Consider the following 140,008-nt stretch of genomic DNA (forward strand, 5'->3'; position numbering starts at 1 on the left):
AACCGAACAGTGCCTGATTCATCCTAATATCCTACAGACACAGTAAATAGTGCTCCCTGCAAAACCTGTAAGTATCCCCAAATGAAAACCAACAGGTATTAGGAGAGGGGTGGGTGGGGGCAGCTAGAAAACGAGCTGCCCCATAGAAGGAAGTGCCAGCAGCTTCAACAGGGACATCCAGGGGAGCCCGGCACTGCGTCAGCTCCAGTCTGGATGTGCGGTGCAGGGCACTTCCAAGACCCAGGCAGAGGCAAGGCATCTAGAGGGACCGAGCTGATCTGGTGTTTTCAGGGTTGTCCAAATAAACATGGATTAAGAACCTTTGTGGGCCGGGCACGGTGGCTCAAGCCTGTAATCCCAGCACTTTGGGAGGCCGAGGCAGGTGGGTTACGAGGTCAGGAGATGGAGACCATCGTGGCAAAGACGGTGAAACCCTGTCTCTACTAAAAAAATACAAAAAATTAGCCGGGCGTGGTGGCGGGCGCCCGTAGTCCCAGCTACTCAGGAGGCTGAGGCAGGAGAATGGCGTGAACCCGGGAGGCGGAGCTTGCAGTGAGCCGAGATCGCGCCACTGCACTCCAGCCTGGGGGACAGAGCGAGACTCCGTCTCAAAAAAAAAAAAAAGAACCTTTGTGTGGGCCCCCATGCTGGGTTGTTGGAGAGGGGTGGGAGGCAAGAGAACGACGTGAGGTAGGGGGTCAGTTTGCAACAGTTTGCCGACGTTCGAGACAGAAGCGTAAAGGGGATGGGACTGGGATTACCTGCAGATGGGGCTCCCAGGAGGAGCAGAGACTCTGGTTGGCATTGGAAACAAGGGACACAGCTGAGAGAGGACCAAGTGGATTGTGGGGTCCTGAGCAAGTGCACTTAGGAAGTTTGTGGTAGGGCTAGCAAGCGATAGATGTGCCCCCAAATGCAAAGCTGGGACAGAGGAGTTGGTACAACATTTCTACTGCTCATTTACTTGACAGATACTCAGCACCTACCAGGGCCAAGTACTGCTGTGGAAGCTACAGTGGGCTATTTTATTCTTTCAGGATGGGGATGCTCTTATTTCAAGAGGCACACAAAAGCATTGCTTTCCAAAGGTGGGCAGGTAGGTGTATTAACTTATCAAGAATAACCAGGCCAGAAATTGATGCCTAACATTGCCAGGACTCCCCTGTAAAACCACATGCCTTGGGGGAAACATTGAGTGCTACCTTTCTCTGAGGCTTGGGTAAGTCCTGCAGATGATCCAACCTGGCTTTGGTAGTTTTCAGGACAACTGCTGTTAACTATAAGCCGAACTGTAAGTCCAGTATATGAACATTTATAAAAGATGAGGAGTGACTGTTCACTTTACTAAGGATTCAACCAGTAACCAAACATCTCAATATGTCTCAACTTCACACACACAAAACCCAATTTTCAGATGATGGCAGAGTACACTTCATCTCTCTGTGAATGTGAAAGGACGGAGATCCCCAGCAAGGGGCGAGCGCACTGCTTGGCTGGTATCTGGAACAGAATGAAGACCCCTGCAGCCAATGACGGAAAAGATCAGAAATGACATTCTTCACCCTGTCTGGTATGATGTAAAAGGAACAGAACTTGGCTGGGCGTGGTGGCTCACGCCTGTAATCCCAGCACTTTCGGAGGCCAAGGCGGCTGGCATCACGAGGTCAAGAGATCGAGACCATCCTGGCTAACGTGGCGAAACCCCGTCTCTACAAAAAATACAGAAATTAGCTGGGTGTGGTGGCTCGTTCCTGTAGTCCCAGCTACTCGGGAGGCTGGGGCAGGAGACTCGCTTGAACCAGGGAGGTGGAGGTTGCAGTGAGCTGAGATCGCGTCACTGTGCTCCAGGCTGGCAACAGAGCGAGACTCCATCTCAAAAAAAAAAAAAAAGGAACAGAACTTGGTGCTGTTGTGTTCAGAATCCTGTCTTCCCTCAAACCCACCAACCATGCTGTTCTGTAATAGATTGGTCCCACCGGAAAAACAACTGGTTGGGGTTGGCCCTGGGAACCTGAGCCTTAGAATTGGTCTCCGCGGTTAGAGGCCAGCACTCATCCCTCGTGTGGCTCACAGGGAGGCCGATGGAGAGACCAGCCTGCTTCCTCGTGGCCTTTCCTTAATTCCTCACCTAGCCCGACTTTGTCCTCCTCCTCCTCTGATTTCCTGGCATCCATTGTTATGCATCTGCCAGCAAAACCCCAACCCCACCCAGTCTGACTTCCCTGTTCCTCCCTGGGCAGCCCAGTGCTGCCACAGAGGCTGAGGGCGCCCTGGCAGGTGCATGGCCTCCACCCCCTCCCTTCCCCCATGAGGGCCATTAAACCTCCCGTGAGGCTTACTCTTGAGGCCACTAGACAACTTTCCTGTCGCCCCGTCTTCCCTCCCCTAGAAAATCTTGCCTATGACTTCAAGAAAATGGAGTGATCTCTTAACTCAGTCCCATTGTTAAATCATTCTTCATTCATACTCATCCTGACTGCCTTTGCTACAGTCTTGGGGACAGTGTGTTCCTGTTCAAAGCCAACCGCCCACCCCATACTGCATGGTATTTCCATCATTTCTCCAACCCCCAATACTGCCTGGGACCTCCAATTCTCCAATACCCCCTGCCCAATACTGCCTGGGACCTCCATCATTTCTCCAACCTTACCCTATTTGTGGCCCTTCTCCTCAGCCTGGTAACTTGCTCAAGTCTTTGTCCTAAGAAACTTCCAGGGGCTCCAGGTCCACCCCTGGCTACAGTGGAGTCTCCTCCCTGTCTCTGTGCACTCGGTCATTCACCCCCTGCCCCTGCCAGCCTTGCCCTCCACGCTCCTCTGAAACTGTGCTCAGCAAGGTCACAGCTGGCTCTGGGAGCGCCAGGCCCAGAGGGTGTCTTTGGTTCTTGTCGTTCTGGCCCTCTCTGCTATATTTGGTGGTGTTGATCCTCCCTCCGTAACACTCTTCACTTGGCTTCTGGGACCTGACCTCTTGGGCCTTTCTGACTGTCCCTTCCTGTCCCCATGAATGTTGGTTTCCCAGGCTTCCATGCTCAGCCTACTTGGCTCAATCTAAAATTTAATTTCTAAGTACTCTCTTTGGAAGTTTATTCTGTTTTGCAGTTTCATGGTGTTTATTCATCTCTATCTCTAGCCCGGCCCTAACCAGCCCCCGAACTGCACGGTAGGACTGTGCCCCTGAGCACCCCAAGGCCAAGATTAAACTCATCTTTGTCCTGAAATTGGCTTATTTTATATATAATATATATTTATATATTATATTTCTATGTAATATATATTTATATATTATATTTCTATGTAATATATATTTATATAAATATATTTACATATTATATTTATATAATATATAAATTATAATTTTATTATATTAGTATATATGTTTAATATATGTTTAATATTTAAAATTATATGTAATTATATGTAAATATGTATACATAATATATAATACATTTATATATAATATATAATATAAAATAATATATATTATATATATATATTTTTTGAGACGGAGTCTTGCTCTGTTGCCCAAGCTGGAGTGCAATGACATGATCTTGGTTCACTGCAACCTCCACCTCCCAGGTTCAAGTGATTCTCCTGCCTCAGCCTCCCAACTGGGACTACAGGCACGTGCCACCACACCTGGCTCATTTTTGTATTTTTAGTAGAGACGGGGTCTCACCATGTTGGCCAGGCTGGTCTTGAACTCCTGATCTCAAGTGATCCGCCTGCCTCAGCCTCCCAAAGTGCCAGGATTACAGCTGTGAGCCACCATGCCTGGCAGCTTCTTTTATATTCTTAACTGGTGGTACCACCACCCACCAAGTTGTTCAGACCAGAAACCTGAAGGTCATCAATTCTTGATCCTTCTCTTGTACAGTCACTCACAACGTCCCACCAACTTTACCTCCAAATAGTCCTCAAATCTGTCCCCTCCCCTCAGCCCCTGTTACCATTGTCCCAGTCCATGCATCCCTATTTCTCACCAGATACTGCGGTTCTTGTCAGGAGTGCCAGAGAGTATGCTTTTAATCAGACCAGGTCACTTCCCTCCTTCAGAGCCATCAGGGGCTCCCCATTTCCTAAGGCATGAGTTCTTTATTGAGACCTGTAGGGCCTCAAGGCCATGTCTGCTCCTCTGGCCTTTAGCCTCAGAACCAACTGGCAGGAGTCTTGGAAGTGAGGGAGTTGGAAAGACCCTCCAGATGTGTGCTCACCTAGGTGGGTGCCGAGTCTTGAGTACCAGGCAGGCAGCGAATCCCAGGCTGCCCCATGAGGCTCTGTGTCCTTGGTAGGAGCTGCCTCATCTCCCCACCAGCTCCCACAGCCCAGGCCCTGCCCTAGGGGATGAGGTGGGAGCTGAGCTTGAAGAAGTGATGGAAGGGGTAGAGGGGGGAAGCCCCAAGCCTGTATTTACTGTCTAACACTGGAGCATGTGTTTCCCACTGCACAGGCAGTGCCTGCGTGGCTGCAGGGAGTCAGTAGGTGCCGTGGACACAGAGTGTGGTCTGAAAGCCGGAAGCCACCTGGGTTCTCAACCCAGCTCTGCCCCTTGGCAATGCCTGAGCCCCTTTGAGCCGGTTCCCTCATCTTTAATAATACCAGGCCTCAGGGCCTAGCCTGTAGTAAATCCTCAACAAATGAGGTGCTGGGGCCTAAAGCTCCCTAATCGACCAATCTTCTACCTAGTAAAGTAAGTGGCATGGCTAAGAGCATGAACACTGAACCCGGTACCCTGGGCATAAATCCTAACTGCCACTTACTAGCTAGGCAGCTAAGATTAAATATTCAAACTCTATATGCCTCTGTTTCCTCACTGCAAAATGAGGTTACAACTACTGGCTGTGTTGGGTTGTTGGAGGGAGTGCATTGTGAATGTGTATAAAGCACTTAGAACAGTTCAGCAGTGTAAGTGCTAGCGAGTGTCGGCTGTTCTTGGTCACGTCACTGTTATTACTATCACCACATAACCTCCAGCCATCAAGTGAAGGTTCTGCAGATTCAACAGGGACTTCCTACTCAGTGTTACCAGGGGGCCCTTTAGGCTCCAGAAAACCCTGACCCCTCAGCTAGATCCCACCCTTGTTGAGGTTCAACTCCACACTTCCAGGTGGGGCGACTTCTCCTCCAGCTCCCGTCACCCCCAGGCGTGGAACTGTGCACGGAGCCAAGGCTGCAGGCAGTGCTGGCTCTGAGGGCACCCGAGCTCTTGAAGATTTGGGGGCTCCTCTGATTCCTGCCTCCAGGTGGACACGGAGGCCAAGGCTCCAAGCTGGGAGTCAGGAACCCTGATGCTGGCTCTGCTGTTATTCGCTGTGTGACCTTGGGCAGGGCAGGCCTCCTCTCTGAGCCTCAGCCTCTCCAGATATCCTCTCCAGATAGAGCACATTAAAGTAGCCCGTGGTCTTGCAAAGCATGGTGTACACACACGAGGCGATTTTAGGTGGTACCCAGGCAATTTTAGGTGGTATGCCCTACACTTTTTACTGTAGTAGTTATGTAATTACGTTAATGTGTATTAGAAAAAAAATAATTGGCACATACACCTCACAATTTTGTGGATACTAATGCTAAGGACAAGTAAAAAGGGGCCGGGGAGTGAGCATATATAAAGAAAATCATTAGGAAAACAGCGAGTACAAATGATGCTATAAATGGCAGAAACCATGGAAGCAGCTGCGTGCTGATGATGCCAGTTTGGGTGCCCTGAACCAATCGCTCTCTAAGGGACCTTCAGATCCTGCATCTATACACTACAGAATCTCTAGATGTCACTCTGCCTATTGACCGACTGGGGCTGAAAAGCGTGAAGAGAGGGTTTGCCCAAGGCTCTGCTGCTGCAGTGCTGAGAGCACAGCTCAGACCAGGTCCTGAATGGATCCACACCGGGAAAGACACTGTGGTGCGGTGGCTGGGAGTGTCGAACCCGGAGCCAGACCACAAGGGTTCATTCCTGGCACTGACTTTTCCTAGCTGTGTGACCTTGGGCAAATCAGTCTGTCTCCATTTCCCCAACTAAAACATGGGAATAGTAACTTCTCTCATGGGGTGTGGCGAGAGATAAGTGTGTGTGTGAGTGTGTGGGGAGCAGGGCCTGGCATGTCGTGAGTGCTGAGTGGCTGTGGTTGTCTGTCATTCCCAATACGTGTCTGTGTGGCGGAAAGGAGGGCCTCCCCACTGCTACCAAGAGAGGTCCCTGTTGGCACCTCAGCCCAGTCCCTAGGCTTTTTCTGTCTGCAGAGAAACAATGTAGAGTTCGATGTAGAGCGAGGGTGGGAGGGTGGGGAAGCAGAAGCTAGAACGCAGGTCTCCCAGCTCCCAGCACAGGCCTCCTCCCTAGAGCCGCAGGCCTCACCACACAGAGCTGGGCCTTCGCCTTGCCAGAGGCTCATCTAGTGGGCCGCGTATCCCTGGGCACACCTCTTTCCTCTCTGGGTGCCACTTTCCTCAGCTGGCCACTGGGGAGGATGGCCTTGGTGACCTCCACGGGCCCCTCCAGCTCTGGCTTCAGGCAGCTTTGTGCATGTGCGCTGCAGCTCCCCTGCAGTCCCTGGTGGAGGCTGGCTGTGCGAGTGCCCCCCAGCCCTGCACTGTGTCCCTGGAGAGCCACTGCAACCCTCCTAGTCCCCGGTTCGACCCCTGGAGTGCCCAGTGATCACCTGACAGTCCCCACCCCCAAACTGGTATCATGGAAGCCACTCCAGAGAGAGTGTTATCTTCTCCTGATCATAAGGACTTCCCCATAAAAAGAGACTCCCTGCGTGTTCCTGGTCTCTCGCCCTTCACGCTCACGACGCATTTCCTACACGCTAATTCAAGTCCCTCCTGCTGCAAAGACTTCCATCCAGAGGCTATCTGAGGCTCCCTATCAGCTGGGCCAGATGTGTCCCCCTCCCTTGGCTCTCAGCAGGGCAGCGCCCTGGAGGACATCATCCCCACTCCTCCTAGGCTCCAGCCCAGAGCTGCATGTCGCTTGCCCAGACTCAGGGCAGCCAATCACAGGAGGCCAGGAGTGGCCCTCTCTCCTCCTTGGGAGCCGATCCCAGATCAGAGGAGCCCCCACCCCCTGCCGCCCCTCCTCCCTCCCCTTCTGGGTGTGTTGCCGTTTGAAGCTGAATCAGGTAAAGTGTACCTGGCTCCCGGTGCTGTGGCAGGAAAGCCCGGCCAGAGGCTGCCGAAGGTGCTGCTGGGCAGGCGGACAGCCCCGGAGATTCTGCAGTCCCCCCAGGAGGTTCAAGAGCCACTGATCAGGATCAGCGCTGCCGGAGGAACAAACCCAGAGAGGTAACCATGCGAAGGTGGTGGCTGAGGGATGTGCCCGAGTTTGATCCTGAAATAGTGATGGCCCCACCTGGCCTGGAGGAGGGAAGCCAGGAACACTGTTTACTCAGGGCTTAGTCACCCCTGATGGCTTTCCTACCCAAAGGAAAGGAAAACAGAGCCAAGCCACCTGCTGGCTGGGGTTACGGCACCCACCAGTGCTGGGTGAAGGGGAGATCAGCTGTGCTGCCAAGGACATTGCCACTGAGCAGGCATTTTCCCATGGACTTGCTCGACATGATGGGTCTAGGCGGGAGGAGAGCTGGGCCTGGGTCTCAACTTGGGAGTAGGCTCAGGAGGTGCAGAGCAGTGGTGAGGGGCCTGACCACGGGAGAGATGGCCCGGGCTCACACCCTAGCTCCATTACTTAATTGTTGTGGGACCACAGGCCATTTGCATATCTAGGTCTCTGTCCCTTCACTTGTTAAGTGGGTTAATAATAGTATATGGCTCACAGCACTGTGTGAGAATCAAATGGGTAAAGTGCTTAGACTAGTACTTGGCACAGAATAAATGTTATATAAATATTTTTGTTGTTTTTAATCCTGCTATTTACTAAAAATATAATCCCCCTTAAACTCACTTAAGCTTGCTGAGCCTCAGTTTCCCCATCTGTAAAATGGGAATAGAAAGTGATTTAAGGGAGGGCGGGGCACAGTGGCTCATGCCTGTAATCTCAGCCACTCAGGAGGCTGAGGCGGGAGGATCACTTGAAGCCAGAAGTTGGAGATTCTGTCTCTACGAAAAAATTTTTAACAACCCAGCATGGTGGTGTGTAGCTATAATCAGGAGGCTGAGGCAGGAGGATTTCTTGAACCCAGGAGTTCAAGTTTACAGTGAGCTATGTAAACTTGAACTGCACTCCAGCCCACGTGACAAGGTGAGATCCTGTTACTTAAAAAAAAAAAAAAAAAAAAATTTAAAAGAGCTAAGAGATCTTGAAGAGATTAAATAAATAAATTGCTAGCACATGGTAAGGTGCCTAGTAAATAACAGTCTCCTTCCCTGCGGTGTGAGCCAAGATTCTGTCCCCATTAGAACACAGCCTTTCCTCCCACTAAGTGCCTGTGCTTTTTATCCTGCTCCCAGACGAGGCAGTTTGGATGGATGAGTTTTGTATTTTCAGGCTCAGACCTCTGCATCACTGCCCTACCACAGACATTAAACGAAGGTGACACGGCTCGTGAGACCACCTGCTTTGCTATAACAGTCATGGACTGGTGACACTCTCCTGTGCCCATTCAATTGCCATTCATCCAGCAGCAATTCAATTACCCCTCCACATCAGGCTACTTCTTGGACACCTCCTATGTGTCGGGGCAGGGCTGGGCCCACAGGATACAGAGGGAGCATGAGGTTCCTGCCCTTCAAGGAACTCCTGCTCCTTGAAAGAGCAAGACACAAATGCACAGCAAGGTGAACAGCAAGGTGAGAGCACGCCAACCAACTATGACCACTGAGAGCAACACACCAAGGCTTTAGGATTCAGGGAGAAGGAGAAAGAGCAGAAACAGGAGAGGGTAGCAAAGCTCTGTGGACAAAGAAAGACCCAAACAGCTTCCAGAAGTAGGAGTTGGATGAGTGGAAAGGCAAGGGGCTGATTCTCCCAGAAAGGAGCAACTCTGTGAACATGGGCTAGAGGGGAGAAAGCAGAGGCTGCTTGAGAGAAGAGAGTCATGTTCACACTGAAGCTGAGGGCTGATTTGGGGATATGGGGGAAAAGAAGGATGGAGAGAAGGATGGCAGACTGCTGGGAACCTAGATGCCAGGCCTGGGAGTGTGAGCAGCTGTTGATTACTGAGCACTTCCCAGCCACGAAGCATGCCAAGGTGTTTTCATGCACAATCTCCTTGAACTTCACAGTAACCTTAGGAAGTGAGTGCTGTTGCTCTCCCCAGCCTACAGAAGAGAAAATGGAATAGGCCTGCTCAAAGTCATATAGCTGGGAAGTGGCAAAGCCAGGATTCTTAGACACATCTGGCTGGCTCCAGAGTCCCTGGTCATAAGCCAAGGTATGACAAGTTCAGAGAGCCCCGGTTCCCTCTAAAATACAGGTAACCGCATGCATGAGACAGGTTGGAGAATCCCAGTGACAGCCTGCACGCAGAGGGAGCTGCGAGGGCCTCAGCCACCAGGAGGGAAACCTGGGGTGGGGGCAGTGGAGAACCAGGGCCATGGTCTACCCTGGCCACAGGGCCAGGCTCTCCTGGCCTTGCTCCCTCCTGTGGAGTGTGGGCTGCAGACACCCACTTCACAAGGACAGCCTGAGGCTGGAATGAGATCCAGAGTGTGAAGCATCACGAGTGCTGAACAATGTTGGTTCATGAATCTCCTTCCCTCATTATGGGCACCATCTTCCCTCCAGCCCTGCAGCTGCAGTCACTTCCCACCTACAAATTCTCTGGATCTATTAATATGATCTGGAGAGGCCACCAGACCCATCTTCCTTGCGAACCCTCAAACTTTTGTTCTGTGGCCCCTAAGGGGTTTCTTCCCCCATGAAATACCCGTCACCTACAAGGGATACTCCTTTTTGTAGAGAAGGGAGTGAGAATCCTTTTTCCTCTGTTCCCCTGAGTTGGCAATAATATGGGCCCCAGGGCATGACTCTGCTGGAGGTTGGCACTGGAGCCTAGGGCAGGAAGGCCAGGGAGGAGACAGCGGTGATGATGGGTGGGCGGCTCAGAGGGCAGAGGCTGGCAGGCAGCACCCTTGGGAGCAGCTTCCGTGGTACCCACCCCTCAACCCCAGCCTCTCTGGCTTCCTAGCCTGTGGACCCAGCTCTGAGGCTGACCGTTCCTCATCAAGGGAGGCTCAGGCACAGCTTGAGTTTCCGGGGTTCAAACTGATTTCATCTGCAGAACCGCCTGGTTCATTCCGACCATGACTTCAGTGTGTCTGTAGGATGACTTTCCTTCCTCTTTGTCTTCTTCGAAATTAACATTGATTAATCATAAGCATTCAGGAACACCTTGAGCACCTATGTGTGCAACCAATGATGAGAACAGGAATTGTAGTAACTTGCATTTGCACATTGTGAGTCACTTCAGCCAGAGAGAGCAAGTTAAATACTGGGTTCCCAGTCACAATTTTGGCCAGGGTCTCACCTTTCCCTTCTGCAACCCCAAAACCCACCCCCAGTGAGGTTGTTGGACCCCCCGGAAGGTATTTCTACTCCCCGAAAGGCAAAGTACAGAGCAGTTTTATCTGATGGTAAGATTTGTGAAGAGTCTCATTAGCACTTATTGGTGGCTTTGGGACAAGGGTCCAGGTGTCGGGCTCCTGAGCCATAGACTCTTCCTCCTCCCCTTGGGTGGGGTGGGTAGTAGGAGTAATGAAGGGAATGGACTGTCTTCTGAATCTGAGTCTTATTCTTCTGGGCTAAGAAAGATTCATTCCTGGACAGGATGACGATGCCCCAGTCCCAGAGTGTAGAAAGGATCCCTTGAATCCCAGGTCAACATTTATCAGCTGTGTGACTTGCAGCAATTTGCTTAACCACTCTGTGCCTTGTTCTTCTCATCTGTAAGTTGGGGATACCATCAGTCCTGACATCATAAGGTTGTAATGAGAGTTTTGTAGCACGCTTAGAACAGCATCTGGCATATAGGTAAGTGCCAGATGTGTATGGGCACTAAGATGCAGTCATTTTCTCTTCTACTAAACTGAGGGCAGTTTAGTAGAAGTTGTCCTCTGCTGGGTCCCCAGCCCACAGAAGGATTCCTTGAAGGAGCTCAGGAGATGTTATTTGGTAGGTGGATTGACAGGCAATAGAACACATGGTTGAATAAATTCAATTTATTAGAATTATTTGAATTCAGTTACCCTTTTCATTCAAAGATTTGAGGGAAAAAATCAGACATTTAATGCATAGAATTTTTCTTTTAGACTCTGTCAGGACAGATGTGACTATAGGAAGCTACTGGGTGTAAGCATTGGTGGAACAATGTTGGTGGGGCACCTGCCGTCCTGGGCTTCTCTTAGCCACATCCAAGGGTCCTAGAGCTTCTGGGAGCTTTTCTGAAGGTCACCCATCCCTTACCGGCAATAAGAGCTACCATTAATTCAATTGCTTTTAGGTGCCACGTGGCTCACATACATTACCTTTATCTTTAGGGTAACCTCTAAGGTAGGTATTATTACCTTCACTTTTCAGATGAGGAAACAGGCTTATAGAAAGAAGTCAGTAACTGGCCTAAAGCTACTTAGCCAGTAAGAGCAGCGCCAGGATTCATCCCGGCCAGTTTAATCTAAAGCCCGTGATCAGGGTTTAGGAGTGGGGTGGTTGCCTCTGGGAACATCTTCCCATGACTCCACAGCATTGCAAATGCCTGGTTATAGTCAGGGAACTGGGAAGGACTAAGTTCCTCACCCAGCTCCACCCCCAGGAGATCCTGTAACAATCATTACTCATAAAAAAGGTGGGGACCCCTGCCCGGCCAAGAAAGTCCTCATATCAACCCAATGAGACCCTGATAAATTCAATCAGCTGTGTGACCCTGAGCAGCTCTCTTAGCCTCTCTGAGCCTGTTTCCTCTTTTGTAAACAGGAATAGTAATACCTTCTCTCAGGTGTGAGGATGGCATGGGATAAGGAAAGCAGAGCACGCCACAAAGCACCAGGCATCAGAGGGCACCTAATCCACGCAAGCCCTTCCTTCTCCACCCTGTTTATCTTCTTTAAGACTCTGGGGAAAGTGATGCCATGTTGAGGACTTGGCTTGGTCAGCCCATGTCAAAGCTCTGTGAGCTTTTCTCTTGGTGAAACTAGATGCAGCCGGGTTGCTGGGGAGCAACGGAGGTTTCCAAACCTGAGGCAGGGAGGATGGTGTGAGGGCAGTGTGAAGGGCTAAGCAGGCTCTGGGGCCCATGGATAGTACTCCCTCATTCAGTGCAGGCTAAGGAGGCAAGTGGGGCTGGAATCCCGCCTACACAACACCCACCCAGAGCGTGAAGCATCGTTTTCTAACCCAGCAAGGTGCCATGTGGGCTCATGGTCACAGAGCCTGGCTGCCCCTTCTCCCATCAACGTTGAAACTATACCCGTCAAGATTCTGAAAGGATTGTTTATGGTGAATATGTGGTCTGGAGTGTTCACTATGTATACGGTGGGGGTGGTAATGTTATCCTTCTAGAAATATTTACAGGTTATGTGACAGACCCCTCAAGGGAGATTGTAAAATTTCCTATTTGGTTTTTTGTTGTTGTTTTGGGGGGATTTTTTGAGACAGGGTCTGGGTCTGTCACCCAGCCAGGTGCAGTGCCGCAATCACAGCTCACTGCAGCCTCCACCTCCTGAGCTCAACTGATCCTCCCACCTCAGCCTCCTGAGTAGCCGGGACTACAGGCATGCATCACCACATCCAGTTAATTGTTTTTGTTTTTAGTAGAGATGGGGTCTCTACTAAAGTATGCAGAACCTAATGAAAGATGAATATGATATTTAATGAGAGATTTTTTTCAAGTTAGTGATAAAAAGATGGCCTGCTTAATGAATGCTAAATAAATTGACATACACAAAACTGAATTCCTAAAGGAAACTGTAGCGGTGAGTAAGACTTAAACAAGACTAGAAAGAAGTACAAGGTTCCCAAGCTGGTCACAAATTCCTGGGCTCAAGCGATCCTCCCACCTTGGCCTCCGAAAGTGCTGGGATTACAGGTGTGAGCTACACACCCGGCCCCTATTTGTTTCTTTAAAAATATATATTTATCCTGGAGATTTAAAGGCAGAATTTCCTGAAGTGTGTTCTATTTGATGTTAGTGGGCTTAAGACCATTTTTTTTAAGTGTTCTGTGGTTCCATTGGGAATTTGGGGGTTAAATACAAACACGTTAGCATCAGAGGCAGGGCTTCCCAGGGCCTCGGATGCTAACCTGCCCTCCTAGGGCTGATGCTAACGTGGGTATGCAAGGAGGGAAATGCGGGGAGCTGCATTTCTCAAATTATGGAGCCCTTAGGGGAAAGGTTTTAGCAACCACCTTGCCTGGAGGCAGGGGGGATGAGTGAGGACTCCAGAAAGCTAATGAGTTCTGTCATTCTGAGTCCTTGGGGCTTCCTTACAAATGTTCCCAGTTTTTGGCTGCAGTGGGTAGAGGGGAGGCTATGGAAGCAGTCTCCCTGTTGCTGCCCAAAAGCAGCATTATGGACTGGTCAACTCTCAGAAATCTCTCAGAGTGGTAGGAGAAGAAGAAGACTATGGAATCACTTTCCCCAATACTTCCTTCAGAGCCAACAGGGTTCCCTGTTGAAAGAGATGCGTTCAGCCAATTCCTGACCTCAGACCCCCAACTCTGGTTCCAGTCCCGCTAAAGACAATGAGGAAAGCTTGAAAGGTAGGATTATGTTGTCTGCTTCTTCAAAGTTCGCATCTGCCTTTGCCTCCCCAGGGCTTCCCACCAGTGTCAATCAACAAACACTTAACTGAGCTTGTACTGTGTGTCTCAAAGAAGGATAAGACCAGAGTTCTTAGGCTCACAGTTTACAGCCTGGGTTGGGGGCAGTGATAGGAAGAGCCCTGGGGAGAGGGCCCTCAGGTTGCCTGTTGCCCATGCAGAGTATAAGGCTGAGGAGGGTGGGGAGACAGGGCCCTGGTGAACGTTGGGCACCAAGGAGAGGCCTGGGAGAGACGGGCAGGGGATGAGTATGAAACCATTAACAGCAAGTTATGATAATGTGCCATCCCCAGGGGTGTAGACGGTGAGATCCTCTGGCAATAGGGACAACAAGGGGCTAATATGGGTGGGGCAAACACTAATGCTACACAATTAGAATCGGCAAGGCATTGCAAAGGAGGCCTGGGAGACCCCCGCTGGCAATGCACCCTCTCTGGTGCAAGTCAGATTTGAGGATTAGAAAGTTCTTTGCACAATAATTGATGATAGCTGGCCCTAAACAAACTAACTGTACATGGTACAACTGAGCGCAGACTGCAGGCATAACAGCTCAGTGTAGCTTGCACCACGAAGAAAGCTCTGGGGAGGAACAGCAGTTACTTCCTGCCAAGCACATCTGCTCGGCTGCTTCCCAGGGCAAAGTAAACTAGAGTACAGCTGGTAATGAAAGGGGTTGCTGAGGGCAAGGAGTGGCTCCGGTCCCAGAGAGGAACCAGGGCCCCTTAAAAAGATGGACAGCATTGCCTGCAACTAATAGTCTGTGCCTACTCGATGCAATCAATGGGTTCATTCAACTAGCTCTTTCAGCAGTCACCATGGGGGCTAAGAGTAGAGGGAAAGCTCTTCCACTGTTTCAGAGCCACATTTTTATCTAGTAAGTTGCCTAATGCTGATGCAACTGCTGTTTTTAATTCAAAACAACAAAATACATCTAATTGTATTAACACATATTTTATGTATGTGTACATAGTGAAAGTTTAAGTGATATGAATTGCTTCACAAACACAGGGAGAAAATTAGTAGATGTTGACAGAAAACTCAGTAGCTTTTCCCAAGGGGTCTTCTCTTACCCTGAATTTTCCAGGAGACCTAGGGACCCACAGTCCCCAAAGAGAGCTGTCACAGGAAGTGATGACTTCAGCACCCGTGGGGTCGGGGTGCGAATTTCATCAATCTGTTGCCGCCATTGCATCTCACCACCACACTGTGGCGCTATTGATAGTTGGTTCTGCCCAGTCCCATGAACTTTGCCGATGAGTAGGTTCCCTGCTACTGATAGATCCTCCTGGGGCCTTCGCTCGGGTTTTCTAAGCTCAGGCAAGGGGGCTCCTGCTGCTTGACTCAGTCTGATGACACTCCAGTCTGCATCTTCCCAGCAGCAGAACTCCATGGGCCACCCTCCAAACACATCTTCAAGGGGGTGCTACCCTCCCAAAAGATGACAAGGGTGACCTTTAGTTCTTCTCTTAGCAGAAGCTAAATAACAGCATTATAATTTGAATCTTCGGCGGGACATCCCCTCCAGGAATTATAATTATAATTGTAATTCCTCTCCAACAGGAATAATTTACTAAGCTCCTTTTGTTAGGTCAGTGTAAACCGCTCCGTTCCTTTGATCAGATGAGAAGCCACTAGTAGAAATACTGAAGGAAGAGGTGGGAAACTGAGGTGGTGGATTAACCTTTATTAGTTCATGAATTCCTAACAGTGGGCCTTTAAAAAGTGACTTACCCTTCATGTGCCTCAAGTTTCTCACCCGTAAAACCAGACAATTATTAGTACCTACCTCTCAAGGATGGCGTGAGAATTAAATGAGATGATTCACGTCAGGCTCTTAGCACAGTGTGTTGTACATCATGAATAATAAGTGTAGCTATGATTATCATTATTATTATTATTTCACTACAATGTTTGTTTGTTGTTCTATCCTACTACCTAGAGCAGTCCCAGGATATCCAGGACCCTCTGTACATATTTACTGAATGAAAATCATGCTGCTTAATGGTAATATGCCACACAGTGTTCCTCAGCTTCTGGTATTCAGTGATAGATGCAGAACACAATTCCCTTGCAGGTGTGTACCCCCCTATGCTACCTTGCAGATAGCAGACAGTTTATGAGTTCTTTTTTTGGGGGGACAAGGTCTTGCTCTGTTGCCCAGGCTGGAGTGCAGTGGTGCAGCCTCAGCTCACTGCAACATCCTCCCCCCTCAGCCTCTCCCTGAGTAGCTGAGACCACAGGCACATGCCACCAAACCCCGCTAATTTTTTAAATTTTTTGTAGAGACAGGGTTTTGCCATGTTGCTCAGGCTGGTCTCAAACTCTTGGGCTCAAGTGATCCTCCCTCCTTGGCCTCACAAAGTGCCAGGATTACAGGCATGAGCCACCTCGCCTGGCCTATCAGTTCTTTTCTAACAGTAAAGACAGAATTGGCTCAAGAAATACATAGTCCAGCTGTGAAGTTTCTTGTTTGAATCACCTTTCTGAATTGTTGTATGAAAAAATGTAAATAGTATATAAGGAAAATAAATAAGTTATGAATATTAAATCAACATGAACACATAGTAAGTTGTACTTGTTAAAATTGTCATAAACTTCTGACCCCTATCAAATTAAATTTAAAGAATTAAGTCAAATATGAATAGACAGGGATCATAAGGGAGAGTGCAGTCTGGATCCCAAATTTGTACAATAAGAGAGAACTGCTAGAAAATCATTTTGAGCAAGGGACTGATAGGCATTACCTGAGAAATAAAAGCCCTAGCCCCTGCCTTCCGGCTGCTTACATTCTGGTTGAAGACAGAATGCACAACCTTAAAAAGAATGTGCCACCTTAGAATGCACAACCCATGTTGGAAGCCGAAGAGCTCCGGCAGTCAGGATGGGCGGGAGCTGGAATCAAGGATGGCAGGACTCTGGGTAAAGCAGAGAGATGTAGAGAGGGCCCCCAGGACCAGAGCCAGCACAAGCCAAGTGTAAGATCCGGAGAGCAAAGAGATCCGGAGAGCAAAGAGTTCCAGAGACATTTGGTTTCACTCTTTTTTTTTTTTTAAATGGAGTCTTGCTCTGTCATCCAGGCTGGAATGCAGTGGCATGATCTTGGCTCACTGCAACCTCCACCTCCCAGGTTCAGGCGATTCTTCTGTCTCAGCCTCCCAATTAGCTGGGATTACAGGCGCCCACCATCCCACCCGACTAGTTTTTGTATTTTTAGTAGAGACAGGGTTTCATCATGTTGGCCAGGCTGGTCTCGAACTCCTGTCCTCAAGTGATCCGCCCACTTCAGCCTCCCAAAGTGCTGGGATTACAGGCGTGAGCCACCATGCCTGGCCTGGTTTCACTTTTGAGAGCACATCTAAGTCTCCATGATGCTTAGAATCATTGTTGATTTTTCTTGGTCCTCATTTAGTGTGGAGGACAAAGCTAGCTGGAAACAGACTCAGGGCCTGCAAAAAGAACAGAGGTGAGAGGGTGCAGAAGGAGACATTCTCAGGAATCTGAGTTTGCCACGACCTCCTCCTGTCAGAGAGAGACCTAGCCCCTTTCTGTCTCTTGGAGAGGCCGTGCCCAGTGGCCAAGGTGTCAGGGTGCCCATCACTCACTCGCTCGCTAAGTCCTGAGCATCTTTTATGAAGAGGGAAAAAATAATAGAGTAGTGTGATAAGTGCTAAAATGGCACTTATGGGACACTGTAGACACACACAGGAGTGGGGAGTGCAATCAGAGAGGTTTCCTAGACAAAATGGCACCTAACTTGGATCTGATAACCACATGCAAGGAAGCTTGGTGGCACCTAAACTCAGCACACACCAATTATTTCTGAAATAACAGCTTTCTAAAGCCTGTGAAAGGCTACGTGTAATCAGTCCCACCCTGACAAACCCAGCTTTCTGCCTAATCCTCTATCTGTTATTCCACATGTATTTGTGGAGCATCTAATACTCAACAGGGGCTGGGCTAGGCTCAGGGCATACAGGTGAAAGAATAGATGCCTCCATTAGGTGCCGTGGAGAAACCCAGGGTGGGGTGAGAGGGTGTATCCCAGACCATAAGGACTGGGGCAGGGAAGGCTTTGATGACTGCCTCTGCCAGACAGAGGACTTTGAATGGACCAGCAACACCTACCTTGTTATCAAAGAGGCATTCCTTTCCATAAAGAGTTGGCTTCCCGGCCGGGCGCGGTGGCTCACGCTTGTAATCCCAGCACTTTGGGAGGCCGAGGCGGGCGGATCACGAGGTCAGGAGATCGAGACCACGGTGAAACCCCGTCTCTACCAAAAATACAAAAAATTAGCCGGGCGTGGTGGCGGGCGCCTGTAGTCCCAGCTACTCGGAGAGGCTGAGGCAGGAGAATGGCGTGAACCCGGGAGGCGGAGCTTGCAGTGAGCCGAGATCGCGCCACTGCACTCCAGCCTGGGCGACAGAGCAAGACTCCGTCTCAAAAAAAAAGGCATCTCTTCTGGGCTGAGTTGGCTTCCCTCGTTGGCTGATGGTTGCTGCTGCTAATTCAATAAGCAGTCTCAGACCCTCTTCTAAATGTAAGACTCTGGAAGGGATCAGTGATGAGACTTAATCCCCCACTCTCAAGGGACATGACAAAATTGGGCATTTTTATAAGCTATGCCCTTTAGGAGGTGTTTTTTATATATATTTTTTCACAGCTGATTCTCATATCTTATTAATTTCCTGTCAAGGATGTTTCCCTTGCCCTTCCGTTATGGAAACCACGACTCAAAGCGGTCACCCAACTATTAAGGGGTGGGCACAAGATTTTAACTCAGATCTGTGCCCCTTCAGTAGCCAACCGCCTCTCCTCATGAGGCTTACAATCCCGTTTGCGGGTGGGGATGATACAAAGAAGCCCATAATACAGGCCTTTCCTAACTGATATGTTCACTCTGCTCTCCTCTTCTTTAGAAATGTTCCCCGGGACTCCCTCCACTGAGCTGGCGCACTCCTAACAGCAGCCATCAGTTTGGGGACCCCGGACAGCCCGGGGATCCCGAAGGCCGTGAGGACCAAGGACCAGGCCCTAGGGTGGGGGTGGAGGACATGGAGCCTGTGGTTTTGGCCTGAGGTGCCCATGTTGGGCGGCAGGAAGAGGCAGGGCGCGCGGGTCTGTGGCCTTGCCCATGGGTGCTGCGGAACCGGGTGTGGGCCCTCAGAGTTCCGCGGCGCCATGGGCTGGCTCTGAGAAGGCGTGCACCGACCCCCTGAGAGGGGCAACACTTGTCTAGGGCGATGGCTCTTGTTAGGGAGTCATTGGAAGCCACCCTAAAGGGCGAAAAGAGGCCCTAGCAAGTCCTGGTACCCAGGAGCTGCTGCTAGCGATGTGACTTGCCCCAGTGGTGGAGACCGTGCAGACCCCAAGCAGGGGCCATTCGGTGGGGGCCTCGCTCTGGGTGCAGTTCCACGCGGCACCATGAACAATAACTTCTGCCGGGCTCTGGTGGACCGGAGGCCTCTGGGGCCCCCCAGCTGCATGCAGCTGGGCGTCGTGCCCCCTCCCCGGCAGGCGCCCCTGCCCCCCGCCGAGTCCCTGGGCAACGTGCCCTTCCTGCTGTACCCGGGCCCAGCAGAGCCGCCCTACTACGACGCCTATGCGGGGGTGTTTCCCTACGTGCCCTTCCCCGGCGCCTTCGGGGTCTACGAATACCCCTTCGAGCCAGCCTTCATCCAGAAGCGCAACGAGCGCGAGAGGCAGCGCGTCAAGTGCGTCAACGAGGGCTACGCGCGCCTCCGCGGCCACCTCCCCGGCGCCCTGGCTGAGAAGCGACTCAGCAAGGTGGAGACGCTGCGCGCCGCCATCCGCTACATAAAGTACCTGCAGGAGCTGCTGAGCTCGGCCCCCGACGGCGCGACGTCCCCCGCTGCCCGCGGCCTCCCGAGCACCGGGCCCTGCCCCGCGCCGCCTGCCGCCCCCCAGCCCGACCGCCCTGGCGACGGCGAGGGCCGGGCGCCCTCCTCCCTGGTGCGGGAGTCATCTGAGTCCTCCTGCTTCTCCCCCTCGCCTTTCTTGGAGTCGGAGGAATCCTGCCATTGATCGGGCTTGTGGCCGCCCCTGGCTTGGGGGATGATCCGCCGGCCCCGTCCCACTTTTGGGAGCAGCAGGAGGCTATTGGATCACCAGCGATGCGCCGCAGGCCGGTGACTGTAGGAGGTCGGCGGCGCTCCCGTGTCTGCGACACCCTCCCTCCTCCACCAGCTTGGGGCGGAAGTGCAGGGCAGCGGGTGCGATGGGCACGATAGAGACCTAGGAGCTCCGTGAGTACAGCGAGGGGCAGGGCCTGGGACTGCTCCGGGCGTCCTGCGTCGCCTCCGGGGTGCAGAGGGGCACTCCAGGACGGTCATCCCTGGGTCTGGCTCCCGCTCGGCCTCAGGTGCCTCTGCTCCGTCGGTCCTTGCCTCAGGCGCAGCCCAGTCTCTGCGAGTCCCCGGGAGGCGAGCCCAGCTTTGATCCCTCGGTTACCATGCCACTGCTCTCCACCAGATGGCCTTAAATACTAGCGACTTCTTTGGGAGCACGCTTACTCCTCGAGAAAGGAACCCAGAGGAAGGGATGGGAGGCCAGACTGCTGCCGGCGCTCAGCCCAGACCGAACCTACAGACTCAGCAGAGGCGACCTGTGTGCCCTGGTGGCGTTCTCTGGCTTCCTTGGTGGCGGGGGGTGGGGTTACTCCCTCCCCGCCCCCCTCCCATGAGGTCGTCTAGTTTTGTCCCAAGTTGGGTGGGGACTGTGGTTTTTTTCCCTCAGACTGTAAGCTTTGGGGGAGGGGGGTGTGGGTATAGGTACATAGGCACTGTGTTGGCACCAAAGAGCTAAATAAAAGGATTGTTGAATTTTCTCATTCCTAGATCATTGTCTACCCTCACCCTTCCTGGTGCCCCTTTCTCATTTCCACTCCCAGCCCAGAGTACTTGCTGGGAGGGTATGTGGGGTTCACTGTTAGCTCAGCACATTTAAGATTCAGTGTTGTTAGCTCATGCATTCAATGAATTTTTTTTTTTTTTTTTTTTTGAGACAGGCTTTGCTCTGTTGCCCAGGCTGGAGTGCAGTGATTCGATCCCTGCTCTCTGCAACCTCTGCCTCCTGGGTTAGAGCAATTCTCCTGCTTCAGCCTCCAGAGTAGCTGGGATTATAGGTGCACACAACCATGCCCACTAATTTTTGGTATTTTTAGTAGAGTCCAGGTTTCACCACATTGGTCATGCTGGTCTCGAATTCCTCACCTCAAGTTATCTGCCTACCTTGGCTTCCCAAAGTGCTGGAACTACCGTGGCTGTCCTCAATGAACTTTTCTTTTTGAGACAAGGTCTCACTCTGTCTCACTCTGTCATCCAGGCTGGAGTGCAGTGGCCGGATCTTGGCTCATTGCAGCCTCAACCTCCCAGGCTCAACTGATCCTCCTACCTTGGCCTCCCTAGTAGGTGGGACTACAAACACACACCACCATACTCTGCTAATTTTTGTATTTTTTGTAGAGACAGAGTTTCACCACGTTGCCCCGGCTGGTCTTGAAGTCCTGAGCTCAAGCCATTCTCCCACCTCAGCCTCCCAAAGTGTTGGGATTACAGGCATGAGCCACCATGCCTGGCCTCATTGAACATTTACAGGGAGCGTAGTACATGTGGGGACTGTGCAGAGAAGGGGCCAGAGTCCCAGAGATAAAGCACACAAGCTTTACACCTGTAGGGGTGGGAGGAGGTGGGGAAGAAAGATACACAGTAGATGCTCCACAGTGAGACAGGTGCTATGCCACAGGTGTGCATACTCAGGGTCGTTCTGGAAGCCTTCCAGCCCACTGGAGAGGGGTTTACTGTTTCTCTGACATGGGATTGCTTTGGGGGTGGGTTGAGGGTATGCTTGGGGAGTTTTGGCTGATGGTGCAGATACTGAGATGGGTAGGGGGTGCTGTGGAACTGTCCTGACTTAGGCTGCCCAGTGCCTTCTCCAGACAATGTCATGGGGCTGAGGAGGGGGAAACCTAATTTTGGCATGAGGGGGCCACTCTGCAGTTTGAGGTTCCATATCCAAGGTTACCCCTTCCTGACCTCTGTTGCCCCAGGCTTGAAAACTTCCATCCTGTCTCCCTCTCCCACTGCCCCTGCCCCATCCCAAGCCTGTGTGTAAGTTCTTCCCCCCACCCCCCACCCTCCTCAGGGAACAGACTGGGAAGTCACTGGCTGGGCTGGATGGAATGACAGCTGCCTGGCCTCAGGAGCTCAGGCCCGGCAGCAGGGAGCCGAGTGGAGGCTAATTTTACTTGCTGGGAGCAGGGAGAGTAATCCTCCTGCCCCCACTCCTGCCCCCGCCCCCCGGCTGGCTCAGCAGGGCAGGCTCAGCCAGCCCAGTCCCCAAGGCAGGGGCATTGGGGACGCAGGGAAGAGAGGGCACTGGGGTGGGGGAGCAGGAGAAAGCCAGATTCCCAGGGAAGCCATGGAGCCGTCCTCACCCCAGGATGAAGGCCTGAGGAAGAAACAGCCCAAGAAGCCGGTTCCTGAGATTCTGCCAAGGCCACCCAGGGCCTTGTTCTGCCTGACCCTGGAGAATCCCCTGAGGAAGGCCTGCATCAGCATCGTAGAATGGAAGTATCCTTCAGGGCCCGGGCCGTGGGGGGAGTGTGCGTCATGGGGGAGGGATTCGGGGTGATCACAGAGCACAAACTTCCTACAGGAGGGCCAGGGAGGCCTGGCACTTAGACATGGGGTGAACTCACAGAATTGAGTGAGGAGCTGGGGGAAGGAGCCCTCCGCTAAGCAGGAGAGGAGGAGGAGGAAGAGGAGGAGGAGGAGAAAGAGGAAGAGGAGGAGGACTTGGTGGGGCTTCCTGGGCCTGAGTGGGCCACGCAAGTCCTACATGACAACCAGAGACACCTACTGACCACCTATGGGTGGGGCCTGTTTGTAGGGACTGTTCCCAGGTGTGCCCAAATCCACATTGTCATGGGGTGCCACTAGGTTTTCGAAGCACCAGCCTCACTTTAGAATAGGATAGGGACCAAAAAAAGATGTGATGGCCTCTTTGAGAAAACTCTCCCTTGTTTGGGTTGGGTGGGGGGTGACAGCGGACAGAGGTGAGTAGAGGGAAGGCTTCCTCTGGGGGCAGGTCCCAGCTGAGGACAGAGCCAAGGGGAGAAATGGGTCTGAAAGACGCCTGGTCTGAGTGGCTCCAAGACACAGGCCAAGCAAGCCTGGTTGTTCTAGCTCAGACGTGCCACCCCAGGGACAGGGACTTTGAAACTCATGCTATGTTTGCATTTGCTCTGGGGGGCAGAATGATGAAAATATCTGGGTTATTTGGGGAAGGGAGGAAGGAGTGACAGAGGGAAGGGGAGGGCTGTGTCAAGTGGGTTCTGAGCGCCAGGGTCGGGCATATTTGAAATATTTCTGAAGAGTTCTGGAAGGCTGGGCTCCCACCAGCTGTTCCCTGGAAGGAAAGAGAATGAGGGGTAACTGGAAGGACAAGACAAACGTGGGGCAAGTAGAGACAGTTTGGGGTCAGGGTCAGCCCTGTTCCCCTCACCCGCTCTCGGCCAGGCGGTGGATCGCCCACATCAAACCCTCCTAGGCGCCCCCTCCTTGCCTGTCTTCTGCAATCAGGTTTACTCTGTGGGTTCTCCCTCTCCTCCATCCTCTGCTCCTCTGCGCCTTCCCCTCTCGTAGCCCCCTGCCCCTGTGGCCCTCCTCTTTTCTCAAACACTGGAGGTTACTGGGAAGAGAATGGGATTTTTCTGTCAAGCCCATCTACATAATATGCCTCCCCATCCGCCCCCAAACAACTCCCTCGCTTCCTCCCTTGCTTTCTCTAGCTCTTTCCACACTTGCTGCCTAATGGGTCAGAAAGTCGAGAAAGCCATGGGCCTGGGCTACCCTCTGGAAATGGCTGTGGTGGGGTGGGTGTGTCTGGGAGGGGTGAGGTGTGACAGGTGTGAGCACGTGCACACCGGCATGCGCACATGGCTCTGGAAATTCAGCGTTCATCTCCATCCCCCGTTCCCAGTCCTACTCAGTGAGTTCCCAACCTTACCCTGCATCAACCCTTACCCTCCCATGCCATTTTTCTGGGTGAGCCTCTGCGGATTGGTCAGAATCTGCGAAAGTCATGGCTCCTTGGGAGCAGGCAAGGGCATGGACAGGCACTGAGAGTGGAGCGGTGTGAAGATCCCCTAGGCCTTAAAGCTGAGGAGCCCTCAGCCAGGGACCAGACCTTTGCCATTCCAAGGAGTCTACATGAAAGTGACTTGTTCCTGAGGAGAGGAAGCCAGATGTCAAGGCAGGAACCTGGTCCTCATTGTACTCTGCAGGGGCTCAGGGAAGGAGCAGCGTGGGCGAGTGTCCATGAGCCTGTCCACCAGCCTGGCATCAGAGTCACAGTCTAGACTGACCCTCAGCGCCCTCTTCCCCTTAACCCTGTAAGGCCTTTGCCTCACTCGAGGGCTCTCCTTAACCCTGGCTCCAGGCCCTTCGAGACGATCATCTTGCTCACCATCTTTGCCAACTGTGTGGCCCTGGCCGTGTACCTGCCCATGCCGGAAGATGACAACAACTCTCTGAACCTCGGCCTGGTAAGATTGGCCTTTCCATCCGCCTTCCTGCGGGCCTGCAGCCCCAGGCTTGGGGAGGCCCCCTTGGTGGACTCTGCTCTGGGGGATGGTGCTCATTTAATCCTCACAACCAACTCATAAAGTGGTTCCATTTGACAGATGTGGAAACTGAGGCTTAGTAAGGTCAGCTAGTGAGCCACAGAGGTTGAATGCTAATTTCCCTTCCCCAGATGTAATTCATAAGAAACTTGTGTTCACTAAGTTTGCCTTCATGGGAGAGTTTTATCCAGGAATCTGAAGCAAGGACATGTTTTAGAGTTTTATAATACCACCATCTCTTCACCCCTCCATCAGTAACACATACCTGGAACCATAAAATGCCAGGGCTGGAAGGGATATTCAAAAATTAGGCTGTCCTACCTCCTCCCCACCTCATTCTGTTTTATGGATGAGAAAACTGAGGCCTAGAGAGGTTCAGGGACTTACTTACTCAATAGATAATTAATAATAAAAACAGCATTTAGTAAGTGCTTATTAAATGCCAGGATTTGTGCTAAATATTTTACATTATTGTATTATTTAATCCCTATAACTACTCCTGTGGGGTAAGTAACATTATTAGACCCATTTAAAAGACAAAGGAGACTGATATTCAGAGAGTTTAGGTACATTACCCATTTGCATTTGCTCTGGGGGGCAGAATGATGAAAATATCTGGGTTATTTGGGGAAGGGAGGAAGGAGTGACAGAGAGAAGGGGAGGGCTGTGTCAAGTGGGTTCTGAGCACCAGGGTTGGGCATATTTGAAATATTTCAAATATTTCAAATAGACACAGTTCCCATCTTCACAGAGCTTCATTACACTGGATTAAACAAGTAAATATAATAAAACCAATTAAACAAGTAGTTAAAATGAAATGGGAAAGGTTCAAGGTTCAAGTCTTGTGGTAGGGCCTCCAGCTTGGTCTCTCTGACTTTAGAACCTCTCTATTATTATTATTATTTTTTGTGAGACAGAGTCTCACTCTGTTGCCCAGGCTGTGTGATCTCGGCTCACTGCAACCTCAGCCTCTTGGGTTCAAGTGATTCTCCCGCCTCAGCCTCCCAAGTAGCTGGGATTACAGGCACCCGCCACCATGCCCAGATAATTTTCGTATTTTTAGTTGAGATGGGGTTTCGCCATGTTGCCCAGGCTGGCCTCAAACTCCTGACCTCAGGTGATCCACCCGTCTTGGCCTCCCAAAGTGCTGCGATTACAGGTGTGAGCCACCACGCCGAGCCAGAACCTGCTCTTGTACAGGCTGTGTTGCCAAGGTGGTGGGTGACGGCAGAAAGACTTCTAGGGGAAGCCCTCTTAGAAACAGTGGCCTCAGGCTCCCTAGGGGACAGGACAATGGAACCACCTTTTCAACAGGGCTTTTTTCCTGCACTGAAACTGCAGGGCCCGGGAGAGAGGAGGCATATTTGCATGTGTCCAGGGCCTGACACATCTCTGCCTTTCCTTTATGCTGGTTTCCATGGGAATCTATCTTGAGCTGATGGGAAGCTGGGATTCTAAATGTGTGCTTGCTATGAGGGGAAAACACTCTGAGCTCCCAAGTGTGGAAGGAGAGTAGGATTAAATGTTGGCAGGGCCAATGCCACCTTTGCTGGCAAGGAAGGCATTTCTTAAAGTCTGGGCATTCTACATCATAGAGTTAGTCTCCATGTCCCTGAATGCAGAGAGAGCTCTGGGTCTGCCCCACCCTTCAGGATTTCATATTTTTGGGCCTCAGTTCCTTGCGACATTGACTACTTTTGCAAAAAAAAACTCTGCCCCACCTTGGAGGATATTAAATTACATCTTTGCTGGATGCAGTGACTCACGCCTGTAATCCCAGCACTTTGAGAGGCTGAGATGTGAAGATCGCTTACATCCAGGAGTTCGAGACCAGCCTGGGCAACATAGAGAGACTCCCGTCTCTACAAAAGTTAAATTAGCCAGGTCTGGTGGTGCATACCTCTAGTTCCATCTACTTGGGAGGCTGAAGTGGGAGGATTCCTTGAGCCCAGGAGGTCGAGGCTGCAGTGAGCCAAGATCATGCCACTGCACTCCAGCCCGAGTGACACAGTGAGACCCTGTCTCAAAAAAAAAATAAATAAATAAATAAAATTACATCTTAGTGGCTATGTCATCTGCCATCTTGAAACAAAATTGGCTCCCTTAACTGTTTCACGTGGTCCTGTGTGTGTTTTTCTTTAGTTTGTGGGCTGGAGTTGCAAGACCTTGGGTTAGGCCTAGAGTTCATAGAGACAGTATCATGAGTTCCCTGGAAGTTGGAAACCTAATCGGAAATGTTTCCAAAGCAGCAAATGCCACCTGGCATGTCAGAGCTCTATGGGAAATGAATGTTCAGTGAGGACTCCTAATCTGACCCCTTAACTGTGAAGCCCAGAGAAAGTCAGTGATACCCAAGGTCGCTGAGCCAGCTTCGAGCTCAGGGTTCCTCACTGTTCGTGTCCACAAAACCCAGCAAGAGGGAGATGGGAGGAGTCAGAGTAGAAAGGGGCAGTAGGCACTCACCCTATTGGCTGCTTTGTAGGTATCAGAGAAGGGTTGGCGTCTTTCCAGTCATCCAGAATAATCCGTAGCTTTCAAGAAAGGAGGCCTAAGGATTAATTATTCATGAACTTTCTCATTCATTTAACGAATGTATCTTTAGTGTCTATCACATCCCTGGCACATACTGGGGATATCACTATGAACCAAATAGACACAGTTCCCATCTTCACAGAGCTTCATTACACTGGATTAAACAAGTAAATATAATAAAACCAATTAAACAAGTAGTTAAAATGAAATGGGAAAGGTTCAAGGTCTGGAGACATTATGGTAGCATATTGACAGAGAACCTAAGCTAGTCTTGAGATAAGGAAGGCTTCCCCAAGGGTGGGATGTTTAACATGAGACCTAAAGGTTGAGGACAGGGACAGCTCACACAAGTGCCACCTATGCAGTCCCAGAGGACCCCCACTGAGAAGGGCCCCACATTTGGGGTTGAATGCTCTGTGGTCAAAGTATTGAAATTTTAATTAATTTTATCTTTGAATTTATGATTCGTAAGTGAAGTGCATTGGGACAATGGCACATGCACCTTAAGCTTGGAACCTTGGCTTACACAAGATCCTGACTTCTGCCATCTCCCTGCCTCTAAGGAGGGGCTCTCAGCTTGATGTTTTGCCCTCTGGGGTCCTGGGCCACTTGGCAGAGCCCTGAGTGGGAGAATGGGAAGGGCCGTGTCTCAGGAAGGACATGGCTCTGGTTGTCTCCACCCCGGGCTGACAGTGCTGCAGTCCATTCAGTAAATGACCTATGAGGTTGAGCCTCCAAGGCCCTCCCCGATTCTGGGTACTTATTGTCTCCCAGGAAGCAGAGATTGCAACATCCCTGGGTGCCAGATGTCCGCTATGGGTTGAGGTGGTGGGTCTGAGTGAAGGGGAGATGCCTGGCTCCACACCTCCACCTCTGGCCAGGGCACAGGATGTTGGGCTGTGGGATGCTGAGGGTGGAGGGGGAAGATTAGGAGGAGGTGCTTGTGACAGTCTGCACTTGCCCTGCACAACACCAAATAGCAATGAAAAACACCACGGTAGGTTGAGAAAGGGGCTGAAAGAAAGGGAAAAGCTTTATATTTAGTACCTTCATCAGCACTTATTTCCTACTGTTTGAACATGGGGGCCCACATTTTCACTTGTACTGGGCCCCTCATTATGTAGCCTGGCTGTGAAGGAGCACATTGTAGAAGGCCAAGCGGGAGAGGGGACTCTGGGCAGAGGAAGCCACATGGGCAAAGGGCTGGAGGCAAGAGACAGAGAGGTCAGGTGGGGATTTAGAAAAATCTCTCAGGCCCCATGTGGAGCATGGATTGGGGTGACGTGGGGTGGGATGGGAAGCAGGGAAGGGGGCAGGGAGCCCAGGGAAGTCATCCAGGCAGGAAACAGGGGAGGCTGGGCCAAGGCACTGGCGATGGTAAAGATGGCTGTGAGGTGGCCTTAAGAAAGACCTGCCAGGTGGAATCCATGGTGAGGATTGCAGGTGGGGATGGAGGTGTGGGGGAGGGGGAGGATGACACTTGGGTGTCAGAAGGGGACAGAGCAGATGGCAGTATCACTTACCAAGACTGCAGGTGGGGGTGGGGAGGAGGAAGGTGGTGAGTTCGACTTCAGATGTGTGGAGATACAGGTGCCTGTGTCCACTGACGGGCAATTGGATTTGTAGGTCCAAGCATTTTATGACAGAAGTTTCCTCACTTTGGCACATGCCAAACTGGCTGGGTGGGGCAGGGGCGGGGATGGTTGTGGGCAAGAAGGGCTTCCCTCGGTTGCCGTGTGTGTGAGCAGGGTCGGGGGTGTGACTGCTGTCTGTGGGAACAGGCTCCTTTGGCAGTGTCCCTCCGTATCCCTTCTGCCAGCGTTAGCTGAGGGTGATAGACTTGGGGCCCCGGTTTCCTGGGGCTAGAGGTACCCCTCTGACTCTGCCTGCTCTGTGTCAGTGGGAAAGCCCAGGATCCTCCCTGAACAGAAGAGGAAACTGAGGCCCAGAGAGAGCAAGGGGTCCTGGGAATGAATATGCAGCGGGTCAGAGGGTGGCAAGAGGAGGATCCAGGATGCTGATGTCCTGGCCAACCGTGGGATGTCACAGTGGCACGGGGCTCTGAAATCAGCCCATTATGGCATGGTGGTTATAAAAGTGGGTTCTGGAGCTAGAAACTGCTTTCGAGCCCAGGCCCACTCACATACTAGCTGTGTGATTTTAGACAAGTTATGTAACCTTTCTGTTCCCTCAGTTTCTTCCTTTATAAAATGGGGATGATATTGTATACTTGAGAGAAGTAGCTGGATAAGTGAAGACCTTCTAAGTTGTAGTGCTTTATCTATCAACAGAAGGAACTTTGATCATGCAGGCCCCACAGAGTCACAGAGCAGGCTCACCAGCCAAAATGCCTATAGTCACAGAGACCCCCAGGTTTTCTAGATTCAAAGGGTCTAACCCCCAACAGTTACGCCAAAGGATTATTTCAGGTAAAGAATTCCTCTTCACCCTGCCCATCATCTGTCCCTGATTTCTCTTTAACTCTGTGTCTTCTCTCCTTGAAACCTCTAACTTTTCTTAGTGGCTTTCCTGGTCACCCCTCCCCAGTCCTCCAGCAAATCAGCAGCAGCAGCAGCAACAATGACATTCAATATTTGTCGATTGCTTGCATATCGTCAGTCACTGTTCTAATGCCTTATATGTGTCATCACACTGAATGCCCATGAGGCAGGTACTTTTATTTTTCTCATTTGTACAGAGGAGTAAACTGCAGCACAGAGAGGTTAGATCACTGCACATGCCCAGGTGGCTCTGTGGGCAGGCCTACATCCTTTATTGGGCAGGGTTACCATTCCAGCCTAGGCCAGGCTGAGGGCACCAATGTGGAAAAGCAAAAACAATCATCAGACTTACTAATTGTTGGGCAGACATGATAAAACTGATTGCTTTTGCTACATTATCTCATTTCGCCCTCAAAGCAATCCTATGTCAAAGTATGATGTTCAAAAAGTGAAAACACAACTGTGAGTAAAATATCGAAGGAACACATATCAAAGATTAGTTCAACTCAAAAGAGAACAAGCAGACGTGTGAAGCTGGGTTAAAGGGAATTGGAGGAGCAGAAGTTATGATACCGGAGAAAGAATGATGGAATAGGATTGCTAGGTTAGATACCACGCTGGTTAATGTCCTACAGGGCAATAAAGCTCTAACCATTGGGGTTATCTTCCTATCAGGCAGAATTCATTTGCATCTCTAGAGGACAGAATAGCGAGAACTAAACAAAGTTACATTCCCTCCTAGGTCAGTGGTTTTCAAGGGATTGGGGAGGGGAAGTAGTTCTGCCCCAGAGGACATTTGGCAACAACTGGAATTGTGAGGGGAAGGGGCAGGGGCGGAGATGTATCCTGCTAGCATCTAGTGGGGTAGAGGCAGGGGCCCTGAAATGCACAGGACAGGCTCCCTCCCACCAACAAATAAGTATCCAGACCAAAATATCATTAGGGCTGAGGTTGAGAAACCCTGACCTGGATAATTAGATAATCCTTGATCAGGCCTGTTATAAAATGCTCCAACATGATATTACAAAGATATGGCATCCTTTCTTTGCTTTATTTCCAAGTTCTGGATAATTTAGATTTTTCTTAAGTAGATGGTGCCTGCTCTCCTCGAGGGCAGGGCAGGGCAGGGCAGGGCCCGACGAGCTCTGCAAGATGGCTGCCCATTTGGCCCCTCCTGGGCTGCAGGGCGGCTGCCTACCCCTCAGGCATCAGCCGGCTCCACCAGGCCCCTGTCGCATTCCTGGGGTTCAAGTTGCTGCAGTGTCCTCCACGAGGCTGGAGCCTAAGCCTCTGGCAGCCTGGGCGTTTGTCTTTTTATAGGGTCTGGAATGCGCTCGCCAACTCTTGTGGCCAGCAGCCCATTCCCCTGGCCATCTGGAGAGGCTGGGGCCTCAGAAGGACCACAGCTCTGGCCTCACCCCTTAGAGATCCAGGACCTGCAGAGCACAGGGTGGTTTGAGCCTGGGCCACTGTACAGAGAAGTGACGGTGCTCCAAAAGGGTCTGTGCAAATGAATGAAAGCCTGGATTTTAGACCCACCTGGGAGCCTGTCCTCCCACTGCTGCAAGAACTCAGGTCCCCTTTCAGGGCACTTAGCTTCTCCCCTTGCCCATCCCAATCCATGCCCCTTCACACCAGGCACAGGGGCTGCAGACACTGTAATAGCTGAACAACAGAAGCCTTGGAGGAAAGCTTTTGCCCAAGCTGTGCTAGCTCCCTGGGGAGTCGCAGGAAGGGACGGGCTCTCAAGTCAAACCAACCTGCCTCCAATCTGGACTTTGGTTTGCAGCTTCCTAAACTCTCTGAACCTCCATTACCTCATCTGTGAACAGCAGACCACAATATCTTTCTTTCTTTCTTTTTTTTTTTTTTTTTTGAGACCAAGTCTCACTTTGTCACCCAGGCTGGAGTGCAGTGGCATGACCTCAGCTCACTGCAACCTCCACTTCCCAGGTTCAAGCAATTCTCCTGTCTCAGCCTCCCGAGTAGCTGGGACTACAGGCACACGCCACCACACCCGGCTAATTTTTTTTTTGTTTTTAGTAGAGATGGGTTTCACCATGTTGGTCAGGCTGGTCCACAGTATCTTTCTTTTCAGGACTGTTACATCCATGAGTGCAACAACCTCGTTTTTAGTAGAGACTGGTTTCACCATGTTGGTCAGGCTGGTCCACAATATCTTTCTTTTCAGGACTGTTACCTCCATGAGTGCAACAACCTCGTGTCTGACCTGGCACACAGGAGTTGCTCAATAAATGTTCATTCCCTTCCTTCTCTGACCTCCCAGCACTAACAGCCCACAGCTGAAGTCACACTGAACCCAAGCCTCGGGGGGCAAAGACAGACCTGGAGTGGATTGAGGGCGGGATCTGACAAATGTACCCAGGTGTTCCGGGCATGCTGTTTCTCTCTCTCCCCTCTGCCTGGCATGGTGGTTGAGACCATGGAGTCTGGAGTCAAACTGTCTATACATATCATGGCTCTGCCTCTTGGTAGCTATGTGATCCTGGAGAAATTAATCCCTCTGTGCTTTGGCTTCCTCATCTGTAAAATGGGATAAGAGTACTTACCTCAGTCGGCTGTCGTCAGAAGCTAGGGAGGATGATGAAGGACTGCCCCGCACAGACCAGGATGCGTGTTGGGTATGGGTATGACTGCATGTCCCCTCTCAGCGGGAGCTGGGCAACACGGAAGAGTTTGTGGTCCTGTTGCTTGCTGATGGAAATGTGTTGGGCCCTCCTTTTCAACTGGATCCTCTGTTGGGCCCAAGGGTTGGGAGTAGGAGACAGTATCCCAGGCTGACGAGAGCCTGCCCCTTACCTTGGGCACCTCATTGTTTTTGGCCTGTACCCTTCCCTGCCTTTGCCCTCCCAGTGGTTGTATGTGGGAAGCCTATCTCAGTTCCTGTGACCTATTCGCCTTGAACCAAGGAAGAGCGTCTGGCGTCTGCTGAGACACTGGGATCCGAGGCCTTTCCCTGCCCAGTCTGGAGCCTGCCCCACACTGCACCAGGCACTGGACTCCAGGACCCCCTCCTCCCCCTTTCTTGGCTTCAGGTCACACCACACTGTGCTGTATCCAGCACCACAGAAACCTCAGTGTTTGTCCTCTGCTGGGCTCGGAGGCACGAGGAAGCCTTGGGGTGTGGTGAAAGACTGTTCTTATCTAGAGTTTACTCCCAGGCCAGGGGGCTACCGTCTTCTTCACTCACATCCTTGAAAGAGGAAGCCCCTTTGGGGCAGAGATGTGAGGGCTTCATCTCAATATAGGCTGGTGGAGGAGGGGGGATGCTTTTTCTTTTCTTCTTGTTCTTTTCTTTTCTTTTCTTTTTTGGACGTGTCAGCAGCTAATGTTGCAAAGGGTAGTTTACATCTTCACTTTCTGAAGACACTTGAATTGAGGACCAATGTCGCTGTCATGGCAGGGGCCATTGGGGCTGGCCACCTCACACCCACCATCCTCCCATGGGGCTCCAAGTCCTGAGACACAAAGCAGCAGCTTGCCCAGATCCCCCTGTTCATCCTGCATGCTCCCAAGGTTGGTCCATGCCAGCACAAACTTTGGACATCAGACATCAGAAGGTCTGTGTGCCTCAGCCCTGAAAGGTGCGGGTCTCTCTCACCCTCTCCTGCACCTGGGAGCAGACGCATTACCAGTAGAGGAGGGCAACCCGGCCCTGCCCCAGCTGGGACCCCAGCAGCTCAGGTGGAGGTGCTGAGCCTCTGTGTCAAAGTTGCTAAACGTTTTACTTTTGTTCCATCCTAGCTTTTTTTTTCCTCTTCCCTGGTTATTGATTTTACAAAAGATAGAGCTCAGAAGGCCCTGGAAGTGAGGAGGAGGGGCAAGGAAGATGACTAGTTATGGAGGGTGAGGGTTGTTTTTTGTCAAAAGCCTGAGTAGAGTGATCCAGGTTATGTGACACCCTCCGGGATGGAACCCCAGAGAACCTCCTGTGTGGAAAGGTCCTTGGATTTTCCCCAGCCCCCAGCCTGTCCACCTTCAGCCATGTTCATGGCAGAGAAGATAAGAATTTTTAAGACCTTATTATAGCCCATTTCTCACTAGAGAGGAAAACTTATCTGGCTTTGTGGAGAAATTTCCATCTTACACCCATAGTACATGATCTTTACTATATGCTAGGACATCACATGTAAAAGGACATTAAAAAAGGAAATGTAAAACGCTTGGATGAGCTTGTATTATGACATTAATACTATTGAGAGTATCCGCTTTCTAGCCTAAAGAGATTCATTCATTCTTCTATTCCTGCGTTAGCCCTTTGTAATCTGTGATGATTATTTTTCTTTTTAATACAAAAATGTATACAAATAAAAACTTGAAAAGGCAAAAAAAAAAAAAAAGTACTTACCTTATAAGGTTTCAGTGAGGATTAAATGTATGCATGTGGCCAGAAAAGGGCCCGGTGCATAAGCGGGTGCTTACTAAAGCTTAGCTATTATTATCCTCATTACCCAAGACAGCACTGGTCTCCCTTTCTCTCCCAGCCCCCTTCACCCTGAGCATACAGAGCCCTACTGGGACCCTCAGCCCCATTGTCCCTCTGTCTAGTCAGCCCTGGTGTGTCTGGCCCGCCCAGACCTGAGGGAGCTTGGTTCCCTGGTGAGGGAAGTGCTATACGGGGAAGGGAAGAGGGAAATGACACCCCTGAGACAGAGGTAGGATGGCAAGGGATACCCGTTCCAGTTACGTCTATCTGGATGAGCGTTTGTTGGGCTAAACATAGCCACTTCCCTCACTCCTCAGCAGGTCATCTTCCAAACCTGGAGGCTGAGGTGGTTGTGGAGACGCCAGGGCCCTGGACACCCAGTGTGCGGCGCGGCCATACAGGCCAGCACATCAGGCTGGCCTACCAGAAACGCTGTTGCTTCAGTCACGGCAGGCAGGGCCTCCTTGCCTTTAGCAGACACCTCATTCCCCTCTAAGTCTCACTTCCCTCCTCTGCAAAACAGGAAAAACAGCACAGCCGGAGCAAACCTCCGTCCACAACTGAGATGTGCAAGAAATGACTTATTTTTTCCTGTGAACCAACTTTCCATGGATCCTGAGCGCATATCCCTCTGGGATGGAGAGGGATCACTGCAGCTATTCTGGTGCTTTCAGTTATCCTGCCTGCCTGGGGAATGTGCCCAGGCCCTGGGTCTCAGGCAGTGCTCAGGTGACAGGGTCATAGGTCCTCTGCACCCTTCTTAAGTCAGGAATCGAGGTTGGGTCCTGCTTTCTTGGGGGCCCCGGGACCTCCTCCCAGATCCTGCCACACCTTCAAACTGTGAGCTCTACCCCTGAGACCTCCCAATGTTGTAGTGATTCTCAGGCTTTGGAAAACAAAAGTCTGGGGACCTGCCACAAACCAGTCCTGAGGCAAGGGGGCCCAGCCTAGCTGTCAGCTTAAGGGAACAAGAAAGTGAGGGAATCCGGGAGGAAAGCAATCATGAATATTGTAAAACTGTCTTCTGATACTAGCACCTGCCAAGCCTGTGTGGAGAGCTTCCCGTAAGGTTCCTAAGAAGGAGGGGACATTTGAGGATGTCTGCCTGAGCTCCCTGCAAGCACCCCGGGCTCCCTCCTCCTCAGCCAAATCCACCTAGCCTCGTTGTAGCACACGTGCCTTAAAGAGTCCAATGCCTCCCTGTCCCAGTGAGATTTGTGCCTGAGCAGGTCACCATGCCTTGATCCTAAGGAAGGAGACTTTCAGGCCCAGGCGACAGGCAGTCATGTAGTGGCAGTGCACCTTCCCAAGGAGCCCTTCAACTGCAGCCACTTTCCTGCCTCTGCCAGCCCCTTCCCAGGCCAGCCCAGTAAAGTCCTTTCAGTGAGCTCTGTAGATCCCAGAACCCTCCAGCGGGGCACATGGGGAGCCCGGGAGCCTGCAGTCCTGACCAGGCCACTGTGTTAGGGGTAGGATTGCAGGGGAAGAAGGTGTGGTAGCTGCTGCCTCTGTGGTCCCAGATAGGGAGACTAGCGCTGGGCAGATCCGTTTGGAGGAAAGCCCAACCAATTCTCATCATCTTCTCACAAAGCCCCATGCGAGCCAGGGGAGGAGAAGCATTCAGGACTGGCTGACCCTTGGAGATAGCAGACTCAGCCTGAAAATAGAGGCAGTGGGAGGGTAAGGGGATGTGCAGTCCCAGCCCTGCTTTTTTCAGCCCAAGACTCTGGGAGTGCCTGGCTCCAATGCCCCTGGGAGCAGGTGCAAGGCCTGTGCATCACAGGTCACACACCAGGCCAACCACCAGCTAAGTGTGGCCCCAGGGAGCACCAGTTAGAGGTTTGTCTATGGAAGGACGAGAATTCCCTTGAAGGGGACATTTAGTAATAAAGGCCCTTGTTGGGGGCTGAGGTAAGGGAGCTCTCACCTCACAAAGTCGGACGAGCTCACTGTCCTCCCCTGAGCTCAGAGATCAGGGGGTCAGGGACAGTCACTGCCCTCCTGTTCTGGGGTCAGGGCCTGAGGTCCAGTGTCTCTTCTTAAGAATGCAGATCCCAAGGCTGCACCTGGTTTGAAGGTGAGCAGAAACTGTGACTTTCCATTGTTCATTTATTCAACAAACATAGCTTGGGAGCCTCCTGTGTGCAGGGCAGGATGATGCATTCTGTGGCACAGCTTCTCAGATGATTTATAGGGAAAGACCACAGTTTGTCATTTTTAATTTCTACTCCATCATGGCCTGATACAGGGTCCTACTGCGTGGGACCCCTTCAAGTGTGTGTGCCAGCTGGGATTCACCATGTGACTTTGACAAACCCAGAATGGTCTATAGTCCACCCACATGCATGGAAGTGGCTGCAGATTGCCATAGAATTTTCCAAATGCTTATTCAATGCCTACACTGACCTCGTCTCAGAGTGATAGCGATGGTGTGCAGCCGCACCTGCCCACAGCCTGCACCTCTAGCAGCAGTGCCCCAGGACACTGGTTCTTTCATTCCATCACAGCACTTTCAGGCACTGTTCTAGTTGCAGTTGACACAGCAGTGAACAGAGCTAAGTCCCTGCTCTCAATGATGTTATATTCAGGTCAGGAAAGATGGGTCAAATAAATTAACAAATACATAGCGAGTCAAGTTTTGACAACAGCTAAAAAGAAAAACAAATCAGGCTAAGAAGATAGACAGTCAGGGGGTGAGAGCCAGGAAGGTCTCAGTGATAAACTGACCTTCAAGTTGGGCCCTGAAAGAAAGAAGAAAGTGAGTCATGAGGATATCTGGGGAAGAACATTCCAGGCAGAGAGAACAGCAAGGGCAGAAGCCCTGAGCCCAAAATATTTTCATCTGTGTCAGGGGACCATACACCGCTGGGGGAAGGGCAACAGAATCACCAGTTGGTGGGGCTTTCTCAAGCCATAAAACCTCCCCTCACCTACCACCAGCAGCAACTCCGAGAGGCCTTCTTTGGAGAGTGACCCTGGCCCCCAAGCCCAAATGCTATTACTGATGGGGGAATGTCACCTCTCTCCTATTCTTGCGGCAGAGAAGCCATGGAGAATCCCCACGGTTAGGAACACATGTGAGGATGACATGGCCTCAAGGAAGCTGTGGTCTGTCAGAAGGCAGCAAAGAGCAGCACAGGGTTATAGGGGACAGTGAGGACCCAGAGCTGGTGCTCCCTATGGGGGGTCAGAAGGTTGTAAGAGGCAAGAGGTCTACTTGGGCAGTGGGCCTCAGGGACACTCTAGGCAGAGGGGCCGGGATGAGCAAAGGTGGAGGCTGGGGCAACTAGAGAGCTAGGGGACCTGATAGTCATTCCATGTGATTGACGGGGTGGCCAGCAGGCTGGTGGCGAGGCCAGAGGGATCAGCAGGGGTCATTTATGGAGGATCTTGCATGCCACGGAAATGCATTTGGATTTTTCTGGTAAGTGTTGTGGAGCCATTGTCAACTTGCAAGCAAGGCAGTAGCCAGGTCTGTATAGAGAAGGGCCCAGGGGAGGAGATGTGGGTGGCGGTGGACCACTGCAGGCAGGGGAGGGCACGCAAGGGCAGGGGCAGTCAAAGAGGAGGAGCTGGATGCGGGAGATGGTAGGGCTGGAATGGCCTGGACCTGCAGGACGCTGGGACCTGGAGAGAGTAAGAGGGAGGAGGAGTCCAGAAAGACCCTGGAGGTTTCTGGCTTGGGCCACTGAGTGTCTTTGGCTGAGACAGGGACACATGAGAAAGAGCAGGTTTATCAGGAGGAGTTTCGTTTCAAACATATTGAGTGTGAGGTGGGTCAGAGCCAAGCCCTGGTGACCACCCACAGACACGACATCAAACAACAGCTCTGTGAAAACCAATAGAACATAATGGAAGCCAGTAGAACACAGTGTAGGCAGAAAACAGACCTTCACCAAGGGCCCAGGTGTCTCATAAGAATAGCTGTGATGTATTCAGCATTTGGTGCATGCCAGGCAGGGGTAGACACTTACTCACAAGGTGCCATTTAATCCTCACCATGACCCTTCAAGGTAGCTCTCCTTATCTCAGTTTTACGAATGAGGAAACTGAGGTTCACAGAAGCTTAGGAACTTGCCCAAAGCAGCAGAGCTGGTGAGAACCATCACATCATACATCTCCTGCCTCCCAGCTGCCCACGGTGGACGCTGGGGGGTGTCACAGGAAATCAGGATGTTTTAGGAAGGTTGATGACTTTGATCTTGGGGAGACAGCCAGGTCTTACCCAGGGCATCCAGTCCAGAGCTTAATAAATATCTGTGGAATAACTGTCCCTCATTTTTCCATGGAAGACTGAGCCCAGGCTGCAGAGGCTGTCAGCCAACCCAGTGTGACAATGATGACACTGTTTCTATGATGCAAGAGTGGACACATCCCTTTTCCCTCTCCTCCGGAACGAGGGCTCACACTGTGTGCACACACAGGGATTGTATGGTACTGAGTTTTAATTCCAGCCACTCCAGGGTTGGGCTGGAGGGAGTATGGTGGAAAGAGGCGGGCCTTGGAGCTAACAGGCTGAGGAAACTGAGTGACCTCATCTGAAGCCCACAGCCCCCGACAAGCTCTCTCTGAGCCAGGCTGCAGCCGGACAGGCAGTGGCAGGTGCAGGCAGTTCTCCGGTGTTCATGGCTGGCCGCCCAGCCTGTGAGCACTGCAACTATTTCAGGTCCTGTTTTTCCTTGCCTCAACCCCACTTCTGTCTATCCCCCTGGGGTTGCAGCAACCTGAAATTGTAAATGCTGGCTTGACTTCACTCTCCTCCCTTACACTTTTTCCTTAATGGTGTGCCTGACTCCCAGGAAACCTGTCCTACAGAGGAGGACAGACACCCACCCAATTCCAGGGAGATCCCTCCATAGTTGCCCCAGCCCACTCCTCTTGCCAAGGAGGGTGCCCAGACTTCCCTTTGCAGCTCCCCTCCATGGAGCGGCTGCCCCACGATTCCCCACGAGTGCCAAGCAGAGTCTCCATCAACAGGCCCTTTCACAGAATGGCATGGCTTTGCATTTTAATCATCATATTACCATTTTCTGGAAGAAAGGAAAAGCTTTGGGATCACAAGTTCATAGAAGGAACAAAGGGCAAAATTAAGAAAAGCAAGTCTAGTCCTTGTATGTTGCAGTTTTCCCTTCTGTCTGGAAGGGGAAAATCATGCTTTCAGGAAAATTCTCTGAATGACAAGTTTGGGGGTTTCTGGAGCCATATCCACAATAATGAGCCATTTGGGGATCTCTTCCCTTGCCTCCCACACCTACTCACTTGGAAGTAAAAATAAATTATCTTCCATATCGTTAATGGAGTGCCCAGTTCCCCAGTCTGGCTCCGCAGTAAAGGAACTGTGAATATGAGTGATGCCTCCACAGTGTGCTGATGAGGAGGGCCCCTGGTCCCAGGAGATGCTTCCACGGGTGTGAGCGTTGCCGACTAATGGTGATGGGGCCTGGGTTGTGCGGGTACAGACCCCCTTGTTGTGCAACTCCAGGGAGCAGCAATCAGGATAGATCTGTATATATATATATATATATATATATTCACACACACCTCCTGGAGCTGTGCTGTGCTGCAGCCTGGCCTAGGCTGCAGGCTGGGTCAGCACCCCCTCTGGAGGCTGTGCTTATCTGGGGAGGCTTGGAGGCCAGAGCTCTTAGAAGCTGCCAAGCCAGGGTTCAGATGGCTGCAAGGAGAGCAGTTTCAGCCTGGAGTCCTGACAAAAGAGACCTGCTTCCTCAGTTAGAAATAGCTCTCGCCTGGGCCCAGAAGAGGGGGAAGGGTGAAGAGGCCAAGGATAGGGTAACCCAGAGGATCAGGCTACGGGGACAGGGCCTGGAGTGTCGGCAGGGCCTTCTGCAGGGTGGGGTGAGCGGAAACCTCAGCCTCTTACCTGTGCTCCCCACACACAGTGTACCCCACACTCCACTCACCCTGTGTAATAGTGTCACTCCCTTTAAGGGGCTGCCTAAAGGAAGCCAAAGTGAGGGCAGGTAGGACGGGCAGGGGACCTTAAAGGAAAATGAATTAAAGAGCAACACTGCCCAGCAAGGGAAGGCATCTGGAGTTCTGAGTAATCCACCCCCGTCTCCTACCATCCATCCCCTGCATGGTGAGAGAATAAAGGTGCCAAAACCAGAAACCACCTAGGGACTTTAATTTTGGGTACCTCAGATCCTTCATTTATTCAACCTATTCTAATATCTGGAAGTTGAGTAATGAAAAAAAAGGACAAAAATACCCATGCTTCATGGAGTTTATATTCTAGTGGAGAAGATAGATAATGAACAAGATTTTATATGTATAATATATATATATGTATAGATATGGTATTTAAGCTAAGGGAAAGTGCTAAGAAGACCAAATTAAGCAGAAGAGAGGAACATGAAATGCTGGAGATGGCTCGCATTACACTTGGTGGCCAGAAAAGGCCTCAGTGAAGGAATTTGGAGTAAAGACCTGTGGAAAGTGAGGGAGTGGCAGTGTGGGGGCGTGTAGGTGTGGAGTGGGGGGGGTGGGCATTCCATCAGCAAGTGCAAACGTCCTGAGGTGGGCGTGCCTGAGCAACAGCAGGGAACCCAGCACGGCTGCAGGGAAGAGAGCAAGGGTGCACTCGGAGAGCACAGAGGCATGCTGTGACCATGTTTGCTCCCACAGGAGAAGCTGGAGTATTTCTTCCTCATCGTCTTCTCAATTGAAGCCGCCATGAAGATCATTGCCTATGGCTTCTTATTCCACCAGGACGCTTACCTGCGCAGTGGCTGGAATGTGCTGGACTTCACCATTGTCTTCCTGGGGTGAGAGCTGGGTGTGGGGAGACTGGAGGTCAGACCCTCGCTGAGGACTCTGTGCCCACTGCCACCACCAGCATCTTAGAGGTGGGGTGGGACTCCAGCTTTGTGCTAACCACTGCATGGAGCAGCCTCTGTTAGAGGCCAGCCTGGCAAGGGAGCTTCCATGTTGGTGGAGAGTGGATCATTGCCCCTGGCCCTGCCCGCAGGTCAAAATCTCCTTACCCGGCTAGATGCTATAAATTCTATTATCCTCCTCACATCACACAAATTTGGAAATGATATGGGTGGTTCCACTGGTCAGCAGTTTCTGGATGTTCATAAGTTTCTCAGCCTCTGTCATTTATTAGTTTATTCCACAGGCCTGTACTGAGTACCTGTTATTTGGGTTCACAAAAGCGGACATTTATTAACCTGTATCAGTTTGCTAGGGCTGCCATAATAACATTCCACAGATTGGGAAGCTGAAACAACAGGAATCTATTTCTCACAGTTCTGGAGCCTGGAAATTCAAGGTTAAGATGCTGGCAGGTTTGGGTTCACACGGTCTCTCCTCTGTGCGTGTGCATCCTTGGTGTCTCTTTGTGTGTCCAGAGTTCCTCTTCTTATAAGGACACCAGTCAAATTGGATGAGGGCCCACCCTAACAGCCTCGTTTCATCTTAACCACCTCTTTAAAGACCTCCAAATACAACCACATTCTGAGGTGCTAGGGGTTAGGGCTTCAGCATATGAATTTAGAGGGAACATACCATACCCATAGCATTACCATGAGTAACTACCACGTAATGATAACAATAGCATTTATCAAGCACTTAATATGTGCTTACATGTACCATCTCATTTAATTCTCACCACAATCCTGTTTTCCTTCATTTTATGAATAGGGAAGCTAAAGAACGGAAAAGTCAAGCAACTTGCCCAAGGTCATACAGTTAGCTGGTGGCAGTGCCGGGATTCAAGCCAAAGCAGTCTCGGCTCCAGAGGCTGCATGCTTAACCAGTAGGCTATCCTTCAGTTCCGTAAGGATGGTATTGGTTACCTGCTAACCATCCAGTGCTACTTTTGGCTCAGTGGGGAAAACAGAAGAATTCTGAAGAATTCTGTGAATCAGCCTCTGCCTTTTACAAACTGCCCTGGTTGGAAGCCAAGACAAATGCGTACAGAATAATAGAGTGCAGAAAGCAGTACCTCACAGTGCATTATTGTTTCTTACGCAATGTGTCCCAGCGAGTTCTGCTGTTAGAAGGATTCGGAGGCGAAGGAATTTGAGGTAGACTTCAAAGGATAATGGAAATTTGAGTAAATTAAGAGAGGAAGAGGAGGCTAGTAGGAAAGAAAATAAAGGGCATTATCAAAAAGTGCAGCCAGGAGGAAAAGCACGGAGGGAGAACTTGCTGTGGAGTTTCTTCTCTGGGTGGTCACTGAGTACGGTACAGGTGACCTCCAGCCCGTGTTGGGGGTGCTCAGCCCCAGGGCCAGGGACTGCACCTGTGGCACACATACCTCAACCCCGTTCAGCACCCAAAGTAGACCTCACAAGTGGAGCACCGTGCTCTTTTCACTGAGTATGAACTTGATGTCAGAATCCTTTTAAGTGAAATTCCCCAGATAAGCATGATCAGATCATTTGTTAGTTGATGAACCGTATTTGCCGTCTCTCCCCTAGGCCTTTCCACAGGTGCTCAAGCATGGACAGGACACAGCGCCCCATACCACTGGGGCAGTGGCTTTTCCAACCCCTGGACACCCTCTCTCCCTCTTCTCCATTCTAGGGTCTTCACCGTGATTCTGGAACAGGTTAACGTCATCCAAAGCCACACAGCCCCAATGAGCAGCAAAGGAGCCGGCTTGGATGTCAAGGCCCTCAGAGCCTTCCGAGTGCTCAGACCCCTCCGGCTGGTGTCGGGGGTGCCTAGTGGGTGGCAGTGTGCCTGCAGACCCCTTTCTCCTCTCCCTTCCTGTTCCCTTGTCCCCCAGTTCTGGGTACCCTTCCTACCTTGACATCTCAGGGGCTTCCCAGGATTTACAGGGAGGGAGGGCCATGAGACCAAGCAGAGGTGACTCCTCTTTTTCCCTCCCTGCCTGCCTGTGCAGGCCTGCAGGTGGTCCTGAACTCCATCTTCAAGGCCATGCTCCCCCTCTTCCACATTGCCCTGCTGGTCCTCTTTATGGTCATCATCTATGCCATCATCGGGCTGGAGCTCTTCAAGGGCAAGATGCACAAGACCTGCTACTTCACTGGCACAGGTGAGCTCCCAGGGAAAGTGGGGCTGTGGGGCAGGGCCTAGGACGGCTCAGAAGGGGGAGCCACCCTACCTGGTGAAGGAGCCCGGGGCTCGGCCATTGCTGCCCACATCTGTTGACCTTGAGAATGGGTTTCTTCTGGATAAGGGGGACTTGGAGGAAGGACAGCTCTACTGGGGTCAGTGAGCCAAGAAAGTGAGCAGGGGCCTGGGCCGTGGCTTGTTCTGAAACACCCTCACCCCCTACCCCACATACAATGTGGTATCTTCCAGGCTCTCTGGACCTGTGGTAGATGGAGACATAGGCATGGGATAAGCCTGAATTTCTATGTGTACTTTTCCTGTCGCATAGTTTTAACTTTAGTCTGAGCTGACCCTCAGAGCAGGCACCAAGAATAGGGTCTGAATGGGACCTCAGAAAAAACACCCAAGAGCCAAATGGAGACATTTGTTGAGTTTCCAGAAATAACCTACATTGAAGCCCAGATATATTTGAGCTGAAGCAGCAGTTCTCAAACTTTTTGGCCTCAGGACCCCTTTGTCTCTCTTAGGACCTCAGAGAGCTGCTGTTTATATAGGTTTTGATCTGTTGATATTCATGGTATGATAAATGAAAACCGAGGAACATGTCACAATATTAATTTATTAATTCACTTTTAAAGTACAGTAAGAAACCCATGACATGAGAACATAAGTAGTATATTTCTAATAAAAAATAACTAGATTTTTCCAAAACCAGTAATATTTGGTGAGAAGAGTGGTGACACTATTTTACACTTTTTGTAAATCTCGTCAATGCCTGGCTTGTTAGAGGCTGCTGGACTCTCACATCAACTTCTGTGTGTGTGTGCTACCACATCACACCTCATGTAGCCTCTGGAAAATTCCAGTCTACATTGTTGGGAAAATGAGAGACAGATGGGCAACTAATGTCTTAGCAGTATTGTGAAAATCGTTTTGGTCAGGCTGACACCCTGAAAGAATCTCGGGTCCCACTCTGAGACTGGCTGCTCTACCCTGCCAGCAGCTCCCTGGGACTTAGCCTCCTCCATAAGCCTGGCATTGAACTCACCAGAATAAGTGTTCTAGCCTTCAGTGTCTCAGAAGACTCTACTCACTTCCTCATGACCATTGACAACAGAGGGACAGTCAACACCAGTCCCAAACCCAACTCACAAGAGTAAACTCTGGTCCAGCTTTCAGGGATTATATTCCTAGACCCCTCCCATTTCAGCCTCTTCCCATCACCACCACAATCTACATCCTATAATAAGCATTATCAGGATGGATAGGAGGGGACCTTTGATCAAACCTTCAACCCAAATTTGGAGGTCTCACTGGTGTTCTCATGAGATCTTGAGGAATGCTGAGCAGCAGTGCTCGAAAGTCCCTCTCGGATCCGGGCTTCTGACTTCATGGGGTCAGGACCCCCACAGACCCATCAATGTCCTCTCCTTTCCATCTTCAGCGCATTGAGCCTACACGGTAAATAGATAAACATGGGTAAGGCAGGGTGTTTCAGTTCTGATGAACCAATCTAATCTCTGAACACAAAAGGAGACTGTAAAACATCCTAAGATAAAAGGAGATGCAGGATGTCATCAGAAGTACAGGATTTTAGAGACAAGAAAGCATCATCCAGGGGAACAAAGGAGAGTGCAGGCTCGGGCCTGGCGGGAACTTCCCCTGAGTGCAGACCCCTGCCCCGTCAGCTGGGTATCTTGTAAAGCTCAGCCCAGTGCTTTTGGAGCTTCTCCAATTTCACCTCCCAGACAGAATTCTCAAGTCAGAACATGCAAGCCCTCCACCTCCAGCCCCACTCCAGCCAGGCAGCTGCCTTCTTTTTTAAAGTTCTGTGGGGACAAATGACACTCAGATTACTCCTCTTTCATGGGTTGCACTGCATAGGACAATTAATCCTAGAAGCTGACCCTGCCATGAGGCCCGGGGGCCCAAAACTAATTCCCGCTGCCTGTAGCCATCCTCAGCCCCAGGCATTCGTCTTCACTGTCACCGTCTGCTCCATGTGAAGCTGTCTTTTGCGTTATCAGCAGAGTGTCTTTAGACTTACTGCTCAATTATCTTAAACTGCTCTTATACACCTTTCCTCCTGTCATTGTCCACCTGCTACTGTTGTCTGATGCTCCGTCTGCCTTCTGCCTCCAGATATCGTGGCCACGGTGGAGAATGAGGAGCCATCACCCTGCGCCAGGACGGGCTCAGGGCGCCGGTGCACCATCAATGGCAGTGAGTGCCGGGGCGGCTGGCCAGGGCCCAACCATGGCATCACCCACTTCGACAACTTCGGCTTCTCCATGCTCACCGTGTACCAGTGCATCACCATGGAGGGATGGACTGACGTCCTTTACTGGGTGGGTCTGGGCCCACACCTGCAGAACCATCTCCCTTCATCCACAGGCTTGCAAAGGAGCGGGGAGGGAGGGCTTGCCAATCCACACAGGAGGCCAGTCTCTGACTTGAGTGACCACAGCTCCCTCTTGCTCCTCCCTGGGGAATCTATACAGGATGTGTGTCCCCTTCTGGTTCCCAGGTATGTGCCCCAGCATCTTATGGGGAAATCCCCATGATAAAATATGTCTGTGCAGGATCCAAGGGGTGGGTGAAGAATGGAAACCAGGAAAAATCCTGGCTGTGAGTGACTCAATTCTGATAGCTTAGAATTTCAGACTTTTTGAGGAATGAAGGGCCCTTTGAGTCTTTTTCCTTGCCTCTGCAAGACTTCTTTCCCATATAACTATTATTAGATATTAGTTTCCTCACCTATAAAATAAGGATAATAATGCTGTCTATATCAGAGTTAGTGGGAGAATTAGAACAGTGCCCGGCACACAGTAAACACTCCATAAGAGTTTCTTTGTTGGAGTATATTATTTATTTGGTGTTTGTTAAGAGCTAGTTAGATTTCTTATTTCTTTTTTTTTTTTGAGACAGAGGCTCGCTCTGTTGCCCAGGCTGGAGTGCAGTGGCGCAATCTCGGCTCACTGCAAGCTCCGCCTCCTGGGTTCACGCCATTCTCCTGCCTCAGCCTCTCCGAGTAGCTGGGACTACAGGCGCCCACCACCATGCCCGGCTGATTTTTTTGTATTTTTAGTAGAGACGGGGTTTCACCGTGGTCTCTATCTCCTGACCTCGTGATCCGCCCGCCTCGGCCTCCCAAAGTGCTGGGATTACAAGCGTGAGCCACCGCGCCCGGCTAGATTTCTTATTTCATCCTTCAATGATGGCAGGCATTGCTCCCATTTTACAGATAAGGAAACTGAGGCTCAGAGAGATTAAAGTAATTGCCCACAGTTAAGAACTTAATGAGCAACAGAGCCAAGAATCGAACTCTGATCCCCCTGGCTCCAATCCGGAATTAACCACAATATGATGCTGCCTATTGTAGGGGTGGGGGGATTGTAAAACTATCAGACGCTTTGCAAATGTAAAGGATTAGTATAAATAGTTATTGTAAGTGTGTATTAGGAGAGCAAATTTTTTAAAATGTCAAAGGACTGTCACATGTATGATTTCACCTCTGTTTCAAGCCTGTGAGGAGAGACAGCCCATGTCGTGATCACCATTAGATGGATGGGAATAATGCTCAGAGATGTGAAGTGACTTGTCCAGGGTCACAGAGGTTGTTCATTTGAAAAATCTTGGCTTTAAATAAATCAACTGGAGATAGAGTCTACGAGGGAGGTCAAGTGAAGGAGGCAGATAGGAGACACTCTTGGTTGGAGGGAAATTAGGTCAGTCTTGCCCGGGCCAAGTAAGCAGTCAGCAAGGTCTACTTAGGGAGATCCTTCCAGACCAGATCCTAGTCCTCAGGCTGGAAAAGTCCTTCCAGACTAGTCCTCAGGTTAGGAAAAATGTCCCCTCACTGTCCCAGGGTGGCTTCTGTCCTTGTCCCCCAGGGTTGGGTGGAGTCTTAATGAGCAGACTTGGGGAAGGAGAGCCAAGCCCTCAACTCAGAGGATCACACCTCTGTCCTGACCAGGTCAATGATGCCATCGGGAATGAGTGGCCCTGGATCTATTTTGTCACCCTCATTCTGCTGGGATCCTTCTTCATCCTCAACCTGGTGCTGGGTGTCCTGAGCGGGTAAGAAAGTTCGAAGGTAGCCAAGGGAGAAAAGAGAAAGAGGAGGGGAGAAGGAGGAGGAAGGAAAAGGAACCGATGGAAAAGAAACAGGAGGGGTGGGGGGGGGTGGTGGAGAGGAGGAGGAGAGAAAGGAGGAGGAGGAAGGAGTGGAGCAGGGCAGGGGGCTGTGGGTCAGGCCCTCGGCTCATCCCTGGGTTCCCTGTCAACCTCAGTTGGGCCAAGAGGGCTTCCTTCCTGGTGAGCAGGAAGAGAGGAGATGCACGCAGGAGCCCTTCAAGTTTTAATTGGCCTTTCACCTCCTCCTCAACTCTTTCCCCATTCTCGCCCCTCCTGTCCCTCTGTTTTGACACTCCTCAGTGAAGCCCCTGAGGCTCCAGCCACCTGGCCCCGGGGGTGCCTAAGTGGAGCCTCAGGACTAAGAGGCAGTGGGGCTTTCGGTTAAGCACACAGACTGGAGCTAGAATGCCCACATTTAAATCCCTGCACTACTGCTTGATGGCTGGGTGACCTTTACCTAATTACCTAACTTCTCTGTGCCTTAATTTCCACATCTGCCACCTAAGAATTATTTCGATATCTATCTCATAGGGTTGTTGTCAGGATTAAGTAAGTTAATACACATAAAGTACTTAGAACAGAGTCCAGCACAAAATAAGCACTAAATACTAATGGTCATTATTAATGAGAGCTGTTCTCTTTGAGACAGTCCTGCTGTCATCCTTCCACCCACCCCAGCACAGCAGAAAGGCTAGAAGTCACCATCAGCCTTCTTCCCCATTGGTATCATCCCATTCTAGAAGCTTCCCTCCAGGCAGTCTGTAGATAGAATTCTGGGAGTCTGTAAACTTGCCTAGGAAACATTTATCTTTATTTTTCACAACTGTAACTGAAATTTAGTGTTTCCTTTAGTAATGAACATAGGCAACAAACCACAGTGCTATTAGCAGGGCCTATGACTTGTCCTAAGAGAAATCATGTCACATTACAGTTGTCACGAATAGTATTTACACTAATTACTCCATACTTTGAAATTATGATAGATATCAAACCTGCAGCTAGATCTTGCTAATGAGTTAATGAAAAAGCAAATGTATTACTTGATCACAGTATTTTTGCATTTTAATAACTATATTTTAACATACAGTCATGTGCTGCATGATGACATTTCAGTCAATGACGGGCTGCATCCACAACAGTGGTGCGCTAAGATTGTACTGTATTTTTACTGTACCTTTTCTATGTTTAGCTATGTTTAGATCCACAGATACAATTGCCTATGGTATGCAGTATAGCAACACGCTGTCCAGGTTTGTAGGCTAGGAGCAATAGGCTATGCCATGTAGCCTAGATGTGCAGTCGGCTCTCCCATCTAGGTTTGCGCAAGTACGCTCTTGATGTCTGCACAGAGATGAAGTCATCTAACAGTGCCTTTCTCAGAACGCATCCCAGTCATTAAGTGAAGACTGACTGTAACTGGCTTCTTTGTCATGCTATGGTTTTGTTTTGTGCATTTCACATTATTCTGAAGAGAGATCCATAGGCTTCACTGGACTTTCAAAGGGTCCATGGCACAAACTGGTCAAGAGCCCCTCCCTGGACCCCGCCTGACCAGGGCAACTCGACCTGCCCTGTGGGCCAACCCCTCCTGGCTGCCAGGCACAGCTCCTCAGAGCCCACGCCTGTGCTGTCGTCTTCCCCCTGCCCCGCGGGGCAGGTGGCCATAGCCCAGGGCTGCCCTCTGCTGGCCTGAAGATCCCTCACGGAGCCTTGGGTCCTTTTCTTCCAGCCATGCCAACTGGTTCCTTGGAGTCCAAGGAGAATTTTCCCCAGGACTTTGATCTGTACAAAACTAAATTTCTAAGGTAGTTTCAAGGGTTGGGGCAGTATGGCCAACTTGAGACTCCGTGGCTGATTCAGTTAGGCAATGGACTGCCTTGTCATTAACCCCTAATGTGCAAGGGGAACCCCAAAATGAGGCAGGAGACAATGAGATGGATGAGAAGAAAGAAATGAGGAAGGGGCAAGGAGTGCTCCAAGATGTTCCTGGAGGGTGGGGACGGGTGAGCGGTAAGTGAGAGGGGCTGTCTCTCAGCCACCTTGAGGGGCACCTGGACCCCAGGCAACACCCCGGGGCCAGAAAAAGGAGCGCTCCAGCCACAGAATGGGCTTGTCTGTCCTCAGGAAGCTCAGTCTTTCCCTGACCCTGTTCCCTCTTCTCCTCCTCTCCTGGCTCCCCCATCTCATTTCAGGGAATTCACCAAGGAGCGGGAGAAGGCCAAGTCCAGGGGAACCTTCCAGAAGCTCCGGGAGAAGCAGCAGCTAGATGAGGACCTTCGGGGCTACATGAGCTGGATCACGCAGGGCGAGGTCATGGACGTTGAGGACTTCAGAGAAGGTTTGGGCCCAAAGGCTGTGGTCAGCACTCACCCCACTCACTCCCACCTCTGAGTCACACCTTGCAATCAGGCCCACTGAGCAAGTCCAACATTAGTCCTTTGAGGGTGAGTGACTCGCCTAAAGCAAAATGGCTCAAAATGGTAGGATCCAGGTGTGACCAGAGCTCTTCCCAAAGGTACATGCTGCCCATCCTCATAGCCCCTCCCCTGCAGATGAAGCAGGCTCTTTAGCTCTTGGAACTCTCAGTCTCAGGAAAGCATGAAGAAATCCAGGCCTACCTAGGACCCACTGTCGCAGATGTCTTTGGTCAATGGGCCCTTGTTTTGGGTGCCCAGCCCAGGTGTGTCCAGCCCAGAGGGGCCCTGAAGTCTGGCTGACTCTTTTTCTCCTGTCTCCAGGAAAACTGTCTTTGGATGAAGGTGGCTCTGACACAGAGAGCCTGTATGAAATTGCAGGCTTGAACAAAATCATCCAGTTCATGTGAGTATCTGCCCACCGCCCCAGGAACCCCCAACCCCCAGCTCCCTGAGACATGAGGGTAGAGTCCAGTTACTTCCCCTCAGTGGTTTCAGAGTCACTTGTCTAATCCTTTAGAAAGGCAGCCTTTTTAAGAAAATGGGGCCAGTTCCTGCTCTGAGGGACTCCGCAGGGACCAGACCCTCGGGGAATGTGCGATCAGAGGGGTCCTGAGCAGATGACCTATTTATATAGCACATAAGAAGGACACTGGGAGCCTCCGGGAGCAGTGAGCATGCTTGCTGCTGCTTCACCCTGATCAGGGCAGAGCTGGGTGAGGTCATTCGTGTTGGAAAGCTCTACGAGGGAAGAGGGAAAGCGTACACAGCAGAGGCTGCACAAACCGGGAGCCCCTCAGGAAGGAGGCTGGAGGCAAGAGCACACTCCATGCTCTCTCGCCTTTGTCTTAAGAGGAGGGTTTGTTTATTTGGTTGGCTGTTTCCTTTTACAAATTCATACTTAATTATGATTTTGAAAGATCAAACAATAGAGCTATACATCAAAGAAAAGATGAAGGTCCCCAGTGCCCTTCAAAGAGGTAACCATGGTAACAGATGTGCAGCCTCTAAGATCTTTTCTGTGCTTTCATCCGTCTTGCACACACACATACACGTGCCAGGATTTTTTTGTTTTTGTTTTGATTTTTTACATAATGGGGTTGTTTGTGTTAACTACTGTCACCACAGGGACTAGAAGAGTGCCTAGCATATATGAGGTGTTGCCAAATATTTGTCAAATAAATCAATATAATACACACTAAAGGATAATCCAATAAAGGATTATCTAGTGACTTATATTTTTTTACTTAAAATTATCTATTAAGAGCAATTTTCAGAGCAGATTCACTTTCTTTTTTGTATCTTTGGATGTAAAATATTCCACAGGATGAATATACCATAATGTAGTTAATTTTTCCCCTCTTTGGCGATACAAACAGTGCTGCAGGGAACAGTTGTGGATGAGTGTGACCATTTCTGCCAAAGGAACTCTAGAAATAGGCTTGCTGGGTCAAAGGGTGTAGCTACTCCCAGCTCCTCGGAAGTCTGAGGTGGGAGGATCACTTGAGCACAAGAATTCAAGTCCAGTCTGGGCAACCTAGCAAGACCTGTCTAAATAAATAAATAATAAAACATTAATAAACAGAGCATATAGACTTTAAATTTTGGTAAGTGCTACCAATTCATCCCAAAAAGATTGTACTGTCAAAGCTCATTTCCCCTCACCCTCCCCAGGTATTATTAATTTGTTGAAGAGTGGCCTTTGATAATGGGCAAAACGTGGCATCTCAGAGTTGCTTTAATTAAAATTAAACCACACGGAGCGTCTGCTCCTTGCCAGGCACTTGTGCTAAGCATTTTGCGTGCATCCTCTCATTCCATTGCCTCGGAGATTTGCGTCATTATTGCTCTTCTGTGAAAGATGGAGGGTTTTACTCAGTCTGGCTCCCCAGCTCATGCCCTGAGCTTCTCTCATGTGGCTGGAGGAAGAGGGGTGGTCAGGCGACACATGGCTGGAGTTTGTCTGAAGGTAGCTTGGACAGGTGGGGCGTAGAACAGCACAGCACTGTACGCCATCCTCTGTCCCCTCCCTCAGCCGGCATTGGAGGCAGTGGAACCGCATCTTTCGCTGGAAGTGCCATGACATCGTGAAGTCCAAGGTCTTCTATTGGCTGGTGATTCTCATCGTTGCCCTCAACACCCTGTCTATCGCCTCAGAGCACCACAACCAGCCTCTCTGGCTGACCCGTTTGCAAGGTGAGGCGGAACGGAGTGAAGCCGGGAGGAGGGCACATGTGGCTGTGGCTTGATGTCAAAATCAGCCAATGTCACCACAGGTTTTGCAGAAGAGGTCAGTTAGATATTGACATCATTTTCTAAAAATTATGGACCATGAGTGCTGGATTATATGACCAAATCCGCTCCTTTCACGGGGGTAAAACGGAGACCTCAAGTGGCAAAGCAACATACCCAATTTTCCTCTTCATGGCATTGTTACTTACCAAGGGCAGTAAAAGCAATAGGCTGGGACAGGTGCTTGCCCAGGTGTCCGGGCAGATTATTCCAATCACAGATCACTGGACATAAAATTGCTAGTAATTTAGAGCTCTAAGCACCCAAGTTCAAATTCTACAAAAACAGCAATCTTTCACCAACTATTTATTGAGTGCATCCTACATGTAAGGCACAGGAAAAGAACTCAGGATACAGAGAACACTAATACACCACTCTTGGCTTCAAGGAGCTTACTTAGCCAGAGGGGAAGACTGATGTTAATAAATAATTCCAAGTCAATACAAGGAGGGCAATGATAGAGGTAAATACAAGGTAGCAGCAAGAGGAGAATCCCAGAAGAGATGTTGGAACTCTGTGGATCTTAAAGGATAGGTAAACAAGCCCCAGGCAGTCAAAGGGAGGAGAGGATCCTGCAGAAGGAACAGTAAAGATGTGAAGATTTAAAACAGTTTAGTGAATTCCGGAAGCCGTAAGAACTTTGCATGTGACTAAGAGAGTGGCAACACTTACGTTTGCTCATGGAGGCCTTGTGTTAGGCCATTCTTGTGTTGCTATAAAAAAATACCTGAGGCCGGGCGCGGTGGCTCACGCCTGTAATCCCAGCACTTTGGGAGGCTGAGGTGGGTGGATCACGAGGTCAAGAGATCGAGACCATCCTGGCCAACATGGTGAAACCCCATCTCTACTAAAAATACAAAAATTAGCTGGGCGTGGTGGCGTGCACCCGTAGTCCCAGCTACTCAGGAGGCTGAGACAAGAGAATCACTTGAACCCAGAAGGTGGAGGTTGCAGTGAGCCGAGATTGCACCACTGCACTCCAGCCTGGTGACAGAGCGAGACTCCGTCTCAAAAAAAAAAAAAAAAAAAATGCACCTTAGACTGGGTAATTTATAAAGAAAAGAGATTTGGTTGGCTCACAGTTCTGCAGGCTTTACAGAAAACATGGGCTGGCATCTGCTCAGGTTCTGAGGAGGGCTTGGGAAGCCTACAATCATGATGGAAGGCAAAGGGAGGGCAGGCATGTCACATGGCGAAAGCAGGAGCAAGAGAGAGAAAGAGTAGGAGGGGAGGTGCCACACACTTTTAAATGACAGGTTTTGTGGTGAACTCAGAGTGAGCTCACTTAACACCAAAGAAATGGCCCAAGCCATTCACAAGGAATCTGTCCCCACAATCCAAACACCCCCCACCAGGCCCCAGCTCCAGCATAGGGAATTACATTTCCACATGAGATTTGGGCAGGGCTATCTATCCAAACGATATCAGGCCTTATGTGTGAATAAAGTGTTGGACTTTACACTTTAGGCAATGGAAAGCCAGTGAGAAGTTAAAAGCAGGAATATAATGTGATCAGACTTGAGTCTTGGAAAGATCAGTCTTGGTGGAAGGTCAATGAGTCGGCCTCGTCCACGTGGTAGATGTTCCCCTGGGTGTGAAGCTCTGGACCATGAGACTAGTAGGATACGAGAAAAGACTGACCAGTTCCACCAACACGGTGGACAAACTCAGTGCCCTCCCCACTACAAACAAGTAACACTGCTGCGTAAGGCATAAGAACGATGTTTCCTGGAATGAAAAGGAAGTCTTTGAGTGGCAGAAACAAAGAAGTGACCCAAAGCCAGAGCAGCGAGCTTGTGAGCTGACTTCCAAGGACATTTTAGACCTAGGCCTAAACCCTAATGGGTAGCAGCTGGGTTCCTAAGGCGTGTGCAGGGCTGGAGACAGGGCCCCGGGCCTGCATGAGGTGGGAACTGGCACTGTCATACCTACATAGAGCCAGGGCCCTGGAAAGGCTGCCCCCATGGAAGGGAAGCCAAAATCTCACTGGGCCAGGAAACGAGCTTGGAAGTTTATTCCTGCTAGAGGCCCTGGGAGAAAGGAAAAATGTCTCAAGTGAAAAATCAAAATCCTATCAGTGCCTTATATAGGTATGGGGTCCAAGATACACTACCTCTCATGGTCCAAGGATTCTAAGCTAAGATAGTAACATAAAAATCAAGTTGCAAACAAGTAAAATCCCTAGGGTACCCAACAGAAGGAAACATAAACCATTCTTTAAGGATGCTTCTTAATCTAAGGCATATAGAATTTCTGAAGGGAAACATGTTTCCTGAAGATTAGATCACAATTAAAAAACAAACAAACAAACAAAAAAAACTGCAAGCCAAATAAGGAACAGAGCCACCCTGAGAAAGAGTCAATAGGTACAATCAATGGAAGCTGGCAGCCCCAAAAACCTGAGATGATAGAACAGTACAAAGGAGACTGTTTAAAATGATGAAAGAGGTAAAAGAAGGAAAATAAATAGAAAACAAGATTATCTTTTTCTATGGGAATGAAATAGGAAACAAAGTTAGTTCTAAATTACTAGCTACAGGTCAGATGAATTCATTCATTCATTCATCTCAACCAATCTTCTCGAGAGCATCTTGAATGTGCCAATCGTTGTCAAAACACTGTCAGTGACCAAATGTGGAGGTGATGTGAACAGTGCCCACCAAGAGGAGTCAGGGGTGATTTTGAGGTTTGTGGCCTATGCAGATAAATGGATAGTAGTGCCACCTGCTGAGAAAATGGTTAATGACCAAGTATTTGGGGTAGTGGGGGAGGATGGGCAGTATCCATGAGCTTCATCTTGGGCATGGTGAGTTTGATGTGCCATTGAGACATCCCAATGGATATGTCAAGGAAGCAGATGGAAAAATAGGTCTGGAACTCAGCAGAGCAGTCTCAGCTGAAGAACTAAATCTGGGAGGCATTAGTGGGGATGGTCTGAAGCTGTGGTCTTAGATAACACCAGATCCCCAGGGGAGAGTGTATACTCAAGGGTATCACTCAAATCAAGCATTCAATGACTCGCTGTTTCATCCTGCTGAACCCTCAGCTGGAATTGCCCCAAAAGCTGTGGTAGGGGAATTCTCACAAAGGACTACCCCAAACAGTCTTGAGATAGGGTCGGTTGGGATTCCAAAGAAAGAAGCACTAAACGCCAGGGTGATCAGTCCAAAGCTTTTGTTGGGGAAACTTGCTACACAGAATGTTGCAGCAATCCTCATGATGGACAGACAGCAAGAGAAAAGGGGTGTTCTACCCAGACTTATCCACAGCAATGGCGTCAGGGCATGGACTTAATATAACAGTTTGAGGAATCTGGCTCAGGGCTGTGGCCAGTTCCTTTCAATGTTTGGGGCAACACCTATTACCTTTATTAGTGCCTAGGAATGTTCAAGGCCCCAGCATGAGGTCAAGCCTGCTGAGAAAAACCTGTAGCTGTGGGTCACGGAGTGGTCAAAGCGCTCTGTGATTTTCAGTTAGGACACAGAAAGAAAGTGGCGGGGTGGGGGTGAGGAGAACTGGAAGACCCTATACTTGCTGATGTAAAGAATGTATCTGCAGAGGAGGCTTAGGAAAATACAGAGAAGTAGAGGAAACCCGGAAGGATGTGGCACCACAGAAACCAAGGACAGAATGCTTGAAAAAGCAAGAGGATGGTCGACAGTGCCCAGTGCTGATGGGAGGTCAGGAGCAGGAGGGTTAGATTAGCATTGGATGTGGCAGATGGATGCCCCTGGAGAGAGTTGTGTTGGTGAAGCAGTAAGGGCGCATCCAGGTAGGGATGAGGTGAAGAGCAAATGTGGCAGGGCAAGGGGTGAAGAAGTGAAGAGAGCAATATAGACAACTTTCGGGAGTTTGATGGTGACAGGGAGGAGAGAGCTAGGACAGGAGACAGAGAGAAAAGGGGAGAGTCTTGGGCTTTTTTTTTTTTGAGATGGAGTCTCACTCTGTCACCAGGCCGGAGTGCAGTGGCTCGATCTCGGCTCACTGCAACCTCCGCTTCCCAGGTTCAAGCGATTCTCTTGCCTCAGCCTCTCGAGTAGCTGGGACTACAGGTGCGTGCCACCACACCCAGCTACTTTTTGTATTTTTAGTAGAGACGGGGTTTTACCATGTTGGTCAGGCTGGTCTCAATCTCTTGACCTCATGATCTGCCTGCCTCGACCTCCCAAAGTGCTGGGATTACAGGTGTGAGCCACCGCGCTCAGCCTAGATTTGGGCTTTAAGAATGGCAAAGGGAGGGCCCATTTGAAAGAAAGCAGTTAAACATATAGGAAAGAGAAAGAATCATGGATGGACAGGGAGATTCCCAAAAAGGGGGAGGGGGCAAAGCATGGGAGGATGGATTGGCTTCAGGTAGGTGGCAGGACCCTTCTCTACCGGGAAGGAGGTGTATAGGAGTGAGAGAGTAGCAGACTTAATGAACTTCGGTAGAATTAAGAGTAATAAAATCCTCTTCCTGTTAAATATGATCTGAGTTAGCTTGCAAGAAATCAATGGGCAAAATTTACCAGGTGTTTTTTTTTTTTTAAGTTAATTTAAAAATTCGCTGGGCATAGTGGCTCACACCTGTAATCCCAGCATTTGGGATTCCGAGGCTGAGGCCAGCGGATTGCTTGAGCCCAGGAGTTCAAGAGCAGCCTGGGCAACATGACGAAACCCTGTCTCTATTAAAAATACAAAAAACTAGCTGGATGTGGTGGTGCATGCCGGTAGTGGGGAGGATCACTTGATTCTGGGAAGTCGAGGCTGCAGTGTGCCATGATTGTGCCACTTCACTCCAGTCTGGGCAGAATGAGGCCCTGCCCCCTGCACCCCCAAAAAACATCCATGGTGCCTTGGAAACAAGGGAAGGGGCGTCCTGGGTTAAGGCCCAGCCACGGCCAAGGCTGGGAGTCAGGAGAAGGGAAGGAGAGTGATGCCGGGCCTGTGCCGCCAACCCTGCAGACATTGCCAACCGGGTGCTGCTGTCCCTCTTCACCGTTGAGATGCTGATGAAGATGTACGGGCTGGGCCTGCGCCAGTACTTCATGTCCATCTTCAACCGCTTCGACTGCTTCGTGGTGTGCGGCGGCATCCTGGAGGTCCTGCTGGTGGAGTCGGGCGCCATGACGCCCCTGGGCATCTCCGTGCTTCGCTGCATCCGCCTGCTGAGGATCTTCAAGATCACCAAGTGAGTGCCGGGGGCGGCTGGCACTCCCGGGTCCCCGGCAGGCACCACGGGCTGGTCTGGTCTACACCCGTCTCATTTCCTGGGGTCTGGGATCTGTGCAGGTTCACCAGTGGCCCCTTGCCCAGACTTCCCTCCCTCCTTGAAATAACCTCCTTCTGTGAAAAATGAATCACTTCCCCACTTTGAATTCATTTCTCTGTTTTTTTCTTACCATAGTCTATGGCAGGGCAGGGAGAGGGGGTGGTGGAAAAGAGAAAGGAAGAAAAGAAAAGGGAAGATGGGAAGAGGGAAGGAGGACAGGAAGAGCTGTAGGGAAAGGGGTGGAAATAAGAAAGAAGGAGGAACACAGACAGTCAGGGCCTTTGTGAGGTGGTGAGGGAAGAGGAGAGGGGTTCATCTGCTTGCACTATTTATCCATCACTTGCATGAGCTGGGTACTGTGCTAAGCACAGTGCATCAAGGGTGCGCATGAGAAAAGCCATCCTTATTCTCACAGGGTTTCTTGTCCAATGATGGGACCTAAAGTTAATCAATAGTCGTATTAACCAGTGTGAAATTACAAACAGACAAGTGCTCTCTAGGAAGGAGAGAGTGGGCATGCAGCCATGAATCCAGGGCCTTCCAGCTCCGAGGCAGCCCCCTCCCTCTGTGTCACATCAGTCCTGAGTCTTTCTCCCAAGCCTGTCCACACCTTGTGGGCCCCAGTGAGAGGGTCTGTTTCCTTCCGCCTTGCGCCTCCTCCTCCTTCAGATATTGGACATCGCTGAGCAACCTGGTGGCATCCCTGCTCAATTCCATCCGCTCCATCGCCTCCCTGCTGCTGCTGCTCTTCCTCTTCATCGTCATCTTCGCCCTCCTGGGCATGCAGCTCTTTGGGGGAAGGTATGACTTTGAGGACACAGAAGTACGGCGCAGCAACTTCGACAACTTTCCCCAAGCCCTCATCAGCGTCTTCCAGGTAGGCTCTCTCTCTGCATGTCCCTCCTTCTGCACAGTTGCTGAATCCTGCTTCTTGTCCTTCAAGATCAAGGTGGGCCTCACCTTCTCCAGGAAGCCTTCTCTAATCTGCTGGTTGAGTGCAATGTCCTTCTCTGGGCTTGCCTATCACCTGTGCTTCTCTCCATTGTAACACTTGCTTATTTGTCTCCTTCACTGCAGCTGCACCCACTTTGTCTGATTAGTCTTTGTTTCTGGTTCCTAGCACAGTGCTGGCCTACTGCAGGATAATATGACTGGGTTAGGGATGGCCTGGGAGTCCGGATGCATGCCTTCATGTGCTACTCAGATCTCAGGGCAAAGTCAGATAAGGGGAGTTTTCCTCCCCAAGGCTGAGAAAGCCCCAAAGAAACGCAAACCATTTCTCACTCTGCAGGCACGACACAGCCGGTTCACTATCAGCCACCCAAGGGAGCATGGCTGTGGCCCAGTGAGAAGCTTTCAGGGCCCCTGGCCTCCTGGAGGAGTTTTCTTAGTGTAGACATGGAAACATTCCTCTCTGGAGTGGCCCATATTTCATGAGTGACACCTCCCTTTTGTAACAGTGAGAGAGGCAGTGTGTGATCGTCCGTCGATCCTCTCTTTCTTCCATTAGCCCCACTGGCTGGTCAGGCCTCGGGTCTTTCAAGAGACTTGACTTTTCACATGACTTCTAAGGCCAGAATAACAGGAGGCCTGGGTGGGTGCAGCACAGTGAAGCCCAGGGATTAGGAACAGAACAGGGAAGTGGCGAGCCCACAGTCCAATTTCTTGTCCATAGAGAGCAGCGATAAGCTTCTAGATCATTGGAATAGGGGTTTTGTTTTGTTTTTTGAGATGGAGTCTCGCTCTGTCACCCAGACTGGAGTGCAGTGGCACAATCTCAGTTCACTGCAACCTCCATCTCCTGGGTTCAAGCGATTCTCCTGCCTCAGCCTCCCAAGTAGCTGGGATTACAGGTGCCCACCACAATGCCTGGCTAATTTTGCATTTTTAGTAGTGATGGGGTCTCACCATGTTGGCCAAGCTGGTCTCGAACTCCTGACCTCAAATGATCCACCCATCTCGGCCTCCCAAAGTGATAAGTAATAGGCGTGAGCCACTATTCCCCAGCTGGAATAGGGGTTTTGGAGAGAGCAGGGGCTGGCCACCCGGACTGTGGAATGAAAAGAGGGAAGGTCTGAGAGAACCACAGAGTTGAAGGAGACCTTCAGTCAATGCGGTTCCAACAGAAGACTCTCAGGCCCCTCTGTGTTCCCGAGCCCTCGTTCCTCTCTCCACACAGGTCCTGACAGGTGAAGACTGGACCTCGATGATGTACAATGGGATCATGGCCTATGGCGGGCCGTCCTACCCTGGCATGCTCGTGTGCATTTATTTCATCATCCTTTTCGTCTGTGGCAACTGTATCCCCTCGGGAGCAGGGTGCAGAAAATAGCTTAGGGAGGGGGTGGGGGAAAGGGCTTAAAATGGGGGTCAAGGATGTCCAGTTTCTAAGTAGCCAGGCCCTCTGGCTGGAGGGGAGCTCCCAGGCCCATGGGGTAGCGGGTAGGACATAGCAAATGCAGGTATAGCTGTAGGAGAATTCTTCCTGCCAAAAAGATTAGAGACTCACAGGGATGTTTGGCTACAGCTGGGAGGAATTAAAAGCCCAGTAAGGTCAGTGAGCCTAGAGCAGTGGGAAGGAAGGACAGAGTTTGCTGAAGAGCATGAAGATGGTGGGACAGCCTGCTCCAAAGGTTCGGAGGCAGGCAGGAAGCCACCAGGACCCTGTGGCCGGGATGATCAGTCTGAGTGCTAGGACCAGAAGGATGGAGCCAGAACAGGCTGAGAGTTGAGAGGAGCAGATATGAGGGTAAGGTGGATGGGGCTGGAGAGATACTGGCAGTGCCTGAGGCGTCCTGGTGCCTGCACCGTGGAATGCGATACTGTGGGGAGTGGGGAGGAAGGGCACCATTGTTCCCTGACTCATGCGTGCCTCGCATGGGTCTCACTTGTTTTGCCTCACTGGCTCTCCATGCAGCTCAGTGTGGGAGCTGGGACCAGTCTGGACAGGAAACGGATGGGATTCAAGGCCACAGGATTCAGCCTCCTTCCTGGGTACTCTCAGCAGGCAGGCTTCCCTGAGGGCCTTCCACTATGTCCCTGGATCCACACCTTCCCATGGGTAGCTCTGGGAGTGGAGTTAGGTCGTGCCATATGCAGGCAGACAGAACTCCTGTCCCGCAGGCTCCCTTCCACCTACAACCAAAGGCTCCTTAGCTAAACCCGCTCAGACATCCTGCTCAATGTCTTCCTGGCCATTGCCGTGGACAACCTGGCCGAGGCAGAGAGCCTGACTTCTGCTCAGAAGGCCAAGGCTGAGGAGAGAAAACGCAGGAAGATGTCCAAGTGAGTGCTTCCTTAGCAGGAGGGGACCTGGAGTGCTCAGTCGTGGCCATGGCCTTCCAGCCCCGGACAGGGCCTCCCTGTAACCCAATGATCGGGGCCCTGACATGGTGACACCCACCTCAGTGGGCAAACTTCTGCAACCTGCACGTGGGGATGGCTGAGGTCGTTCCCTGCAGGCAGGAACAGAGACAAGTTGGCCTTCTGGACAGACAGGCCTCAGGATGCAGAATGCCAGAGCCTCGGAGCCCGGCCAGTTGGGCAGGGTTCCCCTGGGGAGGGATCCTGGGAATTCCCCTCCCAACCCTGTCACTGAGTTGCTATGCTTCTGGGAGAGAGTTGTTGCCCTTTGCTGAGCCTCAGGCATCCTCTCTTCTGTGAAGTTGCCATTGGCTTCTCAGGTTCTTCACAATTCTCTCCATCTGTGACTTTGTCAGTGAATTCTTTGTAGCCTAGGACCCTCCTCCGGGAGTGGAAGCAGACTGGTGTTCTAGACAGTGTTTCTCAAACTCTAACTGCAAACAGATCACCTAGGGATCTTGTTGAAATGCTGGTTCTGTTTCAGCTGGTCCAAATAGGATGGGGTGGGGTTGGAGTTCTACATCGAACAGGCTCCCAGGTGGTGCCCATGCTGCTGGCTGGAGGATTATGCTTCAAGTACCTAGGTGCTAGACAGAGTCCTGCTTCTTCCAATGCCCATGCCTACAGGAATGGGACACCCATTACTGTGGAGGCAAGATGGAAAAAGAGGGATCAGCAATGGAGTTCAGACATTTCTAAAGAGTTGGAGCCATCTTGGGCAAACCATGCTTCCACTCTGTGAATCTTGTATAAACCCAGTACAAAGCCACACTCCACCCATTCACTATCAACCAACATTAAACGTGGCTGACCAGTGAGACACTGGTAGCCATGGGCCTATGCTGTGTGTCGGGCCCTCTCACCACAGCGAAGGGACTTGCCTGAGCCCACTGCCCTTCCCATTTGGGGGCTGATGCCACTCCTCCTACAGATCCCCTGGAGCCCTTGGTGTGGGATCCTCCTGAAGGTGTTGTCAGGCTCAGCAGATCCCTGAGAACTTTCTGGTTTGGCTTCCACTTTGTGTTTTCTAACTCAGGGGTCTCCCAGAAAAGTCAGAGGAGGAGAAGTCCACGATGGCCAAGAAGCTGGAGCAGAAACCCAAGGGTGAGGGCATCCCCACCACTGCCAAGGTGAGCACCTCAGGTGGGGATGTTAGAGGCAGGCTGGGGGCTCTTCCAATCCGTGGTTCCCTTCGTACCACAGGATACAGGTGGGGTAGGGTGGGGAGGTGGGAGAGTTATCAGCCAGGTGAGGGCATCTCCCTGGGTACGACTGGAGGGAGAGCCAACGAATCCATCTCCAGGGACTCCTGCACTGAGAGGCACAGACCTCCCAATCTGGGAACCAGACTTCCCCAGCGTAGCAGCTTCCCACTCCAGACCAAGGAGGTATTTCCTCTCCCTGACACCCGCTGTTCCACTGAGAGGCCCAGATCAGCTTCCACCGTTGCTAGCCCTGCCCTGCTCGTTCCCGTCTGGCTGTGCTCACCATTCCTGAAAACTGAGGAAGTGGAGATCAAAAAGTCAGGGAACCGGGCCCAGAGGGGCTGGAGGTCCTGGCCTGGGAAGCTCAACTCTCTTCTGGAGAACCAAGCAGTGGGTGCGTGAAGATAGAATCAGACAGGCCAGGGCAGGCTCAGGCCTTGCCCCGTGGGAGCTTGTGCAAGTTGTCTGGCCTTGCTGGGCCTGGCCTCTCATTTGTAAAATGGGGATGATCATAATATTCCTTGTCGCTTAGGCTGTAGGGATGATTAAGTGAGCTGAATGCTAACAGGCTCTCCAGTATATGCTCATTGAGGGGAAACCGCAACTTCCTTTTCATTGTTATAGTCATTGTGTTCCTTTCTACAGCTGAAAATCGATGAGTTTGAATCTAATGTCAATGAGGTGAAGGATCCCTACCCCTCAGCCGACTTCCCAGGTGAGGATGCTGGAGACCGGACTGGAGCAGGGTGCTGGGGTGAAGTAGGGGTGTGCCGGTCCTGAATTCTCCCCCTGGGCAGTCTCTTGTGTGTCCCTACCCGGACCCCTCCATGTGGAGATCAGAACACCGGAGACATCCCTTCTGTGCCAATAAGCCATCTGCCAGCTTGTCTCTCTCAACAATGCACACAACAGAAAAACCCATACATTTTATTTTCACGTAACTCAGCAAGTATTTATTGAGTGCCAGCTATGTGCCTCAGTGCCGAGGACTCAGTTTTCAAGAAGCACAGGGACACATGGGTATACAAGTCTTCTCTGCCAGTCATGCAGAATGGATCATAAATGAGGACACGCCCATCTATGTCGTGATGAGGCAGATTACTCACTATCCAGTGTCCAGTAGGGCTGGGGGCCGGAAGGATACAGGGATGAATAGAACCATGACAGGCAATGTGGGAAAGTCCAAGAGGAGGAAACAATGGTGGGGTAGGGGGAGCATGGATAAGAAACAACCGTGGATAAACCACAAACATCTCATAAATGCAAATAACCAGTGACTGCTGCAGAAATCCCATTTATCTGGACCAAGAAGAGGACAAGCAGAACCAGGCTGAATTAATCTTACCAGGCCACCTGGCAGAGCCCTGGGGCCCAAGAACTCTCTGAGTCCTGGGTCCTTCAGAGCACCGGGTCAGTGGGGCAGTTTTAGGTCTACTTGTCCCATCAGCTGATCAGCTACTTGTATGTCTACTTATGGAATCAGCTGATTAGCATCTGTTTGCCCCAGTGACTCTAAGCTCCAGGGGGACTTTTGTGTTCCACACAGCACAGTGTTTGGCTCAGAAGAGGCGCTCAATAAATTGATTGAATGAATGCATGAAAGAATTTTGCAAAGTGAAGTATGGGTAGCATGGAGCTGGTATAAGTAAGAATAATGTAATTTCTTCAAATATCTACCAGCAATGAATATTGGTGTTTTAGAATAACTCATTTTAAGTTGTTTCATCTAACAGTTATCTCCTATTAGGTGGCAGTGACCTGTGTGCAGGTGAGATGGTGGCTGACAGGAAATCTGAGGTCGGGGACAAGGAAGGGGCTGGAAAGAAGTGAGGAGAGGAGGGGTAGATGGGGTGTGCGCTGGACAGCAGAAAGAGAGTCTTACCAAGGGGACTGAATGTGTTTATATCCTGCTTCTTTCTAAAACTAGTTTGAAATGGCTTACAGGAAAAGATATGTGCAATGAAATTAACAAACTGGGCATAGGCGGAGGAAGTAAGAAGGCAGGGGAAGGATGCAAATACACTAACTCAAAGAATTAACGGTCTCTGCGATTAAGCGTGCAATGTGTCTCTGGGGTCTGTGGCAGGCTGGGTAAGACAGGAAGTGTCACATTAGGACACTCATTCCGAGGAATAAGAGTTTTAGCTTCTCGGGGGGACAGAAAAATTGGAATGTGACTTGGTGGATTTGAGAACCCCTACATGTGGCCATGATGGAGACAGTAGAACCCAGTAGCTCTTGGCTTCCCTCAAGGCCTCTGCCAGCGGCCAGGAGGGTTAGGAAGGAGGTAGCTGTCAGGGGAGGGAACCAAGAGAAACCCCCGCTTTGAATAGTGCCCCCACCATCTGATCACGGGATTCTCCCACCCTGGGAGCTGAGGATTTCGGGTACTCAGCTTCCTCGTGAAGTCATGAGACCCAGTGAATGTGCTTGGAATGTCTGTCTCTTCATCCCCTATCCCCTGCCCGCATCCTGGGGACTGGGTGAAGCTCAAGAAATTCTGATTGCTTTTTTCCATGCTGGAAGTTTCTCTGTGAAGTTACTAGTTTTAAAATCCTAGCCCAGGAGAGGATCACAGAGTCCTTTTATTTCAACAACCCTCCTGCCCGTTGTCGGTTTCACAAATTGGAAAGCTGACGCTGAGGAAGGGCACTGACCTCTCCAGCACTGCACAGCAAGTTAGACGCAGACCTGGGACTAGGACCCAGGTCTCCTCTTCTGAAGCAGGGTTTCCCACTCCATCCCCCAGCCTATGGATATTTGAGGCTGTGTGGATCGAGCCTTGAGACACAACATGCAGCCACAAAGTTACTTGGGCTTGCTCCTAGTCCCACTTCTGGAAGGTTGTGGGCTTCCCTTACCTACCCTTGACAGCTCAAATCTGCTCACTGTGAAGTAAAGGAGATGCCCGGGCTGGACTCTGCCAAAGCCCTAGGGTCCCAAGTCAGCCTGGTACCACCTTGCTTACTGGCTGCAGGGGCTCCTAGGAGGGCTCTGAGCACAGAAGCCACGGGCATAGCAAAGCATGGGAAGACACCCCTAATTCCTCCCTCTCTCCTGACAGGGGACGATGAGGAAGATGAGCCCGAGATCCCGCTGAGCCCCCGGCCACGTCCCCTGGCTGAGCTGCAGCTGAAAGAGAAGGCCGTGCCCATTCCAGAAGCCAGCTCCTTCTTCATCTTCAGCCCCACCAATAAGTGGGTGCCCCTTGGCTGCTGTGGGGGTGACTGATGCGGCTCTCATCTGCTTCCCTGCCCTAGAAAAACCCCTGTCTGACTCTCCATGCCTACAGTTATACTATGAGAAACTCAGTGTTTTAGCTTAAGAGCTTGTGCCCTGTTTAAAATGCTAGTATATCTGGGAAAAGTAATACTGTAAACCTTATGAGTTATTTACACCTAAGAGGGACCTGTTTATTGATTCCTTTCTGAGAGAAGAGCTTTAGATAGGTCAAGGGGGAGAGAGCAAGGGAAGCTACAGTTTTTATCGGTTTCATAATTTTACACCTTTAAACTACACACAGGCCATAGTCTCTGTGGAGTTTCATCTGTCTGCCTCATGGATAGAGACCAGCCTGTCCCATTTTCATTTGATGGGAAACCTCAGGGTGGTGCCGTAATTGCAGGAAGGGGCAGGTGATGGGAGGGGCTTGGCTGGGAGGAGGAACTAAGGCTTTAGAAACAGAGTGAGGGGTCAGGGCCCCCTGTGTGTCCAGCCGGAGGACCCTGAAGGTGCAGGGCTGCACTTCTCCACCGGCCAGGGAGGAGCAGGGGGTATATCCTGTGTTCCTCCACAGGATGGAGGCTGATGAGGCCAGAGCCTTTAGCAGCTCACAGCTCCCCTGCCCCCCCTACCTCACCCCACCAGGATCCGTGTCCTGTGTCACCGCATCGTCAATGCCACCTGGTTCACCAACTTCATCCTGCTCTTCATCTTGCTCAGCAGTGCTGCACTGGCTGCGGAAGACCCCATCCGGGCTGATTCCATGAGGAATCAGGTGACGGGCCTCACCCTCTCTGCCACTCAGCACCCCCCTGCCCCCTCCAGCCTCAGTCTGGTGCCCAGCGTTCAGCTATATCCTCTACGTGGTTACAGGCATCAGAGTTTCTCAGAGTTCAATTCCTCAGGGATAGGACTGCCCACTCCACCCCTTATGAGCGGCACAGGCTGGGGCACAGACTGGCTCTGACTGCCTGCTTTGATGCTGCTGCTGCTGCTGCTGATATTGTTGCCTCCTCCTCTCACTGGCTGCTTCCTCCCCTGCCCTGTCCCCAGATCCTTAAACACTTTGACATCGGGTTCACCTCTGTCTTCACTGTGGAGATTGTCCTCAAGGTGAGTGAGGGCTGTGGGGCAGCCCTGGGGAGGGAGTTTCCCTGACGTGGCTCCAGCTTACACACAGTGAACTCAGGGGCTGGAGAGAAGCGGAAAAGAGGTGGGGAGTGGCAGGAAAGACTCATGGGACCCAGCACACCGGGCAGGCCCACGGGTGTCTGGGTGGTGGGCTGGAAAGTGAGGGTCAGCCAGCCTGTGGCTCCCTCATCCGCAGAGTACAGCCCATGTCTTGAAGCCTCAGGCATTTTTCTATTTTTTCTTTTTAGACGTCGTCTCACTCTGTTGCCAGGCTGGAGTGCAGTGGCGCTATCTCAGCTCACTGCAACCTCCGCCTCCCAGGTTCAAGCAATTCTCCTGCCTCAGCCTCTCAAGCAGCTGGGACTACAGGTGCCTGCAACCATGCCCAGCTAATTTTTTGTATTTTTAGCAGAGACGGGGTTTCACCATGTTGGCCGGGATGGTCTTGATATCCTGACCTTGTGATCCGTCCTCCTCAGCCTCCCAAAGTGCTGGGATTACAGGCATGAGCCACCTCGCCCAGCCAAACTCCGGCATCTTTCTTCCATACAATTAGCTTAAGAGCAGACCTGGTGGCCGGGCACGGTGGCTCATGCCTGTAATCCCAGCACTTTGGGAGGCTGAGGCGGGCAGATCACCTGAGGTCAAGAGTTTGAGACCAGCCTGGCCAACATGGCAAAACCCCATCTCTACTAAAAGTACAAAAATTAGCCAGGCATGGTGGCGGGCACCTGTTCCCAACTACTCAGGAGGCTGAGGCAGGAGAATTGCTTGAACCCGGGAGGCAGAGGTTGCAGTGAGCTGAGACCCCGCAACTGCACTCCAGCCTGGGTGACAAGAGAGAGACTCCATCTCAAAAAGAAAAAAAAAAAAAAAAAAAAGAGCAGAGCTGGGGGAGCTGTGTGATTTGTTGTCCCTAGACCTCTGTTAACAGCAACTGGAAAGGCCGTTTCCTCTAAGAGTCCCCAGAGAAGTGACCGCTGCCCTGAGCTGGGTTCCTGGCAGCTCTGCCCTATCACGCCTTTTCCACACCTTATCCACAGCACGTCACTGCTCACCCATTCCCAACACAGATGCACGGGGTTCCAGCCATCCTGGGGGTGGTGGGCTCTGGGGGCAGAGGGAGGACCCTTCTGTAACTGAAACCCAGTAGCCCCAGCTTGCACATTCACGAACTAAGAGAGGAGAGGCTAGCCGAACCCCAGGAACAGACTCAGAGCAGGCTGTGGTGTGAAATCAGGACAGTACCTTATTTCGGGGCCTCAACTATCGAAGGAATTGAGTAGAGGGAGATGGTGGCTTCCTCGAGGTCAAGAAGTTTGTGGAGTTCGGGGCATGAGAGCCAGAACTTGAAGTTGGACAGGCCTTCACTGGGTAGAGATAGCTAGGGCGGCCTAGGACAGACAGTAGCAAGTGCATTATAAGGAGATCTGGGGACATTGCCAGAGAGGATAAAGTGGCCCCTTTGGGCTGGGATATATTGCACATACAGGGAGGCCTGGGTGCCGAGTCTGGGAAGGCAAATTAAGACAAAATCATATAGGTCCCTGAATGCTGGGAAAGGTTTCAACCCTATTCGATTTTAAGGGCAAAATGCATTTGTGCAAAGGCATGGGAGATTATTAGAGAATATATCAAAGAAGCTGAGAGGGGAGCAAGAAGGCAGGTGATGGGAAGGAGGTGGAGAGGGAGGAGAGAGGGCCCAGGACCCCTAGAGTCCTGGAGGGCTTTTTCAGCCTGACCTAGCAAGCCACAAGGCAGAGGGGATTGTCCAAGAAGCTTTCCAGGAAGGAGGAGAAATTTTATGTCCCACAGGAGACAGTGGGGCCAGGGCTCCCCCACTCTGTGGATCCATGGGAAAGGAGACCCAGGGTTCCCTATGGTATGTAAAGAAAGAGACTTCTGGCCCAGCTGCCCATGAGAAGTCCCCACGCTTCAACAACTGTGAGCAGACATAGGAAATGCATTTAGGCCACTGCAAGGAGTTGAGTGAAATATAGAGATTTCTGGAAGGCTATTGCCTCAGTAAGTGCTCTCCTGAGCAGAGGCGAGAAGCCCTTGTCTGTGGGAGACAGGCCTGTTCTCCAAGCTCCTCCATCCAGGCTGCTGCCTTTTTCTCCCCAGATGACGACCTACGGAGCCTTCCTGCACAAGGGTTCCTTCTGCCGCAATTACTTCAACATGCTGGACCTGCTGGTGGTGGCCGTGTCCCTCATCTCCATGGGACTTGAGTGAGCAGCGGCAAGGGCCAGCCCTGGGCACAGACCACCCTCTGCTCTGTGCCAGGGCTTTGTAGTGGGAGTCCCACCCATGTTGGTGGGCCCCTGCCACAAGAGGAGGGTCTCTCAGGGCCTCTGATGGGGGCAGGGGGTCCTGTGGGTTGTCACCAGCTGGAATGTGGGTTGCCACCGGCGAAGTGGGTAGCGCTCTGTTCTGGAGACTAGCAGGGGATGCAGAGAGGAGGAAATGGTCCCTCCCTCCCCAACCCTGTAGGGAGCACAGCCCCTGCCTTTGGGGCACTCACCGTCCGATGGGAGGGACGGAGCCTCTAGCCACCCACAGGGGAAGGCTGTCTTCTGTTTCATGACACACCCATGAGAGCACGGTCCAGATAGCAGGGGTGGCTCTGCCCTGCAGTAGGACACATTCTCACAGCTGGAGGAAAGGGAAGGGGAAGGTGGGAGTGTTTTCAGGCAGAAAGGCAGCTGGTGTGGAGGGCAGGATATGGCTGGAGGCTCCGCCGCAGACTGGGCTGGCTGGAGCAGGCTGCCCTCAGCCCCCTCACCACTGCCGCCCCCCCAGGTCCAGCGCCATCTCCGTGGTGAAGATCCTGAGGGTGCTGAGGGTGCTCCGACCACTCAGAGCCATCAACAGAGCCAAGGGGTTGAAGGTGAGAGAGGGCCTGGGCAGGAGCCCCAGAGAGGGATGGGAGGGGTTACAGGGGCCTTCTCACTCCAGAAACCTCAGCCCAGCCATGGCTGGGACCCCTGTCCCGTCTCCCTGGCCAGATAGGGGTGAGGATGAGGCTGGGGTAGCTGTGCTTCCCCACCAGCCTCTCCCCACCTCCAACTCATCAGGAGGCAGCAAGTCTTGCACTCCTGGGGTTTCCTCAGCTGGGCTAGCAGAGTTACCATGGGTGCACCCCCAGCCCCCATTGGCCCCTCTCTCCCCAGCACGTGGTGCAGTGCATGTTCGTGGCCATCAGCACCATCGGGAACATCGTGCTGGTCACTACCCTCCTACAGTTCATGTTTGCCTGCATCGGCGTCCAGCTCTTCAAGGTGAGCCCCTGCCTGCACGAGCAGCTGCCCCTCCCACTCCCAGCCCTGGTGCCCACTCTCAAGCACAAGGAGCCCCACATTGTGAAAACAGATGACTTTGAATGCACAGTTTTTCATATGAGAATATCTTATTTTGAAAAATAGGTCTTCACCACACCAAACACGTAAGTTTGCAGAAAGCCAGTAAGACATTATTACATTTAAATAGCACCTCGAGTTCCACAAAAGCAGCCCAATGATAATCTCAGAAACAGTCAATGGGCTTCTAACACTACTGAAATGGTAGCAGAGGGTCATGTGTCTATTGAGTTGAAATTAAAAGACAATTCAAGCCCTATCTCTTAAAGCTATTGTCATGCACTTAGAATTCTATCAAACAAAACAAGAAAACGGTTAGTTCGATGTCCATCTTTTAAATATGACTATGAAACTTCAGTCTATAAATACAACTCTCCTAAATCAAACTTTTAAGAGGCAGCCATCTTTCAATGATGGTTAATAGCTTTAAGAGATCTAATAAGCTAAAATGAAAACCTGACAGCAACTATCTTAAGCTCTTTTAAAAATTAAATACACAAGCAACACAACACGTTGTTGAGACTCAAAGTGAATTTGCTTCAACGGAATGCACGGAGTTTTAAGGCTAATATATGGCAAGTCCAGATCCAGTTTCCTCAGTGACGTCCATCCCTGGCCTCTTGGTTGACTGCTGACCACCGTTGCCATTGTATCTGCTCTCTCCCTATCCCACATGGCTTTTCCTTGGGGAGGGAGGCCCCTCCTCCCAGGGCCCTGCAGCCATTCCTCTCCCTTCCCACCCTTGCCCGCTTCCTCCCATCCTGCCAGGCCTGTGCCAAGCATACGCCCTATCCCAGCCCCACACTCCGCCTCCGTCAGTGCAGCTGGGCTGCGGCAGCCCATCTTGCTGGCTGGCATGTCTGCCATCATCCACATCTACCAGGAGCCTCTAAGGCTGGGAGTTCATCATCTCACATCCGGAGCCGACCTTATACTTTTCTCGCTTTCCTAGGAGAACACAGCTATTCAGTTCCTCTCTAGGAATTAGCCCTACAAAGATGTCCCTCCCACAGAACCCTGATTTCCAGATGTCTCTGGCTCTCAGATCATTTGCAGGACAGAGAAATTGATTCCTGAGTATACACCAACACCCTTGATACTTCCTGCATGACCCAGCTGCTCCTCCTATCACCAAAGCACGATCTTTCAAAGTCATAATTACATAACCTCAGTCAGTCTTAGACATGCAATGGCATCATCTTACAATCATTCATTCATTCAACAAACATGTATGGAGCATGTTTTCCATACTTGAGCCAGGGCCTCTGCTAGAGCTGAGGGCCTTACAAGCCAAATCCTCCCTGAGGGCAGGGAACAGGCTCTGAGAGAAGCAGCAGCGTGGAGCCCCCAGAGGACCTTCGGGGGGAATAGGTCTTGTTGGTCCCTGTCCTGGAGGGATGGGAGGGATGAGAGTGTTTATCGTGTCTGGCCACTCTGCCAGCTACATGCAGCCTTATTCCCCTGGCCCAGCTAAGGGCTGTCCACCTCCTGCCCCCCAGCCCCGTCCTCTGCCAGGCTTGGGTCCCCAGAATCCCCTGGGGGCAGAGTCTGTGTCTGCCTCATCCCTTTGCCTGGCCCCCTGCCCAGGGCTTGGTGTAGAGGAGGCCCACCAGACATGCTACCTGAAGGAATGAATGAGCCGCTGCCCTCCCTTTGGCTTCCACGTCCCTTCCAGACAAGCAAGAGCAATTGCCTGTCAACACCCAACTCTCGCCATGCTTTAGTCTCTCATTAAAAGACCCCCAGCTCCTGCCTTCCAGGAGGTCCTAGAAGCATAACAGTTCCAGTTGGCATTTGATGTCGCATTTGACTCTGTGGAAACACCACGTGCATTCCACGTCATAGCAGAGTCGAGCTTTGCTTTCCATAGTAAATTGGGCATTTGGTGTTAAGTGCCCAGACCCTGCCCAGTGGCAGCTCTATCCACTCTCTGCTTACCCCGAGTACCACCCGCCTCACCTTCACCTTCTGCTCCAGCAACCATAAAAAGGGCATGTGATAGGAACAGCATAGACCTGTGTGGCAGGGGCAGTGGGGGGGCAAGGGCCAGCTGTGTCTTCAACTAGTGCTGTGTCCCTGGCTGAGGCAGTTTCTCTATCTGGGTCTTTGAAGGAACTGCACCAGAATCCATGGATCTCAAGCCTGATTTAGCCTCCTTAAGACCTAGCCATCCTGCTGGGCACGGTGGCTCACACCTGTAATCCCAGCAATTTGGGAAGCCGAGGCAGGCGGATCACTTAAGGTTGACAGTTCAAAACCAGCCTGGCCAACATGGTGAAACCCCTTCTCACTAAAAATACAAAAATTAGCTGGGCATGATGGCACATATCTGTAATCCTAGGTACTCAGGAGGCTGAAGCAGGAGAATTGCTTGAACCGGGGAGGCAGAGATTGCAGTGAGCCGAAATCACACCACTGCACTCTTGCCTAAGCGACAGAGCGAGCAAAAAAAAAAAAAAAAAGACCTAGCCATCCACTGCTTTCCTTCAAACATGTTGTTCAGGGGCCCAGTCTGTGACATACATAAAAGGAGCAACTGCTCTGGCCAAAGTCAGTGCAGAGGATTACAGAGCCCCCCTACCTGGGCCTTGGGCTGGGACATGGGACCCCACTTGACTCTGAGACAAGTTGAGTCATCAGAGCCCAGCTGGGCTCCAACTCTGCAGCTCCCGCCCCACTGGCAGGAGGATGGAGGTGGGAGGTGGGCAGCCCCTCCTCCTTGTTCCATATGGGAGACTGCAGAAGGCCTCCTGCAGCAGTGGGGGAGGTGAGGGGCTCAGAGGCTCAGCTCCCCGAGGGAGGGGCAGGGGCTGAGGTGCACTCATGTCCATCCCCTCAGCCCATCGGGGGCACTCAGTAAATGCCTCTCTGAGGCACTGCCTTCTCGGTCTTGGCAGCATCTAGGCTGGGTGGGGAAGCCCTGGGGGAGCTGTGGGAATGAACGATGATGAAGAAAGGAGGCTGCTCTGGGGCCCTGCCCTAAGGGCGAGTTCATGCCTCTGAGAGGAAGAGACGAGCTCCTTTTTCCAGATGCCTGCCTTCCCTCCCCCCTTCCACTGTTCACTCCCAGAGCCCACTTTTCTATCCTGTTTCCATGACAACATGCCTCCCTCCCTCCCTCCCTCCCTCCCTCCTCCTGGCCGCAGGGGAAGTTCTTCAGGTGCACCGACTTGTCCAAGATGACAGAGGAGGAGTGCAGGTACACGGGGCAGGGAGCACGGCAGGAGGGTCACGGGGCAGGGAGCACAGCCGGACGGTCACAGGGCAGGCAGCACGGCAGGACGGTCACGGGGCAGACAGCACGGCAGGACGGTCACAGGGCAGGGGACTGTGTGTTGGTGAATGATGGCCCTTCAAGCTGGAAACTGGGGAAGCTCAGCCTTTAAGCCTAGGAGGGATACTCACAGAGACCCCTTTCCTCGGGCTCGCCCAGCAGTGTCCCCTTGGGTCCCAGATCCGGAACTTCATTTCTCCTGCACACTCCCCACCCAGGGCCCAGAGGATGTGGGTGGGGCAAGGCAGCCCAGCCGTGCCCTGTGGAGTGACTGGGCCTCTCTGCCACAGGGGCTACTACTACGTGTACAAGGACGGGGACCCCACACAGATAGAGCTGCATCACCGCGAGTGGGTACACAGCGACTTCCACTTCGACAATGTGCTCTCAGCCATGATGTCCCTCTTCACGGTCTCCACCTTCGAGGGATGGCCTCAGTGAGTGAGGGCTGGGGCCTAGGTCCCTCATGGGCATGGTCAGGTAGGACCAGGCAGCCAGCCTGCCCTTCTGCAGCCCCCATGGTGCCACTGCTACCTCTGGCAGGTGCCCAACAAACCCACCAACTCTCTGATGGTTTGATGGTATGTTGACTGGTCACTCCAAAGTAGGCCTGACCAGGGGGCTCTGACAAAATGCACGCAGTCCCCCATAGGTGTATGCCTCTCTGCCCACAGGGCAGATTGTTAATATTGATTGATTAGGGATAGATGGGGCAACCTCTGGAAAGGCAGGGCCATTCCAGGATTGGGTCTGGTCTTTCCTGGCCCCGTCCTAACTCCAGTCCCATAACTTGACTGTTGAGAAGGCTCTCTTGGCTCTCCACAGCCAGTGGGATAAAGCCCATCCTTCTCGGCCTGACTCTCTGCCTTGTTACCCCGCCCAGCCTGTCCCCTCTTCTCTGCCCACACCCAGGCTGCTGTACAAGGCCATAGACTCCACTGAGGAGGACGTGGGTCCCATCTACAACAACCGTGTGGAGATGGCCATCTTCTTCATCATCTACATCATCCTCATTGCCTTCTTCATGATGAACATCTTCGTGGGCTTTGTCATCGTCACCTTCCAGGAGCAGGGAGAGACTGAGTACAAGAACTGTGAGCTGAACAAGAACCAGGTGCCTGGGCTGCCTGCCAGAGGTGGAGGGCAGAGCTCCAGCAGGCCTCCTGCTGGCCCGAGCCCTAGGTTCAGCCAAGGAAGAGAGGCCTGAGGGTGACCCTAGAACCTGCATTTGATGCCAAGCCCTAGCCTCCATGCACCCTACCCTATCTCCAACCTGAAGCAATACAAGTTGGTAGAGTGGGTCTTCTCGTGGAACCTCATGATGCCCAGAGAAAGGAAGCCCTTCAGACCCCCAGGCTAGTCTACAGCACCCATGGGAATGGGCTGTGATAACTCAAGGGGAACCCAAGAGCCCAACGGGATTCTTCCCCTAAACGGTTCAGAGTCCTCAGCCACAGCCCCTGGCCACAGCTGCTCCTGACTTGCCCGTCAATCCCGTGGATGTGGGTGTGGAGAGGGAGGGAGGGGCCTCTTGGTGCTGACCTGTCCTGTTGTATGTGTCGCAGCGCCAATGTGTACAGTATGCCCTGAAGGCCCGCCCACTGAGGTGCTACATTCCCAAAAACCCATACCAGTACCAGGTGTGGTACATTGTCACCTCCTCCTACTTTGAATACCTGATGTTTGCCCTCATCATGCTCAACACCATCTGCCTCGGCATGCAGGTAAGGGCTCCCCAGGAGACAAATGTCTGATCAGACTGGGACCTGGGCCTTGGGTAGGGCAGGGTGAATAGGGCAGGATAGCCAGGATTTCCCCCAGTAGACATTTCCTGTGCACTGTGTGCTGAGGTGCTACGTGGAATACAGAAGTGAACTGCGCACAGGCCTTGTCACCAGGCACTTATGGTTTATTAAGGAGGTAATTCAAGCATAAAAATAGTATGGTAATTCTGCAAACAGGAGATAGCTACCACAGAAGGAGGAGAAAGTATGGGAAGTAGAAAGTGCTTTCTCTGTTTTTCTTCTGCTGTTGCAAATCTGGATGGTTGAGTTGGCTGGAATCTTGGCTCTGGTCCCAAGAAAAATGGGTTTAGTATTTGCAAAGCAGATGTCTCTCTTGGGAGTTGAGCACCCTTTATAGACAATATCGTAATTAGCAGGATCATTATCAAGCCTTGATTCAGCATCTGATTCCTTAAGCCCTGTATAAATAGGATGGTGCAACTAGGCTCCCTGCTCCTAGAAGCCCAAGACACACCCAGTGATAAGAACACTCACTGCTGGGTCACGGTGATATGGAAAGACAATCACTGAGCCAAGAGGCCCAGCTCGCAGAGGATCATCAGCACTGGCTTGTGTTTGGGGCTGAGTCAGGCAGTAGAATTGGGCAGTCCTGCCAAGGCAGGGCAGGGTGGAGGCAGCCATTGGATCCTCCCAAACTACCTGGAAGGTTTTGTGGAAGAGGTAGAATTTCATCCACTTTCTAATAAAAGGGTAAGAGAACCCTGGGAAAACTTACAAGGAAGTAGATTTAAGGAGGGTCATAGTGGTAGGTGACAGGGGCCTCACCATCATGCCTCATCGTCACTGGGGGCGGTGTGCAGACACAGTAAGCTTGGTGAGCTCTCAGCTTCCCACTAGTAGCCAGTGATAACACGGACTATGGAATCCAGGGGTCTTCCTTCCCAGTCCTGTACCCAAATGACTAAACAGAACCTGTCACAGCGCCCTGCCTGGATGACCTGCCACCCTGGTCCTCCCAGAGCAGATATGTAAATGAGCTCTGGCCTTGCAGCCCTGCATGTAAATGAACGCACTCTGCAGGACGTGGAATTGGAGCCCCTCCCCTCCTGTGTTACCTCTTTTGTGGTGGTGGGGTAGGGGGAGGGTGTTCATAAAATTTGGCAGAACTCAGGGGATTGCTAAAGCAGCTTCTAGTTTTCTGGGCTAAAACAAAGTGAGCAGGGGGCCCAAGAAAGGGTTGGGGGCTGCCCAGGAAGAGGCAGGGGCTCTGGGAATGCAATCTACGGGGTGGGCAAACCCAGCCCCCCAACCCACTGCTCCTGTGTCGCCTCCACAGCACTACAACCAGTCAGAGCAGATGAACCACATCTCAGACATCCTCAATGTGGCCTTCACTATCATCTTCACCCTGGAGATGATCCTCAAGCTCATGGCCTTCAAGGCCAGGGTGAGTGTGGGGGCTGCAGGGCCAGATGAGAGGCTGGGGCTGGGGGGTGGGACCTTCCAGTGGAACATCCACCCCCATCCCTCATCCTATCAGGGCTCCTTTGACCAGCACTTCTGCTCCCAACTTGCTCACCCCTTTGCCCACTTCCACCTTCGGACACAGGGCAGGCAAATCTTCATGCGGCCAGAATTGACCAATGACAGAAAGACTCTGGGAGCCTCTTCCTTTGAGCCTCTCTTACATTCTCACCTGCCCTGAAGTTTCTGAAGAACAGGCCCAGGGCTGGGGGAAAATCTTGCCTTGTCTCTTTGGTTCTCAAGTCCATTCCCATGGTTCCCAGCACAGCCCTGTCAGTTCTGCACTGTCAAGCCCCAGATAGGATGTTCAGTGGGGTTCAGGGGATGAAAGAGATCTCTATCTGGACCAGGACCCCAAATCCTGAGTTCCCAACAATTCTCCCCTCCCCCCAACCACTCTACTTTTTGCTCTGGAGAAAGAGAACTAAAGAGCAAAGGGGAGAGGAGTGTTGGAGTGGGGGAGCCCACTGGAGCACCAGTGGGAGGTGGAGTCATGGGCACCCCACCTTGGCCCAACCCGCAGCTCTGCATTAGCTCGGGTGGGACACTGTCCTCTGCTAGCAGCCAGAGCTCCTTCCTCCCAAAGCTCACCACCTCCCTTTCCCATCCTTTTCCTTCCCAGGGCTACTTTGGAGACCCCTGGAATGTGTTTGACTTCCTGATTGTCATTGGCAGCATCATTGATGTCATCCTCAGCGAGATCGACGTGAGTATCAGGCAGGCAGAGCCATCACTAGGATTGGGTCCAAGAGCATGTGTTCGGTCCACAGATATTTGTGGGGTGCCCACTGTGTGCGCAACATGGAACCCCAGGCGTTAAAAAGATGGAATGACAAGTCGTGGCTTCTGCCCTCAAGGGACTATCATCCTGCTGGGCAAAGAGATAACTCAGATACCAGGGGACACAATGGGTGTACCTACTACACTATCAAAGGCAAGAGCTGTAATGGAAAGGAAAGCCGTCTCTGGGTGGGGTGGTCAGAGAAGGCTTCATGGAGGTGGTGCCATCTGACTGAAGGAAAGGGAGGTGGTGACTGGAGTTGGAGAGGAGAGCAGGCAGCTCAGGCAGGGCTACTGTAGGAGAGGCACAGAGCAGGAAATGCAAAGAAGGTTCAGGGCATGCTGAGTGGTCCAGTTTATCGGAAGCATAAGAACATGCAGAGAAGAGAACAGAGAGGGCAAGGCTGGAGAGCTAAACAGTGAGAGTGGGCTTCAGCTTTATGGAGCAGGCAGTGGGAAGTCACTAAAGGTTTTTAAACAGGGCAGTGGGAGGATTAGAGTCCTTCTTCTTTTTTTAAAAATATGTTTTTGGAATATAGAGATGGGGTCTCCCCGTGTTGCCCAGGCTGGTCTCCAAGTCCTGGGCTCAAGTGATTCACCTGCCTCAGCCTCCCAAAGTGCTGAGATTACAGGTGTGAGCCACCGCGCTGAGCCCTTAGAGCCCTGCTTCTAAAAAGCTGACCTGGAGATGAGCAACAGGAAGTGAGAATGACTAAAATTAAGAGACCCAGTTAGAAGACTCACTCATTTATTTCTCAAATATGTGCTGAGTACCTCTCATGTGCCAGGCATGGTTCTTGCTGCCTGAGATACAGCAGTGAACAAAATTGTGGAACAAACTGGCAATAAATAAATCAATCTCTACTATGACAGGTATGACAAGTACATAGTATTATACAGATACATAAAGGGAGTTAGAGGCTTAGAGTGGAAGAGAATGGGAGGATGGTGTCCATATGACACTGGAGCAGAGGCCTGAAGAAAGCAAGGGCATGAGCCATGCCAGAACGGGGACCAGAATGTTGGCAGAACAGGACAGCAGTGCAAAGGCCCTGCAGCAGGATGGTGCTTGCTGAGTTTGAGGAAGAGCAGGAGGCCCTTGTAGCTGGAGGAGAGAGTGGTGGAGATGACGTAAGAGAGAGAAGGCAGGGGCCAGATCATCTAGGCCCTTGAACGCCACGGTTATCATCTTGGATTTTATTCTGAGGGAGACGAGAGCCCTTTGGAGGGTTTAAGTGTGAACAGACTTTAGATCTAAAACAATCACTGTGGCTGCTGTGTTACAAACAAACTAAACTGTAGGGGACACAAGGGCTGACCCAGAGAGAGCAGTCAGGGGGTTCCCACAGTGATCCAGGTGAGAGGCGATGGGGGCCGGGGCTGGCTGTGGAGGCTGTGAGAAGGGGTCAGTGTCTGGATCTATTTTGAAGGTTGAGCTGACAGGAAGGCTCCCAGGATCTGGACCAAGGGGATGAGACCTTGGAGGTGGAATGAGAAACAGCAGCAGGACATGCCTTATGAGGGGGATGAAAGGAGCAGGGAGGCAGTTTCAGCCAGAGAGGTCCACATTCAAGACCTTAGAAGCCGAGCCCTCCAGAGGCTGCCTTGCCGAGGGTCTGCAGCTGAAGGTTGCTGCAACGAAGGAGGGTGGAGAAGATCCGAGAGTTGGAGGCCAAAATCAAAAAATAGTTGCCCAAGTGGCATCCTGGGAGGGACACAGTGGAAGAGAGAGAAGGACGAGCATTCTTCTTTCTGAGCCATGGTGGGATGTCACCCAAGGGCTGGCTGATCTGGCCATGAGGGATCCCAGCAGGGAACTGGCCCTAAAGCTAGGGGCTCACCCATGCATAGGGCTTTCTTCTGAACTGCCCCCTGCTCAACAGAAAGCCCTTAGGCTGTGCTGGCCTGTGGGGTGAACCTTAGGGTGAGTTGGGGATGGGGGTGGAAGGATCAGCACTGGAGATGCCTGAGGTGGGGTGTGGGTGAAAGGAATGGCTGAGGAAAAGTCTGGAGTCTCTGAGGAAGGAGCCCTCAGCTGAGGCTGAGCTCTGGCAGGGAGTGGGGACTTGGCTGTCACACTGGCTGTCTGATGTGCTAGGGGAGGGCCAGGGTGGGAACCATGTTCACCCTCCATGCACAGAACAGACGGTGACAGACAACCCCATCTGCTCAGATCCCCTGGGGGCGCTGAGCTAGCAAGGGGCAGGGTGGGCTCTGAGCAAAACCAGTGTGTGTGTGTGTGTGTGTGTGTGTGTGTGTGTCTGTCTGTCTGTCTGTGTGTGTTGTGTATTTCCATCCACACTCAGTTTTTGCTGGGAAATAGTATCCCAAAAGCCTCCATGGTTTGACAGCAGCACTTCTCACCAGCACAGCCAGAACAGAGAAATCTAAACAGCCAAAATAAACAGCCCAAACTAAAAATAGTTACTTCTTAAAATTTGAGGTCTGTGTAGCGGAAGCCTGGATATATCAAAACAATGTCTTTGGTGGTGGAAGCCAGGAGTGTGTCACTGGTTTTCATTTGATTTTTAGCAGATGTCCCTTACCAGTAGTGTTTGCTTAAAGTCACGTGAAGATTGATTTACATACCTGATGTACAAACCAGGGAAAGGGCTAGGGGAGCACATTGGTTAGAAATTTCTGCAAGGACAGAAATGGTCTGCCCTGTCCAATAGAGTAGCCACTAGCCACACATGTCTACTTGTCACTGGAAAGGTGGCTAGAGGAACTGAGGAACCGAATTTCTGGTTTTATTCAATTTTCACTGTAATTCAAATAGTCACATGTGGCTAATGGCTACCGTATTGGATAGCACAGGTATAGAACACTGGTCATCATCTTTGCTTGCATATGAGAATCACCTGGGGTGCATTTAAACTTCTGAAGCCAGGCCCCATCCCCTAGACCTAAGTGGAGACCCAGCAAAGGTATATGTGTTTTTCGAGTTCTTCAGGTGATTCTGACATGCATCCAGGGTGGAGAACCAGTGGTTCAGGGAAAATCTGCCCCAGGAAAAATCTGTTGTTTAATGGGAATACCAGTATGCCAGGGATCAGTCTACCTGTGGATAATTGGAAGATAAAACAATGACTTCTTTTGACCCAGGGCTGCAGAACAAGGGCTTCTCATGAAATGTGGCCCAAGGGACTAACAGGAAGAAATTGCTCCCACACACCTACCCACCTGCTCTTTAAAAGCCTGAATACTGAGATAGAAGCCTTGGTCCCAGGTCCAGTCCTGGGCAGAGAGACATCTGCTGTGGGGATCTCAGACTCCCCCAGAAGAGCTGTGCCCCTGGGAGATGGGACTTCCACAGGGGCCCGGACCCTGGCCTCAGGGCACTACGGATGTGAATCCATTTACAATGAGCAGGCATTTTCCAATGCGCCCTCATTAGGGACGTCCCCATCATCACATAACCCTAACACATAAGAAAAACCCAAACCCTTGCCACTGGTAGCTGCATCTCCAAAATGAGAAGGGACCTGTCTGTGTCCAGCCTTCCCTCCCCTTCTTATTTCCTTGTCCCCCGCCTCTTGCCTCACAGTTCCCACAGAGCTTCAGTCCTCACTCCCACCCACCCCGCCCCTGATTGACAGCCATGTGGGGCCTTTAGCCCCTGCCTCTTTTTCTCTTTAACTCTTCTGTGTGTCTGTCCTTTCTGACACATCTCTTCACCTCCCTCCCACGTGTCCCTCCTCCTCTCTCTCCTCTCCTTCCCCTCCCTTCGTCTCTTTTCTCCACAGACTTTCCTGGCCTCCAGCGGGGGACTGTATTGCCTGGGTGGAGGCTGCGGGAACATTGTAATTTCAGGCTGCACGAGCCTGCCTGGCACGCTCACCAGCTCCTGCCCTGCCACTTGCATGCATGGGCCTGGCTGCGTGGATTGCATGGGGTGGATCAGCACTCAGGGCTCCCTCCCCAGGGCAGGCCCCGCCGAGGACCCAGGCTAGGCTCGGGTGGGGGCAGAGGCTCTGCAGTCAAGTGTGCATGGATACAGCGGCTTCCTCAGAGCCCTGGGAGATGGAGTGCGGGTTCTCTCTGGCACCCTCTGTGCAGATGGAAATACAGTCCAGAGAGAACTGTGATCGCTGGCAAAGGACCTTAGTGACAGTTCATTGAGCACAAGGCCTTTGAGGACACAGGAAGCAGGGCAGGGACAGCTCTCCCCTTCCAGAGTATTTTGTGTGTCTAAGGCTGGCACAAGATTAGAGGCTTGCCTGGCTTAGAACAGCGGCGTGCGGGATGGGAGTGATGGGGAGTAGCCACATTGAGTTTGTGGCAATAGAGCAGCCAAGCTTTGGGAAATCTTTGCACTGGGAGGATGCCAGGGGAGGGGCCCTAGGAGGGCCACCAGGGTCCTCGACTCAGTGGCAGCTTGAGGAGATTGTGAGATGTGCAGCAGGTCCCAGTGGGCAGGCAGTGGGCCTGGGTGCAGCCACACCCCGGGGCAAATCCCCGCCACTGCTCCCGAGCGTGGGCTTCACCATGCTGCCTGGTGCCCCACGTCCTCTTCCCTGCCTCCCAGCTGAACAGCCCCAGAACCCTGCGCCCAAAGATGGTCCCAAACTAGTGGACGGCAGGGGCCAGAGGTGGGGCTGGAGCTCCTCCCTGCCACAAACATCTCCCCAACACACACAGTGCACCTCCCTCCCTGCCCTGCCCCTTACCCCTCTGAGGTGCTGCCCCCAGACTGACCTCTGGGGCTGCTGCCCCGCAGGACCCAGATGAGAGTGCCCGCATCTCCAGCGCCTTCTTCCGCCTGTTCCGTGTCATGAGGCTGATCAAGCTGCTGAGCCGGGCAGAGGGAGTGCGCACCCTCCTGTGGACGTTCATCAAGTCCTTCCAGGTGCAACAGGGACCCTGGAAACTGCACGTACCTGGGGAGGCCACTAGGGACATCTGCCTCAGCCCAGGGTGGGCCCCAGGGGAGCCCAGGGCAAGGCAGAGCCCTGGGGAGCTAACGGAGGGCAGGGCTGCAGACACACAGTGGAGCCCTAAGACACTGACTGGCGCTCCCGCTCGCCCTGCAGGCCCTACCCTACGTGGCTCTGCTCATCGTCATGCTCTTCTTCATCTACGCTGTCATCGGCATGCAGGTGAGAGGCAGGCGGGCCCAGGCCAAAGCATGGATCTTGGCCAAGTTAGAGGGGGCATCAGTGGACCCTGAGGAGCCTGAGCAGAACGCAGGCTGGACCCTCTGCCCTCCCTGCCTTGCTCGTGAGAAAGAAGGAGGGGCAACCTCCCTGATCGTGGATGGCTGGAGTGTCAGATGCTTGGATGCCAGCCAGGGGAAACCTGGGCATGTGGGTGGACAGCAGGGACCAGACTGTGTCTCTAAGACCCGACTGGAGGCCTGGGTGGCCTCTGTCTACCCTCCCCTGAGAGCCCTTCCCCCACACATTGACTCACGGGGTCTGCTTGCTGCTGGGAAAACGGGTCTACCCTCCTATTTTTCTTTGGCTTGCTGGGAAGAACTTTACCTGACCTAGAAAATAATCCCATTTTTTTTGGCTTCAGGTCTGATGTGGCCTGTAATGAAAGGAATTTTGGGGATGTAGGGGCGAAGGTAGGGGTCAGGCAGGAGAAGGCAGTGGGGGATAAGCTGAGGGGACACTTTAATCTAGGTTCCACAGTCAGGGCCCTTTGTGACTTGCAGATGTTTGGGAAGATCGCCTTGGTGGATGGGACCCAAATAAACCGGAACAACAACTTCCAGACCTTCCCACAAGCTGTGCTACTGCTCTTCAGGCACGAGTCTCCTGCCACCCCCACCCCCGCCCCACTGACCAGTCCAGCCTTTGCTCTGTTCTAATGTGCACTGGAGCCAGGGCTGGCTTCATGGGTGTGTGACCTGTGCAGCCACACGGGGTCCTACACTCAGAAGGGTCCCCTGCTTGGTTGCATGCTCTGCTGTCACTGCCTTGAAGATATTCATCGTTTTGGAAAAAGTGGCCCCACAGCTTTATTTTGCACTGGGCTCCTCCACTGAGTGAAGTGCTGCGTTTTCCTCCCATCTCATCCCCATGAAGCAAGAGACAGAGGTCAAATATCTTCTCCCGGACATTTGCCCTCGTCGCTCCAGGAGCATGAGCAGGAATGCAGGGAAAGGCAGAGCAAAGCGCCAGATGGGGTGGGGGGCGCTGCCACAGGTAGGGCGCAGGGGCCTATGCTTGGCCAAGGCACAGGAGCTAGAGCTTGGATTGCATCCGAGGATCCTAGGCTGCAGGCCTGCTGGGTGTGCAGGAGCCAGGTGGGAGAGGTGAGCTTCCTGGCCCACAGTGGAATGCTCTACTGAGACCAGACAAGGCCTAGGGACACCCACACCCAGGGCCCCTTCTTGGCACAGCCTGTCGAAGGCTCCGTGAGGTCACAGCAGCCTGGAGCCCTTATGGCCCGTGAAAAGGAGACCGCCACCTCACCATGTGCAGGCGGAGATTCCCACCTCACCCCTGGCTCTGCACCTCAACTCCAAACCTGAGGCCACCCTGCACTGCCTGCTCTAGGAAGGAAGGGAGCTAGCTGAAATGAGACAGTTATTAGACACAAAGGCGTGGGAAGTTATGCAGTCTGGCTGAATGTGACTAGGGGAGACACTTCTTCCCAGCTGGAGAGGTGGAGGGAGGTTTTCTACAGAGTAGGCGGTAGCAGTTACTGGAAAAATGCAAACATGTCATGCATATGCACCTCGGATGCATTGAGATTCTTCACTCGACAGTGACACATCCACAAGATGTGAAATCTAAAGGCTGCTTTTGTGACTCAGCCAGAGTGGGTGGCAGTTGAATTCAGCCAATTGGGTGCAACTATGGGGTTACCTCAGAGAGTGGAATCAGTTAACCTCTTTGAGGCCTCTGTGACATCTGACCCTGCCTTGCTTTAGTCAGAACTGTGCGTCCCTCTAGTAACTTGAATCATAGATTGATTTTGCCCTCTTCTCTAAAGTTTAGCTCCTGCTTGTAACACCCCATGAGGGCTGCAGCACAGAGGGGAAACTGAGGCCCAGCTCACACTGAGCTACATGGTGAACATGAAGATCTGACCTCCTTACCTCTGGACAGCAGCCCTAGTTTGCTCATCTGCCCACATTCTGCTCCCACCTTGCTGCCAGCCTTCTGAGGGGCCCGGCAGGAGCAGATAGGTGACGGGAGCCTCTCCTGTCCTCTAGGTGTGCAACAGGTGAGGCCTGGCAGGAGATCCTACTGGCCTGCAGCTATGGGAAGCTGTGTGACCCAGAGTCGGACTATGCCCCAGGGGAGGAGTACACATGTGGCACCAACTTTGCATACTACTACTTCATCAGCTTCTACATGCTCTGTGCCTTCCTGGTGAGACGCTGAGGGCCTGCAAGGCAGGGAGAGGGCTTTGATAAGCTGAGGCATGGGAGAGCCTGCCTGTCCCTTCCTGGCCAGCTTCCACCTCTCCTGGGATTCATCTCGGGGACACAGGAGGCTCTAGTTAGGTTGTCCCCCGTTCTGGTCATCCTGAGTGTGGCTTTGTTTCCTGGGTGCTTTTTCATACTCCAGAATGGTTGCCAAAAGTTCTTACTTTTTTTGTTGTTTTGGTTAGCACTCATCAAAAGGAATTAAGCAAGGCCAGAGGGCACTGTCTGTGCAAGAGCACAGAGACATGACAGAGCATTGCTGCGTGTGATGTGGGTGGTTCAGAAGGGCTAGAACCAAGGGCATAGGTAGTGAGAAGTTGTGGGCCAGTGGACACCTCCCGGCTCCCCCACCCTAATCCTGTACCACCTGCCTTTCTGTGTTGGGACCCCTTGGTTCTTCTCTTGTAGGTCATCAACCTCTTTGTGGCTGTCATCATGGACAATTTTGACTACCTCACCCGGGACTGGTCCATCCTGGGCCCTCATCACCTGGATGAGTTCAAGGCCATCTGGGCAGAGTATGACCCAGAGGCTAAGTGAGTCCAATCTGTAGGCTCTGTGCTGGGCCCTCCATCCTAGACCCTTCCTACCGTCTCACAGGGAGTCACTCTCCAGTTTATTCAGTATGCGTGGGCTTCTCCTTCCCCCTTCATTTATCTGAGGTCTCAGATCAGAGAATCTGAGTCTCTCCGGGTTGGAAGGAATCCTACAGCTTTCCAGGGTGGAAACACCTTGACTTTATTGAGAAATGGTCATCCAGCTCCTGCTTGAACACTCCTAGGAGTAGGAAGCTCTATACCTCACCAGATACTCTAGACCCCAAATCAAAGTGCGGTCCTCTGACCAGCAGAATCTGAGCTTGATTAAAATGCAGAGTCCCAGGCCCCTCCCAGACTGACTGAGTCTAACTCTTGCATTGCTCTGAACCTGAGCCTTGGGACATTCGTATGCATTTAAAGCTTGGAGAGCACAGCTCTCTCACTTTCCTTCCCAATAGGAAATAGGCATCTCCCGATGGTCTCAGTCTCAGATGAGGAAACTGAGGTTCAGAGAGGTTAAGTAAGTTGCCCCAGGCCATGCAACTAGTAAGAGATGGTGCCAAGATTCAATGCAGGTCTGTTTGGTGCCTTTAGCAACCATGCTTTAAAGTGGCTCCATCAGCAGGAGCCAAACCTACTTGCCTCTACCAGCCACCCACAAGTCCTCACTCAGCCCTCTGGAGACAGGCGGGAAATGTTTCATCTCTTTTTCATCGCCCATCAAAGAAAAGAGGAAGCCAGTAGGACCTTCCAAAATGATTTTTCTCAGGCAACATTCACAAGCTGCTCTTGCCACACTTGTCTTTTGATCTGACCTCCCTGATTGTTCTGTTTTATGTGTATTCTGGGAGTCATGGTGCCAATGAAAATGTGGTTTCCAGCTCTGGACCAGCCTCTGGAAGTGGGCTTCCACCTCCCTTGATCTATACCCACTACTTCTATTAATATAGCCCAAGAGCCCCTATTAACTTGACCAAAACCTAAGAAAGGTCCTGATGGGGAAAATGAGGTCTGGATTCCAGACCTGGAGATCCCATATCTGAGGGAATGCCCCAAAAGAGAGAGCCTATTTTGGGGTACCCATTTTGTAGACAACAGTTAATCCTAACATTGTCTCTTCTTTTACAAGGGAGCTGGGCTCCCACTTCCTAAACACAGTTGGAAAATAAGGAAATACTCCCCTGTTTCCTGGCTTTCTTTCCCTTTGCCCATCCTCTGAGCAAAAAGGTTCCGGCGGCAGAGGAGGGTACCAGGTACACAAGTCTGTGTGTCCTCCTGCAGGGGGAGAATCAAACACCTGGACGTGGTGACCCTGCTGAGAAGGATTCAGCCTCCTCTGGGCTTTGGGAAGTTCTGCCCACATCGGGTAGCTTGTAAGGTAACCAGAGCTGCCAGGGATGGGTAGCCCCAGGGAGGGGAAGAGTCACTGAGGCACAGGGAAGCCGGTGAGGACCTGACGGAGTAAAGCATTTTAGAGCCGGGATCTCCTGGGTCCCCAAGTTCCTCCAGGAGGACCTGAAGTCTCGGCAATGTCACCCAACTCATCATTCTGTCCCCTCATAAAGGATGTCCTAGTCAGCTGACACCCCCAGCCCTCATGTCCCATCCCCTCCCGGCCCACAGACCGGGTGAGGATGACTTGCCAAGCTTGGCCTGGTCCCAGCTCAGCAGCAAGCCACTGCCTCTCCCTGCACAGCGGCTGGTGGGCATGAACATGCCCCTGAACAGCGACGGCACAGTCACCTTCAATGCCACACTCTTCGCCCTGGTCCGCACAGCACTCAAGATCAAGACAGAAGGTGAGAGGGCCTTCCAATGTGAGTCCCCACCTTTCTCCCAGAGGCTGTTTCTGGCACAGATTCTCAGAGCTCAAGATTGCTCTCAAGAACTGTGGGAAGAAGTAGAGGGAGGACCCCAGGCCGTGGGCACAAAGTCCCCATGCCCCTCAGGGCTCAGAGGGAGCCTGAGGGTTTTCTGCAGGGCAAAGATCATCAAGGGTGTGTTCCCACACTCCTCAGCTGTGTCTGGGGGCCAGAGAAGGGCCAGTGCGAGCACAGGGGTCGGGGTGCCCTGCAGTTTGGCTGCGAGCAGGAGCAGAGGAGGTTCTCAGGCAGCACTGGGCAGGCTGACGGGAGTCCACATTCGACTCCACTAAACCTGCAGGTCCTCACCTGCTGGGAAGGCAGGCATGGTGGGAGCAGGGGAAGGAATCAGGGTGGGGTCTCAGTATTGTCTCTGAGCCCTTGCTCAGGGCTCCCACTGTATCAAGCTCAAGTCTCCAGCTGTATCAGGTCCATCCCCACACGCGGACCACTCCAGGAGTCTGAGACAACCTCAGGGTAAGCTTCATTAGGATGGCAAGATGAGGAAGGCCAGGAGTCAGGAAGGAGCCGGTTAGAACTGCAGCAAGTCTGCCTGGGGGTATTTGGGACAGACCACAGTGCCTGGGGAATTGAAAGATTTTGGAAGAAGAGCAGGAGATGACAACCTGTAAAATCAACCACTCTGGGCACTGGAAGCCAAGGCCTGTGGGGAGAAAGTACATGACCCAAGAGTTGGGCTGCCTCAGGGGGACAGTGATGCCCTCCCACCATTGCCAGTACCCAGCAAGGCAGCTGCCACAAAACTCAGCCAATGTTTCTTAGTAAATGACTGGCTGTCTCAGAGGTTCAGAAAGAACTGGGTGGCCTTGTCAAGTGCAGTTGGTGTGATCTGGATAACTTTTGCCTTTCTCCTGCTCCAGGTAACTTTGAGCAGGCCAACGAGGAGCTGAGGGCCATCATCAAGAAGATCTGGAAGAGAACCAGCATGAAGCTCTTGGACCAGGTCATCCCTCCAATAGGAGGTAGGTGCTACTTTGGGGGACCAGAGTCCAGAAGCAGCCAAGGAATGGGAATGGGGAGCTTCTCCAAGGAGCCCCATGGGAATCTGAGAGTGGACCAGATCCTCCATAAATGCCTTAGGTAGATCCCACGGGCATCCAGCCTCAGGATGGAAAGTGCCCAGTGACCAAGTCAGCAAGACAAGGGATTGCTCACATGCCCGGGCCTGGCTACAGCTGGCTCCCACTCTGAATCCAGTGTCAGATTCCCACCAGCCCTCAGGGCATCTCTTGTTGGCTCCTCTGCAGATGATGAGGTGACAGTGGGGAAGTTCTACGCCACATTCCTCATCCAGGAGCACTTCCGGAAGTTCATGAAACGCCAGGAGGAGTATTATGGCTATCGGCCCAAGAAGGACATTGTACAGATCCAGGTAAGCCCAATCCAGGTACGTTCCAAGTGGCTCCCCCACTGAGCCAGGTCTGCAGACTCTAGTTATCCTTCCATGTCCTTGAGGGGCCAATGATGGAGACACAGAGGGAAAAAGGAAGCCCAGAAGAGTGAAAAAATGTCAAGACAGTTCTGGATAGTCCACGATTGAAGATGTTTCAACCTCAAAAAAAGAACCGGGGCACTTCATCTCTGGGTGATAGGACCAAAGAAAATAGGATTCGTTTGAAGGAGAGACAAGTTAGATAAGAACAGTGGTCTCTAGGCCAGGCGCAGTGGCTCACACCTATAATCCCAGCAGTTTGGGAGGCCAAGGTGGGCAGGTCACTTGAGGTCGGGAGTTCAAGACCAGCCTGGCCAACACGGTGAAACCCCATCTCTACCAAAAATACAAAAATTAGTTGGGTGTGGTGGCATGTGCCCAGCTACTCAGGAGGCTGAGGCATGAGAATCGCTTGACCATGGAAGCAGAGGTTGCAGTGAACTGAGATTGAGACACTGAACCTCAGCCTGGGCAACAGAGTAAGACTGTGTCTCAAAAGAAAAAAAAAAGAACAGTTCTCTCTAAAGAAAGGCAATCCTTGAAGGGCTCTTAAAATGTTCCATTGGGTATGGGTCCAGGTGTGGCGGCTCACACCTGTAATCCCAGCACTTTGGGAGGCCAAGAAGGGCAGATCACTTGAGGTCAGGAGTTTGAGACCAGCCTGGGCAAGATGGTGGAACCCCATCTCTACTAAAAATACAAAATTAGCTGGGCATGGTGGCATACGCTTGTAATCCCAGCTATTTGGGAGGTTGAGGCGGGAGGATCACTGGAACCCGGGAGGCAGAGGTTGCAGTGAGGCAAGATTGCACCACTGCACTCTAGCAAGGGTGACAGAGTAAGACTCCATCTCAAAAGATAAATAAATAAATACATAAATAAATAATAAATATGTCCCATTGGGTATGAAAAGAAAACTTTAGAACTTTTTGTTTTATCTTATCTGGTTTTATTTCTATTTTTATGTTCATTGTAATGCACATAATTTATAAACCCCCCAATACACATGCATTTGAGCTGTGCTCAAAAATTTATTTCAATGGCTATTTTTATTTTGAAATAATCTCATACTTTTAAAAAGTTGCAAGTATAATATAAAACCTTTTTTTTTTCTGAACCATTTGAGAGTAACTCCAAAATGATGTTCCATCATCCAAAACTTTTTTGAGACAGAGTCTCGCTCTGTCACCCAGGCTGGAGTGCAGAGGCATGATCTTGGCTCACTGCAACCTCTGCCTCCTGGGTTCAAGCCATTCTCATGCCTCAGCTTCCTGAGTAGCTGGGATTACAGGCACACACCACCACACCAGGCTACTTTTTGTATTTTTAGTAGAGATGGGATTTCGCTATGCTGGCCAGGCTGGTCTCGAACTCCTGACCTCAAGTGATCTGCCTGCCTCGGCTTCTCAAAGTGCTGGGATTACAGACGTGAGTCACCATGCCAGGCTAATACATTACTACATTCTAATCCTCAGACCCCATTCAAATTTGCTGTCCCAATAAATGTCCTTTATAGCAAAAGGATCCAATCCAGAATTACACAGTGCATTGAGTTGCCTTATCTCTTTAATCTCTTCCATCTGGAAGAGTTCATCAGTCTTTCCCTGACACAATCTTGACACTTTTGAAGACTGCAGGTCAGTGTGTCCCTCAATTGGGGTTTGTCTGATTACTAGGACATGCATCTTGGATAAGAATGCCACAGAAATGATGCTGTGTTCTCATTACAAGCTATTAGGTGACACCAGTCTTGACTTGTCCCATTAGTGGTGATATTAACTTTGATCAACTATATATATATGACATATCCAATCAATAAAGATCACTAATCTAGAAGACTGTATTGAGTAGGAACACTTCTCAACCTGGAAGCCTGGGAAGGGCATGAAATTTCCACCCATGGGGTCAAGAGATGACTCAATGGGAACAATTAAGGTGTGGGCTATCCCAGAGGCCAGAGCAGGACCTGGTGGCCTCTCAGGTACCTGAGACATTCAATAACCCAAGAGGGAGAGTGCGGCCTAGGCTGGGGCTTTGGGAGAGCCCTGGGTACAGTGATAAGAAACAAGTAAGCCACAGGAAGTGGTTCTAGCCAGGCACGGTGGCTCATGCCTGTAATCCCAGCACTTTGGGAGGCCAAGTGGGTGGATCACAAGGTCAGGAGTTTGAGACCAGCCTAGCCAACATGGTGAAACCCCATCTCTACTAAAAATACAAGCATTAGCAGGGCATGGTGGCACATGCCTGTAATCCCAGCTACTCAGGAGGCTGAGGCAGGAGAATCACTTGAACCTGGGAGGCGGAGGTTGCAGTGAGCTCAGATTGTGCCACTGCACTCCAACCTGGGCAACAGAGCGTGCTTCTGGTCTCCTCTCCTGGGCTGGAGAGATAACTGAGTCCCTTCGTCATCCCCAGGCAGGACTTCGGACCATTGAGGAAGAGGCAGCCCCCGAGATCCGTCGCACCGTCTCAGGAGACCTGGCTGCTGAGGAGGAGCTGGAGAGAGCCATGGTGGAGGCTGCAATGGAAGAGGGAATATTCCGGGTGAGGGAGACCCAGGAGCACCCCTAGTGGTCTAGACACCATGAGTGGCAGTGTCTCACAGAGAGGAGGGCCGGGAGCCCAGCCACACGAGAGGGGGACATGGGAGCTGAAGATACCCCTCTCCATCTCTCCACTTCACCACCCACCTCTCCTGGGACCCAGAATCAATGACCTGATCTACTAGAGGTGTCAAATGCAACACACTCTTTCCTGCCTTTCCCTACCAAATCTCACCCCTTCCCTTTCCTCCCCACAAACCCTAGGCAACGACCCATCTCCCAGAGGCCCTCCAGGATCAAACGCCCTGCCGGCCTCCACTGAGGCCAGTCCTCCATCCTTAGCTCTGTCTAGTGTTTCTTGTAACACTTTATTGCTGGAAGGTCTTTAATGACACCTAGTTAGGTCTTTTTGGGTTATTCATGAGGAAATAGTGGCCCACAGAGATCATGTGAAATGTCCAATATCACCTAGTAAATCAGTTTCAGAGAGGGGACTAGAACCCAGTGCTGCAGACTCCCGATTCAGCCCTCTCTCCCCTACACCACACTTCTCTTCTGTGTGCCTGTGTCCCCTATATACCTCCTTAGGTGTGTGCTGTCTTCTCCATCAAATGAAGAACTTTCTAAGGTTGGGAATTCCCTTCTTTTGATCTCACCACTCGGTCCATCCTCCTTTGGCCTTATAAGATTTGTCTCCCAATACTATTGTTTGTTCCCAATACCACTGTCCCAGAGTGACAGCTCCCCATGCCCTCCCTGCCGTCATCACCTAGTCACTGCTCTTCTCCTTGCCCCTAGAGGACTGGAGGCCTGTTTGGCCAGGTGGACAACTTCCTGGAAAGGACCAACTCCCTGCCCCCCGTCATGGCCAATCAGAGACCCCTCCAGTTTGCCGAGATAGAGATGGAAGAGATGGAGTCACCTGTCTTCTTGGAGGACTTCCCACAAGATCCACGCACCAACCCCCTGGCTCGTGCCAATATCAACAACGCCAACGCCAATATCGCCTATGGCAACAGCAACCATAGCAACAGCCAGGTGTTTTCCAGGTAGTGGCAGGCCACTGCCATCCCTGGGTGTAGAAGTACTGGGAGGACAATGTTAGCAGGTTCCAGGTTGGATTGGAAGAGGGTACGCCAAATTTGTATGGTGTCTTTTGCTTGCCTTTTTGCCCCAATCCATCCTGAACCTTAATGTAAGAGGCCAACCTGGACGGCAGAGGCTTCTTTGGCCAGCAGGGGGAAGCCTCACATCACGTCAGTATTGGCCCCAATGCTGAGAGGTTCTTTTATTCCGTCGGCTTCAGCGAGTCTAGCAGCTGAGACATATTGAACACACGATAGGTTAGGAGAGGATCTTCGGTGGTAGCACATACCACAAAAGACTGTGGACGATAAGGTTCCATCACTGGATTTAGGTTCCAAGGAGATCCCGCTGTGCTGGGCGGCTCCCATCTCACCAACCTTAGGCTGTAGACTAAATATAATCTGTGATTACGTAAGTGTCATGAAAAACAGCAGGATGAGGGGGAGAGCTTCTCAGCAATCATAACTTAGGGGCTAGGCTCAGGCAGAGCTTCTGTTCTAGACAGGAGGTCAGCTGATTGGAGGCCTCTTCGGCCTGGAAAGGCTAAGTCCCAGGCCTCAGGAATAAGCAGGACAGGGCAGCAGCCAGGCCCTTCTCATGGCCAGGGCTGCCTGCACCCCTTCCAGTCACAGACCCCTTAAATTTAGCCCACAAGCCTTGAAGGGTGCATGCACCTTTTTGGGTCACCATGGTGCAAGATGACGTGGAAATACAGAAGCATCAGCCCTGGGCCCTGCCCTGAAGGGGGTTGTAGTCTTGTTTGATATGTTATGTGATATGATTGGGACCAAATAATCACAGAGGCAGGGCGTGGTGGCTCATGCCTGTAATCCCAGCATTTTGGGAGGCCTAGGCAGGTGGATCACTTGAGGTCAGAAGTTCGAGACCAGCCTGGCCAACATGGTGAAACCCCGTCTCTACTAAAAACACACAAAAAATTAGTCAGGTGTGGTGGTGCATGCCTGAAATCTCAGCTACTCAGGAGGCTGAGGCAGAAGAATCTCTTAAACTCAAGAGGTGGAGGTTGCAGGAAGCCATTTGTGCTACTGCACTCCAGCCTGGGTGACAGAACAAGACTCTGTCTCAAAAAAACAAAACAAAACAAAACAAACAAACAAAAAACATGAAATAATAACAGAGATTTAGTGTCCTGAGAGTGTAGAGGGGGTATGGATCACCATGGGCTGGAAAGTCCTAGAATGATTCTCAGCGTTGGCTGTACATTAGATAATCCAGGGAGCTTCTGCAAATCCCAATGCCTGGGCCTCACCACAGATGTTGGCTGTGGGACACAGCCACCACTCACCTTTGAGCTCCTCAGGTGATCCTATGTGTGGCCGAGATGGAGAAGCAGGGTTCCAGAGGCTGGGAGGCTGCAGCTGGGCCTTGGAAGATGAACAGAATGTAGAAAGAGTAGAGGGAGCAACTGAGCAAAGGAGTGGAGTCAGGAATGCACTGGACTCCTTCCTCCGAGAGAATCAGGGCTGGCTGGGGCACAGTGGTGGCAGCGTCAGCCCTAGAGTCACGGCTACTACACTAGGTTGGCCTTGTACAGGCTCTGAGGGAAACGGATGTTTGGGGCCAGAGAGGCAGGGATGCCAAGAGAGCTAGCAGCCTTCTCTGGTTCACCCAGCCTTGCTTCCATTTCAGTGTCCACTATGAAAGGGAGTTCCCAGAAGAGACAGAGACGCCTGCTACCAGAGGACGAGCCCTTGGCCAACCCTGCAGGGCCCTGGGTCAGTCCCTTCTGTGCATCTAAGAAGCTTGAGTCTTCTCCCAGAGGAGTCCGGGAAGCCCCACTCTTTTCTTAGAGTCTGGGAACTTGGCTGGGAGGGCTGGCTTGGGAGCCTGTTACAATGGCAATCATCTGGGCCCTGGAATGAGAAAACCATCAGGACCAGCTACTTGTCCAGGTGGGGAAGCAGGGCACCATCTAGGTGGCTGAGTGAGGTGGAAGGGGGAAAGCCCGTGCATGCTAAAGGGCCCTCTGCAGGCCTCCCAGGAAACTCCCCCAGCCCCCAACACCATCCCCAGCGCAGGAGTCCCCACACTGCCCCAGGTCCCTGGAAGGGCAGCCCCTGGACACACTGACGTCTTGACTCTGGGGCCCTTCTGCAAATTATCTTGTAGTCTAGTATGTCCTAGACTGCTGTGTGACAGTAGGAGCCCCAGGGATGCTGGGGGCTAGTGGCAATAAGGATACTGCTGTGTTCCCCAACACACATTCACTTTAATGTGCACACACCCAGGGACCACAGAGGACCAGCTTGGCCAGAGACTCTGGCCCTTATCCCCTCTCCCAAACCTTCAAGAACAGCGACCAGGGCCAGTAAAGTTGGGGCAGCCCTGCCTGGCCTGGAGTTGATTGGGCCTCATCATGTGTCCACCCTCTAAGACACCTTCTGCAGCCCTGGGAATCTCAGAGCACTCACAGAGTGTGGCTAGCCGGCCAAGCGAGCCTCTGTTGATTCGGGGCTCCTGGCAGGAGTCAGCAGCCCCTCTTATCCTTGTCCCTTCTTGCCCACAGGACCCCACAGCAAACCCTGTGTGGAGATGCTGAAGGGACTGCTGACCCAGAGGGCAATGCCAAGAGGCCAGGCACTTCCTGCCCCCTGCCAGGTAACAGTGGCAGAGGCCTGGGAGCAAACTCCATACAGAAAGCTTGACTGGCCTGATACTTGAAGTGGGATCATGTCAGGGGAAGGCTGTGGCAGCAATGTGTCCAATAGTGCAGAAGGGATGGGATCCCTCCATCCTCCCCTTTCTGTGGATCCTGGTTGAGCTGCCTTCAGATGATCTGGAATTTTGCTCATTGGTGAACTCCAGCACCCCCGTGGGGGTCTTTGCTTTTGTGCATTTGGAACAGCGCCCCAGGGTGGAGTCCCCCATGCCTGAGGACAGAAAGAGCTCCACATCAGGGTCTCTGCATGAGACGCCCCACAGCAGGAGCGCTGGGGAGAATACTTCCAGGTGCTCAGCACCAGCTACAGCCCTGCTGATCCAAGAGGTGAGCCGGGGGCTGGGTCACAGCAGTGACTGCATTGAGTGGTGGCCCTGTGATGGCCTGGCATGGAGAGAGGGTAGGGCCAACAGAGGCAGGTCCCCAAAGGTGGATCCCCAGGAAGACCCCACCCAGCCTACTCTCTTCCCTGCAGGCTCTGGTTCGAGGGGGCCTGGGCACCTTGGCGGCTGATGCAAACTTCATCATGGCAACAGGCCAGGCCCTGGCAGATGCCTGCCAAATGGAACCAGAGGAAGTGGAGGTCATGGCAGAGCTACTGAAAGGACGAGAGGCCCCAGAAGGCATGGCCAGCTCCCTGGGATGCCTGAACCTCAGGTCCTCCCTGAGCAGCCTCGACCAGCACCAGGGCTCCCAGGAGACCCTTATTCCTCCCAGGCTGTGATGCCCACACAGCATCAGCATGGGCTTAGAGCTGGCATGACCAATGGGGGTGGGGAGGTTGCTGGGGTGGAGAAGGGCTAGCCCACCACAGCAGCCTCCCTCCCTCTCAGCAGCTAGATGCATGACCTGAGGCGGGGTGGTCAGGAACCACCTCAAAAAGTGCAGAGGAAGTAGCTGGACAGGCCCTGCCCCTCACCAGCAAGAGGCATGATTGGATGGAGCTTCTAATGTCATTCAGAAAGGCCTGGTCAGTGCCTGTGTCTGTCTGGCCTAGGGCCACTCCCATCTGCAGGACATTAAAATTTCCAGGCCTGTGACACTGGCAACTGGCCTCTGCTTGTCCAGTTTTTTGGATTCTTCTACACTCGTGTTTCTCCCTCCCCTAGTCCCTTCCCCAGGAACCCTGCCCATGGGCTTGGGAGACTGGGCTGTGGAGAAAGACAGAGGGGCCATCTGGATTATTTTTCTGCATGAGGCAGAGAGGGACCTGTTGTGGGTTCTCCTGAAGTCCACAGCCAAGTCCACTGACTGGGACCAAGCAGCCCCAGAAAGGACTGGTGGCCTCAGAAGCAGCCGCACACCCTATGTCACACCATGGCCAAACATCTTCAAAGCTACGACCGTGTTGCATTGGTCAGAGTCCACTGCCAACACAGGCTTTCGGAGCCCTCAACTGCCCCCTGTTTATTGACTTGAATATCAAAGATCTACATTCTCCAGGGCTCCTCTTAGCCACGCCAAGTAACGATGAGTAACAGTAGCTACTATTTACCAAGTGCCTCCTGCGTGCCACCTACACACCTGCTCTCACACCAGGGGCTGCAATACATTATGTTTACAAAGCACCTTCATGTACAATATTCATTTTATTGCCACCACAACTGTGCAAAGTAGGTGTGAAATCCAAGTTAAAGATGAAGCAATGGAGGCATGGAGAGGTGATGGGACAGCCCTGGGGTGCACAGCCAGAGGCGAGGTCAGGACTCTGCGCTGGGCCCTCCGTGTCCCCACAGCATCCTTCCACCTTCACTGGACTCTTTGCTCTTCTCGCCATTCCGTCATTAAGCCTGTGCCAAGTGCCTGCTCTGTGGCTGTTGCTGTGGAAACCACACTGGCCTCCCCGTGCAGCCTCCTGGCGAACCCCCAGTCAGCTTCTGGGCTCAGCTGGCCCTGGGGTATCAGTCATGCAGGGCAGGGACGCTCACACTCTCAATGCACTGTACGTCCCTGCCCCCAGTCTCAGCAGGGCCCCAGTGCTTCCTAGTCCCTGTCAGTGCAGCAATCTCAACGCCCTTCTCTCCTCAAACCCCAACACCAGCAGCTAGCTTTGCTCCCTTCTCCACAAAAAAATAGAAGCTACCAGAAGGTTTCTCCCTCAGATCCTGTCCCCACACTGATGAACCCCCCTGTTTTTGCTGTCTCATTCTCCTCCTTCCCTTCTGACCCAGAGGAAGCCAGTTCTCTCCTGCCAGCTGCTCGGATTCTACCCCAGCCCTTATCCCCTCTCTCTGCCTCTCCACAGGCCTCTTCTAGCTGCATGGAACACATTCCAGGTGCCTCCCTCTTAGCAGCCTGACCCTGCAGCCATCCTATTTCCCTATTTCTGTCTCCCTCTCTGTTTTTCCATTCATCCATCCATCCATCCATCATCCATCCATCATCCATCCATCCATCATCTATGATCCATCTTTTTTTTTTAGACAGAGTCTCACTCTGGCACCCAGGCTAGAGTGCAGTGGCATGAACTCAGCTCACTGCAACCTCCATCTTTTGGGTTCAAGTGATTCTCCTCCCTCAGCTTCCCGAGTAGCTGGGACTACAGGTGTGTGCCACCATGCCCAGCTAATTTTTGTATTTTTAGTAGAAACTGTGTTTTGCCATGTTGGCCAGGCTAGTCTTGAACTCCTGACCTCAACTGATCCGCCCACCTCAGCCTCCCAAAGTGCTGGGATTACAGGCGTGAGCCACCACTCCTGACTGAGGGCCAAACATCTTACCTGGGTGGTCTCCTTGTCACATTTCTATTTCTCCTTCCATTCTCATTTCTCCTCTCTAGGCAATCTGCCTCTGCCCCACCCCTTCTCTGAAACCACGCTCACCAATGTCACTAACTATCTGGTTGCTAACCCAGTGGACTCTTACATCTTTACCTTACTTGACTTCTAGGCAGCATGAGGTACAATTTACCCCCCTCCCTGCCTGAAATTCCCCCCAAGTGTCAGATCTCCTGAATTTCCTCCTACCCTTCGTGTGTTCCAACTTGAAGCTCCCTTGGGAGTTCCCCCTTGGCCTGCCTACCTCTCGGGTAGACTCTGTCTCCTTGACCCTTTCTTCTCATATCATGTAGTACACATTCATATCTTAGTTGCATGTATGTGCCAGTAATTCCAAAATCCATATTTCTAGTCAAAATCTCCCCTAAACTCCAGGTCTCTGTATCCTGCTCCTCCCAGACAACTGTGCATAGATGTCTCACTTGTGCCTAATGCTCATCTTGTCCAGTGGTGGCCTCTTATTCTTTCCCCAAAGCCTGCTACTCCTCTGGTGTTGCTGGTCTCGGGGAAGCCCACTCCTTATTCAAACCAGAAGTCTGGGTGTTGTCCTGGATGCCTACCTCCCCCTCCCACCATGCCCCACACATTTGCCCTCCTAAGTATCTCTCACATCTGTCTCCCTTCCCTTCATCCTCACGGTCACTTTCCTGATCCGTTCAACCATCATCTCATGCTTTATCTATTGTGACAGCCTTTGAACGGGCCTCTAGCCTCCTCTTTTCTCTTCCTCCCCATCTGTCTCTGATATTTCTAAAAGGAAGAACCAGTCATCTTGTCTCCTTGCTGAAAACTTTTAAAGGCACCCCCAAAGCCCTCTGAATAGCGAGCAAAACCCTTGCCCGGGTTCACAAGCCTCTCCCAGATCAGACCCTGCCCAAGTCTCCTGCTCGTCCCACCCAGAGGGAGCTCTCACCTCTGAGCTCACGTGTACTGTTCTCTCTGGAAACGTCCTGAGCCCGCTACCTGACTGAGCTCTAGTCACCCTTTAAACCTCAGCTTTGCTATTACTTCCTGCAGAAGGCTTTCCCCGAACACCCCCAAACTCTCTGTAGCCTGGCCCAGAAATTCGGCCGCCGTCTCTCCTCCATTACAGTAGGGATCGTAACTGTGTTGTAACTGCCTGTTTATTTTGACCCCAGCCAGACACCAAGCTCCACAAAGCAGGAGCTGTGTCCACGTTGTTCACAGTTCTCTCTCCAGGGCTGAGCACTTTTCAACAGAGATTGCTGGCTCAATGTCGCTTGTTAAATAAATGCAGTAAACAGCTGTGGGGTATGGACCCTGCCCGCAGCAGGGTCGCTGCTCAGTATCACCTGCTCAGCTCTGCAGCCTCCACCACCGTGGCTGTCCATCTAGACCAAGAGGAGGCAGGGAGGAGGGGCTGTGCCTCTGGAGGGTGACAAGCTGGACTCCACGGTGCAGCTCCCACAGGCGGGAGGGAGTACTCGACACCCCCACAGCTGCTTACACTGTCTCCTGCTCAATTGGCTCATCTCTAGGGAAGACACGATAAAATGGAACATAAGTGTATGCTGTAAAGTTTTATAAAAGGACACTCTTATTTATGAGGGATCTGAACATCTTATGGTAATGCCTACCACACATAGAGTGCCAACTAGGGCTGGACGCAGTGACTCACACCAGTAATCCCAGCACTTTGGGAGGCCAAGGTGGGAGGATTGCTTGAGGCCAGGAGTTCGAGACCAGCCTGGGAAATGTAGCAAGATCCTTGTCTTCACACATACACACGCACACACACACGCAAGCACACACAATTAAAAATTAGCCAGACATGGTAGCACGATCTGATAGCCCTAGCTACTTGGGAGGCAGAGGTGAGAGAGCTACTTGAGCCCAAGAGTTCAAGGTGAGCTATGATTGCACCACTGTACTCCAGCCTGAGTGACAAAATGAGACCCCGTCTCTAAAAAAAAACAAAAAAAAAAAAACAGCTAACTATATGGCAGACCCTCTTCCAAGGGTTTTGCATATATTAATTTATTTAATCCTCTTAACAATTAAGAAAGGTATCATCATCCTCACTTTGCAAAAATGACACAGAGAGGGCCGGGTGCAGTGGCTCAAGTCTGTAGTCCCAGCACTTTGGGAGGCTGAGGTGAGTGGATCACATGAGGTCAGGAGTTCAAGACCAGCCTGGCCAACATGGTGAAACCCTGTCTCTACTAAAAATACAAAAAATTAACCTAGCGTGGTGGTGCACACTGGTAATCCCAGCTACTTGGAAGGCTGAGGCAGGAGAATTGCTTGAACCCAGGTGGCAGAGGTTGCAGTGAGCCGAGATCACACCAACTGCACTCCAGCCTGGGCGACAACTGCGAAACTCCTTCTTTAAAAAAAAAAAAAAAAAAAAGACACAGAACAAACGTAACTTGCCTAACCACACAACTCATTAGAGAGCCAAGGTGGGAATCAAACCCAGGCAGTTTAGCATCCAATTCCACATCCTTAACTGTACGCCATTTGTCAAATCCATGCCGTCCCTCCCAGCCTAACTAACAGATAACATGTATAAACACAGGCTCTGAGAAACTTTCCTGTTAGGTCTTCACCCTATGGAAAAGTTCAGGCATTTTCCTTTGCAACATATAAGATGTTGTAATTTATCAGAATGTGCAAAATCCTACCTCTGCATCAGCTTTGCTTGAAGTAATAGGTGGGTTTCCCCTTATAGGACTGCCAGGCTCCTCAAATAAAGCCTAAAAGGAACAAATTGTGGCAGGATGAGGGCTGAAGTGGGAGGGAGGGGAAGTGGGCAAATACAGAGAAGACAGACGCCCCTCCGCAGGACGCCCTGACAGAAACAGTGTACCCGTAGGAGCAGGTGGGCTCCCTTCTGTTACCTGGGGGCGCTGGCCAGGGACAGTGTGTGCCAGACCCCTGTCTTCTCCCTGACAGTTCCCTGCAGACATGGGACCCAGCTGCCGGGTGGGGGGATCTGCCAGAAGGGGCGGGGTGTGGTTGGCAGGAGGGGTAGACACAAAGATGCATGCTGGGGCTGTGGGGGCTGGGGGAGCCCTCCGTCTGGGGGGCACGGAGCTCAGCTGGAGGGTCTCTGGAAAGGTGGAAGATGGTGGGCCCCAGTTCCCATATGTCTTCAGAATGGGGAGGAGCTCCCTGGCCCTGAGGGACTCCTGCCGAGTTGCCTTTCCTGGGTTCTTAAGGCAGGGAGGTGGCTGCTGTCTGCAAGGTGTTTCCGAGCAGATCCTTGGAAGCCCGAATCCCTTTCCCTTGTGTCAATGTTGAGTGATGGTCAGGCAGTTCATATAACCCTTTGAAGTCTCTGCTCCTCACTCTGTCTAATGGGAAAGTCATTCCTACTCCCAGGGTGGTTGTGAGATATGAATGTCACAGGGGAAGGACCTGGCACAGGTAGGGAAGGAAGCTGTTGTTTTGATACTGTCTGATGCTGGCTAGTGATGGGGTCAGACCCGTAAGGAGGAAGCCAACCTTGGGGGTTCCTGGGCACTTTAGGGGGCATGGGGTGGCAGCAACGGGCAGCCCACACACCTCAGCACCAGGCCTCGTCCTCCTAGAGGCCCTGCCAGCTCTCACTAACTGGTGTGGATGTAGAGGCCGGCTCCTGCCCCAGACTGCTAGAGAAGACACGGCCAGTGCAAGGCTGACCTTAACCCCAACTACTATTTCACAAGGTCTTGCCCCCATTCTTCTGGCATCTGATCCCTAGTACCATGTCACCCCAGCCTTGGGGCTGACAGTTCACAGTGCCAACCCCACCACAGGTCATCCTCCTGTCATTTTCCTAATGAGGCCACTGGCAGGCAAGGTCCTATAGCTGGTAAGTGGCAGATCTGGGATATGCCCTCCAGCCTTCTAATTCCATGGCTACTTTCCCCTGTGGTCCATAACTGTGTGTCTCAATGGAACTTAAAGTCCAGTTGAGGAAACCAAAGCACAGAAGCATTTTTAAAATAAACTGGCCACAAATACAAGGGGCAAGCGATGATTCTGGTATTGAGTGTCAGCTGAAAACGTGATGGTGTCACATACCTTGGTGAGACAGACACTGGGGTTTGAAAGGTTCAGAGGAGGCTGGGTGCAGTGGTCCATGCCTGTAATCCTAGCACTCTGGGAGGCCAAGGTGGGTGGATCACCTGAGGTCAGGAGTTCAAGACCAGCCTGGCCAACATGGTGAAACCTCATCTCTACTAAAAATACAAAAATTAGCCAGGCGTGGTGGTGCACACCTGTAATCCCAGCTACTTGGGAGGCTGAGGCAGGAGAATGGTGTGAACCCGGGAGGCAGAGGTTGCATTGAGCCGAGATCACACTACTGCACTCCAGCCTGGGTGACAGAGTGAGTCTCTGTCAAAAAAAAAAAAAAAGAAAGAAAGAAGGAAGGAAGGAAGGAAGGAAGGAAGGAAGGAAGAAAAGAAAAGGAAAAAAGAAAAGAAAAGGAAAAAAGAAAAGAAAAGAGAAAGAAACAAAGAAAATTAGCCAGGCATGGTGGTGCGTGCCTGTCATCCCAGCTATCTGGGAGGCTGAGGTGCGAGGATCCCTTGAGCCTGGGAGGTCGAGGCTGCAGTGAGCCATGGTTGCACCACCACACACTCCTGCCTGGCAAACAGAGTGAGACCCTATCTCAAAAAATAAATAAAAATAAAGTCAAATGAAGAAAGAGGAGATTCCATGGTGGGGAGAAGGTAAATGAAGACCCGGGGAAGGAAAGAACTCCATGTACCTCACATCACTAAGTTCACAAGAAGAGCCGGGAAGACACCACAGGCTCCCTCAACCAAGCTTCAGAAAGACTGTCCTGAAACGTTCAGGGTACAGCAGAGTGAGGCCCCGGACTTGGAGAACACCCATTCCCATTCCCACTTGTGTGTTCTCCTAAAAATGTTTCTGCCCTTTGGTTTCCTCATCTGTAGAACAATAACGGCTATAACATACATTAAACCTGATTCATTAAACATTTTGCCTTTCATATCGTGTAATCATTGCAACACCTATAAAATAGGCATTACTATTAACCTCATCTTATGATGAGAAAATGGAGGTTCAGAAAGGCTGAGTGAATTAGTCGCAGTCACTTGGCCCTGAAATGGTGAAGCCAGGTGTCTAGCAGCAGCCCGGCCACTATTCTTAAGCCTCTTACTTCTTGTATTCTTGTGAGGCTCACATGACAATCCACCCCTACCCTCCAATCCCCACTCATCCTCCACTAATCTGGCCTGAAACCCTTTGCACACCCTGCCAAGCACCAGCCCAACCACACGCAACTCAACAACTCCCTCTTGCACAGGCCACGAACTCTCAGGCTTCTACTGACAGTGTCTCTGCACCCAACAAACTCCTCCTTGGGTCTCAGCCTGACAGTGCCTCCTGCAAGTCTTCTCTGATCACCCAAGTAAACTTAGTTGCTGCTTCCTTAGTGCTGTTAGAGCACCTGATAACTCTCATTATGGCATTTATTACACTGTATCCTAATTAGGGGTTTGCAGTTTGTTTTTTCAAAGCATACTGTGAGTTTCTCAAGGGCGGGCATTGAATCTTTATCAACTTTGTATTCCTAGCAAGGAAAAATGGAAGGAAGGGAAAAAGGAAGGCAGGAAGGGAGGGAGAGAGGGAGGAAAGGTGGACAAATGCAAGAGACTGCTACATAGAACACATTAGATGGTATCATTTGAAATTGCCAATATTCTATGCCTTCTTGTCTACAAAATGGTAACTTTATATTTCACCTGGTATAATGAGGGTGGGTTTCCCCACTAGCCAGACCCACCCAAGTACCTCCACTCACCCTCTGGTAGTCCCTGCTCTCTGTCTTTTGTTTTGGGACCGTTTACATGTGTCCTGACCACACAAAATGGTTAGGATGGGGGCTCACCAAGGAGGGTGGTTCTTAGGCAGTATACAGACTGAAATTGATGGGGACTTTCTGTACCTCTTCTCATTGAGACCACCTTGAGAGGTGCCCCTCTGAGTCCCCTCTGAGCGGTGAGGCGAAGGCTGACTCAGTAATAATGTGGAGTGGACTGCAGGTGGGGGCCCAGCCACTCTAGCACCAGCCACCGTCAGAACTTGACTGTCTCTCCGGGAAGACCTCCCTTGCCTCTCACAGCACCCCAAATTTGATCCTCTTGTCTTAGGGTTTGACCTCCTTCAAGACCTAGCCCCCTATCTCCTCCTTCCCCTTTTCCAGGCCAAGGGACCCTCGTCGCTGGAGGGTGAGAGAAAAGGCCTCTTCCTCTACGTTCTTTTTAATTTTGGTTATGACTTAAAGTCTTTGCTCCACCCAGTCCTGGCCTGCTATTTGGATCCTCCGAGTTTAGAAGTTAAAGAGAAAAAAGGGCCCTTTCCTACTTCTCCGCATCCTCACTAGATCCTAATTCCCAAATTCTCCTTAAGGCAAAGAGTCTCTTCTGTCTATTGATACAAGTGTCAGGAAATACAAGGGTTGAAGGGAGGACACAGACTAACTTTTCAAGAGTTGTTTCACCTCAGGCCAATGTGACTGCCATGGTCAAAAAGGCCTTTGAAGTGCTCCCAAAACCATCCTATGAGATTCAGTACACACACTGCCTGGAGTGCTGGCATTCACTACCGTCCCTTAAAACTCTCAGTCCGGCTGCATTTCTGGAGAGCTGGCACTTTAGAGGTTGACCTCTCTCCACGTGCTGCCTCCAAGCCCTCTCCTCTTCCCCTCGATTTTTAAAGTGTTAAATGAACATTTGCTGGCAATTTGCTCTGCGGGGTCTGGCCGAGGCAATTATCTATTAAAATCCAAGAAAATGATGCATCCTGGGGACTGAACGTCAACAGCAACCAGGCCAGGGCAGGGTGGTGGTGGTGATTTGTTAACTTCCTCGGGGGCAGGGGCGTACACGGGTGGCATCTGTCAGAGGAAGGGAATGGCTTCTCTGGGGCCTGGCTAGGACTGCTCAGAGCCTCCTCCTCATCACCAGGTCTGGGAAGGGGTTCCATCTCCTGTCTCTCATCTTCCCTTGTCCCCAGGCCTGTGGCTTCATCTCTGTTTTCCTCTTCTCTGACATCCAAAGCCTGGCCTCTTGCCAGCTCCTCTCCAGTGTCCCCCTCTTCAGTTTTATGCCACCTTTCTGTCTCTGTTTCTCAACTTCCCTGCCACTAGCCCCTTCTTGGGTGGTGGGACTTTCCATGAAGCCATAGGCCATGTGGTCTCAGGGAGAGGTAGCCAGGACTTTAACTGACTGTCCTCATGGCCCAGGAGAAGTCATCGACCACTCTGCACCTCTGTTTGAACAAAGAAGTTGGGACAAGTTACTTTTCAACAGCTCTATTGAGGTATTTAATATAATTAGTGTGTAATAATCTGCACATATTCAAAGTGTGTAATTTGATTAGCCTGACAAATGTATTAGCATACACCCATGGAAGCATCATCACCATCAAGACAATAAATATGCTGGGCACAGTGGCTCACGCCTGTAATCCCAGCACTTTGGGAGGCTGAGGCTGACAGATTGCTTGAGCCAAGGAGTTCGAGACCAGCCTGGGCAACATGGTGAAACTGTCTCTACAAACATACAAAAATGAGTCAGGCGTGGTGGTGTGGTGCACACCTGTGGTCCCAGCTACTCAGGAGGCCGAGATGGGAGGATCTCTTGAGCCCGAGGAGTTCGAGGCTGCAGTGAGCCATGATCGCACCACTGTACTCCAGCCTGGGTGACAGAGCAAGACCTTGTCTCAAAAAAAGAAACAAAAAAAACGAATAAATATACCCACCACCTCAAAACGTTCCTCATACCCTTATGCCCTCCTACCCCTCCCAGTTCCCTCCCCTTGCCAGGCAACCAATGATCTGCTTTCTGACACTGTAGCTTACATTTTTTAGAATTTGTATATCAGCGGAATTGTACAGCATGTGCTCTTTTTGGTCTGGCTTCTTTCACTGAGCATAATTAATTTGGGGATTCATCCATATTGTATCATGCATCAATAGTTCATTCCTTTTTATTGCTAAATAGTATCCCACCATATGATATACCACAGATTCTTAATCCATTCCCCATGTTGATGGACATTTGTTGTGTTTCCAGTTTGGGCCTATGACAAAGCTGCTGGTGTCCTTCATGGGCAAGTCTTTATGTAGACAAGTGAAGCTCATAATTCCTTAGGGGGTTGTGCTCACTTTCTTGGCAGCTCAGCAGCTGCCAAGACAAGATTCATCCTTTTCCCTCCCTGTAATTCAGCAGAGGACGAAACTGACAGGCAGCATGCTTGAGTTTGAATCCTGCCCACCACGTGCAGTGTGACCTTGTGCACCTCTTGGTGTCCTGGTTTTCTTTATGTTCCTACCTCCATGGGTTGTTGAGCATTCCATGACTGTATGGATCTGAAGCATTTAGTGCAACGCCCAGCACAATGTTCAGAAATAGTAGCTGTTCTTATTTTGCAGGCACCTCTGAGAAGATCTATACAATCCGGAATGGGCTTCCTCTAGAATCTCCGAGCAGTTACCCTAACCCTTTGAAGTGGCTCCATTTCACAGAGGAGTTACTGAGTCCCAAAGCAAAGAGTGACTTGATAGGGTCGATCTTTGATTTGGCAGTGAATGCAGGCGTGTCCTGATACCCAACTATTTCCTAGTTGGGTGATGGGCAGAGAGGAAGTCGGAATTTTCCAATTACTTTTCAGAGTGTCTCCTGGAGAGTCCTGATAAGTAACTCAGCACAGCCAACCAGAAGACTATGAGCCCCTAAGGGTTCATACAAAACCACACTCATTTAGTCAGTCCCCCGGGCTCAGCAACCTGGAAACCCCGCAAAATCACAGTCAAATCAGGGGGGAAAGAGATAAGGGTAGGGAGGCTGCCTACCTTTCTCCCCTGCCCCACAGGGCTCTAAGAAGCCCAAAAAGGGGCTTCTGTATGTCTTAGGCAAGCAGGTCGATCTCTGGAAGGTACTTACACCATCTGGCGTCTTTACAGACCAGGCCTCCGAACTCTGGCTCTGCCCCTTCCTAACTGTGTCAGGGTAGGCCAGGCTTGCCATGGCAACACACAACTTGTAAGTTCAGTGGTTTAACAATAAAAGTTTATTTCTCCTTTACACTATATGAACAACATAGGCGTGAGGGTGCCAGAGTCTTAATGCTTCCACTAGAGCTGACGCACATCAGTTGCACCACGTTTTATTGGTTAAAGTTGGTCACATGTCCACAGCTAGCATCAAAGAGTGAGAACATGCAGTCCTACCTTGTGCCAGAAGGCAGAGAGCCGGAAATATTTGGAGACAGCACTAATGACTACTACACTAGCCAAGTGACCTTTGAGCTCATTTCCTCTTCTGCAAAATGGGGACGAGAACAGTATTTGCCTCATAGATTGTTGTGAGGATTAAAAGAGAAATGTTATGTAACACCCTTGGCACAGTGTGGCACACGGGTGAGGTTGAGGCCCGGGGTATTTGTGTACAATGAGGACCCAGCATGCCCAGCCTCCCTCCTCCCCTGAAAACACTGACCCTGGACCCCGAGGCCCATCACTGAGTGGTTAGCAGAGGATGGATAATTTTCCGCAAATCTGTCTTCTCACACCCTCTGGATGTGACACTGACCACTTGTGCCACACAAACTTCATTGCCATAAACTACCCCCCACCCCCAGCCTCATTCACACTCATCTGAGACTTCTTATCCCTCACGTGACTGCTTTATGACAAATCTGCCCTTCTGTCCAGTTAGAGGATAGGAATCCATTGAAGAAGGGGTAGAGAATCCAAGGGAAATGTGAAGGAAATTAACATCTATTTTTTGCTGAGCACTGTGCTGGATGCTTGACCCACGTTACCTCATTTAAACCTCATAATAGTCCTGTAATGAAGTGAGTGTGATTATCCTCATTTTGAGATGTGGGAGCTGATGCTTGGAGTAGTTACACAGCAGCCCAGGGTTACATAGCTAGTCAGTTGCAGAGCTGGGATGTGAACCCAAAACTCTGTAACTCACAAGACCACACTTCAGCTTCTGGGCTGTCTTTTGCTATTTCATTCAGAACTTTTTTTTTTTTTTTTTTTTGAGACAGAGTCTTGCTTTGTCCCCCAGGTTGAAGTGCAGTGGTGTGATCTCGGCTCACTGAAATCTCCACCTCCTGGGTTCAACCGATTCTCGTGCCTCAGCCTCCTGAGTAGCTGGGATTACAGGCATGTGCCATCACATCTGGCTAATTTTTGTATTTTTTAGTAGAGATGAGGGTTTGCCATGTTGGCCAGGTTGGTCTCGAACTCCTGGCCTCAAGTGATTCACCTGCCTCAGCCTCCCAACGTGCTGGGATTACAGGCGTGAGCCTCCACACCTGGCCTAGACCTGACTTTTATCCAGGCTATAAACTCACCAACAGCCCAACCACAGATGTTTAGCCTTTAGGTTCTATTGTGCTGCTGTGGAAACTGCCCTGCTTCTGGAGTATGGGGACTAGGCTTTTAGTCACTGCTCAGTCCCTACCTTACTATGCAACTTTGGACAAGTCCTTTTACCTCTCTGGGCCTGAGTTTCTTCACTGAAAATGAAAGGGCTGGACTAAATTTCTCAGGTTCTTTCCATATCTAGGATTTGGTAACATTGAGAATTGCCCACATCTCTTCCTGCCTTGGCCCTGTATTAGAAAGCATCACAAAGTAGAAAGGTAGATAAAGATCCCACATTTGAAGTTATACAGAGCATTAATTAGACTCTCATTATTATTTGAAACTAAAAATAGTTTGTTTTAAGATTGATGGCGTGTTTGTAATCCATAGCAGTTTTCTCCCTTCCTTGCTATTTATAACAACTCTGGTTTCCTCTGTAACTAAGTCTGTCTCCTCCTATAAAAGAGGAAGTCAGGCTAAGTCTGCTCCTGAGCTAAGATCTCCTGAGTCTGCACCCCAGGAGAGGCTCTCTGGAGCTCTGAGCTCCTGTTGCTGGGCAGAACTGGGCTTAGTCTCCAGGTGGGCATTGGAAGATATTGCTGGACTATATGCCAGCAGGATGGGCTATGCCTGTTCTCCCATGGAACCATGCATAGCTGCTGGGGTATGGCTGGGTATTAGGACTGGAGGTCCAGAACGCTGTATCTTCCACTCCTACAACTTTTACTTAATTCTTAGAGAGTTTTTGCAAATGCCAATGCCCAGTGCTAACCTGAAGAAGATAAAAGGAAACAGGGCTCAAGTTCAGGCCACTTTTGGGAGACATTTCCAGGGCCTATAAGTATCTCTTAGGTTTTTGATTTGTTCCTATAGGGTTGTTGTTGAGAGCTGGGTGTCCTGGGAGATCTGGGCATCCCAGATGGCTGCCCCAAGTTGCTGCCGGAGTATTTTAACTACGGTAGCGTGGGAGCTTCCTGCCTCAGAGAGGGCTCCCCACACCTCCCCCAGGTTCCCATCTGCCCAGACGCCCACAGTTCCTGTCAAGAGAAATGATGGAAGACCCAAGATACCTGGGGGAAGGGCCTCAGCTCAGGACAAGAGCTGGGGCTCCAACCCCAGTCCAATCAGAGAACTCTCAGGGCCAGCTCATGGTTGTGTGCATGTGCATGTGTTTGCCTGTTTCTGTCAGACAGTGAGGAAAGCATGGAGGTGGGGGAGATAGGCACATGGGCAGCTAATCCTGAGAAACTGTGGGGTTTGGGAAGGAGGGAAGGAAAGAAAAGCTGGAAGGGGATAGAGGTGGTGGGAGAGAGGGGGATGGGAAAAAACCAAAGAGAGGAAGCAGTGGCTGTGCTGAAGCTGGACAGAGACTGAAAAGGGCAAGGCTTGTCCTAAACTTCCTCTGACCCATCTAACCTAAATCTCCCCCACGCTGTGGTTTAAGCCTCTTTCCCACCTTGGTTCTCTGTCTAGCCTCTGAGCAGCAGAGCCCAGGGGGGATGTCTGGATGCTGGCTGCCCTGCTGCTCCCCGGTGGCCCAGGAGGGAGCTACTTCTGAGTAGCCGAAGTCCTGAGGCTCTGATATTTAGGAGGCCTGAGTTTCCCGCCCATGTGTATCCCTGCTTCTCCTGACTCGACACCCAGTGACCTGGAGGGATGCAGAGGGGGTGGGCAGCAGCTCTGGAGGCATTTCCCAGCAGTAGAACTGTGAGTCAGAAGGGTCATCTACTGTCGGAAGTCAGAGGGGACCTCCTGCAGGCAGGAAACCAGAGTTGGGCCCCAGAGAAGTCCAGAGATGAGTTGGCGGGAAAGTAGCTCTTCGGAATGCAACATTACCATCCGGGAAGGCTGAACCTGGAGTCTGCTGTGCCTAGAGGAAAAGCCTGGGCCAGCCTAGCTCCCTTCTACCTGGGCATCACCATCCCTTCCGCCTTGGTGGTCATCTGGGAAGTCTGGAATGAGATATACAAGTCCAAATCCAGAGTCTGTTGCTTATATGCTGGAATTCATACATGTGAGGTTCAGTTTCCACATCTGCAAAATTTAAAAAGAATAAAAAAGCCTAGCTCACAAGGTTACAGGGAAAAAATGGGAATATGTGCATAAAATACCTCGTGTAGGTGGTCCATATGTGTTAGTCTCCTCCCCACGACTTATTTTGGTTGGAAGACGGGGAGGAATGTTGCAGGATATGACTGCAACATTCTGCTAGCCTCCTGGTCCAGGAGAGGTGATCCCCTGGCCTCAGGGAGAGCTTCCTCTAGATTCAAATGCTAATAAAAGGTCCAGGATCCCACCAAGACCTCTTCTGCAGCCCCCATCCTGGGGGCACTGCTGGTGGTGCTCCTCCTGTTTGCCATGGGGATGAAAAGGATGTGTTGATTGGCCCTTGAAATTTGCCCTTGAAATTATCTTTGGTTTTGATTTGACCTTAATAGGTCAAGCCAAACAGGGATCTGAGCTACTGCATGAAGCAGTTATTGGCGGGGAGGGGGGTGTGAGTGGAGGAGGGAAGGGGAGGAAGATGGTACCAACAGCTGCATCCTCAAACCCCAGTCCACACCCTTGCCAAAATCTCTGACATGGTTTCATCATCTGAGGGTGATGTAAGAGGCCTGGAGTCAGACTCCCCTTCCTCCCCTCCCCCAGAGATCCCCATCCACATCTGGAGCTGCAGCTGGGTCCTCCTCTTGGGCCTTTTCCAGGGGAGGGAGCTGGGTGAAGTGAGGGCAGCTGGTGAGGGGCCCTGTGAATGGCCCCAATGTTGGGAGGCAGGGGGCAGGGAAGAGGCGTCTGGGCTCAGAGGCAGGGAGGTGGACTGGGAAGGGAATTGTGACTTTGCAGCACTGGTCTCCTCCTCCATCCAGGCCCAGCGTTAAAGTCTCCATGGTCCTCCTTGTCCTTTATACCCATTCCTGCAGGCAGCTGCCCTCCTTCTTCCCTTCCCCACCCACTTCACCGCCCAGCCTCTCTACCCAGGTGCTCGGAACTGAGGGCCCCCTTTGTTCCCTCCTTTCCCCCAGGGCAGCTCAGGCCTCCCACACTGACCCTCTGGCCCCACAGCCACAACAAGCAGAGTGTGAGCCAGGCCAGTGGAGTCATCTGTGGGTCATAAAGGTCAATGGGACAGTCGTCTAGCAGTAGGGAGGGGCTAGTCTTGGGCTAGGAGCCTGGCCAGGAATCAACTAAAACAAGAGCTTTAAAATGCTGCAGGGTGGAGGTGGGGGGAATTTTAGTTAGGGGCTAACAAGAACTCCCTTCGAGAAGGGTTGGCGAATTTACTGGAGTAAATGCAGAAGGGAAGCTTTCCTGGCTCTTTTGAACTATAAACCGTCAATTGCTGTGGGATCCCCAGGAGACCAGGGTTCTTACCATGCTTACCCACGAACTCCCTCTGTGACCTTCGGTAGTTCCCCTCTTTGAATCTCAGCTTCTTCATTTATGAAATGTGGGTCCCATTGAAGCCGAGGTTCTGCTAGTCCAGGAGCCGAGGTTCTAACGTGGTCTGCGTCCAGCGCCCCCACCTCCACCCCCGCCCCCACCCTTCAATCCCGCCCCCTACCCCCAGCCACCCGTGGCCGCGAGCCAAGAGGTCCCTTTAAAGGCGCGAGTCCCGCCCCCACTGCTCATTAGGGCTTTCGATTGGCGTCTCCTGGGCGGGGCGGGGCCCGGCGTGGGCTCGGGGCGGGCTCGGGGCGGGCTCGGGGCCGGATCGGCCCCCGCCCCCTTTGTTCGCGCTGCGGCGGGAGGTGGCGGCCGGGTGGGAGGTGTGTGCGCGTGTGCCGCGCCGTAGGGAGCGGCGGGTCGCGCCGCCGGCTGTCAGCTAGCTCCGCGCCGCCGCCCGATGGCGCGAGGAGGCGCGCGGGCCCAGCCCCGGGGGGCCGGCCGCGGGTGAGCCCCTCGGCCTGCCGCCTGCTAGCATGTCACCTCCAGCCGCCGCCGCCGCAGCCTCCGCCAGCCGCGCCCGCGCCCCCGCCTCCCGCAGCCGCAGCCGCTGCCTCGGGCATTGGCCCCCAGACCCCCGCCTCTGATCCACGCCCAGACCCTAGCGCCAGAGGGCCATGGCCGGCCAGGGGGACTGCTGCGTCAAGGTGGCCGTCAGGTAGGGACCCGGGGCGGGGAAGGGGGCGCGCGGAGAAGCCTCGGGCTTTGTCTCGCGTGGGCTTTGGGCGGGGGGCGCGAGCACCGCTTGGGCTGGAGCCGGCACTCCCGGAGGAGGGGCCGGCGTGGGACGGGATGGAGGGCGCCGCGCGCTGGCCAGGCTGCCGCAGGGGAGCGGCGACCCCGCGGACTACTGGAAGGTGGCTTTGTTTGGGTGGTAATTTGGGGCCCCTCTTGGGAGCCATTAATGATCAGAAAATCGAATAAACAAGGAAATCCGGTATTTCACACCCAGCTCTGGCCCAGGCCGGAGCGTCTGTGCGTTTCCTCTTCGCCTCCCCACGAGGCTGCTGTCTCATACAGGGATACCAGAGAGGGAAATTTCCCCTCATCCACGCGAGTCAGCTAGTTACGTGCTCTTGGTCCAGCTAGCAAAGGCAGCACACCCACCCTGGGAGCCAGATCTGCAGACAAAGATCGGGTGCGGGGACCAACGGAAAAGCTGGGATGATGCCTTGGCCTTCTGTGGGAAGTCAATGGCTTTGGGGGAGAATTCTACCAGTCCTGTCCCAAGAGGAGATGGGCCTAGGAAGGGAGGAAGAGGTGTATCTGAGGTGCTTCTCTCTGAGAGGGCAGGAGGGTGTGATGCAGATGCTCCATCCTCAGGCACTCAGATAAAATTGAGCAGGGGAGGGTTGCCTAGACTTATCTGGGGTTCCATTCTCAACAGCTCCGGGACTTGAGCCGGCAGAAATGAGACAGGGAGAGGACATGGCTGGGTGGGTTCTATTGGGAGGGGTACACAAAGGTGCAGGAGCAGGAAATGCTGTGAAATTGAGCCATCTGTGTTCTTTGTGCTGGGTGGAGACGCTTTACACCTCACCACTTCTCCTAGTTTTTGCTTTGGGTTTTTCTCTTTGAGAGGGTTGTCTTGGCGGCAGAGTGCCAATCTGGGGCTGCTCACCGAGGTAGGGATGTGGAAAGAACATCTATCTCTGCCCCAGCCCTGTATGATGGAGGGGGCGGGGGATTGTCCAGGTCTAGGGTAGGTCTCTCAGGTCTCTAGATCCCTTGGGTCATATGTGACCCAGATTCCAGGGGTCCTAGGAAGTTGCTCCTAGACAGAGTCAGAGACGGCAATGAAAAAGCTTTCCTCTTCCTGCCCCAGGGCAGATGCCTCTTGCCACGGCCACCTGGCCAGCCCTCTGCAGCCCAAAAAGGAGCTGACACTGATCAGTGCTCGGGTGGAGGGAAGGAGATTGAGGCACCCCCACCCATGCACCTTAGGCAGTACTCAAGAATCACTTGAGCACAGCTTTCCCGGCCCTGAGCAGCCAGAGAGACAAAGAGGAGCCCTGCAGGTGCCTGGTGGGCTGACTGGGGCGGGGCCAGGCTGCTGCTGGGGCTGACATTGCAGCAGGATCTTGTGGAGGTTGAGGGAGGGCTGCACGGCTGGGGGGTGGGAGTGAGAAATGTAAATATGGCATCTGCAGCAGATTGGGAGAGTCCGAGAACACCATAAAAGGGAAATGAAGCTCTGGCCCCCACCCATTGTGAATGAGGGCTGGGAAGGAAGGGGCTTGGGGGTGCCCTTTCTACAGGGGGGTTTCCTTTAGATTCCATCTTGCTGGAGAGAGCTAAACAAAGGCCCCCTACCTCTGTTCAGGTCTCCAGGCTGGACTGGGGCTGAAAAGATGTGGGTCTCCCACCCGGGGAGCCTCTTGGGATTGGCACAGTGAGGAGAAGCTGATGTTCTCTTCCCACTGCCACCTCTAGAAGCTTCCCGGGACCCTTTCTGCAGAGAAGGGATCATGCCTGCCCTCTGCATCCAGTTCAGGACGATGTGTGTCATCTCTGGTTCCCAGTCAGATTGCCCTAAGTGGGGTCCCGGTGCCCCCACGCCTTGCCTTTCAGTTGCTGATCTGGATTGGGGGTGGGGCATTTGAGCATCAGAAGCCGGGCTTTCAGGGTCTCCGGGAAGGTGAGGGCCCCGCCCACTCCTCCCCTCCCACCCCAGCATGAGCACCCAGCCCCGGCACACGCCAGACCTCAATGGGCAGCCGGCTGTGGAAGGCAGACAATGCCTGGATAGAACCCAGTTTCTAATCAGAGAGCTTAGGACTGAGCTGGGGCTGGGCTGGGCTGGGAGGGAGAGCAGATGGTGCCAGTGATGGGCTGTAGGAGGAGTTTTCCTTGTTTTTAGATCCTCTTCTACCTGTCCTCCCCCGCAGCACCCCCAGAAATCACTTCTCTCACCTGAAAGACTGGGTGGTGGGCTGCACTACAGTAGACCATTTATGGGAAGGGCAAAGCTTGTCCAGGGCCTAGTCCAGCCCCAGGGCTCACTACCTCCTGCCAGGTTCAGCTGTCTTTCTGACTTTCTGGAAGTCCTTTCTTGTATCCAACTGAAGTGCTTTCTAAATTTCCATGAGAATAACTTGTAGTGAGCCTGGAGTCCAGCTCTTCAGACAAGGAAGGCCAGGAATGAGACAGGTGTGGTCTGGTGTGTGTGTGTGTGTGTGTGTGTGTGTGTGTGTGTGTGTGTAGAGGAGAGAGGCCCCAGGGCTGTTAGACTAGGTGAGAAGTGCCAGGCCCAAGGCTCTTGGCCCTGCAATCTGTTTGGGATGAAGAGATAGAAGCTGGCTGGCTATGAAATGCTTCAGTGAAGGCCTGGGCTCCTAGAGAGCCGGAGGAGGAAACTTTCAGGACCTGGGGCTCAGGGTAAGGGAAGAAGGTCCAGGGGTGAGCAGACCCCAAAAGCCCCACCTTGTGGCCTCCCCAGCTAGATGGAATCTGGCCCATCTGTCCCTGAACCCAGGCTAGTCGGCTTTGCACCAAGGGATTCCCAGGCCGGCCTCTCCAGCCTGCCCTGTGATCCCTTTATCCATTAATCCCCTTGTGCTGTAAAGATTCTCAGCTTCCTGGGCTGGACTAGAACTGGCCGTTACCTGGGAGAGGAGGTGTGTAGCAAGGCTGGAGAGAGGTGGGGCAGAGCTGTGACCTGCCCCAGGCTGCAGAGATATAGGCCTGACAAATGGGGGGAGAAAGGGGTAGCTGTTAAGAAATGCAAGTTGGCAAAGTTGAAATTGGGGAAGGAAGCTAAGTCACATGGCAAGTTTGTTTAAGACCCTTTCAAGTCCCCAGCTCTGAGCCCCCACCATGAGGGGAGACCTCAGTGTTGCCTAGCCCCCTCCCCTCTTATCTCTGCCTGGCTTCCCTAAGCTTCCTTCCTTTAGTCTGCTTGGCCGTGCTTGGCCGGCCCAGCATCCATCTGTTGAGACTACAGGGTTAAGTAGGGGATAGGTAGGGGTTTGGGGGGGACCCAAGGGACCCAAGGGACAATGTTAGATTGCACCGCAGCCCTCTCCCATTCGGGTTCTCTAGCTGCAGTTATTTCCCTAGTTCTAGGCTACTCTGAAATCTTGGTCAATGACTATCTGAATTTTGAACCAAGAGCAGTGGTGGCTTGGGAGAGAAAGACTGAAGAAGACAGAAGAAACTGTGGGGGAATGGGTATTTGGGGTGCCTTCCGAGTCCCAAAGCCAGTCAGTGCCAGTCAATGCCACCTGTGTCCAGTTTACAGCTCTCGGAAACTGAGGCCCATACAGGGCCTCATGTGGGCTGTGTGGAGACCTGAGAATCTTGGTGTTGGCCTCTTGCTGCAGAAATAGGGTTTATGTCATCATAAGGAAGTGGGGTGTAGTAACCACAGGCCCCGGAAACCTCCCCCTCCACCACCCAGCCTGCCTGCCTGATTGGATCTCAGCTTTTGAAAACCTCCAAGTGGAGGTGGGGCGGGGCCCAGGCCCGGGCCAGGGAGGTGGCAGAGGTGATATGTGCCTGGCATGCTTATTTTTGCAACCCTGGAGGCAAAGGGCAGGGCAGGAGCTGATGCAGTTCATCCACTGGCTGCGTCGTGGGGCACCTTCCCTGTTTGTCTTTGTGGGCCTCAGTTTTACCCACTGGAAAATGGGAACAGCTGCTGTGTTCTGGTTTGTTCATTTGTGAAGAGCAGTGGCTTGGAGGAAGACAGGCATAAAATCTTTGGAGGGAACAAAATGCAGAGTAGATTCCTGAGGAATTGAATATAAATAAAATGTTTTTTTTTTTAAAAATAGGCCCTAGGCCAGGCGCAGTGGCTCATGACTGTAATCCCAGCACTTTGGGAGGCCGAGGCAGGTGGATCACAAGGTCAGGAGTTCAAGACCAGCCTGACCAATATGGTGAAACCCCGTCTCTACTAAAAATACAAAAATTAAACGGACATGGCGCACGCCTGTAGTCCCAGCTACTCAGGAGGCTGAGACAGGAGAATCACTTGAACCTGGGAGGCGGAGGTTGCAGTGAGCCGAGATCGCGCCACTGCACTCCAGCCTGGGTGACTAAGCAAGACTCCTTCTCAAAAATAAAATAAAATAAAATAGGCCCTAATGTAAGTGTATCTAAGAGATGTCTCTGTAGTTTAAGCTTTAGTGAACTATTTAGTAAATTGAATTCACCTCCAATCCTTTGATTAATACATTAATTTAGAGCAGAATGCACAGTGTGATGGAGAGGAGTATGAACCAGGAGGCGGCTAAGCACTATAATGTATTGAACACTTACTCTGTGCCTACAGCATCCCATTCAACTGGCTAGGTGACTGACGTTAGTCCCTTCGTATAGATGCGCAAACACAGGTGGTAAATGGAGGAGGCTGGATTTGAACCCAGGGTATTCTCAGTTGTGAACACATGCTCTTCATGCAACTCTAAGCTGCCTCCTAATTGAGGTGCTAATTAGCTGTGTTCTTGAAGTCTCTATGCCTCAGTTTCTTCAAATGCTTTACTACACACAGTGGCCGTGAACATGAATGTGGGAAAGTGAAAATGGGAAGGCACGTGGTGCTGTGCAGACGTGTGGCAGGGCTGAGGCTGTCCAGATTCTCCTGTATGGGATTGCTTAGCAGCTTGGGGCTGCCTGGCACTACCATGGTCCTAGCTCCTAAATCCGTGCTGTCATCGTTTGTGTTTGGGGAGCTTCTCGCACCACATTCTCCCTTTCTTAGATCACTGCAGCCATCCCCGGCATGTGTCTTCCTGCCTGAATTCCACCTTGGCACTCTCTCAGGAAAGATATTCTGGGGGCAGCCAAGTCTTTTGCTGGACCCCACCTCACACACACCAAAGGGCGGAACCCCATGTGTGCTGGGTCTCGTAGCCTTTCATTTTACCCTCTAGAAAGTATCAAGAACATTGAGTAGGAAAGCAATGTCTTCTGTGCCCCTCCCTCTTAGAACAGCCGGAGGGGCACTGAGAGGGCCCTGGGCTGGGTGGGGGTCAGAGGTTGCTCCCCTGCCATGAGGGAAGCTGGACTGGAATGGCTCTTCCTTGGCCCCAGAGATCCACCCCTTGATCCCTATGTGAAGCTACAGGGCAGGCGGCAGCAGTGTTGGCTGCAGTTCCCTGTTTCTGGAGGACTTTTTCTTTTACCTCCAGCTGCTCTGGGGTGTGGAAAGGAGGTCATGCTGCCATCCCATCCCCAAATGCCCAAGTGTCTATCGCTCTGCCTTTCTGAGGTGAAGCCCCCTGTCCTTTATGAAGGCTGGGCTGGTCCCACCTGAGGCTGACTTAAGGTGCACCCAGGAGAGCTGTCCTGCATGCAGTGTGGGCAGGGGGCCTGGGTCGGTGTGGTGGGGAGAGGCTCGCTGCCCTCCACAGCCAGCCTTCTGTTGCTCTGCATTCCTCAGCAGGGGAGCATCCCTAGGGCCCAATCCCCACTGGCTGTTCCCCACCAGATGCAGATGCCGATGCCGTCACAGCTCTGGGCTCTGGGCGAAGCCTGACTCTGCAGCGTCTCCTGTCTCTGGGGAGGTCATGGGAAACTCCTGCCAGATGCCCCGAGATGGGGGTGGGACAGGGAGAGTGGCGCTGCAGCACAGCTGAGCAGTGCTTCCCTGGGCTGGGTTTACCCTCTTCCCAGGCCCCAGAGATGGAGGAGTCCGACCCTGGCCCAGGAAGTTCCTGGCTCCTGCTCACAGCCAGGCTTGTGGGGCCAGTGGCAGGCTGGGGATATAGCCAACTCAGGACAGGGACTGGCCCCTTCTCTCAGCTCCTCCTGCACATCCCTGCTCCCTGACATTTCACCCCAGTCTCTTTGCTGGCCCGATTCCTCCGCACGGCTGAGATCCTGATACCCTGGAGGGCCATAGACAACAGGACTCTTAAGGTGCTTCATGATAGGCACCCCCTGCCCTGTTAGCCTGCCTGACCCTTGGCATTACTCAGAAGCCAGTGGCCAAGACCCTAGGAAGAACTGAAAGAGTAAGGTCAAGGACACTCAAGAGGAGAGGGTGGGGTCAGAGTCCTGAACCCCAAGCATCCCAAGCTGACACCCCAAGGCCTCCTGTAGGTTTTCCTGGAGTATCACACCCAGAACAGGAACGTGATTGGGGGCAGAAATCAGGCAAAGAGGGTTGACAGACTGCTTGCACCATGCCAGCCAAGGCCTCCTAAACCCATGCCCTTTGGCCCCACAATACAAAGCCTTCTTGTTTAGGGGTTCAGAGTCCTGAGGGCAGTCTCAGGAGGGCTGGCCTGGGGAAAGGTCTGAGAGGCCAGGAGAGGGACAAACGGAAGGGCAACAAGACCCTCCGGCTGTCGCAGAGCTCTGATGGCACTGCCCCCAATAGTACTGGGCTCTCTCCACACCTTACCCCTGCAACTAAAAGGGCATGCACCCCAAATTGGATCTTGCCACCCTGTTTTATAGAAACTGGCCTCTATGGGAAGATGCTTTGTCTGGGCTAAGTCAGCTAAAAGCCCCCGGGTGTCTGGGAGCCAGACTCCCCTGAGAGCAGGGATTTTGCTTCCAGCCGCCTTCCCCAGAGCTGGCAGGCTGCCATGGGGAGGAGGAGAGGAGGCTCATTAAAGTGGGGGTGTAGACGTCCTCTTTCTGCCACAGAGGAAAGCCACCTTCCTCTGACAGGGAAGCAGCCTCCTGGGTTCCCGACTCCGTACTTCTCCCTGCTCCAGGCTTCAGCTTTCTTAAGCATGAAACAGGGAAAATGCTTTCCCAGCAGACAGCTTGTGGCACTGCTGGCAGCTGTCGGTAGGATCAGTCCAGAAGATTCTCTGAAGGGATTGTTTTTCTCTAAGCCAACCTCTTTCCCGCCCTGGTGCAGAGCTGCTTGGTGAATGCTTCAGGATTGGGCACAGGCAGGTTTGGTTTGAATTTCATCTCCACCATTACAAATTGCATGACTTTGAGCTTGTTAAATTTCACCTGCTGAGCCTTAGTAACATGGGGCACATATCCCCGGCTTCACCGGGTTGTCTTAACACATTACATGTGTTCGTGTACATAAAGGAGCTTGGCACATAGGCTCTCAAAAAGTACTAGGTATGTGTCCTCATCAGACAAGGCCTAGGTGGTGAAGAACACGTAGAACAAGGCAAGAGGGATATCAATGACGAATGATTTCTGAGGAAGAAGACTCCACAGACCCCTCCAGCCTCTCGTCTCCCAGGCTTAATCATCTTTGCAGGCAGGAAGTTCTTTTTGCTAGCTTATCTAAATCCCTCCTGCTACAGCTGAGTTCCCTTTTGATCTTGCCCTCTCACTGATGAGGAAGAGCTGGTGCCTGGTAAGTCACCACATGGCTAAGTGACCCGTGTGCCAAGCAGACTAGCCATCACTGGGCTTCTCTCTGTGCCCCCTCCGTACACTCACTCATCCGCCACAGAGGACACAGCAGCTTGGCTCTGCTCTGCCCCGCTGCCCAGGCTGAGCCAGGCGTGCCAACTGGAGGCTGGGCACAAGCAGAGATCATGGAATCAGGGCAGACATTGCTTTTCCCCTTAGGCTTGCTGACTTTGCAGTCCCTCCCCAGGCTGTCTCACCAGCTTCTAGGAGCTCCTTTTCAAGATTCCAGAAAGGCATCAGGGGTCTTATAGGAGAAAAGAGCAGATATGCTTTTAGCCCCCCTGGGGCTTTTTCTGAAGGGACTAACATTTTGGCCATCTGAAAGGTGATTCTAGTCCAGCTCTCTGGTTCTTCTCAAAGCCTTTGAGGTAGGGAAGAGGGTGTCTGCCAGCCTAAAAGTCCCTGAAGTGCAAATTACACACAAGTGGGCAGCTGCGAGCATGCCAGTTCTCCCCAGATTTCCCCTGGATTGAATCTTCAGGGCTGATGGCTAATAAAGGTGAAAACCTTTTTGCACATTAGCTATGTGACCTTGAGCCGAGTTATCAGTTTCTCTCTGAGCTTTCATTTGTAAATTAAGGGCAAAAACACCCACCTTAGAACTAAATGATATAGGCCGGGCGCGGTGGCTCACGCTTGTAATCCCAGCACTTTGGGAGGCCGAGGCGGGCGGATCATGAGGTCAGGAGATCGAGACCACAGTGAAACCCCGTCTCTACTAAAAATACAAAAAAAAATTAGCCGGGCGTGGTGGTGGGCGACTGTAGTCCCAGCTCGGAGAGGCTGAGGCAGGAGAATGGCGTGAACCCAGGAGGCGGAGCTTGCAGTGAACCGAGATTGCGCCACTGCACTCCAGCCTGGGCGACAGAGTGAGACTCCGTCTCAAAAAAAAAAAAAAAAAGAACTAAATGATATGATGTAATGACCTAACATGTGCAAATCACCCTAGGTAGTGTCTATGAGAGGCAGTCTTGGCTCTATAAATGTGTTGGTGGTGACTAATTAAGGAAGTTTAGTAAGCCAAGTGTGATGGTGTTACCATTACTAGCAAGGAAAAGGCATCAGGAATCACAGATCATGCACCATAGTTGTAAGAAATTCTTGGATTCTGGTTAGCTGTTTTAATACCATAGCCTGTGACCTCTCATCAGTGAGAAGACAGACCAGACCCTTCAAGTGGAAAGAGCCTGGGACTGCACCAATGGGGACCTCAGTGTAAAGATTTGGAGGCAGCTTAGTTAGGAACCAAGGGAGGGACCCTAGCCAGCTGATGGGGTGGGACTGACTTCACCTAAGAAGCTGAGCCAACCCCTAGGAGTCCAAGGTCACTGGGCAGAGCTCCCGGGAGGGCTGACTGGTGGGCTTTGTGTGATGTCATTAAGGACAAGGTTGGGGATGAGGCCCGGCTAGGGCCATCCTCCCCCTCCTAAGCCGCGGGATAGGGTGCGGGGCTCCCGGCACGTGCCTGGATGTGCCCAGTCGGTACCCTTTGCAGTTTTCTCTCCTTGGCAGTCTCTCAGCATACCCCTGGGCTGCCTCCTCCCTGTCTCCTCTGTCCTCCCCTTCCGCCTCGTCCTCCTGGCTCCCCTAAGAGCCGAGGATCCGCTGAGCTCAGCTCTTCCTGCAGCTCTGTGCTCCAGGCTCGCAGCCTTTGTCCCGCTGCCACCGCAGGCACCCAGCGGGTCAGGGGCAGGGGGTGGGGGTCAGCCTGGGAGGATGGGGGCTCCCCAGCTGCCCGCCTGTCCCTGGCCTCTGCGTGCGCATTTCTCCGGGGCTGGAGGACGGCTTCCCACATCACACCCGCTCCTGCTCAATTGTGAGCAGAGGAAGCTCAGCAACTTCGCTGCCTGTGCCAGATCCTGACTCTGAAAAGCTCGGGGCCCTTTCTCCTCACTCTCGCGCCCGCTCTACCCGCCGCTCAGCCTCCGGGTTGCCAAGTGGCAAATAGGCCCGGCTCTGTTCTGGGAGATTCCGGGGGCCTTTCTGAGGGGCTGTCCAACCGGCCCTCCCTCCTGGCAGAACCTTGAGAAGGGATGGAAGGAAGATTGGAAGGGTGGGGCCTGGAGTGAGATGCCCTCCAGGTACCCTGGGCAGAAATGACGCTAGATGTTTGGACCACAAAACTTGACTCACAGAAACAGGCAGCTGGCCCGTGGGCCACAATTTGCTCATTTGATTCTGAAAATATTGCACTAAGTTGTAATTTATCTTGATTACTGAGGTTTTTCCTTGCCTCCTTAAATTCTGTACTGAGGGTGAATGCCTCACCCTAGTCCTGGCTCTGGTCCACAGCCTCTAGGGCCTGTATTTTAGTTGGAAGACCCTAGAGGCCACATGCAATGGCTCATGCCTGTAATCCCAGCACTTTGTGAGGCCAAGGCAGGAGGATCACTTAAGCCCAGGAGTTTGAGACAAACCTGGGCAACATAGTGAGACCCTGTCTCTGCAAAAACGTTTTAAAAAGGAAGACCTTAGAGATCCTTGACCCCCGTCCCATGCCCCCAGGGAGGAAAAGGACTGTTAGATGGTGCCCATCCTTGCCACACTGCTTCTTCCTTCTGCTTATCTGGGGCCAAGTAGGCCACTGTCACTTTGAGGGCAGCCCACAGAAGTGACCTCACCAAGGGTGGGGCCGGGAGAAGAGGCTGCTGGAGGGATGGGCGATGGAGTTCTTAGAAAGTTGAAAGCAGGAACAGACCTTCTAGATAACCTAGAAGGAAGCAGTGGCTCATAAACCCAAGAGAGCCAGGGCAGAGGCTTGGCAAGGACCCTGGTCTCTTGTCTCCCAGCCCTCTTGTCTCCTACCTATGGGGCGTCGGTTTGAATTTGCCACTAGGCAGGGTGTGGTAAAGAGTGAGCCCAGGATGACTGAGACAGTGTCTGCCACCGCCAAACTGTGAGCCCTCAAAGGCAGGGCAAGCCTGATGCCCATCCCTGAGCATATGTGAACAGACATGCGGGACTCCTTCTAGAGAGTGGCTCTGATGGACGTGGTGTGGGATAAAGTTTATTTAGCGATTTTAGGATTAAGAGTTTTCAGCTGGGCATGGTAGCTCACACCTATAATCCCACTTCGGGAGGCTGAGTTGGGAGAATCGCTTGAGCTCAGGAGTTCGAGACAGGCCTGGGCAACATGGCAAAACGTTGTCTCTACAAAAAAAATACAGAAATTAGATGGGCATGGTGGCGCGTGCCTGTTGTCCCAGCTACTTGGGAGGCTGAGGTGGGAGGATCACCTGAATCCAGGAGGCTGAGGCTGCATTGAGCCATGACTGCGCCACTGGATTCCACCCTGGGGCAACAAGGTGAGACCTTGTCTCAAAAACATACATACATACATACATGCATAGAGTTTTCTGACAGAAAGCAGCTTGAGGAATGGAAGGGCATTCAGTCAGCCAGATCAGGAGTTGATGCCCAACTTCACTGTATTTACTGTGTGTGTGGCTTAACCACTTCAAGCCTCAACCTTTCTTGCTGAAGAACGGGGATTTAAATCCCTAGGTCATAGCATCACTTAAACAAGGTAACCTGTGGAGGTGCCTGACCCAGCGCTAGCACATGGAGAGCATCCCTGACATCTTAGCTTTCCTTTGCTTCCATTTCCATTTGTTCATTCAGTCAGTCCGATACTCTCTCCCTCTTCCAGGTAAGTTGCTTTGGGAATTGGTGACTCAGCCAGGATCCATGCCCCCCTGTCTCCCAGCCAGTGTCAGTTTCTCTGGGTGACACTGCTCAGGCTTGCTCACCTGCACCCTGGCAAAGCAGTCTGGTGCTAAGAGTGGACCAGCACTGGGCTGGATGTCTCTTTCTGACCACAAAGACCCTCATCTCAGGATGTGTTGAGCCAAAAAAGGGCCCCAGGATGAATGCCCAACTGACCCCGCAACTCCTGGACCCCAAAACCCTGGGGTCTCCTCCTCTATATCCTCTCCCCCAGAATGTTCTGCCCACTATCTTGATCCTGGAAGGCAGCCTCCCCAGGTGGTCCGGGGGCTGATTGCTGAAGCAGAAGCTGCCCCTCTCATTGAAGGGCTCTGACAAGCAGGGCTGTTGCTCCCCCTCCCCTGCTCCACTGTCTCCAGGGATGATGATTCGATTTTCTCCAATCGCCAGCATTGCCATCTGCCTACAGTAATTAAATGGTATTTGAACTGAATCCAGAAATCCCACTTCAGGCAGCCACGTGGTAGGGAAGCCGTCTTCAGGAACTGGTGCTAGCCAGCAGAGCTGGAGGGTCCTCAGAGGCTGCCCAGGCCAGGCACTTGGTTTACCTAGGAATACCTGGATGCTCTGAGAGGAAGTGCTTAGTCTTGGGTCCCACGAGCCCAGGGGCAGAGCCAGGTCTAAGAGCCAGATTCCTGTTTAGTACCTGTGTGCAATGCCACGCTCCTCCTTCTAAGGTTGCTCCTGCTCTCTCTCCCTGCATATATGAGATGTTCTTTCCCCCTGGCACTCTGAACCCTGGTCCTTAGAGAAGGTGTAGCATAAGACCATTGAAAGGGCAGTGCATGCAGACTGCATAGGTTCAAGCCCTGGCTCTGCTCCTGATTGTCTGTGACCTGTAACTCTGGCTGTGTGCCATCTCAGCTTCTTCATCCATACATGAGGGTCATAATCGTCACCTCCCAGTGTTGTGAGGACCAAGAGTTAATCCACAGCAGTGTTTGGATGCTGCCTGGCATAGAGTGAGTGCTCAGTGCACGTCTGTTGCCATTATTAGCAGTAGAGGTAGAAGTAGAGGTAGGAGCCTTGCTGACCCTGAGCTCTTACTGGAGACTCAAGTTTCTGGTCTGGAGGTCCAGAAGGATGAGCAAGAATCAGCCATTCTCTTCCCAAGCAGAAGCCAATTCAGTTGGGAGACGAAGAAGCTGGGCTCCCATTCCAATTTGGGCGAGACAGCTGGATGAATGTGGTGACCTCCTTTGGGCTTCCATCCCTTTTAGGGGAGAGCCACTGACCTATAAGGACCTGTTCATACTTCGGAAACACTTCTGAAGAAGGCCCAGACTCCCATCTGTGGGTAGGAACTGGGCCTGGTGTCGCTCACCCCCAATCCCTCCCCGCTGGGCTTTCCCCACCTCCCCAGTCCCCTTTAACTCCCCTTTAACTCCCTTGCCATGGAAGTGCAGGCAACAGGCTCGGGTGAGCACCTTTCCCAGGCTACAGCTCTGAGTGGGCCTTGGGGACTGGGGCAGCTGGGGGCAGAGACAGGATGGCGACTTGGAGGCCCTAGACTCTGTGACTAGGCGTCTCTGGGCCCAGGATGGGTGCTGGCCTGGCCCCTGGCATTGTTTCTTCTCTTGGTGAGTGTTGGGTTAGGGAGAGGAGGCCTGACAAGCAGCTCATTGTGAGCGCCTACTGATGGGCTGGCTTGTGTGAGCCCATGGGCATGAGAGCCTAACCCCCAGCCCCTTTTACTTTAGGGAGTTGGGGTGGGGGTGGTGCTTTCTGCCAATCCCTGTACACGCATGCTTGCTGACTCCTGCTTGGTTGCCATGGGAACCTTGTCGCGGTGATGGCTGCTTGGGAGAGAGAGGAAGGGGTGGCTGGATGGAGATAGTTGTGTCCATGGCTGGCTCCTCACTCAGTCCTGATGCCGCTTTTCTTCCTCTTTACAGGGAAGCCTGCCAGAATCTGGGTTGGGAGCGCACCCCAGGCTGGCCTGGTGTCCTTTCTAGAGGTCCCTGCCCTTCACAAGGGAACTTGGGACTTGACCTGGTCAGCCCCAGCTATGCAGGTCTGCCCCCCCACCCCCCCACTCCTGGAAAGGAAGCAGAGCTCGGGCCTGAGAATGTCTACCAGGCTCTGGCATCTGGGAAGGGGGCTCCTGGTCTGGCGTCAGGGAGGGGAGCTCCCGGCCTCCTGCTTGCAGCCCCCATGGGCATTGGCAGAGGCTCTGGCCTCCTCTAGAACTTAGTCCTGGCTCTGGGAATGTGGCCCAGAGCTGTGGGAGCATCCAGTTCCTTCTCTTCCCCACCCTGGCCCTGTGCTTTGCCTCCCCAGCAGTGGACAAGCCGCCTTCTCTCGCCTGACGAGATGCTGATTTCTAGGGCTTCTGGTCCAATCAGGAGTATGTGCTTTTATGTCAGACAGACCTGGACATGGCGCCATCACTTTCCATTATACACCCTTGGGCAGGGTCATTTAAACTCTCTCAGCTTCAGTTTTCTCATCTGTAAAATTAGGCAAATAATAGGTACCTCACAAGTTTATAGTGAAGAATGCATGAATTAATTTATGGAAAGTACTCTGAACACAGACCTGATATATACTGAATGCTCAATAAATGTTAACAACTGCTGTTTTGATGATGTTGATATTGTTATTACTATTGTATTACAAAAGTTGCCCATGTCCTCTGGGGGCACCTAAGCTTCCTTCCTTTTCCTCTGGCTCATGGGGGAAGTGGCAGCCTGGCAGGCAGTGTGAGGGAGGGGCCTGTGGCAGCCCCCTTCCAGCTGGGCCTGACCCGGGGCTCTCTCCATCATGAGCAGGATCCGGCCCCAGCTGTCGAAGGAGAAGATTGAGGGCTGTCACATCTGTACCTCTGTTACCCCGGGAGAGCCCCAGGTCCTGCTGGGGAAGGACAAGGCCTTCACCTATGACTTTGTCTTCGACCTGGACACCTGGCAAGAACAGATCTATTCCACCTGTGTGAGCAAGCTCATCGAGGGCTGCTTCGAGGGCTATAATGCCACGGTGCTGGCTTATGGGCAGGTAAGCCATCTTCACGCCCACCTATGGCCGCTCCAGCCTTGGTCTCCCCGCATCCAATGGAGAGAAAGCTCCACCTTCAGAGCAGTTGAGACACAGCCTCAGGGTTTTGTCTGTTGTCTAAGGAGGCCACTGCACCGCTGGTTAGCAGAGGGAGGGCTGTCAGTCAGTGATTTCCCCAGAGTGTGGCTTCAGGACCAAGAAAGCAGCAGGGGAACCGGGCTGGGAGGTAGATGAGCTAAGGGGATTTGGCCCAGGTACAGGGCTTGCTGCTGCCCCCAAAGGGTGCAGGGTTACACCCTCCTATCTTTGCCAATGCAGACGGGGGCCGGCAAGACGTACACCATGGGCACTGGCTTTGACATGGCAACGTCGGAGGAGGAGCAGGGCATCATCCCGAGGGCCATCGCACACCTCTTTGGGGGCATTGCCGAGCGCAAGCGTCGGGCACAGGAGCAGGGCGTGGCTGGACCTGAGTTCAAAGTCAGCGCCCAGTTTCTGGAGGTACCGTAGCCCCATAGGGTGGGCTGGTGGGAGGCTTGGTAGACAACAGGACCATGGAAGCCGGGCCTTCCTCCAGTGCAGTGGAATGAGCCCAGGGAACCATGGGGGCATCTCCGGGTGATGAGTTCCCTGCTATTGAAAGAATCCAAGCAAGGGCTGGAGGACTACTTGGTGGGACACTCAAAAGGGGTTCCTGCATCAGATGGAGCTTGAGTTGATGACCTGTATGATCCCTTCACACCCTGACGGGTTCTATATCTGACACTGATTAGCCTTGTGACCTTGCGCTAGTCATTTACCACACTGAGCCTCATCTGCGAAATAGGGTGGTACCTGTTTCCTTAGGGTTTTGTGAGAACCCTGGCTCTCTCCCTTCCTTCTGGCCTTCTCTGGGTTCCCCCTCAGCCTCAGGGCATCCTATCCTGCCCCTTTCTGGCTCAGACGCTTCCTGGCCCCCTGGGTCTTCTCTGACCCCAGGGCAGAAAGGTCCTCCAGGAAAGGTCTTTCTGTGCACCTGGCCCTTCCTGTCTCTGGGAGAATGTCAGGCCCAGACTGTGGCAGCCAGGGAGGGGCTTTTAGTGGGGAGCAGGGGGTCTCTGTGCTCTTGACCATTGGGCCTATGCTGAGCCCCCACTCAGTAAGGGCGCTTATCCCATAGACCCTGCTGCTGTGATTTTGTCCAGGTTGCCTTCTGAGGGAAGCATGTGGCCTTGGCCCTCTCCAGGCCTTCCCCAACCCCAGCCCCGGCCTACCACAACACAGCTACTCCCTCCTGGGCACACAGGTGGTGGCTTGCCCTCTAGGGTATCCTGCATTTTAGAATTTGGATGTTTTCTTTGCCCCTCTGGACTTTTGCTTCTGATAAATGGACTGCCTATGTGTGTATGACTGTGTGTTTGTATCTGTGTGTGTGTGTCATCTGTCTGTATGTCTGTGTGTGTCTCTGTGTCTTGTGTGTCTCTGTTTGTGTGTGTCTGTATCTATGTGTCTGCGCATCTTTGTATGTGTGTGTTTGTCTATGTGTGTCTGTGTGTGTGCATCTGTGTGTGTGTGTTTGTGTATGTGTATCTATGTGTCTCTGTGTGTGCGCATCTGTGTCTGTGTGTGTGTCTATGTGTCTCGATGTGTGCTCATCTGTGTGTGTGTCTGTGTGTGTCTGTCTCTGTGTGTGTGTCTATGTGTCTCTGTGTCTGTGTGTGTGTGTGTGTGTCTGTGTGTCTCTGTGTCCGTGTCTGTGTATCTCTGTGTCTGTGTGTGGGTGTCTGCATGTGTGTGTCTGTGTGTCTCTGTGTCTGTGTATCTCTGTGTCTGTATGTGGGTGTCTGTGTGTGTGTGTGTCTGTGTTCGTGTCTGTGTCTGTGTCCTGCTGCTTGCGTATCTCAGTAAGCTTCTCTCTCACATCTCTTTGTTTTTGTCCCTTCCCTATCCTGTTGCCATGGAGAAGCCCGGAAGAGCAGGTTCCTAGAAAATCAGTTCCATAGGGTGAACCACAAGAGGTCAAATGATAGTGTGTGTCTACCCTAACACAGACAGACAGACAGATGTTGTAGGCCCCCATCTGCACCATCCTTTCCATCTCCTCTTCCCCATTCATGTGGGAATTTTCATTCCCACTTCATGTGGGGTATTTCTGTCCCTTTAGGGCTGTCAAAGCCCCGGATGTCAGAGGGCTGCAGTCTCCCCCTTAGTCCCACAGCATTTTCTTGGCTGCTGCCCTAGCTGCCCCCATCCCTTATTCCACTCCCCAGCCCTAGCTCCCTGCCTGTTGAACATCCCAGATCTTCAGCAGGTGACACTTTCCCTGCCAGCAGTTCCAAACACAGGAATCTCCTTGGCTGAGACCACCTGAAATGGGGTGACTGCTCCTGGCCGGGCCCCCTCCCCACGATGGTCTCACCAGGCCCTCTCCAGGACACTAGGCCACAGTGGCGTGCTCTCCATGCCCACCCGCTGCCAAGCGTAGGGCAAGGCACACAGGCGTGTTCCTCCCCTTGGAGAGCTTGTCGTCACCTGAGAGACAGTCAGGGCCAGGGCACGGCTCCCCTGGTCTCCACTGAGCTCTGTCTCTGCCCTCCCTCATCTGGAATCACGTCCCCGTCTACTCTTTCCAAGTCCAGGAATACGACAGGATCTGCTCAAATTGTGGCCACATCTTCCTCATCTCCTACATCTGGGACCCGTGTCCCTTTGTCCTCTTTTGGTCCTTAGCCCATGCTGGGACCGAGCTGCTGGCTGCTGGTTCCTTGGGGAATGGTGAACAGTGTGCAGCCTCCAGCTAGTTCTGCCCAGGGCCCAGCTGCCTCCTGCCCCTGTCCTACAGAAAGGTCATGGGATTCAGAACCCAGAGGGGACCCACAGCCTCAGTTTCCACATCTGTAAAACAGATATGGTTTATAGGCATGTGGCAGCCACCTGGGGCCCCGGTGCATGCCCTATGAATTCAGCTGTTTCCTTCCTGCACAGCTCTACAATGAGGAGATCCTTGACCTGTTTGACAGCACCCGTGACCCTGACGCCCGCCACCGCAGGTCCAACATCAAGATCCACGAGGACACAAACGGTGGTATATACACCACTGGCGTCACTTCTCGCCTCATCCACTCCCAGGAGGAGGTGAGCATCTGCTGGAGGTCTGGAGCAGGCCCAGGGCATCCTGAAAGGGCAGGGGCTGGCACCACGGTAGTCCCAAGCCCTCACTTCTGCTTCTGTTTCCAGCTGATCCAGTGCCTGAAGCAGGGGGCCCTGTCCCGCACCACAGCCAGCACCCAGATGAATGTGCAGAGCTCACGCTCCCACGCCATCTTCACCATCCACCTGTGCCAGATGCGCATGTGCACCCAGCCCGACCTGGTGAGGAGCCTGTAGGGGGCCCAGGAGCCAGCTTGCTACAGGGATATCCCAGGAAGGGCAAAATGAGGAGCCACAGATTCAGAGATAGCAAACCAGATTGAGGCTGGCCTCTGCCATTTGTTGATTTTTATATTTTTCTTGAGCCTTCTTGCGCAATTTGTAAAATGGGTTAATGATCTCTGTGTCGTGGTGTTGTGAGGATTAAATAGAAATCAGGCTTGTGCAAGTACTGTGCACATTGTCAGATGCTCTGCATGTGCGAAGGGCAAGGCGCTTGGCCATCCGCCGTGCCTCTCCCGGATGGCAGTACTGTGATCAGGGGAGCCAGTGAGGTGCGCGAGGGCTGGGTGAGTCCGAGCTGACTTCTGCTGCAGGTGAATGAGGCGGTGACCGGGCTTCCTGATGGTACACCTCCCTCGAGTGAGTATGAGACACTCACCGCTAAGTTTCACTTTGTGGACCTGGCCGGCTCAGAGCGGCTGAAGCGGACAGGGGCTACTGGCGAGCGGGCCAAGGAGGGCATCTCCATCAACTGTGGCCTGGTAGGCACATGGTGGGTCATCAGCCCCAGCACCCACACAGCTCAGTCTCAGACCTCTCCAAGACCCTGCAGTCCTACACCTGCTGAGTCCTCCTTGGACATCTTGCCAATTAGCGCTTCACTCTTAGGCCTCACCCCTGTCCCCAACTTCCCCATTTCACCAACTTATCCATCTGCCTATAAACCCACCCAGGGAGCAAGAGGGCTGCTGGGGCCAAAGAGGCAGGTACAGATGGGTTGGGGATTTTCTTGTCCCTCCCTACCCTTCGCTCCCTGAGTGACTCTTGAGTGCCAGGGTCTGTCTCCCACAGCTGGCCTTGGGCAATGTGATCAGCGCCTTAGGGGACCAGAGCAAGAAGGTGGTGCACGTTCCCTACAGGGACTCCAAGCTCACTCGGCTCCTCCAGGATTCGCTGGGGGGCAACAGGTATCTGGTGACCAACACCCAGGGAAGGGACAGGGGAGGCAGGGAGGTTCCTGGAAAATAGTGCAGTGTGGGTATGGCGCAAGCCTGCCCCAGGAGGAGGAGGCCTTCCCATCCTAGGCTGCAGGTTTAGGAGGTAGGAAGCTTGAGGTGCTTTGTGACCTTTAGGCAGCTATGGTCCGACTCAGTTTCCTTATCAGTAAAACAGGGAGAGACATTCTAAGGGAAGTCATATGACCCAGACGAGTTGATAGATGGAAAATGCTAGAAAATGCAGGGCTGTGACTCATCCTCATCACCAAGCAAAGGACTCTGGCAATTATGCATCACCACCTCCCCAGCCTTGGTAGCCGCCTTTACTATGGTTACCTGCTGTTGCAGTGAAAACTCCTGGCCAGATGGTCTAGCTCCCCACATCCCAGGTTCTGTCCTGAATGCCCACGTGGTTTGGGCATTAAGGTAATGGGGGAATGGGATGGGAGCAGGACCCCTGCCCTGAGGCAATGCTGGGGGCTGGCTGTGTCCCTCACCCTCACACCAGCCTTTCTGCACCCCCAGCCAGACCATCATGATCGCCTGTGTGAGCCCCTCAGACCGGGATTTCATGGAGACCCTCAACACACTCAAATATGCCAATCGGGCCCGCAACATCAAGAACAAGGTGGTAGTGAACCAAGACAAGACCAGCCAGCAAATCAGTGCACTGCGGGCCGAGATTGCTCGGCTGCAGATGGAGCTGATGGAGTATAAGGCGGTGAGCATGCTCCTGGACATTGCCCAGCACTCCTCTTGGAGCTAGTGCTCCATATGCACCCTCTGCCCTGCAGCCTCACCCTAACTTCCTCAGCATCCCTCCCACCTCCCTATTACCCATCATCCACTTTGGACATGACTCTTGAGCATCAGTTGTGTGGCAGGCATGATGCTCACTATTAGGGACTCACCCACGTGAATCAAGCATAGTCGGAGCCCTCAAGATTTTAGAATACTAAGTCCAAGAAAGAAGGGCTCCCCGGCTTTTGTTGCATAGATCTTATGCACAGGGCAGACACTCTCCGGGGTGTTTTCATGTCTGCTGAATGTGTTGTGTTGGAACAGATAAGACTGCTAGACTGGCACAGAATCGTTGATAGAGGGGCCCACAGGAGTATCCAGTGTGCCGCAGAGGGGCAGAGGAGAGAGTTGGCCTTACTTGCATGGATGGTCAGAGAGGGCCTCATGGAAAAAGGGGCCTTTTATATGGATTTTGAAGAATGAATGAGGTAACAGCAAAATGAGATGGGGCAGCCATTCTAGGTAAAGAACAAGCCATGCACAAAGGAACGGAGTGGGATAAAATGGGTCCTTTGGGGGAAATGTCTAATTCTATGTGACTAAGACAGAAGTCACCAATTGGTAGCCCATTGCCCGAATCTGGCACGTAGATGAGTTTAGGTTTGGCTTGCACTTGTTTTAAAAGAATACAACTTAGTTGTCAACCTTTCTGAAAGTCAGGGAGTTTCAGTTTTGCTAGAAAATTTTAAAGATCTAACAACTCATGGTACCAAGTTGGCTGGAGAGGCATAGGGGCTGCCCTTTTTAGACTGAGTCTGGGACTCCCTTAGTTCCAGTCTCTACCACTCCCTATTGCCTTACAACCAGCCTGACTCATTTATGCCAACTGCCTGGCAGAGAGGGTTTTGACCCTTGGACTAGAATTTATGGAGATATGAAAATACACTGTGGAAAGTTAGGTCAAGTAAGATTGTGAGAGGCCTTGAGTGGCTGTTTACAAAATTTGAACTTTTTATTGTCAAGGAGAACTGTGTAAGGTTTTTGATCACTGGGGGCCAGTAGCTGTGTTTTAGGAAACCTGGGGCAGGGGAGACTGGTGATGCTGCCATATCCGGGGGAAGGCCAGGGCGCTGGCAGAGGGAGGGGCATCATCAGCCCCTTCCCCCCTCTGCGAACTCTGCTGCCTGACTGCTCCCCTTTGCCCCTGCTCCCAGGGCAAGCGAGTGATAGGAGAGGATGGCGCCGAGGGCTATAGTGATCTGTTCCGGGAGAATGCCATGCTACAGAAGGAGAATGGGGCCCTGCGGCTGCGGGTGAAAGCCATGCAGGAGGCCATCGACGCCATCAACAACCGTGTCACCCAGCTCATGAGCCAGGAGGCGAACCTGCTGCTAGCCAAGGCCGGTGAGTTGGGCTGTGCCAGGCCAGGTCAGAGTACCAACGGGCTAGGACCCCCTCCCCCCACATCCACCCCAGAGTATCGGGTGGACTAAGCCAGCTAGTTAATTCACAGTTCAACTCATTTATGCATTTTTTTCACTTGATTTTAAAACATTTTTGTATGGCACAAGTAATACATGAACACATCCTTCTTGTTCAACATGCAAACAATACATCACTATATGAAGTGAAAGATTAAAATCGCCTCTCCCTGAACCCTCCACCCCAAGCCCTCTCTGCTTCTCAGAAGGAACCTCTATGAGCAGCTTGGTGTGTATTTTCCCATACCTTTCTCAGTATTTGTTTCACATATGAATATGTATTCATATACATTCTTAAATGTGTGTATGATATAGACTACTTTTTCTATGTATGAGATTATATATATTGCTCTAAGACTTCCCTTTTTCATTTAGCATTATGTTTTATAAATCTTTCCGTATTAAACCTACTTCTGGTTCACGCCTGTAATCCCAGCACTTTGGGAGGCCATGGCAGGAGAATCACTTGAACCCAGGAGTTTGAGACCAGCCTAGGCAACATAGGGACACCTAGTCTCTACAAAAAATACAAAAATTAGCCAGATGTGGTGGCACATGCCTGTAGTTCATGTTACTTGGGAGGCTGGGATGGAAGGATTGCCTGAGCCCGGGAGGTTGAGGCTGCAGTCAGCTGTGACTCTAGCCTGGGCAACAGAGCAAGACCTTGGCACTAACCAAAAAATAAAAATTTTTAAAAACCTACTTCTCTTAATCTTTTGCCATGGTGTCCCATATGTAACAATGATGAATAAATTTATTATAATAGCCTTCTAGTGATGGGCATTTAGGTTGTTTCCAGTTTCTTGCTATTGCCAACAGTGCTTGTATACCTCTGTGCAAAGTATTTTTTTCTATAGATTTCTTTTTGGAAAAGGCCCATAAGAGCTACCCTATTAGAGGCACAGATAATAAGAGCAGTAGTATCAGCGGTGAAGACCCTTGCTGCTATTTATCTTTTTTTTTTTTTTTCTGAGACGGAGTTTCGCTCTTATTGCCCACGCTGGAGTGCAATGGTATGATCTTGGCTCACCGCAACCTCCACCTCCCAGGTTCAAGCGATTCTCCTGCCTCAGCGTCCCGAGTAGCTGGGATTAGAGGCATGCGCCACCACGCCCGGCTAATTTTGTATTTTTAGTAGACACGGGGTTTCTCCATGTTGGTCAGGCTGGTCTCGAACTCCCGGCCTCAGGTGATCCGCCCGCCTTGGCCTCCCAAAGTGCTGGGATTATAGGTCTGAGCCACCGCGCTGGCCTATTTATCTTCTTTATCGCACCCTTCTTCCCGCCTTCCCACTCCAGGCGATGGCAATGAGGCCATTGGTGCGCTGATCCAGAACTACATCCGGGAGATCGAGGAGCTACGGTGAGTGAGTGAGCCCCGGCAGGTGTGAGCGGGTTGAGGGCCTCGGCCAGGTGACGCCAAGGGCGGTGGCAGCTCACTCGGCCCCGCCCACTCGCTCTTCCTGTGCAGGACGAAGCTCCTGGAGAGTGAAGCCATGAATGAGTCCCTGCGCCGCAGCCTCTCCCGGGCCTCGGCTAGGAGCCCCTACTCCCTGGGTGCTTCTCCAGCCGCCCCGGCCTTCGGGGGCAGCCCGGCCAGCTCCATGGAGGATGCCTCGGAGGTGATCCGCAGGGCCAAGCAGGACCTGGAGCGGCTAAAGAAGAAGGAGGTCAGGCAGCGGAGGAAGAGGTGAGTGGAGTGTCGTCCCCGCCCCTGAGAGCCCTCAGACCGCCCCAGTGGACCCTGCCCGTCCCCCAGGAGGACTGCTGCCCGCCAGTGTTTAGGAGGGAACCTCCACACCCCCAGCCCCAGGGGATGCCTCAGTATTGCTTGGGAATTCATGGCGCAGATTTGCTCAGCCTTTTGGGCAACCTCCCTCCCCGACGTTCTCCCATGCCATATGCTTTCCCCCAAGGAGAGGAAGGACTGAGCTGAGCCAAGGTCAGCAGTGGGGTTGTCTGCAGAGTAGGAGCCAGCGCTCTCCCCTCCCTCTGGTGAGAGGCTTCCTGTTCTGCCGCTGCCGCCGTCCTGCCCATGTGCTCAAGGCAGGGGCAGCCTTCCTAATCCATCCTCCCTAATCCATCCTCCCTGTCCTCCCTGAGCAGCCCCGAGAAGGAAGCCTTCAAAAAGAGGGCAAAACTCCAACAGGAGAACAGCGAGGAGACGGATGAGAACGAGGCGGAGGAGGTGAGGAGCAAGGCCCGCCCCACCTCACCACGTGCATGCCCTGTGTCCCTGCTGGGGTTGGGGGGGCCCCATCCGCATCCTTGTATGGAGTGAAGGAGGCGGTTGGGTCTGCATCCAGTTGATCCTTGTACTTCCTTATATCTCTGACTGGTTACCATGGTGATCTCCATCCCCTAGGCCCCCACCTCATCCCAAACGGATGATGCAGGTGGGGAGGCCCTCCTAGAGGGGTTCTGCGATGGTGTTGGGGGAGGCAGCACTCTTCCAGGAGTAGGGGGTGGGCAGGGGGGCTCAGCTATGGCCTGCCCCAATCCCCACCCTCCTGACACACCTGAGGCATTGTGTCGGGATGCATCTCTGCTTCTGGGCTCCCCTCTCTGAGGCCAGGCCCATCCCAATGGTGCCTGGTGCCCAGGAGGAGGAAGAGCGAGACGAGAGTGGCTGTGAGGAGGAGGAAGGGCGCGAGGATGAAGATGAGGACTCGGGCAGTGAAGAGAGCCTGGTGGACTCAGACTCAGACCCCGAGGAGAAGGGTGCGTGGGCCTGGGCTGTGGGCTGCGGGGAATGCAATGCCTGGCTGCCAGTGCCCAAGTGTGGGGTTGGGCCCTGCTCAAAGATAATGGTGTCCAGGCCCCAGCACTCCCAGACATGAAACCAATGACAACAGCAGTCATGATGGGAATGATGGCAAACACTTCCTGGTCGTTCATTAGGTGCCAGGCACTGTGCTTACCTTAACCCTTTGAGCAGCTGGGTTCTTTCAGTCTTCACTGCAACTGTATGCATAGGTGTGGTGAGCTCCCCTATATTACCACGGAGGAACAAGCTCACAGGGGTTTAGTGACCTTCCCCAGTGTGGTCCATGCAGAGCAAACGTGAATGTAGGCCTGACTGGTGCCAAAGCCCTCTCCTCTAAATGGAGATGCCTGCCCCTTCAGCCCTGCCTGCTGCCAGCCCTGGCCCTAGCCCTGTAAGGTGCTCTCAGCCGTCTCACCCTCCTCCACTGAAGCTGGTCCCATGTCATCTGGAACAGGTGGATGCTGGCCTCAGGAATGGCTGGGAAGGATGTGTAGATCCCCCCGCCAGCTCCTGAGCCCTGCCTTGCCTTTCTGGAACTGCTCTTTAAATGTGTTGCTCCTTCTGGCCGCATTCTACCTGCATTGGGATTTATCATTTTGCCCAGTCTCTGGTCACTGATTGGTCATGGCTGACCAAAGGAGGGTCCCAGCTCCCCAGGACTGGCACATCTGCTCCCCAATTTGCCCCTCGCCCTAACGCTGGGCTGAGCCTGACTGTGCCCCCGTAGAGGTGAACTTCCAGGCGGACCTGGCCGACCTGACTTGTGAGATCGAAATCAAGCAGAAGCTGATCGACGAGCTGGAGAACAGCCAGCGGCGGCTACAGACGCTCAAGCACCAGTATGAGGAAAAGCTGATTCTGCTTCAGAACAAGATCCGAGACACACAGCTGGAGCGCGACCGCGTGCTGCAGAACCTCAGTGAGGCCACCGCCATGCCCCCGCCCCGACCCCATCCGGACCCTCCCTTTTTTTTTTGGCTATCATGTCACGTATTAGAATTCTTTATATACCTAGGCACGCGAACATGACACTCCCAGCCTTTCCTCCTGCACTCAGTTCCTTGGGTCTTTTCCTTTGGACCTGTTTGTAAACGTTCTTACATTCTATCTTCATTATGCTGCTCTTCAGCCCATTCATTCCGTTTTTTATTCATTCATTGATTTACTTATTCAGCAAACACTTGTTGAATATGTCTTATAGAGCAGACATCGTTCTAGTGCTAGAGATATTGGAGTGGGCAAAATCCCTGCTCTCGTGCAGCATACATTCTAGTGGGGAAAGACAAACATAAACGAAAGAGCAGAATCTATAGTGTGTCAAATGGTGGTAAGTGTAGCCAGGAAGGGGAACAAGAACTACTGAAGAGTGAGTTGGAGTTTTTTTTGTTTTGTTTTGTTTTGTTTTGTTTTTTAAATTATTTTATTATTATTATACTTTACGTTTTAGGGTACATGTGCACAATGTGCAGATTTGTTACATATATATACATGTGCCATGTTGGTGTGCTGCACCCATTAACTCGCCATTTAGCATTAGGTATATCTCCTAATGCTATCCCTCCCCCCTCCCCCCATCCCACAACAGTCCCCGGAGTGTGATGTTCCCCTTCCTGTGTCCATGTGTTCTCATTGTTCAATTCACACCTGTGAGTGAGAACATGCAGTGTTTGGTTTTTTGTCCTTGCGATAGTTTACTGAGAATGATGGTTTCCAGTTTCATCCATGTCCCTACAAAGGACATGAACTCATCATTTTTTATGGCTGCATAGTATTCCATGGTGTATATGTGCCACATTTTCTTTATCCAGTCTATCGTTGTTGGACATTTGGGTTGGTTCCAAGTCTTTGCTATTGTGAATAGTGCCACAGTAAACATACGTGTGCATGTGTCTTTATAGCAGCATGATTTATAGTCCTTTGGGTATATACCCAGTAATGGGATGGCTGGGTCAAATGGTATTTCTAGTTCTAGATCCCTGAGGAATCGCCACACTGACTTCCACAATGGTTGAACTAGTTTACAGTCCCACCAATGGTGTAAAAGTGTTGTTTTGTTTTTTGAGACAGAATCTCTCTGTTGCCCAGGCTGGAGTGCAGTGGCGTGATCTCGGCTAACTGCAACCTCCGCCTCCCAGTTCAATCGATTCTCCTGCCTCAGCCTCCCGAGTAGCTGGGACTACAGGTGCCCGCCACCACACCCAGCTAATTTTTGTATTTTTAGTAGAGACAGGGTTTCAATATATTGGCCAGGCTGGTCTTGAACTCCTGACCCTGTGATCTGCCTTCCTTGGCCTCCCAAAGTGCTGGGATTACAGGTGTGAGCCACCGTGCCTGGCCGAATTGGAGTTTTTTAAAGGATGGTCGTGAAGACTTCACTGAGCAAAGACTTGAAGGAGGTGATAGTGCTAGAGCATCCCAGACAGGGGGAGCAGGAGATGCCAAGGCCATAAGGCTGCCATGTGCCTGGCATTTTGGCAGAATGATAAGGGGACCAGGATGGCTAGCGCACAGTGAGAGGGGACAGGTTGGAGAAGAAATGTCATCGTAAGGACATTTCCTTATACTCTGAGGGAGAGGGGATGTGTGGAGTTTCAAGAGAGCTACGTGATACCAAATTTAAAAGCGTTTTTAAAAGACTACTGTGGCTGCTGCATGGGGGAGTGAAAGTGGAAGCTGGAGACCACTTAGGAAACTGTTCTAAAGATCCCAGGAGAGGTGGCTTAGGAGGTGGTGAGAAGTCAGATTCTGGATATATTTTTCAGGTTGAGCCAGAAGGCTTTGTTGATTGCTTGCTGGGAGGTGGATGTGAGGGAGAGGGGAGCCAAGGATGCCTCAGGGTGTGAGGTTCTGGAAGGAGCGTGATGCCGTGTACTGAGATGGGAGACGGGTAGAAATGAGGAGTTGGGTTTTGTACCTGTTAAGTTGGAGATGTCTGTTGGTAGTTCTGGTAGGAGAGGCCAAGAGTGGAGAATCAGCTTATTCCTTCTGCCCTGGCCCACACCATTCTGTCTTCTCTTGCAAACTCTTCCCCTTCCCACGGGCCCCAGCTCTTTCCTCCAACGCTGGATCATGGGTCAGAACCTAGCCAGCGTGAGTGAGCTACAGGACCCTCACGGGAAGTTGGGGACCAGGGGTTCAGAGATCTCAAGATGAAAACACCCCTGCCCATTTCAATAGGATGTCAGAGCAGGAAGGGGCCTTGGGCATCAACTAGTCTGACCCCCTCATTCAAATGATGCAACAGGCTCAGAGAGGGGTGTGACTTGCCCAAGTTCATACAATGAGACTGGAACAGAGGGTTCCTGCGTTCCCCCTTGATGACCCTGTATTTAGTGGGAGCCCTTAGGGACCCAGCACCGACAGCTGCCTCTCATTGCTCTCAGGCACCATGGAGTGCTACACTGAGGAGAAGGCCAACAAGATCAAGGCAGACTATGAGAAGAGGCTGCGGGAGATGAACCGGGACCTGCAGAAGCTGCAGGCTGCCCAGAAAGAGCACGCCCGGCTGCTCAAGAACCAGTCGCGCTACGAGAGGGAGCTGAAGAAGCTACAGGCCGAGGTGGCTGAGATGAAGAAGGCCAAGGTAGGGGCCAAGGGTGTGAGGAGTGGGGCCTAGAGTGCATATGACATCTTCTTAGAATCCACTCACCATGGTAAAAATAATCATTGCCGTCAAGTGTGGATTCTCTTCTCAACACACAGCATTACCTAGTTTGACCCTGTCTTGGCCCTTGACACGGTGCTCTTAGCTGAGTGCATCATCGAAGGTGAAACAACCTGCCCAGTAGTGGGGCCAGTGTGCAGGGATGCTGGGGTGCACGGGGGTCGTGTTCAAGGCAGGTGAGGATTTCAGGGGACCCCACTCGGTGCTGCCTCCTGTTGGGGAGGCTGCAGCACACTCGCTTCGGGTCTGCACAAAGCGCACATGAGGCCTCTCATTTGGTACAACCTGGCCCTGAGTGATAATAGTAACAGTTACCATCATTTGAACATTTACTATGGCCAGGCTCCAGGCTAGTCATCTCACACGCATGATCACATTCAGTCCTTAGAAGAACCTCTTGAAAGAAGTCTATTATTATTCTTTTATGTATGAGAAAGTGAGGCTCAGAGAAGTTAATTCCAGCTTCCAAGAGGTAGCACTGGGATTTGAACTCAGTTATCTGGCTCCCAAGCCACTGTGTGTCCAGGTGGCACAATACCTCCCTTTTCTACTTTGCCACTGCTCAGAGTGCTCTAGTCTCTGGGGCTTGGGGTCTGTCCCTGTGCTTCTGACTTCAGGGCCCAAGTCTTGTGTTTCCAGTGTCTGGTGTGTTCTGGCTCCCCCCTGGGGCTCAGCAGATCCATGTTCCCTTTCAGTCCTCCCTCCCCTTGGGCCTTCCAAGTCCTACATTCCTGCCTGCTCTGATCCTCAGCCCTCAGTGGAGCCCAGATCCCCACAGCCCTGGGCTAGGCCCTGGGTACTGGTGGCAGCCCCAGCAAGCTGTGAAGGGCTGGCCTTGGGGACAGAGACATAGGAAAGGGGAGCTCCCCAGTGCTTGGGGCTGATGGGGCATCTAGGAGCCATCGGTAGCTACACGCTCATGGCCAACTCAGTGTGCAGAGGAGAGAGGCAATGCAGTGGTGGCTAATGTAGATTCTGAGAAGAGGTGGTGGACCCATAGCTGTCATTGAGGCCCAGCCACCTCACCTGGGCAGGCTCTGTCCCCAAGCGTGGGCTGCAGGTCCGGAGGCTTCATCAACCTGACCAGAGTGGAGAAGTCCTTGCCTTGCTGTGCTCTGACCTACTTGGCCTGGGCTGGCCCCAAGGAGCCCTGTTTGCACCATCTCCTTCAGTGTGTTCACCCTGTGGGGTGTTGAGACTCAAGTGTGGACTCAAGTACCCAGATCACCCAAGGGCCC

At 52.1% G+C, this 140,008-nt stretch overlaps 3 protein-coding genes and 1 long non-coding RNA gene across 7 annotated transcripts in view; 3 read left to right on the forward strand and 1 right to left on the reverse strand.

Moving 5' to 3' along the window:
• Positions 1–7,179: 7,179 nt before the first annotated feature.
• On the forward strand, positions 7,180–20,564 carry ASCL5 (achaete-scute family bHLH transcription factor 5). Its single transcript, XM_032136479.2, has 2 exons — positions 7,180–7,280; positions 18,628–20,564. Exon 2 carries the CDS (start codon positions 19,133–19,135, stop codon positions 19,751–19,753), a length of 621 nt encoding a protein of 206 aa, XP_031992370.1. The 5' UTR covers positions 7,180–7,280; positions 18,628–19,132; the 3' UTR covers positions 19,754–20,564.
• Positions 20,565–22,060: 1,496 nt separating this feature from the next.
• CACNA1S (calcium voltage-gated channel subunit alpha1 S) lies at positions 22,061–95,174 on the forward strand. The gene is made up of 44 exons (XM_032136480.2): positions 22,061–22,299; positions 24,170–24,275; positions 40,479–40,618; positions 42,387–42,529; positions 42,709–42,861; positions 45,024–45,229; positions 46,858–46,961; positions 49,211–49,356; positions 49,757–49,838; positions 51,468–51,628; positions 56,669–56,894; positions 57,645–57,852; positions 59,155–59,275; positions 60,146–60,260; positions 61,375–61,468; positions 62,189–62,258; positions 64,608–64,740; positions 65,411–65,540; positions 65,819–65,878; positions 68,021–68,127; positions 68,699–68,786; positions 69,070–69,177; positions 72,402–72,454; positions 72,820–72,966; positions 73,442–73,643; positions 74,095–74,253; positions 75,611–75,721; positions 76,421–76,504; positions 80,325–80,381; positions 81,299–81,427; positions 81,612–81,677; positions 82,238–82,329; positions 83,747–83,906; positions 84,371–84,498; positions 85,783–85,879; positions 86,198–86,300; positions 87,245–87,346; positions 87,632–87,756; positions 90,232–90,360; positions 91,158–91,408; positions 93,096–93,181; positions 93,973–94,064; positions 94,312–94,452; positions 94,601–95,174. Exons 1-44 carry the CDS (start codon positions 22,148–22,150, stop codon positions 94,847–94,849), a joined length of 5,616 nt encoding a protein of 1,871 aa, XP_031992371.1. The 5' UTR covers positions 22,061–22,147; the 3' UTR covers positions 94,850–95,174.
• Positions 95,175–107,519: 12,345 nt separating this feature from the next.
• Positions 107,520–110,752, reverse strand: LOC116457600 (uncharacterized). Its single transcript, XR_009210774.1, has 3 exons — positions 110,638–110,752; positions 108,722–109,299; positions 107,520–108,037 (listed from the first exon to the last, which is right to left on the reverse strand). It is a non-coding gene; the product is annotated as an uncharacterized LOC116457600 (long non-coding RNA).
• Positions 110,753–110,995: 243 nt separating this feature from the next.
• KIF21B (kinesin family member 21B) overlaps positions 110,996–140,008 on the forward strand; it is a 51,291-nt gene continuing 22,278 nt past the window's right edge. For all 4 annotated transcript variants that reach the window (XM_032136669.2, XM_032136671.2, XM_032136670.2 and 1 more), the window contains exons 1-15: positions 110,996–111,367; positions 125,547–125,769; positions 126,088–126,270; positions 128,734–128,883; positions 128,986–129,120; positions 129,495–129,662; positions 129,973–130,088; positions 130,644–130,839; positions 132,074–132,263; positions 133,639–133,702; positions 133,811–134,029; positions 134,446–134,527; positions 134,943–135,060; positions 135,834–136,025; positions 138,490–138,689. In XM_032136669.2, the coding sequence (XP_031992560.1) occupies positions 111,327–111,367; positions 125,547–125,769; positions 126,088–126,270; positions 128,734–128,883; positions 128,986–129,120; positions 129,495–129,662; positions 129,973–130,088; positions 130,644–130,839; positions 132,074–132,263; positions 133,639–133,702; positions 133,811–134,029; positions 134,446–134,527; positions 134,943–135,060; positions 135,834–136,025; positions 138,490–138,689 (2,277 nt within the window). In that variant the 5' untranslated portion in view covers positions 110,996–111,326. The remainder of the gene's footprint in view (positions 111,368–125,546; positions 125,770–126,087; positions 126,271–128,733; positions 128,884–128,985; positions 129,121–129,494; positions 129,663–129,972; positions 130,089–130,643; positions 130,840–132,073; positions 132,264–133,638; positions 133,703–133,810; positions 134,030–134,445; positions 134,528–134,942; positions 135,061–135,833; positions 136,026–138,489; positions 138,690–140,008) is intronic.

The sequence above is a fragment of the Hylobates moloch genome, unplaced genomic scaffold, assembly GCF_009828535.3.
Source record: "Hylobates moloch isolate HMO894 unplaced genomic scaffold, HMol_V3 SCAFFOLD_18, whole genome shotgun sequence".
In the NCBI taxonomy this organism is placed as follows: domain Eukaryota; kingdom Metazoa; phylum Chordata; class Mammalia; order Primates; family Hylobatidae; genus Hylobates; species Hylobates moloch.

What these genes read in the sequence shown, in the direction of transcription:
- CACNA1S (XM_032136480.2), top strand. Translation starts at nt 22,148, where the DNA reads ATGGAGCCGTCCTCACCCCAGGATGAAGGCCTGAGGAAGAAACAGCCC. An exon ending in CTGGCTGACCCGTTTGCAAG is followed by an intron (nt 51,629 to 56,668) that starts GTGAGGCGGAAC and finishes CCAACCCTGCAG; the next exon opens with ACATTGCCAACCGGGTGCTG. An exon ending in CCTTTTCGTCTGTGGCAACT is followed by an intron (nt 59,276 to 60,145) that starts GTATCCCCTCGG and finishes AAACCCGCTCAG; the next exon opens with ACATCCTGCTCAATGTCTTC.
- ASCL5 (XM_032136479.2), top strand. Translation starts at nt 19,133, where the DNA reads ATGAACAATAACTTCTGCCGGGCTCTGGTGGACCGGAGGCCTCTGGGG.